We start from the raw sequence: 143,452 nt of genomic DNA, 5'->3' as shown, positions 1-143,452 counted from the left end.
GGTTCCCAGTTTTCCTTGGTGGCTTGGAAGGGAAATTTGTTGTGGTTGCGTGGTTTTCATAACGTTTCGACCCATTTGCTGCTGCCCTTTTTCACACAACCCTTTCATTTCCCAAATGTACCTACATTTAGTCGCTGCTTTAGGCCCTATACACTTTTGTAACCTGCACAAGTCACCTACCCTTCAAAAGGTCTGCCTGTTCTCTTTCAAAAAATGTATGCTTGCCCTTCCTCACCGCATTTGTTTTCCTGATTTACACATGCTAATAACGTCTGTTCAGGCCGTAAGCATAAAACTCCTGTGTACCATGGCTCGTGGTATTGCTTGTTTTGTGAAACATTACAAAAAATGTGTGATTTCTTAACTGCAAGAGTCGGAGGGAATTCAGCGGAGCATTGTTCTTCTTAAAATGCATACAAGCCATTGCCGTACCAGGCCAACCATGTCCACCACATACCTTTTTTTTTCCAGTCTTTTCCCCGAAACTATGGAATTTTTCCCTACATAGTTGTTGCCTGACCTGTGCAAATCACCCCATCTTGAACTTGGAATTCTGTCTACTTTTCAGAAATGTATGCCTTTCTGTTCTCCCATTCAACTTTCCTACCCTTTTCTTCCATTCCATCCACGCATGTTCTATTGGAAAAAAAGGCCAAAATTGCCTACCTCTCACAAAACGGTTGATAACCATATCAAAAATAATTTGAAAGCCAGGAAAATTGGGAATTCAGCACAGCAAACCAATTGCTCCTATCTCTTACAAGGAAAAAAACAAAGTCTTCTTTGTACATCATTTTATTGGTATTTTTTTAAAAAAACAAAAATGTTCTCACTTTTTGGTTATTTTCTCTCACCCCCCCACAGAAAACTAGGATTCCTGGGTGGTGTTACGACCGCCTGCATGTGGGAAAATAAAGGGCCAAATTTGGCCGCGATATCTTGTATAACATAAAAGTTAGAAGCCATTGAATGGCGACATACTGAAATCACGAAAAGGCCTTGGCACTGGAGGTGGGAGGGGGAGAAACCATAGCAGTTAAGGAGTTAATGTACTTAACTCCAGGGTTTAAGTAAAATCGTTGTAAAACATACATTTAATATTGTTTACTTTCAGTTCGGTGTTTAATGTGCATTTATGTTGTTCGATTTTAAGATCTTATTCAGATCGGTATTTAATATGCACTTATTTGCTTCAATATTAAGTTTCCCTGTAGCTCGGTATTCAACTTGCATTTGTTTGCTTCAAAGTCCCGTTTCCATTTAGTTCGGTATTCAATATGCATGTATTGGCTTATATTCATGGACCGTTGTTCACTCGCGGTCCCATAGGAGAACATTGTCCACTTGTAACCTTTTGTTGGATTTATCTCTTTTTTGTTGGATTTGAACATTTATGCACCTTGGAGAACCAGAAACAACATCCTTTGCACCTTAGTTAGTTTTAAGTGTGAAGGTCAGGACAGGATTTTTCAGACAGAGTACTTATGCCTTCTCACACTACCCTGTGTGAGAGACCTGAAGCTGTCTCCCTAGCTGTTCCCCGGGGATCTGTCATCCAGGTGGCCAGATAACAGCCATCGCTATTGGATCCAGTTCATGGGGGTGGACCAGTGAGGGAGGATCACCTGGATGGGGGGGTCCTTGGGGAGTGGGACACTGACAGGCGCGACGCAGTTTCCCCCTTCTTCCAACACCTTTTTCCCATTCAACCATGTAAGATATTCCAAAACACTGCCCCCCCTTTCCGAAACGACACTTTCACGCAACACGGAAGACAACTGACTAACACCAGAACAGTTTACCTGACATGTCCCAATACAAGGCTCAGGCAATTGACCAGAATCACACACACCTGATGGCCCTTCCCCCTCCCCCAGTGATAAGAGGTGGAGCACCAGAGCACAAGATGATCGAGGCAGACTGCACCACGTGAGAGCTAACTCAGCATGGCAGTTCAAGAGGAGACCAAAGACGGCGAATACCGAGAAGGGGACAAGGAGAGAAGTAACCTTGCCCTTTCAGATCAAGGCCAGTGAGACCTCCGCAGATGGAAACATAAGGTTGCGAACAATAGCTTGTATGTGTTGCAGAAGGTGTCTACAGTACCTGAGACCCTCCTACACTGATAACCAAGCCGGGGAAGGACGCCGGACTCAGTGGTACCAACCTTGACTCCAAGGATAAAAGAAGGCAAGCGGTTCATCACAGCCGGTGAGTCGAGGGAAGAATCGATAAGAAAACGAACTGTGTTGAATGAAAACTAGTCAACAGCTTATTTGAACTTTGGAAGACTTAAAGATATCATTGAGGAAAGAGGGGGGAAACCAGCAACAGAGAAGTCTGGCACCACGTGGGTGCTCAGGCAGGAAACTCTGGGTGATTACCTGATGGTAGAAACTACCAGAACCAGAAGCCCTTGAGAAAAGGCGAAAAGAGGTCAAAGTGGTCATACAGGGTTCTTGTAAAATCCTCTGTACTGTTGAAAGTCTTTGACCTACAGATGATTGAGAAGCAAAGGGAAATGAATCCCGCTTGGTGAAATGAGAGCAGGAACAGTGTGTTTTAAAAAAAAAAATAATGTTATTAATATTTCCAACAAAATAGCTTACAGACTTACATATCTATTCACATGGCAATCTGCGTCTAAATATGTCTGGCTATTCCCCCTTCCCCTCAAATGCCCCCCAATTCCCATCCTACTCACCTATGTTATCACAATGCAACTGACTGTATTCAGTGACTACCTTAGCCCCATTTCTCAACTGTTACCCAGCATGCTCACCAGCCGCGGTATCACTGTATCTAGTGGTTACTATCTCAGACACCATCTGTTTCCAAGCGTTCAAATCTAGATTCCTCTCAGCCTGGACTTGATTGGTTGCCTCTTGCCATACTGAAGTCTCCGAATTTATCAATTTCTGAAGGCCCCACAATAAACACCCCTGCGAACCCTTGTGTGCTTTCTACCGCACCGCTATGCTGTGTTTCGCCAGTATGTATGCCAGATCTTTTAGCATACTCACATGCCTTGCTTGCTTGGGTCTTGCAAAGCCTCCAAGCAGGCAGGCCCTGGGCGATACCGTATCTAGTGTAATGCCTGCCTGTACTAAAGTTTGGGTTATCTCTTCCCAGAATTGTCTGATCTTCCTGCAGGCCCAGAACATTTGCACTAGGTCCGCATTAATTAATCTGCATTTCGGGCAGGATTGTTCTGGTGCGCCTCTGAACGTTGCTCTTTTATACGGGGTTAGATACACCCTGTGGGTCACATACAACTGGATCAGCTGTAACCTTGCATTTCTGGACACCTTCTTGTAATAAGCCTTCGCTCTACCCCATACCTCGTCTGTCATTTGTTCCTGCAGATCATCTTTCCAGCTAGGCCTGGTCTGCTCTAGCGTATCTCCTGGCCTTTCCATCAATAACTCCTATATTCTCGACACTTTGTGCCCTTCATCTGAGATATTATAAAACGTCTCTATCATCTCATCTTCCTGCAGTGCCTCATTTCCACCCAGCCATTTCTGCCGTAGGATAGCTAGTAGGCTGGTGTGTATACTGTGTTGGCCCAATTGTACCCCCGTCTCTGACATGTGTTCCGTAACCTTCTTTGGTCTCCCTTCCCTTAGCACATCTCCCCTCTAAGTGTCATCAGTGGGATCTGGGGGGAATATGGTGTTCCCTTCCCTAGCAGCCGGCAAGCTCTGTGCCAGATAGCTCTGCCGAGCTCCAGCAACAAAGGACACTGTCACCTGGCTCCGCTAACATCCCTTCCTCACCTGATTCTGTTTCCGGGGAAAGCACCTCGTCTACTTCCGATGGAGTCGTGGATTCCTTCTTCTTAGACGTCTTTCTCTCCTTGTATAGATATGGCTGACCGAAGGTGAAGGGGGATAAAGCCGGTGGCACAAAAACCCCTTCTTGTTGAAGCTGAGGTGCATTGGCTTCCTGGGTTCCTGTTGACAGGTGTAGAATGATGGTCCCAAAAGAATGTGGTTGGAAGTAATGCGTGAGGGTGCTTAGAGGGAGTACCCAGAGGCAGAACTCCAATGGAGAGTAGAGAGAGATGAGGCCGGAAGAAAGGATTGTAGGTATAACAAAACCCAAAAGAGCAACTGTGTCCAAGTAGCAGAGCTACATTGTATACATGCGGCGGAGCCACAGTAGATAGCAAACTATAGCACTGAATAAGCCACAGAGTAAGGAGGGAGCCTGCAGAATGGTAATATGTGAAAGAGCTGCAGCAAACATAAATGGAGATCAAACAAGGCTTTATGGTAGGATCCAGAAGGAAGAGAAAGAAGACGGCAACGTGTAAAGCCAGGAAGAGCCTGTACTGAACAGGGTATTTCTCCAGAGGGACCAGCCCTTATCACCATAAATTACCCTATTTCACCCATATACTGGTCCGATCGTGCCAAGCAATGAACTCACCACTGGAGATATAACACCTTCAGCAAAAATGTAGCATTTATTAGACATAGAGCATAATATAACAGAACAGTAAATATATCAGCAATTTGGAAATCAGTAAATTCAAGTTGGAGAAATCCCACATAATTAGAGAAACACAGTCTTACGTCCCTTGGATGTTATTATCAGCGCTGGGGACCCAGGTCATCTACAACGAACTGTCGCCTCAGCCAGCTCTGGAGATGACAGCGCCACAAGGAGCCGCCTAGGGCATCATGCTCCGGGCACTTGCTCCACAGCAGTCCGTGGATAAATCTCCCGTCTGGGTCAGGTGTGCATGCATAGTTATGCCTTCGCGCTGTCAATCAGCATGACGTACTGTTCCAGAACATTCTCAGTGCACTACATGTTGACTGATGGAAAAAACACAGCTCAGTAAGTTTCCAACGCGCTCCCTTCTCTTCCCCTCTTCCCAACTTGGAGCCTCCATCTGTGAAAGCGGAGGAATGTTTCTTATCAGTGCGTTCAAGGCCGTACCATGCCTTCTCAGGTGAAAGAGGGCCTGTTTACCAAGCATGGCAGAGCCACTGTGGCGAGGAGAGGAGCTGAAATAATATGCATCACAATTAAACCCTAGTGAGCAAGCTTTACCGGCCCTGTGCTTCACTAGCTAGTGTCATAGTGCTACAAGGCAGGTGCTATATAAGTGCTATAATGCTTCAAACACTCAAATACAGGTCTCTTTTAGCTACTAAACTTGGCACTCTGACCTGCCTTTCTATGCACAATGCAACCTTCCTTTCCTTTGAGGCCTGCACCTTCAATGTAGCTCCTCATGCTACTAATGTAGGCGCTGCTACCACAACACATTACTAATTCTTATAAAGATCTGTTTTAGCATTTAGCACATACTTTGAATAAACTATTAGTCTTAGCTGTTCATGCAGCCCTCTAATGGACCTAATATGTGATATGGTTAGCTCAGCAGGCTAACATACCCACGAAATTAAAGGAAAATGCATTTGCCTTTCCACTACAGAGCCCCATGCTGAAGTGCAGCAGAAGCCGGGGGAGGAGAGAAGCAGCTCTCAGCACGGGGACGCCGCGCCAGGAGAAACTCAATGCGGAAGAGCCGCGTCGAGCTGGCCGAACAACCAAGGAAGCAGGTGAAAGATGCCACAGGTGGAACAAGGAACGAGCAGGCAGGACAAAATCTAGGAAGCCCAGCAGGAGGCAATGCTGAGTGGACAAGGGGGAAATAACTCACAGCATTAGGTACCATGCAGAGAACAATGGCTACAATGCTGCAAGAAGGGGGCGTGGCCTCCTTTTAAATCCAGAGCGGAGCAGAAAGACTAGAATGGGCAATCACGTACTACCAGAACGTGATGGCGATTTCAATGAAGGATCTTCCATCTCCTCCACATGCTCCAATTTCGTAAGCCGGTGAGAGATGCAAGACACTCGGCGCGACTGTCCATATCGCTTCTTTCAGAAAGAATGGGACACATGCTTTCTGTAGCAGCTGTGTCTCCTGGGTATGCTTGTCGGACAGCCATTTAGCCACCAACTGGCTAGCCACGAAGTATACTTTGAAATTAGGCACTTTTATACCACCTTGCTCGTACGGGTTCTGAACTTCACCTTGAACCTCAAGTTATGCCACAGAAAGCTCCGACAAATACCATTCCAATCTCTTAAAAAAGGTTTTTGGGACATCATAAGGGACATTAGTGAAGAAATGGAGGAGTCTCGGGAGCAACACCATCTTCAACAGTGCGGCTCGCCACATTAAAGACAGCGGCAACCTAACCCAGAAGGTCATAGAGTTCTCAATCCTGTCTACTGCCTTCGGTGTGTTTTGTATGTATTCAGTTCTGGAGTCGTGAAAAATGTCTACTCCCAAGTATCTGAATGTAAGCGATTCCCACTTGATCGGAAGCACTGGCAACTTATTCACGGGTTTACCCCTGTATCCCACTTTTGGGAACAAACGCAACTTCTGCGCATTAATTGTTATGCCCGATAAGTCTGCATAGCGCTCCAACACATCCAGAATATATTGTAAATTGGTTTCAGGATGTTGTAGGCACAGAAGCATATTGTCCGCGTATCGGGAAATCGGGTGCCGGCCCCCTGGCGTATCTATACTAGCCTCTATATATTCTTTCCGCAGATACACTGCCAATGGCTCCAATGCCAGGATGAAGAGCATCAGGGAACATGGATAGCCCTGTCTTGTGCCTTTGCTCAACCGTCACTGTTCCAAAATAAGTGTGCCTGTTTTGACTGCACCGTTGGTTCGCTATATGGCAAACGTACCCATTTAAAATATATGGTCCCCATGCCAAATCTTTCCAATACTGCTATCAACCATGACCATCTGACCGAGGCAAACACTTTGACTGCATCAAGTGAGGCCACAGCCAGTTGTTGAGTACTTCTTTGGGTGTAATCGATTATGTGGTGTAACCTCCTAAGTTTGCTTGTGATATTTCTATGTGGAACATACCTCGCTTGATCTGAGAGTATAAGCTTGGTTATAACCATCTTAAGCCTGTTGGCCATTAGTGCTGTGAGAATTTTACCATCCTGGTTGAGCAGTGAGAGGGGTCTATACGACCCACAGTCGTTGTTAGGCTTGTTGGGTTTGAGTAGAGGGACAATGATTGACTCTCTTAGTGACCCGGGCAGAATGCTTGTGTCTAATGCCTCGTTAAACATAGCTAGTAACGGGGGCATGACATCTGCCATATATTCTTTGTAGAATTCCCCGGGTAACCCTTCTGCCCCCGGGGCTTTACCCGTCGGCAACTCCTGTATGATGCATGATGTGTTTAAATTGTTCTATAGTTATGGGGGCCTCTAACATATTGGCCTCCACTGTGTCAAGCTTGGGGAGATCTATCTGTGAAAGGGCCTCCTTTATATCCGACATTTGACATACCGAGGTTTCTGCATATAACTCATTGTAATAGTCGTAAAAATATTGATTCACTCTTTTCTGCGTATCACACATTACCCCTCCTATCCACAATCCTACGTATCATATCCTGCTTAGTTTCACTCTTATAGAGCCAGGCCAGCAGACGACCAGGTTTATCACCTTCTGCATGCTGTCTCTCAACATATTTCCTGTAGCTCAGCTGGCCAAGCCTATTGCAGTGCTCCAGACACTCTTGCTGTCGACGAGCCACCTCACGGGCCTTTTCTTTAGACCTGTACCCCGAACCCTCTATAATTTCAGTTCAGATTCCGCTTTCCGTAGATCTCTTTCTATAGTGCTTTGTATTCCTTTTGTTTTCGCTATTGCTGTCCGTCTAACCACCACTTTAAAGGCCTCCCACAATGTACCTGCTGATTTCACACTACCTGTGTTATATTGGAAGTATTCTTTCACCCCCTCTCTCGGATGTTCCCGGAAGACTGCGTCCCTGAGTGATTCACCTCTGAGCCTCCATGTTGGTATCCTTGCCCGAGGGGGAAGAAACTGCCACGTGACCACCAAAGGGGCATGGTCCAAAAGTACCCTCGCTTTGTATTCCGCCCCCTTGAATTCACCCAGGATCTCTTCTCCTACAAAAACAAAGTCCAACCTCGTGTAGAGATCCTTAGTGGCGCATAATTTGAGTATACCATATCCTGCAGGTGCAGCGCCCTCCATACATCCGACAATTTGAACACGGGCAACAGCGTATTTAGGGCTTTCGCTGAAGGGGCTAGATGTGTGAATTTGGCATCTGATCTATCCATCACCGGGTTAAGTGTACAGTTAAAATCTTCTCCCCATATCAATGTGCTGTCCTTCTATGAACCTAATCATGGGATATAGTGACCTAAAATAAACTGCTGTATCATGATGTGTACGTGTTAATAACACAGATTTCCCTCTGTTCCACCAGTCCCTGTTTTACGACCATCCTACCCTCCGTGTCTAGGAAGGTCTTGAGGACTGGACAGTGCCACCCATATTAGAACTCCCCTGGCATATACCGAATATGCCGAGCCTTGAGTTGTACCCCCCACTTTTTCACCAAGGTGTCTTGCTTCTCTCTAGTGATGGTCTCCTGCAGGAGAGCAATATCTATTTTTTGGTGCCTCAGGTAAGCCATTATTCTGTTCTGTTTGATAAAGCTGTTTAAACCCCTGATGTTCCAGGACGCTATTTTAAGTTCCCCCATCTTGTGTAGAGTCGCCAGCATGGTTTACCCGTCTGTTGCATGTACTATTACTACTCTGTGTGGATCTGTAGGCTACCCACCTTCTAACTACCCCAACTTTCCGCCCCCCTCCCAACAATTGCCCAGCTCAATACTTTGTGCTCAGGCATCCCTGCGTCTCACTCCTGCTCCAGACACTTGTCCGGGGTGCTGAGACTGTGGCGGGAGGATACGTAACCACTAGTATCCCAAAGTAAACCAAACTAGTCTCAGGCGTAGGGCACCTCCCATTTAGTGTGTACCCAGCTGGGCACTACACTGTTAGTTCCTGCATTCTACCAAAAAATAGAGGTTGAAAGCCAAAAACAAATTGTAATTAGCACTTGTGTCTCGACTGTGCCCCTGTTGCACGTGTTTACAGTCCAGTAGCTGTTCTCCTACCTGGCTGTGCAATTACTACTCAGTACCCTTGGGTTTCTTCTGTTGGTAAATTATCTGTGTCCATCCACTTATGCACGTCTCCAGGGGTCTCAAAGAAGATGTTGCGGCTTTTGTGTATCAGTTTTAGTCTTGCTGGGTATAGAAGCCTATATTTGAGATTCCCTTCTTGTAGCCACCGCTTGACGGATGTAAAGTTCAACCTCTGTTTTTGCACCAGGAAGGTGTAGTCCCGGTAGGCGGTGATGTTGGCTGGCGCTCGTTGAATCATTCCTCTGTTGCGGAAATGTTCAAGATTTTCTTTTCCTGTCCTTGTAGTTTAGTATCCTCGCTATTATGGGCAGAGGCTGGGCTCCTGGTGGTGGCCTCCTATATAGGGCCCTGTGTGCTCTCTCCACTGTGAACCCTTGGGTGAGGGCTCTTGGGCCTATTTCCTGCAGCAGAATATTTTCTATGTAGTTGGTCAGGTTTGTTCCTTCCTCCCCTTCTGGCAGTCTGATAATTTGTACGTTGTTCTGCCTAGCTCGCCCTTCTACTTCTTACGCTCTGCTTTCCAGATTCCTCACTTGTTGTTGCAATACCAATATGTCACTGGAACTGACTTTCAAAGTACTCGTGTTCACTGACATCTCTTTTTCCAGGGCTCTTGTGAGTTATGCTAGCGACCTCACATCTTGCCTCAAAAGGTTCACATCCAGGATAATGGTGTCCATTTTAGATTCCAGTGTGACCTTATGAGCTGCTGTGGCTCCAGGACTGGTTGGTCACCTCTTATCTGGGCTTGCTCTCTCTTTGCCGCCACAGTTGTTCGCTGAGTACCTTTGGATGTTTGCGCTGGTTTGGCGAACGTGTTTATCATGGGCTGCTTCACCTTGTTTTTGTGAGGCTTAGACACTATTGCTGCTCTGGTATGTACTACTATGATCACCACCTACTTTAGCTCCTCAGTGTACTTGACACCCTTAAGCTTTGCGACCTCTGCTGCCCCAATACTACTCAGTCCTTGGACCATACTGGTCGCTGTGCAACTCCTACCTGGGAATCCCCCCATGCTTGGCTGCATGGGTGTGTGATAACATCTCCTCTGTAGCTGTGTGTTCCTTGTGTCCTGGCGTGCGGACCCAATTAGGTTTGGACTGGCTCCTATTCAGGACTTTCCAGGTCTTTGCAATGTTAGCGCCTGCACAGCCCATCAGCCTCTCAGCCCTTCAGGGATACCACAGGGACGCATGCGCTCCGTGACCCCCCCTCCACCACTTAGTGCGATTAGCGCGTGCTCACCTTCTATCAATGCTGTCCCATCAGTTGTGGATAACCTTATTTCGTCCTAGACTTAGTTGTTGTATGAGGGTAAATGGCCTCTTCCTTGAGTGTCAACGGATTATGCTGTGTACCATTCCACACCGAGTACTGGGTAGTGTGCGTTCTGGTTCCAGCTCCCTTTCTGGTCGGGAGAGAGTCCACACTTGTCCACTCGATTGTCTCCCACAATTAGTACTTCTACGGATACCACCGATCAGAGCCACTGGTTATTTAAACCCTTGCTCTGTCCCTCCGTGTATGGCTGTGCGTTCTCGGTTTGCCACAACCTTTCAGCTGCAACGTACCCGCTGTGATGTGGGATGACTAGTGTCTCTGTCCCGTTCTTTCCGGGCCTCAGTGCCATGCTTGCTTCCTCACAGGTCCTTTCTTTGGTTCCATGGCATTTCATCGCGGGATGTTTTTTCGCTGTTTTTTTTACTGCAAATATTTTAATGGAAAAACCCATTTAATTTTTTTTTTATGCATTTTTGGGAGGTTCCCCCCCAAATCCCTATTCCCTTTCAGTTTTTATCTATTCCCAAACAGCCAAATCCCATATATATAATTTTCTAATCCCCCCCAAAAAAATGTGATGGGATTTTTAATTTAAAAATTTGCTGTAAAAAACCCAGCGAAAAAACGTCCCGCGATGAAAGGACGTTGTACCCTTCTTCGCGCCCGTCCATAGTTCCCTCGTGCCTCTTCTCTCCATGTATCGGTATCCGGGGTCCACGCCAGTGAGGGTTAACTACGGTGTACAACTGTGTTAGGCAGAGTATGCTGCCCACCCCAGCATCAACCGCGATGGGCCACAGTCTGCACTGGTGTGCCCTTTCGACTGGTCCCACTGTATTCTGACGCTAAGGGTCTGCGTCCGTATGGGCTGCATCTGGTATTTGTTCCACCACCGGTCTTTCCTTTTCCTCCTCTGCAGGACTCTACGGCACCTCGACAGTGTCCATTCCCTTGCACATCACCTGCAGTGTGCTTTTCAGATGTTTTGCCTCGCTCTGTGCGCCTCGATTCCTCTGGTGGCGTCCCTCAGCGTGGGGGACCCCGCTATACACCTCACTGCAGGTTCTCCAGCAGGATCCCCTTTGACACTACCGCTGTTGCTTAGGTCGCTAGCTTATCAGCATGCTACAGTCCCGGTCGGGCCAGTTCAACCCTCACCATAGACCCGCTCCTGAATTATGGGCAAGATGCTCCCAGCCTTCCCTGGCTCACGGCTGTCTCACCATGCTGCAGAGCTCTGCCTTTGTTCTGCCCTTTGTCTCCCGGCAGCCGCCATCTTTCTTCTGCCTCCTCTTATCGGGCCACAAACCTCTGACGGCTCATTCTCAGTTATGCTTCCATTGAACATTCTGCAGCTCGTTCATATAAATGCACAACCTTTTCATGTGCATTGTGGATCGTTTGTGTGCATGAACGCACACTTTCTACTCCGTTTCTGCCAAGGATCGATCCGGATCAGCAGGAGCTCACAGGAACACGTCCTACTGCATGGCTCCTTAGCCAACCATCAGGAATGAAGCCTAAAGTGCTGTTTAAAAAGACAAGAAGACTTGTGAATGTAACAGGTATTGGAAGGCCAGGGAAAGTGAATTATCCCCCTTGTCAAGTGGGTCCGAGCACGGTCGAGGCAGATCCAGGGGTGAAAAACTATCACCCAAAGTTCATTTAGAAAGGAACTGTTCAATTGATTGAATACAATATGTGACGGGTCGGCGCCCGGAAGAGGGGGACCCACGGGTGAAGCCATCACCCAACATGTACTGTGGAAAATAACTTTTGGTTTGTTTGTTGTGGAATACATCAGGCCTTCAAAGGCAAGAGACTTTTTATTGAGAAGAGACTTTACCATCGAAGAACCTGATACCTGGAACGGAAATGTCAGCTCGTGCTGAGAAAGCTCGAGCGTGTGCTGTTCTCCACAGTCCCACTTGTTCCGTGCTGAAAACGTGGGGAAGGGAGACCCCAGGCAATCACATCCTGACTTATAATTTGAGAACACTTCTTTCTTTATTGAAACCCTATCCCACACTCTTTCTATAATTAGTTGTAAGGACTTGGCAACAGGTTCTTCTTAGTATAGGCCCTTTTATTGGACACAATGCCACTAGGACTGCCTTATTTTTCTTTTGATGGTCGACGCTTGCTCCCATGTTAGATTTAGGTTAGGCGTTTTACCACCTTGCATACCCTTGAACTGTGATCACTTGTGTCTGTCTTTACTGTTTCCACCATGAGCTCCTTACACCTGGGAGAGCAACATCCATTAAGGAGCAAAATAGGACATCACCCAAGGCTGTGATGTACAAAGCTGAACACCACACATGAGGAAGAACACCGCCACACAGAAGCCACGTGGTGCAGTGAACAACCACATTTATGTACCACATTGATGTATGAGAAAATATAAATATACACCAGCTGCACCTTATCAAACAATATTGTTTATGCAGTTTGCATTTGGTACGACGTCCTTTCATCATGGGATGTTTTTTCGCAGGGTTTTCTGCTGCAATTTTTTTTGACAAAAAAAATCTTCAGATTTTTTTGGGGGGGTTAGAAAAATATACAAATTGGGTGTGGGTTTTTGGGAATACATAAAAAATTCAAGGGCGTGGTGGGATTGGGGGAGAACCCCCAAAGAATAAAAAAGTAAACATTCAATGAGTTTTTTCATAAAAAAATACACAGTAAAAAATCCAGCGAAAAAACATCCAGCGATGAAATGACATGGTACCTTGCATTTATTTATATTCTATTATATACTGTTGTTATGTGAGACTATGCCATTTTTCCTATGGTTTTGTGACATTTATTGCACTGTTTATAATAAAATGATTGACCTTTAAAGAAAACAATGATGTGAGGGCGATGTGAGCTTCCAAGGATGATAGCTGCACGTTAGCCACGCCCTTTTCATACTCTGTGGATCCTATCATTTACTGACTGAAAGCACAGATTTTGAGGGGACATAGCCCTAGAGGGGACCAAAGGTGAAATGCTAATTTAGTGCCTGTATAAGAACCTCTATTGCCAAAAGGAGTCTGCTGCGCATGGGCTCTGGGACGGACACCGAGACCTTGGACGCAGCGGTTCTTATCCGAAACTGACGCTGAGACGACGTGAAGGCGGCCTAGCAGAGTTGAGTGGATAGAAAATTTCATCATATTCTTTGGAAACAGTGAGGACCTTACAGGGGAAGATATGGTCACAGCAGTGAGGCCGAGATCCCCTCTCAACATGTAGACTGCTAACACATGTGATCAGGCGGAGCGCACTATGACTTGGTGCCGGTGGAGGGACGGCAGAGGGAACGGGTGGAGGTGGAAGTCTTGAGCCTGACTCCTACTTGATCTGCTCCACAAGTAGAGTGGGTCCTTCATCTGCGCCTTTTCCCACATCTGATGCACCAGCCCACCAGCCTGGTTACACTCATCTTGCCCTGGGGGACTCCATGCCACCTGCAGTGATCACACTCACCTGCACCAACACCCGTTGCTCAAATGCTGCAGATTCAAGCTGTGCAATTACTTTTATCAGCCTCTAACCCAACTCATTGCCGCAGGCATAATATGTTTGAATTTTCTTCAGTGTTTCAAGCTGTGCTGTTTTCTGCTTTATTTGCATTTCCTGGGCCTGAACTACTGCTGATAAGCCCAGGCTCCAATATATTTGGACCCATTTTAGGACAGTGGAGCCCAAAAAATGCAATACTCTGCTAATGAAATGAAATGTGATGGTGTCTACGACAGTGCAATAAGTGAAGCAAATGAGGAAATTAAATTGTTATGAAGTAAAACAGATGATGCAATGATTCTGCAAAAGCAATTAAATAAAAGCTGCACCACTTGAACAGTGCGAAACAAGCCTACAATCCCCCACCTATCTCACCAAGTTCCTCTTCATCAAATAAAGAGTAGATAATCTAGCTATCTACCAATCTAAATCATGCATTTGCAGGTTCATTGACCATAGTGCCTGACAACAATGTTGCAACTTCTGCAATCCCCACAGCGGCCTGCTCTGGTATGTTTGTGATCATCAAAACTTCTACAAAAATTCTAGTCCTAGATCACACTTACCATCTAATCCCTAGTCAGCACCCAGACCCCAACATGGAGACCATTGAAGAATTTGCATCTGCATAATCCAAATCCAAGCAAAGACTAAGGTTGAAGCCGGACTCTTACCGCATGGAACACCGAGGAGTTCACAATTGCTAGATCGCTAGACAAATTCATGGAGGAGTTGAGACACTTGAGAGACCTTATGCAAGCATATCTAAGAGAGACAGACACAAGTGATCACAGTTCAAGGGTGTTTATTAAACTGTGAAATGGGTGAGATAAACACCTAATCTAAACCTAAATCTAAAATGGGAGCAAGCTTCGACCATCAAATGATAATAATACAGTGCTAGTGGAGTCTAGTCAAATAAAAAGGGCCTATACTAAGAAAAACATATTGCCAATCCTTACTGCTACGCTATGCAATAGTGTGGGATAATGTTCACAAGAAAAGAAAGAAGTGTTCACAAAATAAGTCAGGATGTTATGGCCGGGATCACCCATCCACCCGTTTTTAGCAGGGTACAAGTTGGGACTCTTGAGCACAGCACACTCCTGAGCTTCTCTGGTACCAGCTCACAGTTCTTTTTTATCAATATCAGGGCCTTCTGTGTCCAAGTCTCTTCTCATGCAAAGTCTCTTACTTCAGAGGGTGTCAGGAGTGGCACTCTATTAAGAGTGGCACAGGACACCCAGAAAGGGTTTGGGTGGTTGTGCCAAATAAAGTGGACAGATAAGAACACACACAGCGGAAAGGAAAGAGAACGAAGAGTAAGCAAGAGTAGCAAGGGAAAAGATACAGAATGAATACCCTCTTGGGGTGTATGCAGATATAGGAAAAGAGTATTCCACAAACCTTGGAAATACTCTAGCCTTCTGCACAGTTTGCTATAACAGAGGCCCACGCTGTTTGCTCATGACTTGGAACAGCAGCTCTGGGTGTCTGTAATGTAGAAACAGGACAAGGGAAGGGGCAGAGGTTGACTGAAGGGAACCAACAGACAAGCTCTGTAAAAAAGGGTCTACAAACAGTACAAGAGAAGATACTACAGACAAATCCAGGAAAGGAGGTGATAGCAAACTAGCAGAAGGAAATGAAAGGAAAGTCGTGTAACAGGATAGGATAGCAGAGGACAGTAAGGAACAAGGTTGAGAGCTCAGAGGAGCAGGAAAGCAATGAGTAAGCCCACAGGGGTAGGACTGTAAGGTAGAACGCCCAGAGGAAAAGGGCTTAGGGCAGCAGAGTAAAGCAGACTGCACGGCAAGGATCCCGTAAGGGCCGGGCAGTAAGGCGTGAACCCTGAGGGACAGGGCCGATGAACATAGAAGGTAGCAGAGGACCCAGCGGAAAAGGTAGGTAGTAGGCAGCGAAGCGGGATAAGCTGCAAAGTAGGAAGACCCAGAGGACATGGGCTAAGGCAGCCGGAGGGAGGCAGGCTGCAGAGCAGGGGAGCCCCAGAGGACAAGGGCTAAGGCAGCCGGAGTGAGGCAGGCTGCAGGGCAGGGAGCCCAGAGGACAAGGGCTGAGGCAGGAAAGCAGCAGAGCGTGATCAGCTGCAATGTAGAGGGTCCGCAGGGCAAGGGCGGAGGCTGGAAGGCAGCAGAGCGTGATCGGCTGCAATGTGGAGAGCCCGGCAGGGCAAGGGCGAAGGCTGGAAGGCAGCAGAGCGTGATCCGCTGCAATGTGGAGAGCCCGGCAGGGCAAGGGCGAAGGCTGGAAGGCAGCAGAGCGTGATCCGCTGCAATGTGGAGAGCCCGGCAGGGCAAGGGCGAAGGCTGGAAGGCAGCAGAGCGTGATCCGCTGCAATGTGGAGAGCCCTGCAGGGCAAGGGCGGAGACTGGAAGGCAGCAGAGCGTGATCAGCTGCAGTGTGGAAAGCCCGGCAGGGCAAGGGCGGAGACTGGAAGGCAGCAGAGCGTGATCGGCTGCAATGTGGATAGCCCGGCAGGGCAAGGGCGAAGGCTGGAAGGCAGCAGAGCGTGATCCGCTGCAATGTGGAGAGCCCGGCAGGGCAAGGGCAGAGACTGGAAGGCAGCAGAGCGTGATCAGCTGCAGCGTGGAAAGCCCGGCAGGGCAAGGGCGGAGACTGGAAGGCAGCAGAGCGTGATCAGCTGCAGTGTGGAGAGCCCGGCAGGGCAGGGCTGTGAGGCAGGGAGCCTGGAAGGCTATGGCTGGAGGCAGCAGGGTGGAGCAAGCAACAAGGCAGGGTCCAAGCAGGAGTGAAGGTAAGCAGCATACAAGATCCGTAGAAAGATGCAAAAGGTGGAGGAAGAACTCTCAGATGCAAGAGGCTGAGCCACTGCAGGCAGCAGCCTTTATACTGCCTAGCCCAGCACAGAGGCAGGCTAATTGGTTGCACCTGGCTAAGCACACCTGCAGGCAATCGGCCACCTCCCTTTCTGTTCCTGGGCTGGTGGTAGCAGGGCAAGTCTCTAGGGCTTCTGGGGGGTGTAGTTCCATTGATAACCAATAGGAACAGCCAGGAATCGATGCTTGTAGCCACGTGCATTATGGTATGCGTAGTTTGTTGGAAATAATAATTAAGCAGCAAAGTCTCGCAAATGGGAAATAAAGTTTCCAAAGTAAATATAGATGGATCCAAGAGTCTGTTGTAAATAAATGATAAACATATAGTCCAAATTGAGCGTAAATGGATGCGCCCATGGCGCAGGCATGACAGTATGCCCCTCTTCAGGCCCCTCTCCAGGCCCCTCTCCAGGCTCCCTGAAGACCGACCTATAGGAAGAATGTCTGTCACACCGTACAAGAGTCTTACTCCAAAAAGGCAAATCATGAAGCACCAGAAACGGGTTGCAAGGTGAGAGTCTTGAATGGCTGTAGAGAGTATCAAGGCGGTAGCAACTGGGTGTGTGGGTGTCATGAGAGAGCCAGCGGGCTGGAACGCACCTGAGACTGGTAGAGTAGAGTCTGGCAGTCTTAGTGCTATAGATACACCAGCAGGAACAACTGGAGCAGTAGTCTTAACAGGAAAACCCTTCGCTGACCCTGCAACAGTTAGCATGGCAGATGTAGGATCAGGAAGAGAAGGTGCTGAGGGATCAGGTTGTGTAGCAGAGGATTCTGCTGCAGCGAGCACAGCTGCGAAGGAAGTAGAAATCTGGGCATCGGGAGCATCAGAATTAGCAGTAGCTTCAGGAATCACAGTAGCTATAGCAACCTCAAGATTTGCAGCAGAGAATTGAGGAGTCTCAAATGTGGCAGGGAGTTTAGGAACCACAGCAGCAGGAAGATCATGGATTGCAGTTGGAAGTTCGGGTGCTGTAGCAGCTACAGATAGTTCAGGTGTTGCAACTACTGGTAGATCGGGTACCACAACCACTGGCGATTCAGGGGGTAACGAAGAAACTGAAGATGTTGATTGCTCAAGAGTGTTGTCTGATAGCATAGCCACACTTTGGCAAGCCCCGCTTGCCAACTCAGCATGCTCGGTGAGAACTGCGCCAGTCTCTTCAGCTGCCATTGTCATTTCAGAAGAGGTTGTAAGTGTGAGTACTGGACAATAGGCAAGGGTGAGGGCGGAACCATCCTTTGACTCAGAGGGATTTCCAATCAGAAGACCACCCTTGTTTTGCAGTGTAATGGCTGTGTGCGTGATTTGACCCACCGGAGGAGTTAATTCTTTTCTGTCAGTACAACAACCTGAGTTTCTGTGGCTGGAAGGTGAAAGAGCTGTCAGTCTTTAGAAGGGATACATATGCTATGTTTAGGTCTTCCATCTGCTTGGTATAAGTCTGTATACTTTTCTGTATGGCAGTTCCAAGCCTTATCATGTCGATCTCTAAAGATAAGATGTCAGGTGTTGGACATAGTGTCAGATGGCCTGGTGACTTGTGTCCCTTCATAAGATTCTTATAATGCAAATAAACAAAGTCATCATAGAGGTCTTCGGTCTTTCTTTTAAGGCGTAGGAGTTGTTCGTTTAGCAGGTAAGTATCATTAGTTTGATCTAAAGCTTCAGAAGCTGGTGTGGTAGAAAATTCGGTTGTAGCAATGGGAAGAATGACCTTAGGGTTATTGTGTTTAGTAGATACTGTAGAAGCATTAAGACAACCAATGGTTATTATAGGTCTTTTGTACCCAGGACCTGATGCACAAACCTCAGGATAATGACTGCCTTGTCCTGTCAAATAAGGGTTTCCAGCATTCTGGGGAGCTTGCCAAGCTGATCTTGCGCATATCACTCTGGCAACAGCGTATTCTGGTTTAGAGTCTCCCACAATGAGTGCTATATCCTTGGCTGTTGCGGTGTTAGAAGGCTTGTCAGAAGACGCAGGAGTGTTTTTCACTGTTTGGTTTAACAAGATCTGTAAGAATTCATTATCTTGCTGTAGCTCTGCAACAGATAAGGACTGCGGGTCATAGTCGCAAATGTCATAATAATTGTACATGGAAGAAGGGTCAGCTAGCCAGTGTGTATAGTACCGTGTTTGTAAATCTTTGTTTACTGAGGCGAGACCGTCCTTTAGACTAAGGTTCTTGTTTGCTGTCTTTAGGGAAACCATAGGTTTATGCAAAGGTTTCTTAACCCGAAAGGAAAGCATCTTTGTTCTGTGTGTGCCTTTCCGGCCTATGGAACAAGAAATTTTTAGCTCTTGCATTCTGTCAGGAGTGGCACTCTATTAAGAGTGGCACAGGACACCCAGAAAGGGTTTGGGTGGTTGTGCCAAATAAAGTGGACAGATAAGAACACACACAGCGGAAAGGAAAGAGAACGAAGAGTAAGCAAGAGTAGCAAGGGAAAAGATACAGAATGAATACCCTCTTGGGGTGTATGCAGATATAGGAAAAGAGTATTCCACGAACCTTGGAAATACTCTAGCCTTCTGCACAGTTTGCTATAACAGAGGCCCACGCTGTTTGCTCATGACTTGGAACAGCTGCTCTGGGTGTCTGTAATGTAGAAACAGGACAAGGGAAGGGGCAGAGGTTGACTGAAGGGAACCAACAGACAAGCTCTGTACAAAAGGGTCTACAAACAGTACAAGAGAAGATACTACAGACAAATCCAGGAAAGGAGGTGATAGCAAACTAGCAGAAGGAAATGAAAGGAAAGTCGTGTAAGAGGATGGGATAGCAGAGGACAGTAAGGAACAATCAGAGGAGCAGGAAAGCAATGAGTAAGCCCACAGGGGTAGGACTGTAAGGTAGAACGCCCAGAGGAAAAGGGCTTAGGGCAGCAGAGTAAAGCAGACTGCACAGCAAGGATCCCGTAAGGGCCGGGCAGTAAGGCGTGAACCCTGAGGGACAGGGCCGATGAACATAGAAGGTAGCAGAGGACTGTAGAGAGCTGCTAGGCCGAGAACCCAGCGGAAAAGGTAGGTAGTAGGCAGCGAAGCGGGATAAGCTGCAAAGTAGGAAGACCCAGAGGACAAGGGCTGTAGGTAGCCAGAGAGAGGTAGGCTGCAGAGCAGGGAGCCCCAGAGGACAAGGGCTAAGGCAGCCGGAGTGAGGCAGGCTGCAGAGCAGGGGAGCCCAGAAGACTAGGGCTGAAGGCAGCCGGAATGAGGCAGGCTGCAGGGCAGGGAGCCCAGAGGACAAGGGCTGAGGCAGGAAAGCAGCAGAGCGTGATCAGCTGCAATGTAGAGGGTCCGCAGGGCAAGGGCGGAGGCTGGAAGGCAGCAGAGCGTAATCGGCTGCAATGTGGAGAGCCCGGCAGGGCAAGGGCAGAGGCTGGAAGGCAGCAGAGCGTGATCGACTGCAATGTGGAGAGCCCGGCAGGGCAAGGGCGAAGGCTGGAAGGCAGCAGAGCGTGATCCGCTGCAATGTGGAGAGCCAGGCAGGGCAAGGGCGAAGGCTGGAAGGCAGCAGAGCGTGATCCGCTGCAATGTGGAGAGCCCGGCAGGGCAAGGGCGAAGGCTGGAAGGCAGCAGAGCGTGATCCGCTGCAATGTGGAGAGCCCGGCAGGGCAAGGGCGGAGACTGGAAGGCAGCAGAGCGTGATCAGCTGCAGTGTGGAAAGCCCGGCAGGGCAAGGGCGGAGACTGGAAGGCAGCAGAGCGTGATCGGCTGCAATGTGGATAGCCCGGCAGGGCAAGGGCGAAGGCTGGAAGGCAGCAGAGCGTGATCCGCTGCAATGTGGAGAGCCCGGCAGGGCAAGGGCGGAGACTGGAAGGCAGCAGAGCGTGATCAGCTGCAGTGTGGAAAGCCCGGCAGGGCAAGGGCGGAGACTGGAAGGCAGCAGAGCGTGATCAGCTGCAGTGTGGAGAGCCCGGCAGGGCAGGGCTGTGAGGCAGGGAGCCTGGAAGGCTATGGCTGGAGGCAGCAGGGTGGAGCAAGCAACAAGGCAGGGTCCAAGCAGGAGTGAAGGTAAGCAGCATACAAGATCCGTAGAAAGATGCAAAAGGTGGAGGAAGAACTCTCAGATGCAAGAGGCTGAGCCACTGCAGGCAGCAGCCTTTATACTGCCTAGCCCAGCACAGAGGCAGGCTAATTGGTTGCACCTGGCTAAGCACACCTGGAGGCAATCGGCCACCTCCCTTTCTGTTCCTGGGCTGGTGGTAGCAGGGCAAGTCTCTAGGGCTTCTGGGGGGTGTAGTTCCATTAATAACCAATAGGAACAGCCAGGAATCGATGCTTGTAGCCAGGTGCATTATGGTATGCGTAGTTTGTTGGAAATAATAATTAAGCAGCAAAGTCTCGCAAATGGGAAATAAAGTTTCCAAAGTAAATATAGATGGATCCAAGAGTCTGTTGTAAATAAATGATAAACATATAGTCCAAATTGAGCGTAAATGGATGCGCCCATGGCGCAGGCATGACAGAGGGCCTGATATGTCAAAACAACAAAACAAAAGTTCCTTCTGCTAATCTTCACGTCGGGTGATTGCTCTTCACCTTTGGATCCCCCTCAGCTGTGTTCCTATCCTTCTCTCAGTCGTCAGCCTCCCTCAGTCGGGCTTAGTCCAACCATTCAATGTGAACATCCCTCAGTTGGGTTCATGCTTGTCATCACAAGGCAGTTCACTTAGCTTCTTCACAATATAGGGTATATTTCCCATAGCTTTGCTTTTGACATCCCTCAGTCAGGTTAGCGATATTCAAACAAAAAGTCTCAATGTCTTTTTAAATAGCTCCCTCAGTTTATTGAGGTCCCCCTTATCCGGGCTCAGACTTGTCCGAGCACTTGCACATTTTCAACAGAGACTTCCGAAGGGCGATCACGTTTTGCCGGGTCACTCTGTTCGGCCTATGGCAAGTGCGGCTTCATTTAATCACAGTTTGCAGGGCGTTCCCTTCAGCCGGGCGCAAATGCCTGTTTCAAAATTCCCTCAGTCTGGTTCACAATTTCACAAACAACAAAACTTCTGCAATGTCTGAATTCCTGCAATGCGTCAAGGACTTTTGATTGTACAAGGGGTTTGGCTTGAACCTTGTATGACCACCTTGACACCTCACGCTGGCCTTCCCTATGGCCTGTTGGTACTTCCAGTTTCAATTCTGTATTCTCTTTGTTCAGGAGAGGAGGTACCAGCTAGAGACCTTCGACTGAGCACCCACGTGGCACAGGACCACTCTATCTCTGGTACCAAGTTTGTTCACAAAAAGACCTCTGTCTTTTAATCTTCTTAATGCAACCTTGAGTTTAACACAGTCTGGTGCACTATCAAGTTCTTCCGACTCTCTGGCGGTGCTGAACTCGTTGGCATTTATGTTGCCGCTGGAGTCAAGGACGGTACCACAATGGCAACCGTGTCTCCCCGCCCTGACTATCAGTGAGGGATGGTTCCATGTACCGCTGACACCCGTCACACCATTCGCCAGCTGTGATTCACGGTTTTATGTTTCTTTTGTTGGAAGCTTCGCGGTTCTGGGTTGAAAAGGACAAGCCCATTTCCCTCTGGACGTCCTCTCAGGTCTCAACGACTATCTCCTCTGTTTGAACTGCCGTCTGGTATAGCTGCTTCCTCGTAAGTTCGGCCTTGCTCATTGTGTGCTCCTGTGCTCTGCCTTTTATCCCTATGGGGAAGGGACAGGGCAGTCAGGTGTGTGTGGTTGCTGGAAATTGCCTGACCCCTGTGTTGGAACGTGTTGGGTAAACGGCTCGGGTCTTAGTCCGTTGTCGCTCACGGTGTGAGAAAGTGAGTCCAAAAATGATGGTACAATGCAGCTGGACATGTACCATGAACCATGAACTGGCAACTGGCAAAGTCAACCACACACCACTTCACAACCACAGGGAGCCAAGAACTAGAGGGTAAGTGGACAAGAGAAGTGATGGATCAAAGAAGCAACTCATTATTGAGCCAAGCACTAGAGGGGAGAAACTCACCAGGGAATCTGGGACCAGAGCGACAGCAGACCAAGAGTGACTGACCAAGTCAAAGTTCTCAATTCACACGCTTTTGGCAGGTGACGCCCGACTTGTAAAGAGCTGACTCACCAACCACGCCTCCTGCACGCCCATTCATTCCAATGGGCTCTCACCCGCCAAAAACGAAATCGGGTGTTTTCACCCGCCTTTGCAACACAAATGGTTGAGAGCTATACCAAGTAACTAAGCACCAGAGAAGCAATGGAGAAGAGGAGGAAATGACCAGTAGAGAGCAACTGACCAGAGAGACAAGGACTATATGGGCGATCGACCAGAGGAGAGCAACTCACCAGGGAGAAAAAGACCAGAGAGGAAACCGACCAAAGGAGAATTACTCCTAAGGGCATACATGCCAACTTTCATAAACACCTGGGAGGAGATTACTAAAGAGAAATCGGGAGACAACAATTTCTCCATAGGAATGCATTGGGGAAATAATTATTTTAGGTGGGAGAACCTGAAAAATAGCAGTATTTTCACAGGAAAATTGGGCTTCTCCTGCCTAAATCGGGAGGGTTGGCACATGGCTCTCAACCATTTGTGTCGCAAAGGCGGCTGAAATCACCCGATTTTGTTTTTGGCGGGTGAGATGCCCATTGGAATGAATGGGCGTGCAGGAGGCTTGGCGGGTGAGTCAGCCCTTTACAAGGCGGGTGACACCCGCCAAAGGCGTGTGAGTTGAGAGCTATGTTGGCATGCATGTAAGGGACCCAAGGACCAAAGGGGTGATGGACCAGAGAAACCAAGGATGCACTTTTATAAATCTCAGAAATACAAGAACCATAGCTCTCAACCATTTCTGTCCCAAAGGCGGGTAAAAACACACGATTTTGAAATGAATGGGCGTGCAGGAGACTTGGCTGGTGAGTCAGCTCTTTACAAGGCGTGTGAGTTGAGAGCTATGCAAGAACACAAGCAGACACAAATACATTTTTATTTCAAGATTTCTATTCCAACATACTCTTTTTTTTTCTCTATGCATTTTATTAAATTTACATTTTCTTTGATAAGTGTATGCACTTTTTATAATTCTATTATGCGAAATAATCTTGGACTCACGTTCAACTGTAACATTGCATTACCGAATATCACTTACTTATTAGCCAATTATTTTAAAATCAAAACATGGTGTAATGGCTGTTACTTTTGTGACCTGCACACGACGTTATAGGTGTGCACTGGATTTTCCAGCTGGTTTTGGATTTGTTTTGAAGGGGCGTCATGCTTATTTTGTTACTGCTACCTGACAACCCTGGCGCGCACGCGCAGCTCCAGAAATAGGTCATCCCCCTCCCCCCACCCCACCCCCCACCCCTTTCTCGAGCAGCTGCCGGCGGTGTTTGTGCCTGCAGGGCGGAAGTGTTTGCGTCTGCGGGGCGGAAGTGGTGCAGCGCGACTTCCGGTCCCTTCTGTACTCGGTGCCCCGCTATGTCTCCGGGGGTCTGGCTGCTGGTGCTGCTCGCGCTGCCCCCGACGCTGGCCGTGGAGCCCCTGAGCATGGGCCTGGCCATCGCCGCCGCCTCTGCTCTGACCGGGCTGCTCTCTTACCCGCGCTTCTACTGCGGGAGCCTGGTGGAGTGCTGCGAGGACAGGGTCCTGAACGCCACGGGTGAGAGGCGGGGGGTGGGCAGGGGCGCTGGGCTGCAGAGGGGGCGGCCTCCAGGAGGGGAGCAAAGGTGTGCTCCCTGAAGGTGCAGGGGGGGCGACCTCGGGCAACGAGGGAAGGGGCAGGCGGGGAGCAAAGGTGTGACCCCTGAAGGTGCAGGGGAGGGACAGAGGAGGCGGCCTGGGGCGACGAGGGAAGGGGCAGGCGGGGAGCAAAGGTGTGACCCCTGAAGGTGCAGGGGGGGTGACCTCGGGCAACGAGGGAAGGGGCAGGCGGGGAGCAAAGGTGTGCCCCCTGAAGGTGCAAGGGAGGGACAGGGGGCAACGAGGGGAGGGGCAGGCGGGGAGCAAAGGTGTGCTCCCTGAAGGTGCAGGGGGGGCGACCTCGGGCAACGAGGGAAGGGGCAGGCGGGGAGCAAAGGTGTGACCCCTGAAGGTGCAGGGGAGGGACAGAGGAGGCGGCCTGGGGCGACGAGGGAAGGGGCAGGCGGGGAGCAAAGGTGTGACCCCTGAAGGTGCAGGGGGGGTGACCTCGGGCAACGAGGGAAGGGGCAGGCGGGGAGCAAAGGTGTGCCCCCTGAAGGTGCAAGGGAGGGACAGGGGGCAACGAGGGGAGGGGCAGGCGGGGAGCAAAGGTGTGCTCCCTGAAGGTGCAGGGGGGGCGACCTCGGGCAACGAGGGAAGGGGCAGGCGGGGAGCAAAGGTGTGACCCCTGAAGGTGCAGGGGAGGGACAGAGGAGGCGGCCTGGGGCGACGAGGGAAGGGGCAGGCGGGGAGCAAAGGTGTGACCCCTGAAGGTGCAGGGGGGGTGACCTCGGGCAACGAGGGAAGGGGCAGGCGGGGAGCAAAGGTGTGCCCCCTGAAGGTGCAAGGGAGGGACAGGGGGCGTCCTCGGGCAACGAGGGAAGGGGCAGGCGGGGAGCAAAGGTGTGACACCTGAAGGTGCAGGGGGGGCGACCTCGGGCAACGAGGGAAGGGGCAGGCGGGGAGCAAAGGTGTGACCCCTGAAGGTGCAGGGGAGGGACAGAGGAGGCGGCCTGGGGCGACGAGGGAAGGGGCAGGCGGGGAGCAAAGGTGTGACCCCTGAAGGTGCAGGGGGGGTGACCTCGGGCAACGAGGGAAGGGGCAGGCGGGGAGCAAAGGTGTGCCCCCTGAAGGTGCAAGGGAGGGACAGGGGGCGACCTCGGGCAACAAGGGAAGGGGCAGGCGGGGAGCAAAGGTGTGACACCTGAAGGTGCAGGGGGGGCGACCTCGGGCAACGAGGGAAGGGGCAGGCGGGGAGCAAAGGTGTGACCCCTGAAGGTGCAGGGGAGGGACAGAGGAGGGGGCCTGGGGCGACGAGGGAAGGGGCAGGCGGGGAGCAAAGGTGTGACCCCTGAAGGTGCAGGGGGGGTGACCTCGGGCAACGAGGGAAGGGGCAGGCGGGGAGCAAAGGTGTGCCCCCTGAAGGTGCAAGGGAGGGACAGGGGGCGACCTCGGGCAACGAGGGAAGGGGCAGGCGGGGAGCAAAGGTGTGACACCTGAAGGTGCAGGGGGGGCGACCTCGGGCAACGAGGGAAGGGGCAGGCGGGGAGCAAAGGTGTGACCCCTGAAGGTGCAAGGGAGGGACAGAGGAGGCGGCCTGGGGCGACGAGGGAAGGGGCAGGCGGGGAGCAAAGGTGTGACCCCTGAAGGTGCAGGGGGGGTGACCTCGGGCAACGAGGGAAGGGGCAGGCGGGGAGCAAAGGTGTGCCCCCTGAAGGAGCAAGGGAGGGACAGGGGGCGACCTCGGGCAACGAGGGAAGGGGCAGGCGGGGAGCAAAGGTGTGACACCTGAAGGTGCAGGGGGGGCGACCTCGGGCAACGAGGGAAGGGGCAGGCGGGGAGCAAAGGTGTGACCCCTGAAGGTGCAAGGGAGGGACAGAGGAGGCGGCCTGGGGCGACGAGGGAAGGGGCAGGCGGGGAGCAAAGGTGTGACCCCTGAAGGTGCAGGGGGGGTGACCTCGGGCAACGAGGGAAGGGGCAGGCGGGGAGCAAAGGTGTGCCCCCTGAAGGTGCAAGGGAGGGACAGGGGGCGACCTCGGGCAACGAGGGAAGGGGCAGGCGGGGAGCAAAGGTGTGCCCCCTGAAGGTGCAAGGGAGGGACAGGGGGCGACCTCGGGCAACGAGGGAAGGGGCAGGCGGGGAGCAAAGGTGTGCCCCCTGAAGGTGCAAGGGAGGGACAGGGGGCGACCTCGGGCAACGAGGGAAGGGGCAGGCGGGGAGCAAAGGTGTGACCCCTGAAGGTGCAGGGGAGGACGGAGGAGGCGGCCTGGGGCGACGAGGGAAGGGGCAGGCGGGGAGCAAAGGTGTGACCCCTGAAGGTGCAGGGGAGGGAGAGGGGGCTACCTCGGGCAACGAGGGAAGGGGCAGGCGAGGAGCAAAGGTGTGCTCCCTGAAGGTGCAGGGGAGGGACAGGGGGCGACCTCGGACAACGAGGGAAGGGGCAGGTGGGGAGCAAAGGTGTGCCCCTGAAGGTGCAGGGGGGCGACCTCGGGCAACGAGGCCTGAAGGTGCAGGGGAGGGACAGGGGGCGACCTCGGACAACGAGGGAAGGGGCAGGCGGGGAGCAAAGGTGTGACCCCTGAAGGTGCAGGGGAGGGACAGAGGAGGCGGCCTGGGGCGACGAGGGAAGGGGCCGGCGGGGAGCAAAGGTGTGACCCCTGAAGGTGCAGGGGGTGTGACCTCGGGCAACGAGGGAAGGGGCAGGCGGGGAGCAAAGGTGTGCCCCCTGAAGGTGCAAGGGAGGGACAGGGGGCGACCTCGGGCAACGAGGGAAGGGGCAGGCGGGGAGCAAAGGTGTGACACCTGAAGGTGCAGGGGGGGCGACCTCGGGCGACGAGGGAAGGGGCAGGCGGGGAGCAAAGGTGTGACCCCTGAAGGTGCAGGGGAGGGACAGAGGAGGCGGCCTGGGGCGACGAGGGAAGGGGCAGGCGGGGAGCAAAGGTGTGACCCCTGAAGGTGCAGGGGGGGTGACCTCGGGCAACGAGGGAAGGGGCAGGCGGGGAGCAAAGGTGTGCCCCCTGAAGGTGCAAGGGAGGGACAGGGGGCGACCTCGGGCAACGAGGGAAGGGGCAGGCGGGGAGCAAAGGTGTGACACCTGAAGGTGCAGGGGGGGCGACCTCGGGCAACGAGGGAAGGGGCAGGCGGGGAGCAAAGGTGTGACCCCTGAAGGTGCAGGGGAGGGACAGAGGAGGCGGCCTGGGGCGACGAGGGAAGGGGCAGGCGGGGAGCAAAGGTGTGACCCTGAAGGTGCAGGGGGGGTGACCTCGGGCAACGAGGGAAGGGGCAGGCGGGGAGCAAAGGTGTGCCCCCTGAAGGTGCAAGGGAGGGACAGGGGGCGTCCTCGGGCAACGAGGGAAGGGGCAGGCGGGGAGCAAAGGTGTGACACCTGAAGGTGCAGGGGGGGCGACCTCGGGCAACGAGGGAAGGGGCAGGCGGGGAGCAAAGGTGTGACCCCTGAAGGTGCAGGGGAGGGACAGAGGAGGCGGCCTGGGGCGACGAGGGAAGGGGCAGGCAGGGAGCAAAGGTGTGACCCCTGAAGGTGCAGGGGGGGTGACCTCGGGCAACGAGGGAAGGGGCAGGCGGGGAGCAAAGGTGTGCCCCCTGAAGGTGCAAGGGAGGGACAGGGGGCGACCTCGGGCAACGAGGGAAGGGGCAGGCGGGGAGCAAAGGTGTGACACCTGAAGGTGCAGGGGGGGCGACCTCGGGCAACGAGGGAAGGGGCAGGCGGGGAGCAAAGGTGTGACCCCTGAAGGTGCAGGGGAGGGACAGAGGAGGGGGCCTGGGGCGACGAGGGAAGGGGCAGGCGGGGAGCAAAGGTGTGACCCCTGAAGGTGCAGGGGGGGGTGACCTCGGGCAACGAGGGAAGGGGCAGGCGGGGAGCAAAGGTGTGCCCCCTGAAGGTGCAAGGGAGGGACAGGGGGCGACCTCGGGCAACGAGGGAAGGGGCAGGCGGGGAGCAAAGGTGTGACACCTGAAGGTGCAGGGGGGCGACCTCGGGCAACGAGGGAAGGGGCAGGCGGGGAGCAAAGGTGTGACCCCTGAAGGTGCAAGGGAGGGACAGAGGAGGCGGCCTGGGGCGACGAGGGAAGGGGCAGGCGGGGAGCAAAGGTGTGACCCCTGAAGGTGCAGGGGGGGTGACCTCGGGCAACGAGGGAAGGGGCAGGCGGGGAGCAAAGGTGTGCCCCCTGAAGGTGCAAGGGAGGGACAGGGGGCGACCTCGGGCAACGAGGGAAGGGGCAGGCGGGGAGCAAAGGTGTGACACCTGAAGGTGCAGGGGGGGCGACCTCGGGCAACGAGGGAAGGGGCAGGCGGGGAGCAAAGGTGTGACCCCTGAAGGTGCAAGGGAGGGACAGAGGAGGCGGCCTGGGGCGACGAGGGAAGGGGCAGGCGGGGAGCAAAGGTGTGACCCCTGAAGGTGCAGGGGGGGTGACCTCGGGCAACGAGGGAAGGGGCAGGCGGGGAGCAAAGGTGTGCCCCCTGAAGGTGCAAGGGAGGGACAGGGGGCGACCTCGGGCAACGAGGGAAGGGGCAGGCGGGGAGCAAAGGTGTGCCCCCTGAAGGTGCAAGGGAGGGACAGGGGGCGACCTCGGGCAACGAGGGAAGGGGCAGGCGGGGAGCAAAGGTGTGACCCCTGAAGGTGCAGGGGAGGACGGAGGAGGCGGCCTGGGGCGACGAGGGAAGGGGCAGGCGGGGAGCAAAGGTGTGACCCCTGAAGGTGCAGGGGAGGGAGAGGGGGCTACCTCGGGCAACGAGGGAAGGGGCAGGCGAGGAGCAAAGGTGTGCTCCCTGAAGGTGCAGGGGAGGGACAGGGGGCGACCTCGGACAACGAGGGAAGGGGCAGGTGGGGAGCAAAGGTGTGCCCCTGAAGGTGCAGGGGGGCGACCTCGGGCAACGAGGGAAGGGGCAGGCGGGGAGCAAAGGTGTGACCCCTGAAGGTGCAGGGGAGGGACAGGGGGCGACCTCGGACAACGAGGGAAGGGGCAGGCGGGGAGCAAAGGTGTGACCCCTGAAGGTGCAGGGGAGGGACAGAGGAGGCGGCCTGGGGCGACGAGGGAAGGGGCCGGCGGGGAGCAAAGGTGTGACCCCTGAAGGTGCAGGGGTGTGACCTCGGGCAACGAGGGAAGGGGCAGGCGGGGAGCAAAGGTGTGCCCCCTGAAGGTGCAAGGGAGGGACAGGGGGCGACCTCGGGCAACGAGGGAAGGGGCAGGCGGGGAGCAAAGGTGTGACACCTGAAGGTGCAGGGGGGGCGACCTCGGGCGACGAGGGAAGGGGCAGGCGGGGAGCAAAGGTGTGACCCCTGAAGGTGCAGGGGAGGACGGAGGAGGCGGCCTGGGGCGACGAGGGAAGGGGCAGGCGGGGAGCAAAGGTGTGACCCCTGAAGGTGCAGGGGAGGGAGAGGGGGCTACCTCGGGCAACGAGGGAAGGGGCAGGCGAGGAGCAAAGGTGTGCTCCCTGAAGGTGCAGGGGAGGGACAGGGGGCGACCTCGGACAACGAGGGAAGGGGCAGGTGGGGAGCAAAGGTGTGCCCCTGAAGGTGCAGGGGGGGCGACCTCGGGCAACGAGGGAAGGGGCAGGCGGGGAGCAAAGGTGTGACCCCTGAAGGTGCAGGGGAGGGACAGGGGGCGACCTCGGACAACGAGGGAAGGGGCAGGCGGGGAGCAAAGGTGTGCTCCCTGAAGGTGCAGGGGGGGTGACCTCGGGCAACGAGGGAAGGGGCAGGCGGGGAGCAAAGGTGTGCCCCCTGAAGGTGCAGGGGAGGGACAGAGGAGGCGGCCTGGGGCGATGAGGGAAGGGGCAGGCAGGGAGCAAAGGTGTGCCCCCTGAAGGTGCAGGGGGGGTGACCTCGGGCGACGAGGGAAGGGGCAGGCGGGGAGCAAAGGTGTGCCCCCTGAAGGTGCAGGGGAGGGACAGGGGGCGACCTCGGGCAACGAGGGAAGGGGCAGGCGGGGAGCAAAGGTGTGACCCCTGAAGGTACAGGGGGGGTGACCTCGGGCGACGAGGGAAGGGGCAGGCGGGGAGCAAAGGTGTGCCCCCTGAAGGTGCAGGGGAGGACAGAGGAGGCGGCCTGGGGCGACAAGGGAAGGGGCAGGCGGGGAGCAAAGGTGTGCCCCCTGAAGGTGCAGGGGAGGGACAGAGGAGGCGGCCTGGGGCGATGAGGGAAGGGGCAGGCAGGGAGCAAAGGTGTGACCCCTGAAGGTGCAGGGGGGCGACCTCGGGCGACGAGGGAAGGGGTAGGCGGGGAGCAAATGTGTGCCCCCTGAAGGTGCAGGGGAGGGACAGGGGGCGACCTCGGACGAGGGAAGGGGCAGGCGGGGAGCAAAGGTGTGCCCCCTGAAGGTGCAGGGGGGGCGACCTCGGGCAATGAGGGAAGGGGCATGGGCGTAATTTTAGGAGGGGGCAAGGGTGTGTGTCCCCCCCCCCCAACTTTCACAGGAGAGGGCTGAACTCGGAGAGACCAGAGTTTACGAATCAAAAGCGCCGATCATTTTGCAAAATGCGAAGACTTAAAAAAAAAAATAGCATAAAAGGTTGGCACTGGAGTTTACATGCAGCTCTGAATAGCTAAGCCCAACGACCAACCCCAACATATACATGTTGGGTGCAACCGTTTCTTTTGAGTAGTTTTATGCCTCGGTTATTCACGCTGGTGGCATACCTGGCGACATATTGAGGGTACAGACTCGGCATGTTATGGGTCAGTGCTGCTTCACAGTGGGTGGGGAAGTGGGCGGGGGCATGTACCAGGGTTGTTGAGCGCTTGTCTCGTTTCAGGCTGATCTTTACTCCACAGGGCGTTCCATCGCTACGCTGTTAAGAATAGACTGCCTTTTCCTGTGGATCAATGGTTATGCAGTTGTTGTTTTGTTACCGTTCCTTCTTGGTCAGTGTAGCTCCTGGGCTCAGTTCTTTTTCTTTTAGCAGAGCTATGATTGTCTTTGATAATCCTTCGCGGGTTTTGGAGTGGAATGACACTCTTTGCTGATACTTCCTCTTTTTGGGTCTGGCAAATATCACTTTTTTTTGTGACGCTGCAGCGACCAATAGTTTGCTAGCCCGCTGAAACTATCCCTGTCAAGTTCAGAAAAATGCAAGCCTACTGGTCGACCTGGGGAGATCTAATTGTGTTCATCCTAAAGTGGCTTGTGCAAGATCTGAATTTCTGGGATCTACTACTGCAGCCTTACCTAACGATGTCCAATGGGTCAGTAATTCTAAACATGTGGAGTCTACTGGGCTAGAGGTATTGATTGCTAGTGAAGATAAGAATTGTTATCTCTCTAAAAGAACGGAGAAAGAAACTCAAAACTAAAGGCCAGTGCTAGCCACACGTCTCATGGTAATTTAATAAATGATCTGGAAGAATTGCCTAACGTGCAACGCTCATCTAAACGAGCAAGGAAGCAAGCTGCACGTAGAGCTAAAATAATTGTGCATAAATCTGGCAACCTAACCAACTGGCTAATTGTCTCCTCTGACCAGAGAGCTGAAGTTATACCGTCCCAAAGCCATCGAAGAAGAATCATTTGTAAGCTCTATGGGTAAACATCCACTCACTCTAATGTTAAAGAGAATGCCTGAGAAGTGAAACGCTCATTAACTGACCCTATTCCAACCAAGAAACCTTTGTTGCCTAATGAGACTGAAAGTCAAGTGAATTACCACCCAAGATATTTACCATCTCAAGTACGGCTAATGTGAAGAAAAAACCTATAAATGGAAGTAGACTAACCACCTTTTGCAGCTAAGGATAATTAAAAGTAGTGACTTTAAATTTGTTGAGCAATGTTATGGCTGTTTATCTAAGCTGCATTGTATATCTGAAGATGATGATCGTTTAATCAGCGATAATACACTGGAGTTGAACAGACAGGATTTAGAGTTGTATTGTGATTGGGCTGATTATGGTTCAATCGCTTGAATGTAGATAAGTTGTATAGGAAGAAGTCTCTTAATAGAGGACAGCGAGTAAGAATAAACTGATGCCATAAGCGATGCTAGTGTGAAATCGCATTGGGAGGGGCTCTTTTTTTGGTAGTTTTTTGTATTTTAATTTTTTTTACCACCAAAAACTGACCTGAGATATGTATGTCCTGGAATACAAGAGGATATAAATGCCTCTTTAGCCGTGAAGATTCTAGTAGCCTTTTTAACAACGCAGACATTATATTCCTGCTGGAAACCAGGCTCTCGGGTCCGGTGCAATTTGATGGCTATACTTCATGTAGCAAAGGAATACCATATGGAGGCCTGGCTATCCTGGTAGCTAATATCTACTCTAGAAAGTGTCTTGAAGTTGGGACAGATTTCAATGTACTGTCTATTAAATTACAATTGGAAAATAAGCAGAAACTACTATTCATGTCTACGACCCTCCTGATGATTTCACATTGGGGATCCAGTTAAGTATTTTTGAACTAGTCATTACTAAATATGCCGAAGATTGTAACTTTAACCTCCTAGTAGCTGGTGACCTTAATGCTAATGGTCCTGCTGATGCTAAAACAAACTTAAAAAACGCAATCTGTGAGCTGGAAAACCTTCTTTGAAGACCTTGATCTAAGGATCATTAATGGTACAGTCGTATGATATTCCGTCTGGTCCTACGTGGCATAATGGTCCTTGCTCTTGTTCTACTCTGGGCTATATCTGTTAGTGAAAGGATATATCCTTTGTTACTGGATATACACATTTGCTTTCACAAATTTGGTGACCATGCAAAATTGCCTTTTGGTTATGCTCTTCCTACTAACAAGATGTCATATTGGGACACGGTTGGTGCAATAGAGGTGACGCAAAGCGGAAATGGACTTGGCTGGTCTGATATAAATTTAGATAAAGTCAGAAAGTGGAGTAGAGGTATCTTTTTTTTTTTTTTTTATCAATTAGTTTTCAAGAAAACTTTAAATGCAAATAGTTCATTAATGAAAACAGAAAAGGAAAAAAGACAAAAACTAAGAATTACACATCTAGTAGAGGTATCAGATGTGAATATAGGGTGATGGAGACTGCGGATGAGATTGTACACTGGCTAACTACATGTATGTATTGTTTCCTGCCCATGGGTTCATTCTCGTCTATGAAACATGGACCCAAAGTCGAGAGACCATGTGATAATGTTACACGTTTGGGGAAAAAAAGATGCGCTATGAAATTAGAGCTATTGACAGTGCATCTACATGTAAACAATGCGGTTGTTAGAAAGCAAAAAAATAAAACATGACTATAGGAATTGGGTCAACAGATATCAGAGATCTGAGGATAATATAGGGTGGCAAAATATGGTCAAGATCCTGCTGAATGGGGACTCAAGAAAACTCTGGGCCAAATATAAAATGGTTACTAATGATGGACAGGACAAGTTACTTTGTAATATTGATGAGTCTAACTAACTGGGAAGTCTTTCTCTGTAAGAAATGTTCTGGTAATGAATCACCAGTGGAAAGACAAACACGGATGGACCTAAAAATTGATAGTGATGATATAATCGCCATTATTAAGAGGCTGAAATCCTCCGCGGCCTGACAGACTGTGTAACCTAATCATCAAGGATAATCCAGATTTTTTGACTGGTATCCTTATACTTTTTGAAAAAATAATAAATGCAGCATTCTACTGGAATCTTGGATGACTTTGCATATTATACCAGTCTTTAAGAAAGGGTCAAGATTGTTAACTGAACTACCGCCTGTTTGCATTGATTGATGTATCAAGTAAAATATTTTGTACCTTAACTTTGAAGGAAATCAATCTTTGGGTATCTAGGGATAATGTCATCAGCAATTTCCAGACGGGTTTCAGAAAAGGGTGCTACACCCACATTTTTGTTATAAATCCACTTATTGGAGAGGCCCAATGTAAAGATGCCCTACCACCATACGTCTGCATTCGATTTGATAGATGGAGCTAAACTTTGGGCTAAATTTTGAAAATACTGCCAGAGTTGGAATAAACAATATAGGTCAGCTGTCTAAACAGATCCCGATTAGAAAGGGAGTTAGACAGGGATGTGCTCTTGCACCTATCCTGTTTAACTTGTTCTAGTGGGTATATTCCTTCAAAGGCGTAACACATTCCCAAAATATGGGAAGTATTAAAGTGGGATGGGTTAGTTACGCATATGATTTAATAATTATGGACAACACCCTGATGGGAATCTCCTATAGTGTTCAAGCTGTGTTTAAGTATGCTAAACTAAATGGGTTAAAAGTAAATCTGGAAAAGACGCAATTTATGGCAGTAGGTAGAAACCGTACCTGCAGGGTTTGCATTGACTGGGAGCTGTCAAACTGGGACCTGTTATAGATATTTGGTTTATGATCTCACGTCTGAAATAAAGAAAAACGAAATCGTGCAACACAGTAAGAGTGCTCGATCTACAATGGCAGGTGTTGCAATCCTTTTAAAAAAGATGGCCTGCTATAGCCTGTTGGGTATTTTGAATATCTACAAACTGTCCAAAGCATTCCTACATGCTTTGGAAACATCATGTGAAGAGTGGGGTAACTGGGCTGGCCGCCTGGAGGGACGTATTTGGAGAAAGATCTTAGGGCTTTCTAACTATACCCCGATTGAAGCCATACGATTGGAGATGGTCCTGATATCTGTGTCTACATTCACTGAAATAAACCGAGGTAAACTATATATGAAGATCATGTTCATGTTTGCTAAATCTAACTCACTATTGCACTATCTCAGAGCTGCACTAGATGAAAATAAATGTGCTACGCTGCTGAGATTTAAAACAACAAATTACGTTTTTTGCCAAGATAGGATGGAAACCCCATTGGGGAATATGGAGAAGGTGTTGTTGTCCTTAAAGGATTGGGTTAAAAAAAATAGGACTGGTTGGTGAGCCATAAAAAAAGTATCTGTTATGAGGTCTCGAAGTACATCCTCCAGGATGCATTTTCTCTACAAACAACCACAAGCTTACCTCGGGCTCCTTCCCTCTCCGGTAACACAGAGAATGTTTATGAACCTACACTTAAACAGATTGGCGGCTAGAGGTGCATGGCTTGACCTTGCTAAGGAGACGTGGGCTTGTAGAATTTGTAATGACATCAAATGGATTGAGTCAGCTAGGCACGTCCTTGCCCCCTGTGCAAAAATGAAGGTACACTGTGAGCACTACCTGAGTAAACCTGTGGAGAACCTTGATGACGTCACTAGAGAAATATTCTGGTTACAGCCGTGGTCTCACTTTTGCAATAACACAGGTGTGGAAATGTGCCAAAAAGTACATAATGAGCTTTGAATATGTGAGACTTCCAAATCTTTCGTTTTCTGAGTGTAAAGGTAGGGGCGATGACATTGGCTATGTGTAATTTGTTTCTTTTCCTCCTATGCACTATATACAGCTGTCTGTTTTTTTTAAAGTAATTTTTTTTATGACAAACCAATTGAATACCTTATTTTTATATTTTATACGTCTATCCTATTATATCTTTGTAATATGTGTAAAGGTCTGCTTGAACTAACAACGCAATACAAACAAAAAAATAGTAGGCTCGAGGGGATGGCCGTTTCATGGGTGTAGCTTGGCCGTACCCATCAAGAGTGTTTGTGGCTCAGACCCTTTGGTACACGTTTAGGAGGGGGGACCAAACCAAATGCACATTTAGATCATTGTGCTGGAACAACCAGGGAGAAGCTGCTCTCGAGGTGGGTTGGGAGACTCTTCTGCCAATGTTACAGTGGGGGGGATAGGGCGGTGCTAACTGACAGAGCTGCCGCGTATATGGATGGTCACTACATAGATTAAAAGGTATTGGGTATTTGCTGGAAACGGATGCAGTTTGGGGTGCTTGAGATGTCCTTTTTGAGTTTAATGCCAGGCGGAACCAGTCTGCCATAAAACGTAAAGCATCTTTAATCAAATGGGCCCATTCAGGTGTCCGTTGTGGATTGGGCTGGTCTCTTTTTGGGCGCATGTGAAGAGATGTGTTGGCGCGTTTAATTTCTTGCATTAAAAAGTTTTGAGAATCTGGCACCCTGCTTTCGCAGCATTTTGCGGGATCGCTATAAACTGGAGGGTCTGAACTGTGCTGTGTTTTTGAGAAGTTCAATTGATCTCCTTCCTGTAATTTTCGGATCTGTTTTTCGCCATCTTAATGGTTAGTTTCTTTAGAGTAAGGTCGAACTGCTGGACTGACAGTACTTTTATGTTAGTTGTTTTAAAAACATCTGCCAAACAAAGAATATGAATAAAAGATAGTACCTCCATTTGTAAAGCAGAGGACACATGCCCTGATGCTCATGACACGTGCCTTGTAGCAAAGCTTTAACAGCCAAAAAGTATTGTCTAGAAGATTAGTGATGGGGCAAGTCCTTTTATACTATCCACTCACCCTAGGTAAGTGGAGTAACCTGCGCTACCTAGGGATAGAATACACAAGGGTTTCGTTTAGTGTGGTTGCAGGGCAAGATAGACTAGGGCTACACTTGGTGGTAACGTAAAAAAACAAACCCGAGAACTTTTTGTGTGGTAATACGGTTACGGGAGTCTCTAGGTGCGAGGCGTTGAACAGTCCAAGACGTGTGTGTTTTGGTGATTCTATCAACACCCGTGAGTGCCATTTGCATGTAAATGCTCAATGCAGTGACTGATCAATCCTATGACCTTTCATATATGAAGGTCTGTGATTCAGCTAGTGGTGCTTGTGGGGAACCAGGTGTGAGGAAGTCGACCATTGGGTTGGCGTGCGCTCGCCTGGGATTTTTGATATTTTTAATAAAATGATGGTAGACCAACCTCAGGAAAATGTCTGGGGCATATCCACACATTTTCCTATGCTCACACCACAACAAACACATAGACCTGTGTACTCTGGGTAGGCACAGCCCACAGGCATAGTCCGGCCTGTCATATTTCGTTGGGATGTGACAGCCAGGGGTACACTCTGCCCTCTCCAGGAAGGGGGGGACCAATCTTCCCCCTGCCATGGCCATGCTGATTAACTAACTCCATGTAACCGCCCTGCTCTCTTGCTGTTCCTTGCATCTGGTGGCATTGATTAACCTACTAATGGAGCATACTTCAAACAGGCACACGTGGGATCTGGCTGCAGAGGTTAACAAAGGAGATGGGAAACCCCAACAACCTTTCATATATAGCTATGTTAACCTGAAGCCAGCTCCCACCCCCAGTATCAATAACAGTTTACCTTTCCTCATGCAAAGCACTCCGGTTACGATCTCACGCATACAGGAGATTGTACGCCAATGCGGCCCACTTGGCTTTAAAAGAGGGCGCAGCCCTTCTTTTGGCAGATCATGTGAAGACTTCACAAGGAGTAGCCAGAAGAACTCCTCATTGGACCCTGGCTGAAGGTCCAGTTTGCACTACATCTTTTGGCAGTAAGGGAAGGCCAGGGCGTCCAAAGAAGGAACCAAGATCCCTCCCTTAAACATCTCCATGGGAACAGAGTGAGATTCCGAATCCAGAGGACCCTCTAGCTGCTCCGGTGCCCAGCCAGCTCACAGCATGCCCTGCTTGCTCTGCAGCAAGCTTACTAGGTAGGAAGTGCCAGAATATCTCTGAACCCAAAACCAAGGACCAGGCAGCTGCCAGAAACACCATCCTCAGCTTTGGGCTGTTCACTGCAAAGGATGACACAAGCCCATTTAAGAAGCTGGGAGAAGTGCCCTGACAAGCATCTACCGGCATCCTTCTTAAAGGACATTATATTTGCTAGTAGAGTTCCTCAATCTGCAACCGACGGCAGTGCTGACCGCTGTCAAGCCGCCATCACTTAGACATCCGAGACGTCTTGACCAGTTCTTCAGAACCGCCGATCAGCCCTGAGACGATGATTCTTGACCCGAGTCGCCATGTAGGCTAGCCTGCAGCTGTTCGCCCAGCTTCGCTCGACGAATCGGCTTGCCGTCTGATACCTGCAGCTGACTCCCCTCTTGAACTGTTGTCACAGAAGCCTGCAGAGCACCCTGAAGCTGACTTGATCCTGTCGGGCACCAGCCACAGCACAAGCTATATTGTGGTTCTGTCCCCCTGGTCCTTCCGGGAATAGCCCTAGAGAGCTATTTAGACCCATTGCTCCCTTCGTGCTGAAGCCAAGAAACCTTAAACTGTTGCAGTTATTCACATACGGACTACCCTCCTGTCAGTATCCAGAGTGCATCCCTTTCCTTCTTTGAAACTGTCTGTCCTTTGTTGTGTTGGTAGAACTGTCTGTGGTGATAGAAATAGTCGGTTTGGTACAACCTTGACTGGACAGTCCCTTTATCATTGGGTAATTGTATTTTGGATGTGTTGCAACTAGCCAACAATCCACAACCTTTTGGAGATGAGCCTGCCGTTCTGTCCACGTTAACAAAATTGGACCAGGAAGTTTATAATTTGCTTGTTGGTCCCATCTGTTTGGATCCCATCTGGTGTATTAGCGGGGTGGGGCTGATTGATGGTTTAGAAACAGATCATCAAACCTGTACCACTGGTACCCCGGAAGTTGATTCGTCACACCAGGTTCATGATTGGTGTATGGTCGGGGCCGACGTGGAGTGGTTGGCGCTCCCAGGTGCTGAGAGGTCGGTTTGCTGTGAATGCAGCTGGCGCCGCTGGGTGTTTGAGATTGGATTCGGAATTGGACATTTTTGGGAAGGGTTTCAGGATAAAGCGGCACATAGCCAGGTTTTGAGAATTTCTTTGAATGAAAGGTAGTTTTGGGTGCAGAGGAAGCGTGTTCCAGATGGTGGGAGATAGGGTAGAAAAAGCAGATCTGCTAACTTTGGTTGAGCGGTAAGGGGAATATCGAGGAGGAGAGCTGGGCCTGATCAGAGATTTCTGGGGGCTTAGTAGTGGATGTAGTAGATTAATTTCAGATTGGTGGACTCCAAGCCTCTGCTGTGGAAGGGGCAGTTGACAATACATGAGTTTGTATGGTTCTGTGCTTGACCAGGAAACAGCCCTGTTCAGAGACCAGAGTTGATGTGCTTTTGCGTCATGCTGCAGCTTTGTGTGTTATTCTGTAACCGGTTTAGCAAATATTGCAGGAAGCGCATGTATCAGCTGGTATAGATCAGACTGCAGGATTGTTCATATGGTGATTGCCATGGTTTGGGTATGGTACGACTTTCTTGTGGTTTGTAGCTGAAAGAAGCAGCTCTTACTGTGGCTGTGACTTGGGTTTTGAGGGTGAAGATAAAGGATTGAATTTCCTGTGTCTTTTCCACTGTTGACTGGCTTCTGGCTCTTTGTTTTGATTTGTCAGCCATTCTGTTTCCAGTTTGTTCCCAGTCTGCGTTCGATGAGGATTAGCCTATGGTGTTTGTATTTCTGACCATTATTGGAGATTACCAATGCACAGACACTACCCCTGCAGAATCATGGGCTACTATGGGCTGTGAATCCAACTTGCACGTGAGATACAAATTACATACCCTTTTGTCCATTATATGTGACCAATTAGGCTTTGACTGTCTTAATGGTCTTCCATAAACACTGAACAAACGCATTGTTGTCACATACGTACATTTGTATGGCACTAGTTTGCAAAGGGAGGAAGTAGTGGGTTTCCAGCTAACTAGTCGCCTCTAAACTAAACGCTGGAGTAAAATTTCTTCCGTCCAGGTCAGTCTCAGTGGGTTTACCAGGATGTATATGGCATTAAGGCACAGGCACGTGAGTAGTGGAGCTGAATGTTTCCAATGGGCCGCTGATCAGATGCTGCACTTACACATTTGTGGTGGTAGTTGCTGTGCATGGCAAGGAGACTATAGGAGTGATGACAGTAGATGTGGGCAAACCAGGGTGGGTGCTTAAATGCACTGGTAAATGGAACACAACTGTTGGACTGGGTCGAGCCACTGAAATCAACTTGTGAATGTGGAGTAGGGCAATGAATGCCACCAATGAGGCTTTGGGGTGCTAGTGATTTAAGGCTGTTGGGACTAAAGTCAAAATGGAGTGGATATTAGCCATGGGTGTCCATCTCCGATTTGTTGATGTTTCTCTCCTTGCCCCATACAGCTCCCTCCTTGTAATGCGATGTGTTCTCCTGTTCCAGCCCTACAGGTAGACCTGGAACAGAAGCTGTTTGGGCAGCACCTGGCCAAGGAAGTCATTCTGAAAGCCCTAAAGAGCTTTATGAGCAACCAGGACCCAAAGAAAGCCCTGACCTTGTCTCTGCATGGCTGGACTGGCACCGGCAAGAACTTCATCAGCAAGATCATTGCAGAGCACGTTTACAAACAAGGATTGAATAGCAAATTTGTCCACTTGTTCGTGTCCGCCATGCACTTTCCACATGATGACCAGATCCCAAAGTACAAGGTAAGCGCTATTGGAAAACGCAGCAACTGACCACTTCTGTTAAGAGCATCTGCTAAAACGTATCCTTATTCTTCACACTCAACTCTGTTCAAACTGCTCATCGACATCGCCCTTTTGTTGGGTTTTGTAGTTGTGGCATAGGCAGACTTCCTCCCACTCCACTTTTCGCACACAATATCTTCACAAGTACAAGGCAACCGATGGTGAAGTTCCACATCTGCAGCTAACAATCTCTACAGAGGCCAGGGACCTGGCCTGAATTTCACCCACTACTGGGTTTCATAGTCCTATTCCCCACACTGGAGTGAGCGAGCTTAAAAACCCAACGAGGGGCTAATATTGAGAATTGCCTGAACTGGGTGACAATTTTACAGAGCTACGTCTCCAGCCTATTCTCCATCCCCAACCCAAGCTCAAGCATGCGATCTCACTACTTGCCCCCCACACCTCCACCAATCTGTCACCCGATAAGTGCAACCTGCCTTGGACTTGCCAACATGGTAGCCACATGTCCTCTATGTGCGTACTACTTTGGTTTGTACAAGGTAACAGAAGGCCATAGTGGCCAAAATGTATGTATTTAGTGAACTCTGGAAGGAAAGACACTATTTCCCTCACCTATGCGGGAAGGTATTGTATGGTTGTTAGATGTTTTTTTTCCCCCTCAAGTGATCCTCTTGAATCTGGATGAGTGAAGCTGTAATGTATGTGGTTTTCTTGTATAGCACTCAGTGCTGCCTTCATGCTACTACAAAGTGCTGGAGCGTGGAGTGCGTCAGGAGAAGGAATGTGGAGGGTCACAGTTAAATGAAATGGGGCCTTGCACTGACGGGCAACAAATATGTCTATTGTATTTAATGTTATTAGGTTTGGTGCTGTGCTTTGCCACCTCTTGATGGGTGGGGGGGGGGGGTGGAAGAGCCATGGGAGATGGGGAGGAACTGCAAGGTAGCTTTAATGTGAGCTTATTTCTAGGTGATGTGTCCGGCCACGTTTGCAGAGGTGACCTTGTGTGGCTGTAGTGCAAGAATGCATTGGTCTAGATTGTGATATACCTTGTTGGAGAGGTGTAGATGTCTGACATTTGTATGTTGGGGATACCAGTTGCAATATGTGTTGGCTTAGTTTATATGCATATTGTACAGTGGTGTTGGTCTTGGGTGGGAACCCAATGTACTTTTTGAGCATCAATTCAGTGTAGTGGTGCAATATGATCGGGCCATGTGGAGAAGCTATGCCGACGCACTCCTGAGTGTGCTGGCGTTCCTGGTAGCGGAGAGCCTCCAGTCACTGATCCTAAGTATCTGATATGATATGGTATTTGTAACGCGCCTATACACATGTGTTTCATCTGGAGAGAGTAGGAAATATTCTTGCAGAGAAAAACATGCATTTCAATTCTAGAGAGAGTGAGATAGAAGTGGGTGTTATTTTGGAGAAGCCTGCAGGGAAATCGCTGTAGAGCGAGATATAGGGACAGCCATCCAGGATTACCCCTATATGCCGGTCTGACGGATGCAGCCAGCTGCAGTGACACTGCGTTGTGGAGCCACTTCAGGATACTTGTCCAAATAGAGCAGATACCACTCGTGTTTGCTTATTGCTGGGGGTCACAGAAATGCATACCACTTCTAACCTGACCAGTGATCTGGAGATTTAGCAGTTTGGCTGTTAGTGGATCCCTGGAAGTGGCGCCTTATCCTACAGTCCTGGTGGCAAAGCTAAAATGTGACCCGTTGAGCAAAGAAAACGCAGAAACCTCTGGCGCACGTGGGGATTTTAAAGTATTTCGCCACCTGGCCCCAATGTTCGTTTGTAGTATTGGCATTAAAACGTGACTGATTTTATGTATTTGTACTGCGCATATCCTATAGGAACCAAACTGGTTCCTTGATCTATCATCTGCTTTTGACATGGTCAACCATGCCATCCTGCTCAATCGCTTCTGCGACAACCTGGGAATTACTGAACGGGCACTGGCCTGGTCTCCTTTCTCACCGACCCTCTCGGGTCCTACTTGTGGTGTTCCCCAGGGGTCTAACCTCTCTCCCTGGCTCTTAAACCACTACCTGGCACCTCTTTCCCACTGCATCGCTACTTTCTGCTCCAATTTTCAATGTTATGTGGATGACACTTGGCTCTCTTTCAGGCTCCCCTCAGCCACCACTGCTGCTTCTCTCGTACCAGACTGTCTGGCTGCAATTCAGGAATGCTGTGCCGCCAATTATCTCTGCCTTAATTATATGATAATTTTATTTGTATCACGCTCGTACACGGGTGTTTCAGAGCGCGACTAGGCAAGGGAGGGGAACAGGGGAGAACACAGCACAACATAAAAACGATCTTACTGGGCCCAGTGACATTGAGAACGCGCAAGTGCATGGGAAAGGGGGAAAAAGTGCATCGAAGGGGGAGAGTGGAAAGTGCGGAGCAGAGGAGCGCAAAAATGGAGACAATAAACAGTGGTAGTGCAGGTGGCAAGTGCTGTGTTTAAGGCAGCAGACTGGGTAAGTCTGATAAGTGCAAAGAAAAATGGGGGCGCGGGAGCTGTATGGGTACAGATACAGTCCCCAGTGCAAGGGGGGGCCAGGAGGCAGTGCAGGAAGGTGGCAGGGTGAGCAGGTACCTGGGCCCGGGGGACAGGATGGCCAGGTGCACAGTGCCAAGAGAGCAGGGGAGCGAAGGCAGAAGCAAAGAGGAAAGTCTTGAGGTGCTTCCGGAACCAGAGATGGTTCTCATCAAGTTTTAGAGTGGCAGGGAGGTTGTTCCAGAGGGAGGCCCCAGCCGAAGATGGAGATCTACCCCCAGCTTGTTTTTTTTTAAAAATGATTGACCCGGAGTGAGTTGTAGGTAGTGGAGCAAAGAGCTCCAGAGGGGAGGTATTTGCAGACAGATAGCTGAAGGTATTTTGGACCCAGGCCCCAGAAAGCCTTGTGGACAATGCAGAGGGTTTTGAATTCAATTCTTGCATCAGAGGCAGAGTACCTCTGAGGTGCAGTAGGAAGTTTGACTTTTTAGAGACCTCAGAGATATGTGCCGAGAAGTAAAGTGCGGAGTCAAAGATGACCCCAAGGTTCTTAGCCTCGCAGGAGGAGGGCCAAGGAATGCCAGTACGGCTGAGATTCTCCTCATTGGGACACCCGCTCCCTCCTTTCCTCTTTCTCTGGCTGCCCACTCTGGGCTCTCTTCCTGCTCCTTCCTGTGAGGCTAAGAACCTTCGTGTCATTTTCGACTCCACCCTCTCCTTCCCTCCTCACATATCTGGTTAAGAATAAGTTTATCGCCTCATCAGAGGTATTCTTCCTTTTCTCACTGTCTCAGAGATCTGGTCCTCTCTAGACTGGACTATTGCAACAGCCTCTTAAATCTTCGACCTTTACAAAGTATCCAGGACAGCGAGAATTGTCCTTGGCCTCAAGACCAAGGATCGTATCTCTCCAGCTCTGAAATCTCTTCACTGGCTCCCTGTGGCTGGAAGGATCAAGTTTTGAAGCACTGCACTTGTGTAGAAGCGCTTTTACAAATAAACCAATAGGTTCAAGACCCTCTGCATCATCTCTGTTGGGTAAGAATTGGTACAGTCGCACTGTGTGAGACTACACAACACGTATCTATCTGCTTGGTATTCGATAACCCACCTTTTGATATAGGTCTGTACTACACAAGTTGGCAGTGTGACTGAGCAGTTTTCTCAAGAGGGGTAAATGTGAGCTGTAGGAATGAAATCCGTAAATGCAAGTAGCCAAGCAACATTCACACTCGCAGGTTTCGGTTATAAATAGTTATTTAAAAATTGATGTTAATTAAATGAGCGTAATTTAAAAAGGCATTTTCTGTAAATATACTTTTCAGACTCAAAACAAGTGGGTTATCTTTGGATCCACTTTTTACATGGGTCCTACACCATGATGTGACTGCAATCACAAGCACGGTAATGGCATTTATATATCACACTAGTTATATTTTGCAGATTCTGAGGTTGCAGAAAGGACAGATTGGATGTTAAACAGGTTCTCAGTATATGGGAGGACACTTGATTCTTCCAATGAAATCTAGACAAGCCATTCCCAGCAATAGCCATCTAAAACAAGTTATCACTTATGAGTGACAAACAATTTCAAAGTCATTGGGCTAGAAGAGTCTGCAGGGAGCCAGGACAGCCAAAGTCGATTTGAAAAAGTCTATGGAGCTGAAGCACTTCTTAGAATCAGTCTTGCACAAAGTTAGAGAGAGTTAGTTAGACAATCACTTGTAGGGTCACTACCTGTTAAGCCTGTGAAAGGAGAGTTGGAATCAACTCTTAAAGTAAGCTACTTGAATTCCCAAATGAGAAAAGCACAGCTAAAAGACACTGAGGTGCCCAAAGTCTGGCAGTGCTACTTGGGAGGTCGTCAGCAGCTACAGGCTCCTTTTTGGTTCAGCGACATTTAGCGATTTAATAAACTGCACCGTCGCGTATCTCAGATACCGGTTTCGCTTCCTTCACTCCTTGGGTCCTGCACACTCGTGAGGGGACTAGAGCTATGGTCGTCCTGCTTCTGGAGGCTCCTTAGGAGACTATAATAAACTAGGAGACTATAAATCAAGAGGATACTGGTTACACCTCCCTTATTATAAAATAGCAACACATGCTCACCACTTCTGAATTTACACCACTGTCGGCTCTTATTTAGGCTTCCAGATAAAGAGCGAGTGTACGAAACTTAAATACATCTGTATCATAAATTCTATTTTATTTTGCACAGACATGTTTGGTTCTTATACATTAAGCCGCATGACCGTCCTAGCCGGTCAGACACACACAAGTGCAACACTTAGATACATATTCATCTCCTGTGATAGCACACTTCTGCTCCTGTAGCAGTAATATATAAAAAAAAAAAAACAATTTGGTGACTTGGGGTGAGTAAAGGATTGTGTGTTGGTTTCTTTAAATGCTCGATAGAAAATGCAGTTTATCTTTTGATGTTCGGAGTACAAGATAAGCGCTTATCCACAGGCCTTCCCTATCTTCTCCTTCTCGACCAGAATTCCTGAAGGTCCTTGCCCTCAAAGATCATCTTCTCCTCAACCTGTGTGGGCAGCATCACAAGAGCTATCATTAACTCGGCCCTCCCCTCATGCACATTCCCAGCAACTTTCAAGACTTCGCACATCAAACCCCAACTCCCTTGACACCCCCCCCAAGCCCCCCCGACGACCCCTTTCCAGCCAACTCCATCCAGACCGATCTCTAACATTCGCTTCATATCCAAACTTATTGACTGATGGCCTACTCCCAGCTTTGCCTTTTCACCAAAGCCAACCCCCTCTTCGACAAAACACCCCCAGCCGCCAGTCAGATTTTAAACCCCTTTTGAGGGACTGAATCATCCCTAGTCTGACCTCTTGGTGGCCTTTGACACTGTCAACCATTGCATCTTCAGTGACAGACTCCAGTCGCTCGGCATTAGGGACACCTTTATGCCACCTGATCACAAATATCCCTTGCCATGGATGCAGATCTGACACTTTCACACCACACGACTAACCCATTAACCCCCCCCGCTCCTCCGACATAACCCACGGCACTATACACGGCTAGGGGATAGCCATATTACACATACTCACCGAGAACTAATTTAATGCTTGCACCCTACCATCTCCTTGAGACTCTCGAAACGACATTAGAGGGAACACCCTTGCACATAGTCCATACATTTTTGACACTACACAAGCACATGCCAACGCAATACATTCAAACACCTAAAGGTCATCTGCTCCTCTGGACCATTATGGATACAAATAACCAGTGCACACAGCTGCACACCACATCCTAACACGACGACACTAGGACCTTTCAAACAAATTCGCACACGCAAGACAACACTCAGACGCCAGTTCCTCCGGGTTCTGAACCTATCCTAACAAACCCAGCTTTCTACTCTTGCAGAGCCACGTGAGCACCTGAAGACTGCCCTTGGGTGGTAGCGGTGCGCGGTATACATCAACATAGCAAGATTTAAACACAGATGTTCTCTACACCTCCACCTTCTCAGATGCATCTTCCCTTACACCTCCTACCTCCAGAGTCGTAGCAATTCTGATTATCGTTCTCTCCCACCTAAACTACGCTAACTCGCTTTACCTGGGCACCCCTGCATATCCACTCCAGCCCAACGTGTCCAAAACACTGCAGCTAGGCTCCTCCTATCCCTAGGCCCCATAGAGCACATCACAACCGCCTTCTGTGTTCTTCACTGGCGTCCTGTCGGGCGACAGTCCACCTTCAAAGCCATATGCATCACCCACCTTTCCCTGCACTAGACAGGCCCAGAATACCTTCAACACAAGCTGACCCGCTACCAACCCAATCTGCGCTCCACCCTCTAATCGACAATGGGGGAATCCTCATTTTCAGTCCTAGCACCCACTATCCAGAACCCAATCCCGCCCCTTAGCATCCTCTGCTTAGAGAATCACCTTGCCAAGTGGCCAGGTCTTGAGGGCCTTCCAGCAGGCCCTCAAGAGCTGGCCCCTCCAGCAGGGGGCTCGGGGGCTGGGGGGTAAGGCGGCCACACCGCCCCATCCTGTCTAAGCTGCATTTCCGGTTATCTATGCCCCTGTCGGATAAAGGCCGAGGCAGCAATGAACCTCTCATAGAATGTACTGAGCATCAGAGAGGAAGACAAAACATGTGCTCTAACTGGACACATGGTGTCCTGCACTTGCATACCCTCCCAACAACCTGGCCACCCCTACCTATCTTCATATTGGCTAAAATGCACACACTCGTCCTAAACTCCTCTGCCGAATCTCCCATACCTTGTACTCCAGTCCCCCAAGGGCATTCACCTGCAGCGCTTTGAGGTCATACCAAGGGGGGGAAAAGGTGCATACAAATTACAATACATTTGATAAAATGTGTTGGAAGGCGATGCAAACGCCAGATCTTTGTGGGCCAGACTGAGTGTCCAGTATTGAAACACCTGAAGGATTCTTCTTGGATTTTACTGGTTGCAAGCCTGTATTGTATTTGTTATGTAACGTTCTGTGAAAGCTGACATCCATTTTCTTTAACCTTTTGCAGGACCAGCTTCAGGCATGGATCCGGGGTAATGTGACCGCCTGTCCACGTTCTGTGTTCATATTCGATGAGATGGATAAACTCCACCCTGGTCTCATTGATGCCATTAAACCTTTTCTGGATTACTATGACGAAATCGATGGCGTATCTTACCGGAAAGCCATCTTCGTCTTCCTCAGGTATGTGGAGGCCATCTTCTGCTTGGTAGGAGCGCTCTTGGTTTGGACGTTTCATCATTATCTTCTAATTGCAAAATATAACCTTCAACTATGCTATGGCTGTTCCAGAGTATGTTCTTGCAGGTGGTTGCCTCCAAATGCCCGTGGAGTTGGTACCCATGTCTTTAAAAGGTCAAAAGCTCCTTCAGGCTCTTTGAATTGCCTTTCCAAGACACAATCTTGAACAAGAGCACTTAGGTACAGAGTTTTTATCTGCTGGCAGGTGGTATATTCATTTTCTTCACACACACATTTCCAAAGTAGCCATGTCTAATGAATTTGTGAGCTGTTCATGCACGCTGCAGTAATTGCTTATACATCCTACGAATGGATTGTGGCCTGGGATGGCGCCCAAGAGATGCCTTTTTAGCATGATGTTAAGTGTTGCTTAGCCCAACTTCTTCAATTACCCCATGAAGCTTGGAGAAATGCAAAAGATGTGTTGAAGTGAGAAGCTTTTGCATAGTGTAGATAGGAAGAACCCAGGCTCAGTGTGTGGGGTAAGCTTGCATGTATTTTTGAAGGCAGTGTCTGGTGAGACTCTGCCTGGGCTTACCAGGGTTTGACATTCCTAGGCACCAACTTCCTTTAACTCAAGCTGGCACCAAAACATGCCTATTAATATTTACTGTGCTTCAGCCTGTACGTAAATGAGTATTCAAACATCTGGAGAAAGCTTTTTAAGGCATAGTCTCCTACCTAATGGAATAAAGGCTTTACAGTTTTAATCTCTGTGCACATATTGCTTGTCCCTCCCGGAAGCACCTCCTGCTTAATTGGTACAAGGCTGGTAACGGCCTGCCAGCCTGAGCCTGGGTAGGCCCGAGCAAGGGCTCAGGGCCATTACCGGCCCTTTTATGCTCTCCCCTTCAAATGGGAGTAATTGCTATTCGCATCCAAGGTGCAAATAATTTTTCTTCTAGTTTTTTTACAGGATGTTGGCTCTGGGCTTGCTCAATAATCTCCCATAAACAAATTGGCTGCCTACATAGTAAAAGAAAAGGGACATGGTCCCTTTTCTAATACTATTGCGTTGGCCACAGGCGAGAAGTAGCACTGAGACCAGAGTACAAGACTCCAGTCCAGCAGTTAAGTGGGGAGGGATGCAGGATTTCCTGGAGGGGTGAGCAGAGGATCCCTGTTGCCTCTCCAGAATCAAGTTGGCGCCACCCAGGGAAGGGTCTCGGGTGGCTGGAAAATGTGGGCGGTACACGGTTTCCAGCCACCTGATTGGCGGAGTGCCGTTTCCCGGGAGTGAATGTTGTCTGTGGCTAAAGCAGTGCCATAGCTCAATGCCATAGATGCTCACTATCTGTTGCATCAACACAGCAAAATAAATGGTATTTAGACAGTTGCTGAATGGTTAATATATGCCACATTCATACTTTGGACGTTGCACTTTGAATGGAGAATAGCATAACAAACACGCATGAGGTATCCGGCCTCCATTTCCTCTCACCACTAGCCTTTGGTGGGCGATGGTGGGGAATTTTGGCGAGCAAGAAGTGGTGTGCTGTGTAAATGTGGAGATCTGAGGCGGTTAGGAACATTGTACGACTGGCTAATGAAACACACCTTGACATGTTTAACCCGGTAGTAGACTATTCCTTACCAGTACTTGCCAGCATGTTAGTGCTGCACTTGTGATGTGCTTTTTTTGCGTTGGCTATGATAATTGCTGCTGCATGGTGTTTGCTTTGCTATGCTGTTATACTATGTATGTCTTAGTGGCGCTGTGGTTGGAATATAAGGTGTTGGTGGGCAGGCCCTGGTCAATTGACGCACCTCTTGTGGCCAGACATAGAGTGACATGGCTTTTAACAATTCATGAGTTGGGACAACATGGCTTGTAAATGGCCTCCTTCTCAAAATCCTACCACCCATCTCTGGAGACCACTTCTATTTCTCCTTGTGCAGTGAGGATCATTGAATGACCGATACACTGGCAGGAGGGCTGCCTCCTAATGCTCCTTGTTTCTGCAGTTTATTTCAAGGGTAGAATTACCTGAACTACCAAATGTGTTGTGCATCCCCAAAACGTTGCATTTATTTACTGTTGAAACCATATCCTTGACTGTAGTGTGGAGTCTTGTCATTGGCTGAATACGCTTTTAAAGGTAAGCGTCTTCATGCATGCATTGGTTATTGTATTTCTACCTGACCATAAACTAGTAGATCGATTTGTTATTTATTATGTAGCTGATTTTAGCTAAGAATTGTACTGGTGGTCCACCTTGGCATTTGTTAATCTTGTTTGTAGGAAGTGGTATCTACTGTATTTGCTTCATGAAAACATCCTTTGAGTGCTGTCCTAGTGATCATTGGTACGTTCTGTAGCTTGCTGGTGTAATGCTTATTTTTCTGTTTTTAGCAATGCTGGTGGTGACCTAATAACCAAAGTGGCTTTGGATTTTTGGAAGAATGGAAAGCAGAGGGAAGAGCTGCAGCTGAAGGATGTGGAGAGCATCCTCTCGGTCGGCGTCTTCAACAATAAGAACAGTGAGTGTTTGGAGGGGGTTCCAAGAAGGCTGGTGGTGTTTGGCCTCTTTCAGCATCCACTCTGGATAGCAGCATGTTGGTGGGCCCCTCAGCTCTTCATACTGACCCAACGGGACACCCTTGCGTAAATCGCCTCCTTTTATTCAGTATGGAAAAGTATCCACTTGGAGTTAGAAATGGTATCTGAAAATATAATGTACTCTTAGTTTATTTGACACACTATTCAGAGCAGCCAATGGCAGCATCAATCTACTTATCAACTTTCCAAGGGAAATGGTGGCGTTGAGTGTTCGTGTTTAAACCCTCCCCACCCTCAACATACGACCCCTGTATTTGTGTCCATTAGCAGCACATCTCAGTGGAGCTTTTTTGGACTGCCTGCCATCTTCTTGAGCAGTAGCTTGATTCTGATGGAGGCGGATGGAGTTCTACAGAGGCATTGTAATGGAACGAGTAAGGTGCTGTGTGTGGAGGGACTCTCTGTAACACCTTATTCATACAGTAGACCCCTCTTTATAATGCAGTCCCAACTATGAACTTCTTAAAGATGGTAGAAATGTAATCCCGATTCCTCGCACTGGCCTTTTGTCGGTGAGGGAGGTGAGAGTAGGACAGTTGGCGGTTGTGTGGTACTTCTGTAGAAATTGAACTTTTCTGGTCAGGTGGCAGGTTTCTAAAGTCGAGGTTGCACTGCACAAATGAGGTCGCAGATCATAAGGCAGTACATTTTGTGATCCATTCGCCAAACAGGCAAGCTCCTAAATCTTTTTTGCCATGCTGTCTACAGAAATATAGCATAAGCGACTTGTGGTTTATTTAGGCAACTTTTGTTCTGCTTCCGAGGCATTCCTCGATATACAACATTGATGTAGTCCAGTGTCTAATAGAAGCATTGACTACATTCTATTAATACTGTGTAAATATCCCAAGAGGTGTGAAACTTTGACTATCTTTAACCAGTCTCATTCTTTCTGCACTTTAATGTTAGTTCCGAGGGCTGGAACTTTCGCCTCTCAACTCCCGTGATTTCTCACCATTGTCTATGCTAGCTATAGCTAATGGGAGTTCTGTTCCAAAACTTCCAGGCAAGTAAAGATCACAGACCTCTTCCTTCGGGTTTACAACTTGAAGTCCCCATTGGAGAAGGTCTGCTTGTCCCTGCAAGACACTTTCTGGATTGGTGGAGTTTACTCGGGGTTTAGTGGATTCTTGTCCCATTAGCGAAATTGCTCTCCCTAAATTGGAAGGTGGAGTATCCAATGATCTGCATATAGCTAGCATTCCACCAAACCTCCCCATGAAAGGTCTGTGACGCTTTCTGTGCAAGTGGGGCCACAGGTGACTGGCTCTGGAGAACACATGCTCTCATCCAAGCAGAGTAGAGGCCAAGCGATTGAATTCAAGCCAGTATTGTGATGTTATTTTGCCTTTAGTGGCACTTGCGATCTTATGTCTCCTGGTGTTCTGGGAGAGGCTGGACAGGTGGGATGTTAAGTGTGATTGGGGAGGAAAGCAAGGTTGCTTTTACTAAAGTGTTGGTGTGAGGCTGATCCTGAGAGGCTGTGCTCTGCTTCAGAAGTTTGGACACATGGTGATGTGAGGTATATTGAAAACAATTTAGAGAAGTTGGGTGCGTTTTGCTGGAATCTGGTCATCCAGGTGGTGCTGTGTCACCAGCTCGCAGGAGGGAGTAATGACGTCTGTACTCAGAAGACCACAGGAAGCATTGATGAGAACACTGACTTTCTTGAGGGAACTCTTTTCTACGATACACCCCTCTGCTGGGAATATCAAAACCGAGGGGTAAATCAAATGAGTGGGGAACACGTGCCCCGCCAAATATCCAAGCTGCAAGGAATTAAAACAATACATTAATTATAATGGACAGTGGAGATGTCCTTCCAAGTCTGTCTTTGTTGTAAATTACCTTAAGCTAACGCAGGAGTCGGTTTCCTATGAGAATGTAACAACCAGAATTCTTCCTTATACTAGGAAGAGGCGTATGATGTGACAAGGAGATGGAAGGCGGGCTTACCACCGTAGAAGTCACTTGATGTGGTCTGGGAGTCGGTTGACAAGGACAGGAGAAAATAATAAATTGGAAGGTTAGTAGGGTGGACACCTGGGCGACACATGGGTTGCACTAGGGCCGGGTTGGTGCACAGTTGCTGCAGAGCATCCTTTTTCTGGAGTCCGAAGGTAAGGAATTGTAGGTGGGTATATAACAGAGGAGTGTTGTTTTTGCGGTGGAAAGATGGTCAGCGTAAGCTGGCTATAGGTGCTATGGTGCGGAGTGCTGTATTTCAATGTGGAACAAGGCAAGGAGTACATAAACCCTAATACAGTGAAGGAGTCAGTAGGAATTCAGACTGGAGCGGTACAGTAAATGCCTAACTGGTACCTGGGAGAGCCGTAGCAATCCGGCAGTCGAGCTGAAGTCGACCACAGCAAAGACCAAGGGAACCAGGCATAGGGCAGAGGAAGTCCGAATAGCAGACCGAAGACACTGCTGCAGGAACAGAGCGGCCAGACGACGCTATGGAAAAAGAGTATGCACACGGGCACCCCGAGGACCGAAAGTGTTAACACTTGATGCTCATAGGTGGCTGGAGACCACTTGGTGCCAGCATAGGTAAGCGGTGGCATGTTGGGCAACTTGTGGAGTGAAGATCAATGTGACCAGGTCTGTTTAGCGGGTGAATAGAAACGTCCTGTATTTAAATGGTTGTGGCATGAGGTGGGGGCTAGAGTAGAGGTACATGTATGTCTGGTAAGAATTTAGGTTCAGAGTGAGTTGTTAGTCACAGGATGACACGGGCTAGCATGCCACACGTAATGGAACAGTCTTGTATAGCGTGACTGCTCTGGTTTTGGTGGCCTCTTGTCACCAGGTTCTGCGTGGAGGCTGGTGGTTTAGTGGGAACTTGGGAAGATGGGTCTCTTGGTTAGTTGCTTACATGGGCTTTGTGTGGGCCCTTGGTGTAGCGTAATGAGGCGTGTTGTACAAAAATGAGTAGGTGTGGGGCAGGTGCAATAGATACGATTTGAGCCTATTGTGGGTACTGTTTCCTTGTTGTCGCTAATCGGTTGGTGTGGAGTGTACGGGGAGCATGAGGCATTGATTTCATTTTGGGATGGAGGTAGCAGTGGGTTATTCGTCCCTCTTCAGCATGCGAGTTGTTTAGGACCATGGGAGAGTTCCAGGTTCCTCCATGTGTCCTTGCAGTTACCCCACCTTGTTGCAAGTGCCCCCCAAACCTCTTGTCAATGTGCATTGTTGCAGTAGCTGGTATTACTGATTTATATTTATTTATGGTTTAGTAAAAGCTTCAGTGTTGGCCCAGCATGCTGTGGTCTTGAGGCATCACTTTTTGAATGAGTAGTATTAGATCTTTTGACTTAATTGGTTTTGATTATGTATCTGAGGTTCCTGAGAGCACACGGAAATGCGTGGGATATATGGTTGGTGTCAGTGGTCAGGATGATCATGTCAAAGTTGAGGGATGCTGCTCTAGGCGTGTTATGACCATTGACCCGAAGAATCAAAAATGTGGTGCTTATTTAGTCGATATCTGACCTTCTGCGTTGCAGGCTGATGGACTATTTGGCTCTAATCGAAAGTGGTGTCTGCGCTTCTGGTTATCCAGTGTATATGGTGATGTCTGTGCATGCTCTGGAAGGGTGTCTGCATATATTGTTTTTCAGCTTCATGTGAGGTGGCAGTCATGGTATACTGTAGCTTTGTAGACCCAGCCCGAGTGCTTTACCACGAGTTATGGACCCTGCAGGCTGAGTTAAAGGCTTCAGTGCAGCTATTTTGTCCTTATGTGTGGGGTGGTAAAAAAAAGCTATGTCTGGAGTTGTTGCTGGGAACGAGCCAGTTTCCAGCAACCACATTTACAATTTTGAGGGAGGGCCACCCTCCCCCACCAAGTAAAGTAATGTAAGGGAAGGGTGTGTGTTTGCAGCCCGGGGGAGGACCCTGCGCTGGCACCAGGCTTGTCCATGCAGAGCTCCTGTGATCAGAGGGAGCACTGAGCTGAGCCCTGCCGCCATGGGGCCAGCAAGACAACGCAGTGCAAAACTGGTTCAAATCCCTGTCCTGTGCTTGGAGACTAGCCTCTGGTATTAAGCGTGTAATAAGATTAATACCAGCTTGTGTGGCCCAGAAATTGGCCAATGGTGTAGTGCCATACCACAACCCTCAGGACATACTTGAAAAAAAAGGGGCAGATTTTCAGAACTTTCCAAAAGGTTAGTGGTTGTCCTGTATTCAAAGTTGTGTATGCATGAGGTTTCAGTGGTTACTGGCAGCGCCTTTCCCTGTTGCACTGGTGGACTGTCACTAAAAGAGTTACTTGGTCTTATCACTTTCGTGGAGGCATGAGGGAGGAATTTCCCTACTTGGCATTTGTCATGGGCTGCCTGGTGAGAGATGCATTGTTTTGACTTGAAGCTTGCACCAAAAGCCATGGCATGTGGTACAGTCTTCAATGTAGTCTTGCTACAGTATTTGGGGCATGGTTTAAGAGCTAATCACAGAGGTCTGTTTAGAGGCTGTTGGTGTAGTGCAATCTTGCTTGCGCCAGCATGTTGACCACATGGATTTTGTGCTTGAACGCTAGATGAGGCACGATATGTCTGATCTGTTTTGTGTGGGAAAGCAGTGTTCATTTAGTATTTGATCTGTGGCTCCTGAGGAAGGGAGCCGCCAATAAGGTCCCTGAGCTTTTTTTAACCACTTGTTGAACTACAGCAAGGGGTCCCATCTCTGTGGATGTCCGAGGTGAGTGGTGCTGGATTCCAGTGGAATGCCGCATGTGGTGGTCCCCATGGTAGTTTTGAAAGGGGGCAAGTGGGTTGTTGAGTAGGGTAATTTTTCTTAATGCTGTATGCTCTGCACTTCAGCTCGACTATTCCTCAGGATATGGCTGGGGTGTTTAGAAAGTGTCTACATTTTCTTTTTTTAATTTCTTTTTTATGGTTGTCCTAGATAGATGATGGGGTCGGCGCTGTTCTTCTCATTGGCCTGCATCTGAGCTGTGACCAATGTAGGATGTTGGATACCTCTTTTGCAAGTAGTTGCTGGCAGATTGTTTCCAGGGAGCTTGGCAGAAAAACTAATGTTGGTGATTGATTGGGTAAGTGAGGGGTAGCGTTTTGATTTATTGGGTGTGGTTTTATGAACTGTCCTTAGGACCCAGGCGATTCCTTGTTCCTTGAGAAGCTGAAGTCCTGAAGTCCTTAAGAGCTGGGTCAAACTGATTTGTTTTAGGATTAGTTTTGTACATCTGCACCCAAGGCCTAAAATAAGCAGTGTCGCATAGCAATTTGCTATGCATTTCTGTTAGTTTGCTAATCAAATGGACACTTGTGTAGCAAAGATAGCTATTTAAGTTACCCTCTTTAATGAAAACAGCTTGCCCTGTATTCCTTTTGCCCTTCTCTTCCCCCTCTGTTCTCTGTTCACTTCAAGTCCTAATGGAGATAAAGTGCAGCAGTAATAATCTCCTCCACTCTTAAGTGCCAATGGCATGTGTGGGAGTGCTGGGTAGGAATTTCCTTTTTCTTTTTCAAATAATTGCAAACCAAAAATAATCTGGATGCTTCTTTTTATTAAGCTTTCTATATCCTGTCTGGCAAAGACCAGAATGTGTCAACTCCTATATATTTTTTTTTTAAGACAGTCCTGCAATTCCATTGCTAAAATGTAGGTAGTTAAATAATGCATGATTAGAGTATTGATACTGTAAGACACTGCATCATCTCCCTGCTTTACAGTAAAGTGTAGGTTAGTGTATCTAAATTTCATTGTCAACTATATTTCATTTTGTTGGGGACGATGCATCAAATTGATGAGTGAACACTTTTGAAAATGTACATGATCAAATGCTTTTGATGGCAAACCAAAGTTCAGTAACCTGCAGGTTGCATACATCTTTCAACTGGTGCTCAACCTATGAGCAAATCTATACTCCTAGACAGTCTATATTATCACCCATTTGCTTTATATCATGTACCATGACATTGAGATGACCACAAACTACAAGATTCCATTCTGTTTGCCCAGTTCTGTCTGCTGTCCAATCAACTGTGCTGGGACTCTTTCCTCTTACATAATGAATACACAAAGCAAACTAGATGCTCACACAAAGTAGTGATCAATAGTTCCATCCAATCTGTAAATCTGTAGTTCTATTGCAATACCAAACACTGTAGTTGGCCTCAAGAGCTTGCTTTGCTTTGTTTGCTTTATATTTTACCACCTGCAGGAGACAGCTGGCCAAACTTTTCTGGCCCTTTTTTTATCATCTGTGTCCATACATGCAGCTAACCCTTTACATTTTACAGACACTCAGCTTTGGCTCGCAAAGTCTTTTTGCCCACTCGCATAGTAGAATACATTTTATGACGGCCGAGTAGCACTTCAAGCGGTGTTTAAACCTTTATGTAACATTTACTTTGTTTCCAGTAAATGTCAAACAAAAGTTTCACTGTGCATGGCTGGCCGCTGGGTGGCAGCAGTGTGCCAAACAAACCAAGTTGTAGTGACATGAACCATTGTACACAAATCACATGTTGTGCTCCATTGGTATGGGTCGGGTGCTTTTCTCTTATGTTGGATAGGGAAACTAAGTTATTCGACCTGCAGGTCTAGTTGAATATTAAAGAATTTGCAATGCTTGACTTCTTTGTCTTATTTCAGCAGTTTGCAAAACTGCTTTATTGGTGCTTATTTCATGTCCTGGGTACAGAACTTCCGGTGACATTAACAACATTATTACACAATTGCTAATCAAATGGGTCTGTTTGCTAATCAAAACATTTTGAATTAGCAAACTCTGCTAATCAATTTATGCCTTTTACATCTCTGGTGGGCATGGATAATATAACAATCCCATCTGAATTGCAAGTGTTTTGTACTGCACTCCTGCTCAGCGAGTGGCTGACAAGCTCTCCATCTGTAAAGGGGTGGAATGGTCCGCATGGAGACTGGAGGGGTCTTGAGTTCCCAGTGATCATGAATTTGTGATACGTGGCTGAAGTGGTATGATGGTGTTGCAAAGTTTTAGCTTTGTTCATGTAGTGTACAGCTGTCTTGTATGGTGCACTTCTGCCATTTTCGTGTGGCCTTGCTGCTCTTGACCCTATAAGGAAAGGTGGTTATTGGTGAAATTAGTCTACTCTCTTGTGAGGCAAAACATCTTGGAGTGATCTTCAACACCATACTATCCTTCTCTCCTCACATCAGATCTTGCCAAGAAGGCCCACTTCCAGCTGTATCTCCTCAAAGTTATTCTCCCTTTTTTTTTCACCTCCCTAGACCACGCCGCCCCCCCTGCCCCCCCCCCCCCCCCACTCCCCAGAAGCTGTGTCTCCAGAGCTCTGGTTCTCTCTAGGTTGGACTACTGCAACAGCCTCTTAATCTTTACTTCTACTCTTGGCCCTCTTCAACTCATCCAGAACAGGGCCGCAAGACTTATCCTTGGCCCAAGCCCAGGGACCACATTTCTGCAGCCCTGAAATCCCTCCACTGGCTCCCGGTGACTGCAAGGATCAAGTTCAAGACCCTCTGCATCGTCCACAAGGCTTTTTGGGGCAGTGGCCCTTACCTTCAACTCTCTCTTCCTGTACCTTCCTCCTAGAGCCATTCGCTCGTCTACCTCCACTCTGCGGGTGAGTTGCTTCTCCAAGCAGAGATTGGGGGGTAGATCTCTCTTCTCTGCAAGTGCCTCCCTCTGGAATGGCCCCTCTCCGCCTTGAGCCGGACCTCCTTAAATTCCGGAAACTCCTCAAGGCATACCTTTTTTTTTTTTTTTTCTCCTTTCTCTCTCTCCCTCTACCCTGTTAACCTTCCCTTGCTCCTGCTCTGCTGCTGACTGGCTGTCCTCTGAGTCTTGCAGGACACCAGGCCCCCTGCACTTGCCGCCTAGCCTTGCTTGCACTGCCTCCTGGCTACCCTTGCACTTCTGGGCTGGCGCGTGCCCCTTGTAATTCCAACCTCCCAGCACAACTCAGGGCTCTGCTGCTCTGGGTGCGCTTCCCCCTCCTGTACCCTCTCCCCTGCACTTCTTGTTTGCGCATTGGCACAATCTCAATGCCACAAAGCCTAGTAAGATCGTTTGTCTTGTCATCCCTGTGTCCCCCCCCCCCCCCTCTGACTTGTTGTGCCTTTACACTTGTGTATATGCGCATCATAAATAACAAATAAATCAACAAAGGAAGCGGCAGATGTGAAATCTGTGATGTTGATGGGTGCGGGTCTGAAGTACCCCGTTGATCAGTGCCAGAATGGTGGTGTTTAGCGGCGACACTTGGGGATGTTTATCTGGAGGTATTACAAGGTCTTACAGCACCATCTGTCTGGATTGGCAGCTGGAGTGGGGGTGTGGGGGTAGAGCTAAAGAGGTGAGCTTTTTAATAGCACAATGTTGATGCAGTAGTCTTGTCAATTTTTTTAAAATTTTATTTGGTAGTGGGGCTGGTGAGTGATGGTTGGAGATTTTTTAGAGGGGCGTATGTTAAACTAAGGGTACATGAAATGGGGTGGGTGAAGCGTAGGGCACCATCCAGAGAATGTATTAGGATGGTCTGTTGGCTGTTTGTGGTAGCTCATTCTTCCCATTCTCCAAACGGGACTGTTTCAGACAGTTGTGTATGTTCCTGTTGGGCTTATGACATTTTAGGGGTGCCCTCAATTGGGTCAAAGATGGATGCTGATTAGCAGGGTTTTGTGCTATCCCTCTCTACAGTAGCAGCTGGGGGATGGCAGTGGCAAGTGCTAACTGCTCCCAGGTAGCCCGGTTATCGTGTATCCAGGGATGTTTGGAGAATGTTGCATTTCACCTGCATCCTTTTCCCCTTTTATAGGCCCTTCATTTGGCCCAGAGTTGTTTGGGGCCATTGTCTCTGTCCTTGGTTCAATTTGTGCAGTTTCCAAGGGATATTCGAATCCTTGATTAGTTGTCTTGGTATTGGTTAATTATTGGATACTGACCACCTCTCCTCTCAGCATGTGTAAACGCGACTGGTAGTATTGCTGCTATCATGGAATTGTCCATACTTGTGTATATGCAGCATTCTGTTTGAGCAGGGGGGTCATCTATGGTTCTGGTGATGTCCTGTGACTGCTGCATGAGAGTTTGGGAAACACTGGGTTGCCGAGTGGGTGGGTTTCTTGTGCACTATTTATTTTGCCAGCTCTCATACGATCTACTTTGCACTGGATTCCGCAGTGCTGGTGGCCCACAAATGCCTACTAGTCTGAAGTCTTATGGGTTTGGGCACACTTCTTGGCCTTCAAGTTTCTGGGGTTGGAAGTGGTATTGGAATCCCTTAGCAGGTATACTATGAAAAAAGCCATCTCTGAAGCCAAAGCTGGTTACTTTCAGAATAGATTACTTCTACCTGGGAATAAACCCAAAGGGCTATTTAAGATTATTAAAAATCTAGTGCCACCTGACTGTGTCCTACAAGCCGTGGGACCCTGTCTTCATCTGGCTTAAATTTTCCGCTGTCACGCCTGAAGCAGTTGCACCTGTGTTTGCCAGACTTAAGCCCACTCATCTTTGTATAGATGCCCTCCCTTCCATTTTGACAGGACATATTAGTGCGAGTCTTATTTGTTGATAGCCTTTCCTTAAATCACGGGATTGTGCCAGACGTCTTGAAATCTGCACAGATCTCTCCTCCCTGGACACGGTATGGAATATTGTGTACAGCCTTTGCTGGTCATTTGACCCAGTTGGTGGTGCTAGATCTGTCGGCTACGTTTGATACTGTGGACCATGCCATTTTTTACTATCCTGACTGGAAGCCCTAACTCGGATGCATAGTCCCGTAATCGCTTGCTTCAAAAAAATGTTCTTGCAGGGAGACAGCAAGTGGTCAAGTTGGGCCTGTATACTTTTAGCCACTTACCTACCAATTGTGGGGTGCCACAAGGTCCTCATGCCACGCATCTCAATACTGCAGTCTTCGTACAGCCTTTGATTGCCGTGCTGTGTCTGTAAGATGGAATGTCATTTGTATGCAGAGGATGCGCAGCTTTGTGTGAAAGCATCAGATTCTTTTTGGGCCCATGATGGGTGTTTGAGAGCTGTTGTAGGACAATGAATGATGGTTAATGGTCTCCAAACGAATCCATCTCAAATGGAGTTTGTTGTTAACCCTTTCTACCTTAAAGACCCAGAGATTTCTGGCCCCCTGATCCTTTTAGATGTCGCCATTGCCTATGCCAGCAAAGCTAAGCATCTTGTGCTTCTGTGGGATGCTGATCTCTCTCTTGCTGTGCAGAGCACGAACACTGGAGTATCTTTTGATCGGCGGCTGCATTCCCCAGAATTACATGCTCAAGTGACAGGGGCACATATGAACCCCTACTTTGACTATTCTGACCAGTCTTTTGACAGGTAGCTCTTAGAACCTTTTATTGAAGATGTGAACTTCAGAATGCAGCTTTTTGAACTTCCCACATATCATGGACCACAGAATTGGTGAATGGATGCACTTTTTTTTTTTGTGGATTTTTTTCAATGTATACTCTTCAGTTTCAAAATGCCCCAGGAAAATCATGGTTCAAGCAGAGAGGGTGAGATTGCATAGTAACATAAAACAGCATTCATACTGGCATAAAATCACTTCATGGAACTGTACCTTGCCAACATCAAAGTAACATTTCTATCACAGCTGGCATTTGCCCTGCAATATATTATGGGGGAGAATGGCCCAACCACCGTTTCTCCATATATTTAGATTTAATAGGGACAGGTGTCTGAATAGGTTTGACCTACACGTGTTGGAGAGTATGGATGCGCAAAAGGAGGGAAAATGGGTCCCTTCCCTCTGGAATCTTGGTAAGCTACCGTGTAATACCGCAAACGTTCTCTCCATTGCCCAAGCTTAGTCCTCCCCAGACCTTGCGAGGGACCTTCAGGGCTCTTCCAACACTGGGCCAGCTGAGTTTCGAGCGAGGGTAATGAATTCAGAGTAACCAATGGGAGAATGCTGTTACTCTTTCAGGCGCTCACTATGCCGCATACAGCCCAACAGATGAGGGGTGTATTGGCCACTTTTACTCCCTAAAAATAGGAAAATACTCCATAAAAATGGGGAGTTAAAAACATCCACATGGAAGCTTGTGCCCCTGGTTTCACCCACAGAGCTCCATGCTTATATATTTGGATCAATAGTGCATGTAGTACCACAGGAAGAAACTGCGATTATAACTGCCTTATTTTCCGAAATAAATGAATCTCTCTCTTGATGTGCTTGAAGAACTAGGTGCAAAGAAATAAAACATGTCCGTTTTCCAGTTAAAACCTATTTTTGCACGCTTACAAAAAATACTCCAATTGGGATTTGGACTTACATTTGTATTCCCTTTTTAAAAAAAAAAAAAAAACTCCCAACTCTAAAAATAGGGAGTAAAATACACATACTTCCAAATCTCATCTAGAGCACTGGCCGGATGTGTTTATTTTAGTTCTCTCCTTCCAGAAGAGTTGGGCATGAAGCAACATGCGTCGCCTTTGACCTAGTGATCTGATCATGCTCGTCCCCCGTTCCCCCCCCCCCCCCCCCCTGTCCCCCCCCTCCTGCCCCAGGACTGTGATGAGAAACCTGTTATGAAATTATGTATGTGTTTCAGGCTATACACACACCACCATCTAATTTATATTTTAAGGCATTCCTTGGTAGTGCTACACCTTGATGTTTTGTCTGATGTGGTACAGGTAGAGGACCACATCTCTATTGGGATTTGGATTTGTAGTCTTTAAAGCTTCCTCCCACAGTCTCATGTAGGCCAAGATTTCTTACCCCATCTGCCCTATCCAGTAGGCGATATAACTTTGAAATTTCTCTTTTTGGATGCCATTTCTAATTGATGGCATGAGAGGTGTGGGTAGTTTGTTTCCTGCTTCTCCAATGGCGTGTTTTGTGATCCAGTGGCCAAGATGGATATATGCAAACAATTCTGTTTCCAGGATTTTAAACTTGGATTTAGCCTCTGGGAATGGGAGTGTTTGGCCTTGTTGGAAACACTCCTTCAGGTTGCCCAGCCCTCCCCCAGCCAGCTCTGGAAAGCTGTTGTATTTGGGGGCTGAAATCTGGGTTGCCTACCACTGGAGATAAGGACCTTACCTGCCTCCCACAGGTTACCCAGAATCTTTATCTGGGCTAGAGTCCTAAGTGGAAGTAGTCGCCCTCAGGTGGCCACCGGTATTACGGGCCTCTTTTCCCAAGACTAGCAGATCCACCCCAGTTGGCCCTCTTTTGCTGCCTGGTCCATTTCACTCTGATTCGTGTTAGAGGGGCTGTGTAGCAATGGCAGAATATTTGGGCAGCCAGCAGCAAGTAGCGGCTGAGATCGTGTACCCAGAGCCCTCCAAAGGAGGCAGGGCGGAGCATTACCCTTTAGGTTATTCGTTGAGGTCTTACCTTCCATCTGAAACGGGGCAATTTATTTTGCAGCTTCCTCGCTTAGGCACGTTATCAGGAGGCTGCTGAATATGTATAACAGTTTGGGGACTAAGTTCATTAAACCACGTGGATTCTTCCTATCCATGAAATATCGTGATTGGTCCATCTATCAAGATCGGAGTCGAGCTGTCTAATTAGTGTAGCTAGGTTTTAGCTTTTGGAGGACCCGCGCCTCGTTTGCTTCACCCCTAGGTATTCCAAAACTGAAGTTTCCCATTGCAGTCTTTGGGTATTTTGTAAGGTATTTATCATAGATTCTTCCTCATTTATGTTAAGGCAACTTGCTTTAGCCTAATTTATCAAAGCCTGTGCAATTTTTGCATCACAAGCGCTCTACGATTACTCTTGGCAGGGATGTGCCTGCTTTTGGTAAACAGCAGAACATCTGTGAGAATATCCTCTGTGTACAGGGTTACTTAATGAGAAGTGCTGTTTCCTAATCAGCTTTTGATATCCTCCTTAGAGAAAAGAGTGCTAGCAGTTTGTTTAAATTGAAAAGAGGTGGATGGCAGTCCCGATTGCCACCCGTGGCCAACTCGATCTGCTGAGCAAGATGAGGTTTGTTGATTCGTAATCCTGTGCTTGGAAGTGTGACTTTTACTCAGCTATAAAATTGGTACCAAATCCCGTTTCTGACATCCCTGTTAGCAAGAACTGCCAGTCAACACTGTCGAATGCTTTATTGGCGTCTAGTCCTGCCAGAACGTGAGGAATTTGTTCTTGAGCAGCCCGGTTAGAGGCCCCCCACTCTCCCTCCTTTACCCATCCTATTTGCTGTGTCTAATATTGTTGTGTATGGACTAGTGCTTGTGCGATCAGAGAGCTGGGCCTCCAGTTTACTCCAGGCTATCAGCAGTTCTCTTTGGGCTTTTAAGGCGGTCTCATTTTTGTGGACTAGTTTGCATTGTCTCACTTCAGCTGCCAACAACTTTCTAGTTTCTTCCTTTTTATACAGGTGTATGTGGTGGTCTATGAAATCAGTGGGCTGCTCTACGCATGAATCTGTAAGAAACGGATTTCGGGAATGCAGATGAAACTAATGGCGTTGATGCTTGCAGGTGGAAAGTATCCGTACCGGTGTGCAGATATTATGAAAATCTGTGTTTGGTTATCGACTGGGCAGGTTAGCCGTTTTGCCAGCCCCCGGATTGTGAAGTGCAAAAATTGACAGACCGGTTGTTTGTCTGACACAGACTTCCATGTTTTGATTCATGTGTAAAAGAACATTTGAAATTGTAGAAAAGCAAATGTTCTTCTGCCAAATGAGCAGTCTCTGGGGGATAGCTCAGGGGCAACGTGCTCGTCTTGGAAGGAAGACAACACTGAGCAACACCGGTTGAATCCCCGGGTCCGCACTTAGAAACCTCTGGGTATTAAGCACGTTATAAATAACCTATCCTATCGAGACAATACGCCCACAAAAGAACTGACATTTGCTCGACTCTCTCCTTCCTAGAATCTTTGCACTCAAATGACCTGCATGACAAGAAAGGGGAGCAGGTAATGAGCTAAGAGTGCCACCAGAATGTGAGAAGGCATATATTGCCCTCAAAGATTCCACAGTACTAAATTCTGTTAAGATGACTGGTCTGCGATCACATTATGGGGATATGGTTCCACTTTCTTGAAATTGGCTACTTATTCCCAACACTTTATGCCCTTCATTTGGTTACCTGCCCAGTTTTACAACCCTCATTCGTTGAGACCGAGCTTTAGGCCTGCACCATACCGATGATATGGTTTTAATAACCAGCGCTTCAAGGTGCGGCTAGGTTTTACATCCCAGGTGGTTATCACCAAGGTCCATCTATGTATTCGATTTGATCAAACTAAGTGAGGAAAGTCTGAGCCTGCCTTGCTTGGATTTGGTACTGTGATTGGTATAAGAACGCAGATCTATGCAACAAGTGCTTAACACACCAGGCAAAATCTTCTTTAAAAAAAAAACCGAAATGCTGCCTGCTAATTATGCTTTTGAGACAGTGCTTCCCAATGGATTCCTATGTAATCCGTCCGTTTTAATAGAGCAGGTGCTAAATGGAGGCAGAGAATCTACTGGTTTTGCAACTGCCTAACGATCTCAAGCAACCGTAAAACAAATTGCACTTCCAAGATAGAGGAATTCATGGTGGAGGCGTTAATTCTGCTCTGTGCGTCTTCTATGCCTTGTGTGAAAATGAAAATGGGCTGGAACAAGAAATGGGGGGGGGCATTAAAGCATTGCACCTTGCTCTTTCTATTTTCCGCTCAGCCTGTTGCAAAATGACCACATGAGATAATTCTGAACCACTGGTTCCTTGTTCTAGGCGTTGATGTTACCAGGAACCCCCACCCATGGGTGCTTGTGGGAATGGTGGAATTCACATAAGTCACTTCTGTCTCATAAACTATACATACACCTCACCTGAGAAGGCGGCTGGCACTGTCAAAACGCAAACTGCTGGCTGCCACCTGTAAGCCCAAAATACTGTAATGCATGTCTGGTAAGCAGATAAGTATCTGATGTAGGCCTGTCCACAATGGTGGGCCAGGTTTCTGGGGTTGAAAAGACCTTGACATGTCTGCTTGAGCCCTTCATTTCCGACTAGGCATTGGCCAAGGGCAGTAAGTCCCTCCAAAGCATACCTATAAACTTGCATGTATTTGGCAGCTGTCACCTGCAATGGAATCTATTGACTCACTCACTCACCCACTACTTTTGAATGCATTTAAGTAGGCGCTCACATGCTAAAAATAAAGGTTTTTCACCTGCCCTGGCACCACAAAATGTTCCGAGAAATGCCCAAAGTCTGATGGTTTTGCAAGCCTTTGACACCTGGCAGAGAAGGGCTGATTTGCATTGATAAAACTATCCTTTTTCTGACAAATTTGATAGCTGAAACAGTTTGAACCTGGAATTTTAAAGACGGGAGTGACGTGTTTTTCCTGAAAAGGAAAGGGAATTTTAGTGTTGGTGAAACTATGTGAACTGTAATTCTGCCTGACAAGTGTTTAAGCATTGGGCCGTTCATTTGGTTTGTGTATTGAGGCACAACTTAGTGAGCCTATGGGGTGACGGGAAGCACATGTTGCTGCTTGGCCCATTTGGAATAGTTTTCATTAACTACGCTCATGGTTGTACCTGCACTCAAACTAATCGCAACTTTGTTTAGTTCATGTGATCAATATATTTCACAAAGATGGAGGAAACCGCTGCATACGTTGTGCTAGATTGAGTACACACACTGTATGCACTAATCTTGTGCAATAGCACCCTGAAGTGTTTGTTATGCGCAGAATGGATTTGCCAAACTAATTGAGCCCAAACTCAAATAACCGAACAGACCCAAAGAATATGGCGATGTACTACTTTATTGTCAGTTCAAAATAAAGTAGGGCAATTTAGCGAACCACAAGCAGTAGTTTGCGCACTTGCACATAAAGCCTTTGTGTAATGAAATCCTACCTCCCTATGCGTCAGCTATGACGACATCCTACGTGGCAAACGTAAAACCTATTGGAGGGGGGAGGGGGGTTGGTGAAGGGAACATGTGTAGGGTTAACTTCATTGGCTTGCCCCTTATCCAATAAGCACACCGTGAACTACCTTTTAATACTGTTTACGACAGAATATAGTACCGGATTGGCGTGTGCAACTTTGTATAGCAGGTTGCTACATGGACCCATGTGATTGGTTGGCATTTGTTCCCAATCTTGGACTTTCGGCTCGCTAGCAGCACGTAAGCAAAATGAAACCATGGCACGGAGACCAACGTCTGACTACTACCCCCTTGCTCCAATTAGTCCACCCTAGTTTTCTCTTAGTCATGTGAGGAGACCACGAATTTGTCAATTTCAACCTCTTATTTACTGCTATTTTACTGCTATTTATTTGTACTAGGTGCTATTACTCCTCTTGGTCTCTAGCACTTGATCTCACTCCATCTTGCATATGCTTTCTGTATTTTTAATTATCCAATGCTTGGCACTTGTGGATTTTCTTCTTAGCACAGGTTTTTCTTAGATTAAGCTATGTCCCTGGCGTATCCACTTGACCCCCCCTTTGTGCCTTGCAATTATTCCTTGATTGACATCGTTGATCCCAAGCCAGGAGGCTCCTCATTTATTCTTCACACAGAGCTGTTTTTTCCATCGTCTCCTGTCTCTGCAGCCTTGGCCTCCTTCTGAGGTAGCTTGTTTGGATTCAATACGAGTGCAACGTTTTTCCCCCATGGGTGCTTTAGTCACATTACAGGTCATATCGCAGGAAGCTTTTCTCCTCTACCTTGCATTTGCACGCATGTACATTTACTTAGTCTCTTATTACTTGTTTCTTTTATAATCGTAGTTCTTCAGACTTGATTACATGTTTCTCTTGTTGCTTCCGTTCTTTTTTTTTTTCTTTTAAATATTCAAAGATAGTTTCAGCACATGTCTTTACTTCAAGATGTCACCCTGAAGCTTAGATCTTCTTTATAGTTATTCAATGTTCATTGTGGTATGTCGACATCCATCTGTCTCAGTAAGAGGGTACATTCGATACGGTTGTCTGAGCGCATAACATCTCTGGTACACTCTGTGCGGCGTCGGGACAATGGCGGCTGTCGTAAACTATTCTTTCACTGCCGTTCCAACATGACAGAGGTGGGGAGAGGAGTTTTTAACAATGACTTATTTGTCTGCTTCTCTAAGCTCTGAAGACAGGCAATTAATAACTTGATTAATTGATTTGAAATGTAGTTCACCACCTTTGCATTAGGCACCAGGTAGGGGCCCCTCGAGTAAATATTCAGTGCTGCTGTAAGCCGAAACCATACATTCAAAACCTTCAGAAACCCCTCATTAATAAAGAAACCATGGCTTTAGTGTGCGGCTACAGGGCAGGCTCTTTTACATTTGGGGGCACTCAGCGCATCGCCACGGTTATAAACCACACAGTTTATTTGCTGCCTGTATTCAAAGTAAACTTGACATTTTTAAGCTGTCATAATAAGTGTGCTAATTACCTTGTGTATTGCTGCTGCCTGCTGTTTGCACTTTTCATACTTTTTCTCTTTGTTTCACTGGCTAAATTTAATTGGTTTTGCAGGAAAAGGAAATTCAATCATGTAGTCCGTGTCTGTTTTCGTTTTGCTCCTATTATACTATCCCTACAGATTGTTTAGACCACACACTGCACGACAAAGCTTAGCTCAGTTGAGAGGAAAAGCAGATCCTAGTTGGCAACTATGTTGCACGCAATGCATCTGACTGTCGCCTCACAGCGACCCAGCAAGCCTTTGCCTCACTACACATTTTTAACATGCGCCGCTCCTACTTACGAAGTGAGAATGAATGCAGAGAGAGGAGGCCGCAAAGTGATGCCCTTTTCCGTAGCCTATTTTCAAGGCGGACTTCCCAGGCAGGGCTGACCTTCTGACCCCCCCCACCCCCTCTTCCTGCCCAGTCCACCCATCTTCGGTAGGCGGTCGGCACGCAGAATGGCCGTGACTGGCAAATTAGCAACATGAACCCCGATCTGTCTTGGTGCCTGACACTATGGGAATTTAATACTATGGGAATTGGAGAAGAGTGAAAGAAGGTATTTTGTGGAATTAAACCATCCGCATGGCGGGTGTGCGCTCACCTGGGCACTTTTTGAATGATGGTAGATCAACCGCTGGAAAATGTGTGGGGGTGAATCTGCGCACATTTTCCTATGCTCACTGCACAACATACACATAGAATTGTGTACTCTGGTTGGACACAGCCTACAGGCGCTGTTTCCTCCCAGCCGCCCTGTCACATTTAGTTGGAATATGACAGCCAAGAGTACATCAAGTCATCTCAGAAGGCAAAACCTTCCTTCTGCCATGGCCATCCTAATTAACTAACAAAGGCTCCGTGGATCTGTCTTGTCCTTTATCTGCCGGTGGCAGCTTCGCATAATCAATTCAAGCAGCCCCGTGGGAGGCCTGGTTGCAGGCCTAACAAAAGACAGGAAAACTCCAACAACCTTTAATATGCACTGTCAACCTGAAGCCAGCTCCCACCTCATTGTCAAGAGCAGTGACCTGCCATGCCTGGGACTGTCTTTACAGCAGTCGGCAACCCCCGCAAGGGGGGGGGGGGGCCTCCCGTTCAGAAGGTACGAGTACATGGAGTGATGGAGGCAAAGGTCTGTTCTCGCTGCAGCTTCAAGGGCTACATGCCACTTCAAAGGGTCTCTAGTTAACGGAGCTCTCTGTGGTTCCCGATTAATCCCCAACATACAGGAAGATGGGTGGGACTTAGTATTGCTTATACCCCTTTACCTTTTTGGTGGCAAAGCACTCTGGTTATGACCTCATGCATACAGGAGATTGTTGGTGGGGACCCTTATCTCCCATTAAGGTAGGCTTAGCCTGCACCAATCGCTGTGGCCCATTCGGCCTTAAAAGAAGGCTGAGCCCCCTCCTTTGGGAAGATCATCCGAAGACTTTGCAAAGAGTAACAAGAACTCATTTGGACCCTGGCTGAAGGTACAGTCTGCCTTACCGCTTCCGCCAGTGAAGGAAGGCCAGTATTTTCAGGGAAGCAAGATGCCTCCCCTAACATCTCCCAGGGGACAGTGGGATATGAATCCAGAGGACCCTCTAGCAGCTTCAGAACCAGTATCCAGCCAGCACACAGCGTTACCTGCTAGGCTCTGCAAGCAAGCTTCCTATGTGGCAAGTGCCAGAGTCTCTGAATCAAACCCAGCACAAGGCCGGTGCATGCAAAACACTCCTCAGCTTTGGGCCATCTGCCTTAAAGGACGATGCGAGCCTAGTGTAGAAGCTACGAGGAGCACATCAACCAGCGTCCGTCTTAACATTTTTGAACCCCTCGAATTGCAACCGATTGCACCACTGACTTGTCACACTGCGTTCACCAACGTCGTCCGAGACACCTCGACCAGTGCTTCAGACCCACCAAACTGCACTTGAGACGCAAATTCCTGACCCTGAGACCCAGTGTAGGCCACCCTGCAGCTGTCCATCCATCCAGCCTCGCTCGCCGAACTGCCTGCTGTCTGATACCCACAGCTGTCTTGAACTCTTTTCGCAGGAGCTGCAAAGCCCCTGAAACCGACTACCCTGTCGAGCACAAGGTACCTTGTGGTTGTGTGCTCCCTGGTCCTTCGCCGAAGGAGCCTAGTGACATTTTACGACCCATTGCTCCCTTTGTGCTGAAACCAAGTATCTTTGAACTATTGTGATTACTTACTTTACAGACTACCCTCCTGTCAGTATCAGAGTGTATTCCTTTTTCCTTCTTGAAACTCTGTCCTCCGCATTCCTTTACAGGGTGGGTTGTATTTTGCCACATTCTAGAATTGTTGTCTGTTGAATAATAAAGTAGACATTTTTATACAACCTTGATTGGGCAGTCACTTTTAACATTGGGTTTTGTTGTGTTGCCTGCCGTTCTGTCCACAGTACCAAAATTGGACAAGGATCTTTATAATTTGCTTGCCTTTCCATCTGTTCGGATCCCTTCCGGTGTACTAGAGGTGTGGGGGCTGATTGGTTTAGAAAACGACATTCATCCCTGGACCACTGGTGCCCTGCAAGTTGATTCGTCACGTGTAGTCTCTCCTCACCAAGTTGGAATTCCAATAAATCTACCACTTAAATCTCTCAAGGTCTAATAAGGCCTGGTCGTTATTAAAAACAAGTAGCACTAGCAGAGAGCTTTTAATCCTGTGGCTGGGTTTGACATGGACTTAAAATTGTTCCACCCACCCTGCATGAAGGACACTATTTCTGGGAATTGGTCCTAGATATCGTTCCTTTGACCATAGGGAGCGGCCACTTGGATCCCAGAGGACAGCCTGCTTATTATACGGAATATCTCTAGCCAACAATATTGCTACTCTGTAATTCTTTCTCCCTCTTGAGGCAAAAAACTATGTAGGGAATGTTTTAGAGCGCAGATGTGGTTCATCCACTCGGAGCAGGTGAGCCTCCTCAAGCATTGCGGTATGAGAGTCCCTTTGGGTTAGGCGAGAGTCCCCCCTGTGCTTCATGGGAGAGTTCCACCCTTGAATATTTAGAGGTGAGCTGTACCTCAACCAAGTTCCTGACTTGGTATGTGGTCATGTGGGTGCATTGCTCTACTTGACTCTCCCCATCCCTGCCTGATTGTTGCTTCGATTGTCAGCCCCACCCATGCTTGACCGGTAAACTAAAAAATTAAAACTGGAAAGCTTACAAATGCTGGACTAAAACCCGTCCAGCTAGGGGATAAAAAAAAGGGCAATAGCCAAAATGTCAACTTGTTGAGCCTCAAAGTGGTTACTCGTTTTAGCTCTTGGCAGGCAATCTGTGGTTGCTGGCTGGTGGCCCCCTGGCTGTAAAATATGTTGCTTCAATGGCATCTTTTGAGAGGCAATTCTTTGATTAGGCGGCCACAGAAGGTGCCTGCGGTGCCGTACTATTGCGTCTTCATGTGCTTAGTTCCCGCACTTTTTATCCAGGCCCACTTATTGGGTGCGCTGCGTAATGAACCCAGCAAAGGTTTTGACGAGGGTGCATCCTTCCCTGCATCGTGCTCTTCGAGCGGAGTAGAATTTCTGTCTTGTGAAGTGTGGATGGAAGACCAATTATGTATTTCATCCTTCATATGTGAAGGAGAGGGTGCTAAAGGTCCCAGTGTTGTCTGATTTCTCGGACTTTCAACTAGTTGAGAAACTCGCATGGGGGTGGGGGATCCGGAAAGATTGCAATCTTGGAGTCGAAGCTTATAGGGCCCTGCTGCCTAATTAATCTGACAATATGTGCCTTATCTTGGAAGAAACGTATGCATGTAAGCACGTCGGCCTGAAATCCCTTTTCTTTCTGGTAGGTGGTGTGGTAACCAGTGATTACATTGCAGTAAGGAATAGAGACAATAAGGTAAGGGGTAGAAATAATACAGTACAAAAATAAGAGGGACAAAAAATATCAATTAAAAAATAACGAAGTGTAAGCAATTATAAATCCATGCAGGTTTGACTTTTAGTTGGGGGGGGGGGGAGGGGAGTCCAATTAGAGTTCTGTTAAAAATAGTATAAAGGGGAGGATGAAAAACGGGGGTGTTGCCCCCCCCCCAACCCCCCAGAATTGTTATTGGCAAGGCAAAAGTAGGTATAAAGTAATATGGTCAGAGGGAAAAGTTAACATTTAAAAGCCACAAAAACACGATTCTAAATTATTAAAGGGCCACTAGATGGTAGTCAGACTAGAGAACCAGTCTGCATGCACATAATATGCGCAATGTAAAAGGCATGTTGATATTTATTTAAGTTATTCATGTAGCTTTAGAAATGTGTTTTAGATGTTTTGGGGGACAATAAAATCACATATAACCAGTATGTACCTTTTTAGAGGGAGAATGCATGGAAGTAGGGCTTACAAACGTACCCTTGTCAAAGCGCTCTGAGATTTTGGGGGTTAGACATGACGAGTAGCATTTTCACGACTTGTTGTATCCTGTCGGATTGCATGTTTTGTGGTGGCTGCAGTGTTGGGTTTGTGAGGTCCTGTCTTTGGAAGTGTAAAGAAGCATTGGCTTCGAAAGGGATCATAGTTTGTTTTGATGCCATCTTCAAAAAGTGTCACTTGCATGATGCCTGGCTTGAGTCCACCGTGGATTGGGGGAGGAGGGGGTGTTCTGCCTGTTCCTTTGTCCCTAGAAGCCCAGGCTGCCGGGGCCCGGGTGCAGAATTTGACGTCTAGTGGGCTGCACTTGGACTGCTCGTTTTCAAACCCTGGATGTTGCTTTAAAGGCCCCTATTGTAGCCATTTCCCAGGTCGCTCTAGACACTGTATATCGATGCATGGAGGCGATCCCTCCACTTGGGGTTTGATGCTACTCCAGACTATCGGAGGGATGGGGGGGGTTCCTATGGGGTGGGGTTTAGTAAATGGTTTGGAGCCTGGGCGGGCATCTCCTGGCAACCCCATGTTGGTGCAGTATTGAAGGAGGTACAGGCCCTGCATAGACACTTCGTGGATGGCTGTAGGGCCCCGAGGGTGGGGGGGGTTGATGAGATTGAAGTTCTATCATGGAACATCAATGGGCTTTGCCAGTAAAGTTTTAGGGCCCGGTTGGCAAGCCCTGATCAATAACTATAGGGTGATATGTTTTCAGGAAACGTGGTCCCTTCCACAGGTGCACATACCAAATTACCGGGCCTTCGATTCCCTTGCTGTTAGACACCTGAGGGGTCGCCCCAAGGGAGGGTTATTAATTTGGATCCATGCAAGCATCAAGGCAACATGTAATGTCTTGGATGTGGGCTCACCTGACCTGCTTTGTGTGGTGTGCAATTTCAGGAATGGCCAGTCTATCTTTTTCTTAAATGTATATCTGAGGCAAAATCGGAGCGCGGTAAGCACCTGGAGCTGGTTTTGAACAGGCTCTCACTACCAATTACTGCTTCCCCAAGTGTCGTTATTTGTGTTGGGCGACTTTAACTGCCAGCTGGAGGAACCAAGCCAGTCTACGTGGAACCTTGCTGTGGAAGATGAACTATGGGGTGTTCTGTGGCCATCTACATTGTTTTTTTTTGTTCAAGCCCAGCCCCCCAAACCCCCTGAGCACACGTTAACCTCCTAGCTGGCAGGGTACGGTCAATGTTATACGCACATGGCCCGAAGGCCTGCAATGGGAGGTTTCTGGAAGAGACGCTGCCACATATTACCTTTCGCACGCAGACCGAGGGGGAGCCGCATTGATTATATTCTCGCTCTTGCTTCCCATTGGGATGGGCTGGTGTCTTTTAGGGTCTTGGAGAGAGTTGAGAGCGATCACGACCCATTGGTGGTATCCTTTTTTCGTCTTTTCCAACACTAGTTGCCAAAGTAGGCCTGTCTATGTACAAGTCTGTTGGCCCCAATCACAAACTGCTGCTTTTCGGGCAGAATTTGTGGCTTTGCTACCAATATTGGGCACTTGTGCAGAGACATATTCTTCTATATCAACTGCCGATTTCTACAGACTATTGATGGAAACACTTTACCCGTTTGTCACCAAGGAAAGACTCCCCCAAGCCTTGGCGCAAACCTGTGGGTTTGACCGTGAATGTCGTGAGGCCAAGACTGTCCAAAAACATAGGCATGACTATAAATGCATGCTTATTGAAAAGAGTAAACAGGGTAAACTTATTTGTTCGCTCTTGGTAGGGCTGCCGAGTCAAATGACTCTAAAGTTTTGGCATCTGGTGAAGAAAAACCTCAAACCTGAGCAGCTGGGTGTGGTAAGCAACATTTCATTCAATGCTTGGCACAATCGTTTCACTGCCTTATATGCTGCGGGGCGGTCTGTACAGGCCAGAAGCAAGATGACTGGACAGGCAATGGCATCCTTTTCTCTCCCCAACAAAGGTGCAGTATGAAGCAAAAAAGTGAACGACCCCTGGCCCGGACTGCATTCCCATTAATCTTTTGAAAAGTGAAGCCATGCTTTGGGTACTCCTTTTTTTTTTTTTTTTTTTTTTTTTTTAATTTTTTTTGTCTAAACTTTTTTGATGGAGTTTTTTTTCTAGTAATCGCCAACCGAGTAGTTGCAACCCTCATTCTACCATACTGGAAAGGTGATCGGAATTCCCAGAGCAATTATAGGCCAATCTCGTTGATTGACTCGCCTTTATTCCAGGGTGCTTTTTGCACCATCTGGAGGAGTGGGTTACCAGTGAAGGTATTCATTCCGATGTGCAAGCAGGATTTAGAGCAGGAATCTCCACGGTAGACCAGGCTATGAGGCTGAACCTCTTATGCTGGAAAGAAGCGCGTATTAACTTTTTGGCGTTTATGGATCTACAGTCTGCTTTTGAGACAGTCCCAAGGGACTCTGTGTTGTCTGTACTAGAGGAACTAGGCATCCCAACATCCCTTGGTAATGGCATTAAATCTCTTTTCTGGCAATACGGCACGGATACATTGGGGGTCGACTGGGGAGCTAACCGATAGAGTACCTATTGATGTGGGGGGTTAGGCAGGGGTGCGTTGTGGCGCCTTTGGTATTCTTATTATATTAAGTCTGGGGCCTGGTTTTTTAATTTTTTTAATTCATTTTTTCGAAACTGCAAGGGACACCCCAACGTTGGGCAATGAAAATGGAGCCTATTTGCGGATGAAGCAGTTTTGCTGTCAAACTCCGGTTGGCCTGCAGAACCAATTGGATATTTTCAACGAGCTTTGTTGCGCAAAAGGCCTTGGAATCAACTTCTCATACGAAAACTGTGCAGTGTGCTGGTGGTGTTGGGGAGTGTGTGTGGGAGGGGAGGCCAGACTACAGGCACATTTCAACTTAAATGGCCAGCCTCTTTAGTCTGTAGACTTGTACACATTTGGGGTAGATTTTCTCGGATAAATTACAATGGCAGGACCAGATAGCAAGGTGTTTGCTATCGCACTTGCGTCAGTGCAGCCTTAATAGGAATCTGGTGACGAGACTGGATGGCGAGGCCCTTTCGGTACCTCCTTAAGATCTTCCAGGTCCAATTGAAATAGGTGTTGGGTTTACCCATTAATGCGCCGTCTACGCCAGTGGCATGCAAATCTGGCCTCATTGAGATTCAATAAGCTATTATGATGAAGCCAGTGTTATACTGGCTGTGGATCTGGAACAATAAAGCCTTAGTTCTGTTTAGGGAAGGTTTGGAGGGGCAGCTCTCATGTGAAGTTGTCCATGCACCACTCGATTCCCATATGGCCAACAAATTAGTTACCTTTTTGGGATGAGGGTGGATAATTCATAGCCTTATTTTGGGATTGCCTGTCCTCTAGCAAGGAGGTGGGTGGGAGTCACCTGTAGTGAGATCCCGCTTGCCCTGTACCTTTAGGGTTTGTTGAGCTTAGTAGGCTCACTTCCCTAGTTTCAAAGGGGTGGGAGGGCTCCTCCTTGGGGAGAGGGGACACATTCCCGCGATTTGTTGCACTGCCCGTCCAGTAGAGAATTAAGGTTCATCTTCTGTCTTGTGTTCAAGTGCTTTCATGGTCTTGCGCGTGGTTTGTGTCCTCCACATCGCTTGGTCCTCCTCTTTGGGCTGGATGAGCTTGGGTTAGTTCCGCCAGACAGACGTGTGCATTCAGAAGCAGCAAAGCACATCAGTGTTCTCCACCCCACCAGTGGGTAATTCTGATGTGCCCGTTAACACCACCACCCAGTCCTTGAGCTTTGCTGGTTGAGGGAAGTGGGAAATGGCGTGAAGGCTACAGTAAGACCACAAAAGTGATGGGTGGAAGGTTTCGAATGAATCTAAACCACTGGCAATTGCTCTGGGCAACCTTCCACACCACTGTCTTTTAGCCCGTCTGCGCCATTGCAAAAGGGGACCAGCCATGTGCAAGATCAGTCAGCAACTGCCGCCACCGAAGGTAGCAGCCCAGCCCGAACTGCTAGGCCAGGTCCCCTCTGCACAGAAAACCAAGCAACCCCAGACATATTTCGGCCTTGTTGGACCTCCACAGTGAGGTGCAGCCTGGTTCCCTGTGGCGCAGCGAGCAAGGGACCCACGTCTGGGCATACCCTCTCTCACAAGGAGAAACAAACTGACCACAAAAGTGATGGGTGGAAGGTTTCGAATGAATCTAAACCACTGGCAATTGCTCTGGGCAACCTTCCACACCACTGTCTTTTAGCCCGTCTGCGCCATTGCAAAAGGGGACCAGCCATGTGCAAGATCAGTCAGCAACTGCCGCCACCGAAGGTAGCAGCCCAGCCTGAACTGCTAGTCCAGGTCCCCTTGGGGTGGGGCCAAGCCTGATTTGCATATGGTCTTTCCCCTTCTGTAATGGCTTGGTAGGCGAAGAACGGTGGTCTGGAGGGTTGCCCAGAGCATTGCCAGTGGTTAAGATTCATTCTAACCCTTCCAGCCATCACCTCTTTGTTTTTGTGAAGGCTACAGTAAGCAGAATTTTATTGACGCTTGCATTTCATTTGTAGACGAGCCCTGCATGGGGTACAGCGTTTATTGGCCTTTACCGTGGCTGCCTCCAGTAGAAAAGGAGACAGTTTGAGAATGAAATGGGTGAGGATTGTTTGGGATAGAAATCTGGGTAATAATTCTGTTGTGAATATCTTGGTGATGGGAATATGTTGGTAGTGAATGGTTATGCAAATATTGTATTGAGTCCGGTGATGTGAATTTTGCTGTGGATGTGACAATTATTGTGAGCGTGGTGGTGATACGAATGGCTTGGAATGTGCTGGTGGTTTTTGTTTTGTGGCATCAGTCTATTGTATCTACAAAGGTTGTAGAAGTTGGTGTGTGCTTGAGGTTGGAGCCTGCTTTCTTGAGGGGTCATTGTGTAATCTGTGTGTGGATGGTACTGTATCGAAGGGCTTTATTGCTGCGCTCTTGCGAGCAGCATGAGATGACTGGTGAAGCTCAAGTGAGGAGGAGGTAGGGCAGAGGTTGGGGTTAGGTTGTAGTTTAGTTGTAAATATTTTGTTTTTTTGGGGTTGCAAAATGGTCTGTTTAGTCTGTCTAGTGCCTGGATTAATCATCCAACACGGAAAGATGAATACTGGTCTAAAACCTAGTTGGGGGAACCAGTGGAAAAAGGGGGCCAATTGAAGTGCAGTTGACGGACTAATCCCAGGCCAGCTTACAGATGTGCCCACTGGTCCAGCTGTCCAAAAGCCAGAGCAGGCCCCTAAAGGGAGTAAGCAGATGTACTACTTTCCAGTCCCTGGATAAAGGTGGGGGGGATGAGGGGAGGAGGATGCTACCTGTACCGAAGTAGCATACCTGCTGGCACTGATCAGATCCTAGGCAGAGACCACGGTGGCAGTACAAGTGGTGTGCAGGTGGTGGGGCCTGCAGCAAGGTTGTAGGCTATTAACCTTGAATAAGGTGGTGGGGGGCGGAAATATCAGGAACACTTTTCTTAGGCGAGGAACCTGAGGTGAAGGAAATCCTGACGAGGGTAATATCTGCTGCCTGACTGGACCCTTATTGAGGGGTGAGAAATGCACTTTGGGGTGGTATGCAGTAATTTTTGGGGGTGCGCATGCACGTCCTGGCCTACGAGAACATTGTTTTCAGAATTATTTAGAGGTCTGGATAAGAAACTGAAAGGTTAGTTATTAGGGGGCTGGCATTGATGCATTAGGTTTGTGGATTCTTGTGTTGGCTGGATTTGGAGATTTCTTATGAGTTAATGGGTTGGACTGTATGGTGGCCACCACCCTTCCACTGTGTTGTGGCGTAGGGTGTCCCTGGAGGGGCAGGTTTGTGAAGATTAGGACAGACTTTTTATTTCTGAAATCTCACCTCCAGGTGTTGGATCCCATGAAGAATTCCACTATGTTGTCCTCTTAGACATTGTGCTACGAAGTTAATCCCTCCTATTTTTAAATGTATCACCAGGTTTCTGTGGGCCTTTTAACAAACCTGAACTTTTTTTTTTTAAATAAATTGCAGACACATTCTTCCTTGTATCATTGCTCAAATCTTTCTGCTGCAGTTCTACACAAGAAAAGTTGGTTTTCATTTGTTCCAAGATGTACATTTTACTAAAGCTCATGGGTCTGTAACCGAAGTAATGCATGAAAGGTTCCAAATATACATTTGTGGGGAGGCTTGGGAGATCTCCCCCATTGGAGAATTGCGAGAAACTGAAAATCTAAGCTATTTTTTGCCAGTAAAACTGGCAAAGACTATGTTGGTATTTTAGATTGGGTTTAACATCTTACAGGTATGTTTTGAAAATGATAGATTAGCCTGATTTTTAAGGCACATTGAGACCGTGCCATGCATAATGAGGAATGGGCTGGCATTGGGTGGCATTACTGTAGAATGTCAACCTTTGCGCGTGTTGGTCCAATGCTTAGAAACGAGAGGATGCTGCCTTTATATATGCGCCACACACCCATGGGCCTCCTAGCACACAAAAAACGGACAAGTGGGGGGCGGGGGGAGGCTAGTGGGAAACTGGGCTGGCTGGCATCAAGGGAGAAGTGGATGAACTAAGTTCAAACTGGCTTAAGATTGAACAGGTAGGTTTTTATTTCTTTCTTAAGCACTAGATTTTCAGCCATGTGTATATGTCTGGGCAGTGAGTTCCACTGCAACGGGACCTGGGTCTTGAAGGAAGTTCCTCCGAAACGCACCAATTTGTGCCTGGGCTGGATGAATGTAGGATGGGTGGAGGAGCAAAGCGTCCTTCCACCTACTTGAGGTTTTACCCTATCGATCAGATAAGCCAGGCATGTATTTGTTCAGCATTTGAAAGACCGGTTCAAGATCTTATGGGTGATCCGATGTCGTATGGGCAGCCAGTGGAGTACCCTCCTAACCTCTGACATGAGCACATTTGGGCAGTCCCTGAATGGCCCGAACTGCATTGTTCTGCACAACCTGCAGGGCTTGTATGTTAGCTTGCGTGGTGCCTGCTAGGAGACTATTGCAGTAATCGAGTCTGGAATTGACAAGCGCAGTAGCGAGCAAGGCACCATTGTTAGCGGAGAGAGGAAAGGGTGAATATAATTTATTCGCTTGGTAATGAGGCCACAAGACTATCGAATGTATGAAACGTGTGGCCTCATGGATGGTTCCCCTCTAGTGCAACCCCCAGGGTCTTCACTTTTTTCGATACTGGCATGATGTTAGCAGCAATGGTGAAATTGGCATATGCTGGGGCTAATTTGCCAGGACAGACTGTGGATGCCATGATATAAAGCTCAGTATTTTTACAATTCAGGGAAAGCAAGTTGCCCTCCATCCAACCTGGGTGGCATTATAGATAGTATTTATGGTAGCCAAGTCCTGCTCATACCTCCCACTGAGCTGGAAAACTACCTGGGTATCATCGGCATAGCTTGTATACCAGACACCCAGTGTGTCCAGCATATCTAAGAGGGGTTGAATGTAGATATCGGAGTAGGGGACAGACGGGAGCCCTGTGCGACACTGCATGTTCGAGAACAGGGTTGGCACTTTCCTCACCTACAGACACCCGGATAGTTCGCGGAATGAGGAAATCCGCTGGGATGCAAGGGTGGAGCAGTGTGCAACCTCTCTAGTGTGTCACCAAGAGTGAGTGATCCACTAAATCGAAGGCCGCAGAGTGGTCCAGATGCATCAGCAGGGCGGGAGGGCCATTAGCCACCATGCCGGCCTAGGTGGATTTCCATCCCGTGCTGAGCTCTGAAACCCGATTGGCGTGATCCACGAATATTGGGTACCATGTGTGTGCAGCATTAACTGGATTTGGATGTTACTGGGGTGTTTGAGACTGCACTTGGCAAACACAAGCAGCTGGACATGTGGGGCTGCACACTACCTTTTGGTTACTAAATTGTGCGCATGATGCATTAACTGACAGTATTGGGACATTTCGGGCTGTTTGAATGTGATGGCCTCGCCTTCACATTTCATTCAAAAGCCAAATCATATAGTTTTGTTAATGCCGATTTTTGTGTCTCCATCTTGCCAATTTATCATCTGCTCCCACTTGCCATCTTCCGCTGTGACGGACTGACCTTCTGCCTTGACCCTGAGATTGAAGTTGATAGTAAAATAACACTTCAAATGTTAGCAGAAAATCGGTGAACTCATCAAGCATGTCCCTTATTGGCTGCAGTGCATGGCAGAGAAAAGGTGAATCTAAACAAAGTGGGGCACTGCAAATGGTCTGATAGGCCATTAAGTAACACCAGCTTTAGCTCGCTGCAATTTCATCAGATCCCGTCTCCCTTTATGGTGTCATCTTGGCTTCGGGTTGCTGTCTGTGTGCACGCAAAGGCCTTCCAATGACTCTTGGGGAGGGTTGAGGTGGTGGGAAGAGGGGAGCAAATGGTCAAGTTGGGACAAGGAGGATGGCGCTTTCCAGTAGAGGGCATGTGGGTGAGTTGGGCACATATGGACCTTGCTGTAGCTGGGAGGACCAGTGAAGCAGGCAGCAAGTCAGTCCAAGCAATGCCCAGTATTTGCTGCATGCAGGTTTTCTGGCCGCAAGAGAGTGACCACTCTACTCTGGCTAGCATGAATTCCAGTTTAGAAGCCAGTCTGGATGGGCCTTTTGCAGAGTGTCAAGTGGGCATGATGGCCAAGACCGGTTTGAACCAAGGAGGGGCATTTAGGCCAGTGCAGCATTGCAAAGTAGCTTGAAGGCCAAAGGGGAACTACATTTTGGTTAAATGCATTTGAGGTTGCGACTACCTCTAGGTAATGTGGCACGTGAAAACTTCGAGCTGGACTGTAAAAGGGTTAATAGACCCAAACTCTGCATAGTGTAAGCATGGACGAGTGGTTAGTTAGTGATTGCAAGCGTAACTTAATGTTTGAACCGAAAGAGTGCCTGAAGGCGGTGATAGTGAACATATGGAACATGCGTCATCACCACTGTAATATAATGATCTTACAGATGGATGGTTGTGATGTGCCTGAAGTGTGGAGGCGTCTTTGCCAGATAAACCTTTCGAATGTCACTTACCTCAAACGGGGCTAATCCACTGTGCCAAGCAGCCCGAGGGGACTACCAGAACCGGGAGTTAGTGGCCTAAAGGTGAATGCAGTGCAAACTAGCAGAAGGTGTCGAGAGGAAGAAGGAATAATAACCATGATCCTCAGTTTTCCATTGTTAGCCACTTAAGAGGATTAACTTGGAGAGCAGTGTTTGGTGCCTTAAGATGTAATGTCTGAGAAGGGCTAAACGTACCAGTGATGTACCCATCTAGAAAATCAAAATCTACCCTGAACGCCTTCCCGGGGAGGGAGCCACCTTTCCTTGATGCCCCCGAGATTGCTACTTTACTAGATGCCAACCAAGGGGGTTCAAACAGTTGCATGGCGAGTCTTTCTGCCATACCCAAAAAGTACCAAAATGCAGCTGTCACAGCTGCTAAACTGATTACAGGTGCATTACATTTTTTTTAATTTATTGGGTATTTTTAATGCACCTATACAGCAAATGGTGTTTCAAGGCACCACAAGACAAAAGAGGTGGGGGTGGTGGGGAACTGGGATGAAGAATAACAAAAAATTGTCTTACAAGGCCTTGTGCCATTTAATCGTGCCAGTGCAATAACGATAAGTGAACACGACTGGGTGTCGTATGCATACCTGGAAGTGAGGAGAGAAGATGGGAGATCAAATGGGCTAATGGGGCAAGGTAGATGTTGAAGAGTCACAGTGAAAGGATGGAACCCCGAGGAATGCTGCAGGTGGAGTGTGAAATGGGGAGGGAAAAGGGCCAAGTTGAACCTGGGAAGATCGTTCAGTGAGGGTCAACCAGTCAAGAGCCAGGTTCGTGATGCCAAAGGTATCCCTGAGATTTAGAAGGGTGGCATGAATGACCAGGTCAAGGATGAGAATGGAAGGAGAGTTGGAATAGAGATTTGAGAGCTAGTCTTCACAGGTGTTCAGGAGTGCAGTTTCTGTGCCTATGGCTGACTGGTGGTCATGGAGACGGCCAACTAATTCAGTGTGGTGGATCAGCTGGGAGATGACCAGCTTCTCCAAGATATTGCCCAGGAAGGGGGTCAAATGGGATGGTAGTTAGCTGGGCAGGAGGGGTCAGCAGGATGCTTTTTGAGGAGAGGATGCTTGAGGGGGTAGCAGGAAGGAGCCCGTGGCAACTTTAGCTGATCTATCTGCCAACCACCATGTATGAGCGTAATTGCAGTTATTCCGCTTGCAGTGCAGATGTGTGCGCATAGGAGCCATGTCGTTGCACAGTGCAGACATTTAAGCTGTTTGTTTCTCTGGTGGAATCCAATGCATATGTTGTATGCATACTGTGGCACACAATGCAGGTATGTGCAGCTATTGGTTAGTCTGTGTACAGCTAGTGCGTGGAGTGGTGTACACTGAAGGATTGCACAGTAATGGCCACAGTGATGCGAACCCATGGCCTAGCGACTAGACTCAGTAACGGGTGTTGGGGTTGAGTCTTATAGCCTTGTGATGAGTGGTGTGATGCCATCCCAAGTATCAGACTGGTTTTCCAACCAACCTCTGGACCAAACTCTTCATATGAGCAGCTACGGCAGAGCAGCAGGCCCTGCTCAAAGAAATTAACACTTTACCTTAGACTTCTACTGACTGGTGGCTATAGAGGAGGTGGAAAAAGGAGCGGGGGTGTTTTGGGGGAGTTCAATTGAAATCGAGCAGAGGTATGACGTCCAGATCAGGGGCAGATATTTGGCTTGGAAACTGCTAAAAGGTGAGGGTAGTGGGAAGCACCGCCAACACTCCTAATGTAAACAGGAGCCCGGAGGCATCAAGGCAAGTGAATGCTAGAGTTGTGGGACCTACGGGCCGATGGCAGAGTCTCGGGTGGCAGAGAAGTCACTGCTGGTAGAATGAAGGGGTCCACAGTGGATAGGCACAGACCCCTCTAATTCTGTGGCATCATCTCTGCAAAGGAAAGGTGCATCAGTGAACAATGAAGAGAATGGAGATAGTAATATGCGAAATTGGGAGGTGCAAATAGCAAGGGAAGGCATAACGCCACACATGCAGAACTTGCCACCCCCGGGTATCCAGGAGAAAATGTTAGTTATGGCCATCAGGATGGGAGGGGGGACAGGGGGTGTAGGACCGCATAGTGAAGTAGGATGTGGATGGGAGAGGAATGCATGAAAGGGGGGAGGAGGGGCGCGGCAGACTAGTGCAAACTCCTGCAAGGGCTGCAGGATATCATGCTCTGCCTGCCCAACCCCAGTTCTCCAAGGGGTGCATGGATGGCTCTCAAACTCTTGTCCCCTCACACTGCTTTCATACACATGCTACATCAAGAAGTTACTGATCCTCAGCAGAAGAATTACAAGTGGCTAGGCAGGGGCTTTAGAGGGTGGACTGATTCAGTGACCAGACTGCAGAGCTCAAATGCCACAGCACCATTCAAGACTGTACCTTCCCCCACACCTGCTGTGCAGTCAAGATCTCCCTGCCACGTTCCTAACTTATCCTCTTCCTGTCTCCACTCTCCACCAGAAGGACCCCCACTACCATGAAGATCCCTGAAGGCCAGGGATAAGACATGGTCTGCAAGATTGTGCAGAAAGGCTGTGGTGGGTGAGTGCAGAGCAAGTGAGCTGGGTTAAGCAATGGGAGTTAAGGAAGCAGAATGTGAAAGGTGCATGTTTGGGGTCAACGAGGCAGACGGGAAAGACGCAGGCCAAAGACTAGAGCATAGCAATGGCTATCCAGGTTCTGTTGCTGTTGAGAGTAGGTTTTGAATTCCACTGCACGGGTGCTTACTGGGGCAAGGCGGTGTTGGAACGGCAGAGCAGGGGTCCATTGAGAAAGTGATACAATGTGAGTTCAGCGAACACTCGGATGTTTTGGGGCATTTGCAGTGAGCATGCTACGAGAAGCTCCCACGTGATGGTTCTGTGTTATTGGTTGGTTAACGTCCATCCCCACAGTCATCTGTCCTTCTGTGCAAACCTCTGTAGCCCTTCTTTGGTCGGGTAGAAAATAATTATGTTTGTTCCACTCTGATGCAGTAATGAATCCTCTCTACATTGTCGCTCGTATCTTTGTCAACCTCTAATAACTAGGTAGTCCATTTCTTAAACCTCCAAATGCTCTGCTTCTGTAACAATCCTCTGCTGCTCTGGCGCCTGCTATGGCACATAGCGTTTCCTTGCCCTCTATCTGCTCACGTCTGTGAGCTAGGATCTGGGCAAAATCGATGAAGGCAAACCTCATGCGCTTTACTTCTGCACCAACCTCCTTTGGAGCACATCTAAACAATTAGTTTAGTGTGTGTGCTGGTTTAGCCTGCATCTGCCACCATGCGTTCTACCGTATTAGACCTGTCCTGTGAAGTTTTACACAACTTCTGGAGGGTGATGCTTGGTGGGTTTCTAGGCCGCCCAGGAAAGTCACTGCATCTTTCTCCCCCGCCGCACCTTATCCCTCCTTTTTGTCCCTGCTCTTCTTCCACCTCCTTCCATGCATTTGGAGCTGCATTGTCTGTCTTCAGCAGGAAGAAGAAAAATGTGAAAGTCAAACCTCTTCCCTGCAGTCTGTTGCTTTTACTCTGTTCAAACTCTTTTGAGCTGAAGGTTGACCATGAAGATAATCCCTCCGAAGAATGGTTTGTTGTTTCCCTGGTGCTGCGCATGAGTGTTCCATTAGACCTTGTTGTTGTTGCTCTACATCGTGCTTAAACAGGTTCTCTGTGCAGCATGGGTTTTTGTGTGTAGGACAATTCTAACTGTACTCATTATTAATCTCCTGATCTCCGATTTTCCCCAGGTGGCTTGTGGCACAGCAGCTTGATCGACAAAAACCTTATTGACTTCTTTGTGCCCTTCCTGCCCCTTGAATACAGACACGTGAAGAAATGTGTGACTGTGGAGCTACAGTCTCGTGGCTTTGAAGTGGATGAGGACATTATCACGAAAGTGGCTGATGAGATGACTTATTTCCCCAAAGAGGAGAAGATTTATTCTGATAAAGGCTGCAAGACGGTGACTTCCAAGGTGGACCTGGTCATTGATCTCTGAGCTCCCCGAGTGTGGTACAGACTGCTTGCCATCGTTGCACTCCCTGCTGAAGCAGGGCCATGCGTTCACAGCACTTTCTATTATTTTTTTATTACCACCCATTTCAGAATATAAGAACCAAGATTTTATATTTTATGGTGCACACTACAGATGTGGATTTTAGCTTTTGCACAGACCCAAGACTGTGACTTTAACTGAAGAATCAACTTGTTACAATTGCCCTTTTGAAACTAGAGATTTTTTGGTCACATACCAGATGACCTGGCCGAAGACTTCTGTCCGTTCCTCTTGTTGACAGGTGCACGCTTGCAGGACTTTCGGTTGGGCCAGTGATCCAGCGTTGAGGAAAAGGGCCAAAGAAGTGCTGTTGGTCTGACTCGGTGTGGGCAATTGTTGACGTGTCCTGACTAATCCCAATGTTGCGTGATAAAGGATCTGTACTATTCTCGCGGCTCTCCCTGACCTGATCAATTTTAAAACGCAGAGTGCCAGTGGTTCAGAGTCTACATGTTAAGCAGTGTTTTCTAAGGGAATTCTGTGCTGTTCTCGAAGTGATTTTTAAGTTCCATTTTAATCGTTTTTAATTTTACTTTAAGAAATTTTCAAATATTTTGTGTACACGAGAAGACTTTCTTGTATGCTGTTGGCTGAGAGGGTGCCCTTTCCTATTTTTTTTGTTTTGTTTATATTTTGCTTTGCTTTTAGGCAGTGCCCGGTCAACAATCTCTTCATAAATGCGAGGTTTCTGTCTGGTTGTACTTCTTCAGACTGGGTCGGTCTATTGTGGGTGCTGCTGTGGTTCTAGGGGAGTAGTTTTCTATCAGTAGGGTTTAGATTCCGAAGGTGGAGTGCATGAATGCTAAACTTTTTTTTTTTCTTTTTCTTTCTTTCTCGTACTGTTTTATTCCATGCTCGGGAAGATCCTCATTCTCACCCCCCCCTCTTTCTGCCTTATTTGACCTGTGTTTGAGGCCTAGTTTCCCCAGTCAATGTAATTTGTTCAATGGCGACGCCCTTTTTCGTGTCATTACGGTCATGTTTGCAGCACCCCTCTGATTTTATAGAATGTATTGACTGCACACGCGGCGTTGCAATAGTCCGATCACATCAATTCACAGCTGCCTTATTAGTGGTGTAGAATTATAGCATTTCCCTTCAGTTTTTGTGCCTCAAGAACCTGTTTTTTCCTGCTTTGTAACACTGAGCTTCAACTATGTTTTTAATTCAATAATTTCCGTTCTGACAGTTGTTTGGGTATCTGGACGTTCCACTCTGCCCTTCGTTTGGATCACCTGCACTAACCCTCCTAACTCTCAAATGCCCCATTAACCTGTAAAGCTTTCTTTGGGTCCCTCTGACTTTGCATAACGCTTTACATGGAGTATCTTTGTGGGCCGAGTAACTGACCAGGAACAGCTCATGTGACTTACTGAAAGCTTGCTATCGAAATGTGCACACGAGCTGACCCTGAAACGTAGGCTACGTACATATACCAAAGCAGCTTGTTTTGGGCGGAATCCAGTTTCGTAGGACACAGCTTAATCTCTTAATCTGTGCACTGAAGGGCTGCACAAAAGTCAGTAGGAAATGTTTCTAATTGAAATTCTGTTGAATCTCTTCTGCCCAAAACTCCTGTGGCCCCTGTGGGTTATTTGCATAGTGAGAACTTTGCACAGTCACCAGTGTTTATGGTCCTGTAATGGCTCAGCTGTTCAGAGTAATCAATAGTCTCTCTGGGTATGTGTACACTCATGGGGAGGGGCACAGTCTGTCATTAGGCAGTGAACTATCAAGCTGTTCTGTGAACAGTAAGGTCTCATGGGACTTTCGACTATGCCTCTTGGTGTAGTTTCTTTCAAGTTACTGGGTTCAACCGGTTCATAGGGATATTGCAAACAGATTTTTATACCCACGACACATTGAATGTAAATTCTTGTTGACAATAAACATAACCTCTATGGCGCACTTGTTTTATTGTTTTAATTTACATTGTAAAGACCATACTGTGATGCGTAGTATATTCTAGTATTGCCACTGCACTCATCTGCCAGGTTTATAAGAGGGTAGGGTGTTCTTTTGGATGGTGTGAACCTACATTTGGGAAGCAAACCTACCCACATGATCATCTTTAGGTGTAATACAGAATGCTTTTCAGTAAGGGTCGAGTTGCTGCTTCTGTATATTTACCCCGATTGTTGCTAGAGGACAATTACTCCCTTCCATGTAGTGCATGCAAGTGTCATGAAAGGGTGGCCCCTATGTGCAAGGAGCCGGACATTGGAGATGACACAGGGAGCAGATTGCTTGCCAAGACTTTTATTTAAATAATCGTGGTATTTGGAAAAATGCCTAAAGCCCTAACACTGAGGGCTTTCCCTGCCTCAACAAAACTTACTAGTGAAACAGTCTGATGGATGTCCAAAATAAAGCTCTCCGTCCTGTGTCCAAAACCTAATCTGACCTGAATTCTACAAAGTGGTGCAACGAGGGGACAAAGTGTCTCGGCTGCTCTTTTGTACGACACCATTCCAATTGTAAGCGCAGCATTAAAAAAAAGGTTCTGCCAATTCAAGGGGTTCCTTACCCCAGGAGGAATGATTTCTTTCCCTCAGCCAGGGGGAGTGGGGGGCAATCCTCTTACCGTGCTCTTCTCCACACATGCCTAGAGGGTACCCTGCGCCCCCTTCAGCGCCAGTCTCCCACCTATTTCCGGTCTTTTCTTGCTTTGGTATCCCTTGTGGTACACATGGCTGCTCTCAGAGTATCCCTTTTTAATTTTTTTTATTTACAGCCTGGGCTTAACCTCCGGAGGGCTGTGTTGCTGATGTTGGTCCAATATACATGGTGTCTTAGTATGCCCAGTATATCATCATTATTTTTGTCCTTGCTTGACCTGCCTTTTATTTTCCCGGTAGCTAGGGTTTTCTCATATTCAAAGGTTCACTTTAGGCTTATAACCTTATCGCCTACCCCCTTCCACTATTACAGCCCTTTTCAATATTGCAGCACACTTTTCGCATGCCGTACATTTATATGCTTTGTCACAGCCTGGTTCACCTCCCAGCTGTTTGATGGGTCGTGGTGGTGTCGAGGGACGCTGCCGATTCTTTGCTGCTCAACGCTTCCGGCACCAATGAAGGAAGCACCCGTCCTCCGGGCTTGCGTGGCGATCTCGCGGGCAATGCTGCATGTTCGTAGTGCTTTTTGCAGCAGTGATAACCCCAGTCAGTCGAGGTCCGTTGGCGGAATTTCCGCGCCGCCTCTCAGTCCGGAAGCTGGCATCAGCAAAATCTAGCTTACACTGAGGTCACCAGGGCTGTAAAGGTTGGCAGTCCTCCTGTGGAGTGTCGGCGTCTCTAGCTACTCTTGGTCCCTTTACTCAAGATGGTGTCCCTCTGCCATTTCTGTCGACACCGGTTCTGATGTTCTGTTTCGGGATCTTAGGTTTGCATTATTTACAAGACTCTTCCCAGTTACGTGGTTCGTGCTTTCCTTTCTCTTCTCCACCTCCTGTAATCCACAAGGGTGTCTTGTCTTTCCCTCCACGTCTTCATATTCCAGCTACTACTGCTTGTGCTTATTCTACCACGACTGCTACTGCTGTTGTTTCTTCCCTCTTCCCTTTTTATTGGATGAATATTAACTAGAATGTTGCTGCCTTACTGCATCCGTGCAGGGCCTCTTTGTCACAGTTGAAGTACGATTATTATTCACCATAGGACTTTACGAGTTTTTCCTTGGCAGAGCATTGTACAGTCTGGGAATTAATTCTCTCCCACACATATTGATTTGTTGGTCTGATATTGGAGTGCTTGGAATAGAGGAAGCGGCAAGAATCGTTTGGCCGTGGCGGGAATAGTTTTTCCTTGTTGATGGGTTGTAACCCCTGGGTTTGTCAAACTCTCTTCCAAATGGTTAGTCTTTCTCTCTGGCTTTTCCACTCTGCAGAGCAGCAGACGAGTTTGGGCAAATACTGTCACTTCTGGTCTTTGCTCTACGCTTTACCCCTCTTCACTCCTGCTTCCCCTCGCCCACCACCACCCAATACTGCAAACTACCATAAACTATTAATATTTTGTGTTTCCGATTTGCGCAATACCTGGCCGCCCATGACTGGCAGTATTTCTCTTTTGCCCCTGCGCCACTACTCAATGTCTTCCATGGCCGGCGCAATCCTGTTTCTTGTGCTTGGTAATGTGGAATTCCCACCATTGTTCTTCCATTTTAGCTGACTCCTATTTGGTCTGTTCAACCTTGAATTTATTTCCATATATACAATACAATTTTGCCTCAAGTAGTTTGCAACCACGGACCATCATCGCACATATTGCTCGTCTAGAACAAACACTGTTAACCTCTGCACCTTGTGCTGCTACAGAAACCAGTGGTCTGCCCCTTGTATATTCCCAATCCGCAGGTAATATTGTTTTATATATTTCTATTTTTTTTTTTTTTAAACTTCTATTTATTCATTTTCAAAACAGAGTTGCAAACAGGTTACATAGATGAAAACAAACGGAGAAGAACCTTATAAGCAGGAACCCACCCCCCAACCCCTGTAACTACAGCACCCAGAAAACCTATCCCTTTCTCCCTGCCCTTGGGCCAGCTGCTATCCGCCAATGTCCAAAAGCTTGAGTCTCTGTGGGCACCACTGCTCCCGAAAGTCCCCCCTTAAAAATTCCAGGGTTTCCCCCCCATTCTGCATGGAATGCCTCCAGCTTATTGTCCGCTGCATAAGAAGCCCACTCTAAAGATACGATGTCCCAAATTTTCCTAAGCCACTCCTGCTCCGTCGGGATCACGGGGCTCTTCCATTTTTGTGCAATGATGGATAAGGCTGCCAACACAAAAATTGTAGGGGCTTTGCCCCAGCCCAGACCGGACCCATTCGCCCCCATCCCGACTCCCACCAACAAAATTTCCTGTGGGTGCCTGAGGGGCCCTCCCCCCAGTGCCTGAGCCGTGGCCTTCTGAAGAGCTTCCCAAAAAGGCTGAATGGCAGTGCAATCCCACCAAATATGTGAGGCCGTGCCTTTTTCCCTGCACCCACGCCAACAGTCCCCAGAGACAGCGGGGTTCATTGCCCGGAGACGGGCCGGAGTATAGTGCCAACCCAACAGGCATTTATACCACACTTCCCGGATCTGGATCACCTCTCCCAAGTAGTCATATAGGCCCAGGAGGTGCGCGGAGTGCCTCTCTCGAGATGTTTGTAAAGAGCCGCTATCAAGCCCCCAGTGCCCGCATTAGTCGTTATAAACCTCTCAAATGGAGTTAGATCTCTAGTCGCCGCCTGCCGGACAGTCGGAAACATCACCCAATGCCTAATTTGGAAATAACAATGCCGCTCTTTTCCCCCCAGGTTGAATTCTTTTTTACATTCCAAAAACGTTTTCACTCTACCCCCGGTGAACATGTCCCTTACGGCCCTACACCCCCCCCCCCTCCTCCCACTCTGCAAAAGCACCCGTCTCCATCCCTGGGGAGAAGTCCCCGTTGCAAAAGATAGGGGAGAACGGCGATGGGAAGGTCGTGATTCCCCATCGTATTACGGAGCGATCCCAACATTCCACCACACTTTTGGTGATGTCGCTCAGGTAGACATGAGCGGGTCGTAGCCGTCTCGGAAGCCAGAGCACCTCCCCCAGGTGATGCCTAGCCACAGCCCGATCCATCCTCACCCAATGTTTCTGATACTCCTCCGCAAACCATTCTCTAATGATTCGAAGCTGAGCGTCGTTGTGGTAACGGCGAAAGTCGGGAAAGGCCAATCCACCTCTATCTCTAGAAGCCGTAAGGAGTTGCTTAGAAACTCGCAATCTCCCTCCCCCCCCACAGACAAACCCTCTAACCAATCTGTCCAGCCTCAGAAAGAAACTCTCCGGGACCCTCAAGGGGATGGCCTGGAAAAGGTAGAGTACCCGAGGGAGTATCACCATTCTAAGGACCGCCCCCCTACCCAGCCAAGAAACCGGGAGGGCCCCCCACCTCCTTAGATCCTTCTGGATCGCCAAGAGAATCGGTTCGTAGTTCGCACCATACCATCCAGCCAGGGAAGGGGTGATCCGCACCCCTAGATAACGCAACCCGGAGGGGCTCCACTTAAAAGGGGACATCTCCCTGACCTCTCTCGCCTCCTCCACCCCCAAGGAGATATTTCTATTATTTACAATGTTATTGCACCAGTCTCAGTCAAACAGTTTTGGAACGTTTTAACAAAATGGAAGTGTGTGTTGAACCGAATACACGAGGGTCCCTTTTTAATACCCCCGAGTTTGAAATTCGGAGCAAATATGCAGAAACTGTAGGTTACCTTTGGGATGCATCAGTACAGGTCCCATTGCACTCCAAGCTAGAATCCCCTTGTCTCAACGCAGTGCATTCTGCATAGTACTATTTATTAGGAATTGAATTTTTACTCTGGACCTCTTGTCTACAGGTCCACTCAATTGTACCAGATTGCCTGGAGAGGAGCAAACCTCTTCTAGGTCCTGATTTCCGAAGTCGCTTGAGTGCAGCAGTGGCCATGTTCAAGGCATCTTTCTGTCCAGACACCTGGTCCATTTTGGGCATAAGTGGCTTGATGGCATCCTCCACACGGCTGTGATGCAAGCATGGAACATGATTGATAGGGTGAGCTCTCCAGTCAGTACTGCTGGACCTTTGCCCTCTTCCCATTAAGATACATGGCAGGAGCAGAGTTCAGTCTTCCTGGCCTGCATCTGAACAGCCCGAGGCAGTTCTTCAAACATGGGAGCATGTACTCCACCACAAGTCTTGTCAAAAGAGAACATGTGCCGATATTGTATGTAAATATGTGCTCTGTAACACGCTTTGGATTAAGGCGCTATATAATTAACACATTGTCATTATTACTTGCAAGCTCCAGTCGGTTCTCGGCCACAAACTTCAAAACATCCATCAGTCTAGCTGCATCAGTCTGAAGTGGTATGATGGTTTCCCCTAAGTTTTCACCAGGATGCAGCTCTTTACATCCTATTGGGGTTGACTGGCAAGGCATTTATCAGCTGTACTCTTTGAAGAGTTTCCACATTATTCCTATGGTTACTTATGGAACCAATGGGGAAGCAGTCCTCTTAGAATGAGTCCAACAGGAACACAGGCACTCCCTTCCCTCTTCCCCAGCCCCCTCCCCCAAAACCCACGGCACACTTTTATTGTGTATTTTTATATCCACCCCTCACCCAAGAGCAGGTCATCCTGCTAAGCTTCATAAGTGTCTCACTTGCACGAGGAAGCGTTGTAGTACTTTAGAAGGCACCCTCTGTATCCAATTTGTGATGATGAGCAAATGCTTGTTTTCTCTTTGAATTGGAAACCTGGATTTGAGACCCACCAATCGGGCTGTGTTTACCTGGTAAGCGTGCACAAACGTGTGCCATTTATGATTATGGCTTGCCTGGCACTCCAGCTCTGGAGTTTGATCTCATATTTGATGCCCCAGAGTCCCTCCTGATTTCACATTCTTGGTGTTTGTTCAGGAAAGTTGGAATGTAATGACCACTCCTGATTGGCAGGCTGCCAAATGTTATGTTGCTCCTGATAGACGTGTTTTTATAGCCCACCCATAACGTATGCCTAAGAATAGAGGTAGCGGCCCATGCCGGCTTAGTCTTCTTGTGTTGTCCTTATTGCAGCTGCTTCAGATGCGCCCCAATATTTGATAGTCTCTGCTGCCTCATGATGCACTCTGATGGAAAAATACTGTGAGACCATGTAAGTTCCCAGGCAATAGGGAATCACACTGGTGCTCCATTGCCTTCATTTATGTGGAGACTCTCTAGCTTCTCACCCAAGGACCCCAGAACTTGTCATAATAGCATAGGTAGCCACTTCACAGACTTGCCTTGTGTCTGGGCCACTGACTCTCCTGCAAAGCTCCTGTAGCTTGTAGTGTCAGACCACCATCTACTCCAACACCGTCTTACCTGCTCTTGGACTGCTTGGCTTCCTGCCTGCACTGTGGATTCCACTGAGACTGCACTCGCAACATCGGGAGTAGCTCTGCTGGTTAATGGCACTGGTTCTCTTTACTTGTGCTGTATGCCTTCCTTTTCAGGTTGCCGCCTGCACCTTCTGCCCATATTTGTGACAGCCCGCCTCGATAATGGAGGCTTGCTTTGTTGCATAGAATGTTGTCGCCATAGGGAAGCATTAGGTGCAAGATGATCGCAGCTGCGACTTTTGCTGACTGTCTGCACTTAAACAGCCCCTTTTCACCAAAATTGAAGGTGGTATGTCCCCTCGACGTACGTGGCAGCAGATCAGTTGTTAGTTTTTACAGAACCGCTACTGTTCAAGAATTCTGGGAAGCCAAGTGGACCTTTTGAGATTTACCGCATAGGTTTAACTATACTCATTTAGTATACATCTTAGTGCTCAGCCTCCTTACCATGATCCGGGTGGCTTGGTGTAAAGTATAAATAAGAAATCGATGCTCATGCATTAGATGGTCTGCACCCATAAGTCTAGAAAGCCCTGACCACCAGTGGGTGCAATGAAAGTACTAAATGATCTGTCACAATTTCACCTGAAGTGGGGGTGAGGGGAGAATTTCCCATTCGTAATTTATAAAAAACTCCCAGCCCACAATAGCTACATTTAATTAGCGCAGTCCCATAATTCAAGAACACGTTTCCTCAAAGTTCAAGGTAGGTAACTGGTTACCCTACTAGGAGGGAGTTTAAAAGGTGTTTAAGAATAATTGTGCTCAATGCGGTAGATGGTACTAGGTCCAGCAACCAATTGGTATAATTTTTAATATTAGCTTTCCTGCAAAGGCAAGGGGCAGATACCAATACCAGTCATCCAAGGAACGTCCAGAGAGGATTCCTGGTGTCCAGGTTCCACCACCAAAGGGTCTGGATTTTAAACCCACTTAGCTTCCGGAGGCCCGAAGACTTGGAAAAGTATGCGAACCAGGTCCACGTTCACCGATCAGAACAAACGATGAACCCAGGTAAGTGAGACCTGTTGGACAGTTGCTCTCACTGTAGTTTGCATTCGAGGGGTTCCGAGTGCAGAGTGTTCGTCAGATAGCTGACCACTGTGCCAAAACTTAATCTTTGCTGGACTTGAGGCCCCTACTTCAACAGAAGGGTGCACTGTGGAAAGGTCTCCTGATAATCGGAGTAAAGCCTCACCTTGTGGCTTGGGTAATGGTGGTCTCAGCAGTTTTCCCTTGCCTTTCTGTGGTCTTGCATGCATTGGATACTTTGCTCCGTTGTTTGATTGGAGGATGGCACCAGATGTAAAAATTCCTTGGCTGGGGCTCTTCATGCCACCTATAACATTTACCATAAACATTCAAACCGTGGGCTGCTGGCCAATCCTGGACAACAGTGCTGGGTACAGCTATGACCTCTGAAAAGGTCCAGGATGTGTTTAGGGGTTTTCTGCAGTGTCGGAACCTGCCTACATTGCGAAGGCTACCTGCAGAGTTCACAATGATGCCCATCTATGGCCACATTCTTCCTCAGCCTATGAGGAAGGCTACCAAAAGGAAAACTAAGCACAACTAGGCCTAATTGGCTACGAGGCAGTGAAATAGGTGCACACAAAGTCCACAGGTTCCACTGCCAGTATAAGTGAGGATCCCAAATCGCCCCACCTGTTAAATCGGCAGCCATTGCAATATGACATTGACGGATGACATGGTGGACAGGATGTCTGTCATGTCCTCCTGTTCGATAGTTGATGAAGCCCTACTCCAACCCGTGTATTCAGTGACCCTGTTCTTAAGATCTCTATGACCTGAATCAGCATGGTCTGATGGGTCAGGTTTACCAAAATCCAACTCTGGTGATGTATCAAGACCACTGGCAGAGTAGAGGGAGTCGCAGATCTTGACTCTGGGTCAATTAGCTCTTCAGGCACCCCTCTAGTGCCGAACCTCACTCCTAATGGAGAAATGGGCTCATCTGAAGCACTCATCTTCATAAATTGAGGACATTGACTTAGTCTTTCTTTGGTACAGGTTTGAATATTTTTTCCTGAACAGGTATGTGCTTCGATGGAATCGAAGATCCTGGCGAAGGCGTCTTCGATAAAGGAGTAGATTTATCCCTTGATTTTGGCATCTAAGCAATCGGCACTGACAAAAATCGGCAGAGGTTGACTTTTTTGCTTATTTCCGGTATCGGAGACTGACTCAACTCATGAATTGATACCTTCAAACCTTTTTGTTTGGTCGAGTATCTTGAGTCTCCGATTTACTACTCGTCTTCGCCAAAGTCGTTTTTGACCTTCGTGAGTCGTCCAAAGGACTTGGGGGTAGAAGGAATTGAAGGAGCGACCGGGGTATGACTCTTGCATGATTCTTTTGAGGGGTCAAGGACACATTCTCAAAGATCTGCATCATCTCTACCATAAAAGCATTCCATTTACTGGGGGAATCCGACTTAGTCGGGCATCTTATAACTTCTGTAGAGGTAGCCGATGACGAAGGGGGAGACCTATGATGTCTCTTCGCCTTCTTCAAAGAAGACGAAGATGGTCTCGACCGGGACCTCTTCGAATGGTTATGCAGAGTGGATTCCTTAAACTCACCTGACTTTTTATACTTCTCCGAAGTAGCCTTCAAAGCTTTCCTCCCCATCACCAATTTACCTCTGAGTTGCCGGAGAGCTTTTTCAGACATAGACTGACATGACCCGCAATCGCCGGTCAGAACCCAAACACCAAAGGCAGACACAGTGATTATCTCATCGACCTCTTCGCCCCGCAGTCGTGACATTTTTTAAATCCACGTTCGGCAACCTCAACCTTATTCAGGCTTATCTTCCTGGAGAGGTTGTCCTTTTTGCTTCCATTCCTCAGTTGGTAGAGGAAGAAGACAGACTGCACAAAGAGGGCAAAGATTCCCTCGTGGTGGACGAGTAAAGTGTGCTAAATCTGCCCCAGCCTCTTTACCCTCAGCTGCTGCTGCAGCCCCCTGTAAGCCACTCTGAGGCCTTGACCCACAAGACCTCGGGAGGCAGAATCTCTCTGCATCTGACCCAATGGCGGGGCATTGGGCACTTGAAACAGTAGCTTAAGGTTACTGCCTTCCTTTTCCAAAAAGGCCTCGGGATCATCCACCGGGGACCAACTGTCAAAATTCCAGATCTGCTCCTTGTGCAGGAAAACTTAACCATGTTAGAGAAAGGTGCAATAGAACAGGTACCTGTAGCGGAGAGAAACAAAGGTTGGTATTCCCCTAATTTTCTGATTCCCAAGCAGGACGGAGGATTGAGACCCATCTTGGACTTGAAACTTTGAACAAGTTTCTCAGGAAGGACAAGTTCAAGATGGTTACACTTTCTCAGATCCTTCAGGCTCTCCAACCAAGATTGATTGGTATCATTGGACCTCCAGGATGCTTACTTTCATGTGCCAATCCATCTCAAGCACAAACTACCCGAGGTTTGCGGTTCTCTATCGGTTTCGAGTTCTGCCATTCGGGCTGACCTCCGCCCCGAGGGTTTTCACCAAACTGATGGTAGTCGCAGCAAGTCTTAGGAGAGCCGGGGGAGTGGGGGAGGTTCACATCTACTCCTATCTGGACGACTGGTTGATCAGGGCTCGGTCACACGAGCAAGCTCAGGGACATCTCAGTATCACCTGCCACTCCCTCCACAGACTGGGCTTCTCAGTTTCATATACCATTCCAGAGACTCCAGTTCATTGGAGCAGTCTTGGATACTTCCCCAGGGAACTCCTCGCCTCCTGAGGTGAGAGCTCAACACATTCAGCAGATGGTAGCAAAATTCCAGAATGACCAACATCTTCCGGCCTTCGATTTTATTTATTTTTTTAATTTTACTTTTGAGGTTTCTTGGTCTCATTGTGTCCTGCATTTTCCTGGTGCCAGAGGCCTGATTGAGATCCCTTCAATGGGCTCAGAACTCAGTGGTCCCAATTTTCAGGAAACATGTCGGATATTCTGCAAGTTCCGAGCAGAGTTGCTCAAGACCTAATTTGGTGGGCTTTCGAGGACCACATTCTCAAGGGTGAATCTTTTTGGCAACTATGGCCGGAGATAGTGAGGACGCATCACTCACAGGCTGGGGACCCCACACCAACGAACTGACAATCAGCGGTCCTTGGTCTCCATCGGAGTCCAAACTACACATCAACATTTTACAGTTGAGGGCAATCAGACTTGCGCTGAAGGCCTTTTTGACCTCTGTACGGGGAAAGAATGTCTTGATAATGACGGACAACAAAGTGGCCATGTACTACCTCAACAAGAGAGGAGGCGTAGGGTCATTACCCTTGTGCAGAGAGGCAATGCAGATCTGGTTCTGGGCAATACGAGAAGGAATCTGTCGGCAGCTCACCTAGCCGGAGAGTAGAACACCTCTCCCACGAGTGGGAACTAGCTCAGTTTGCGACCAGTGTCAACCGGAAGTGTGATCAGTACTGCTCTAGGGAATTTCCTCCAAGAGGAACTTTAGGGGACGCGTTCGTAGTGCATTGGGAATTTCCTCTCCTGTACGCGTTTCCTCCAGTCCCCGTGATTCTTCATGTAATCGGGAGGTTGAGAACGTTCAGGAAAACGATGATCCTAATTGCTCTGGATTGGGCCAGGAGGACATGGTACGCAGACCTTCTGGACATGTCCATCTGCCCTCCAATACGTCTTCCACAAAGAGGATCTCCTCTTGCAAGAGGAAGGTTGGGTTCTCCATCCAGAGGTCAAGACTCTCAGCCGTCAAGCATGGTTTCTGAGAGGCTGAGATATAAGGATTTGGACCTCCCGGATTACCTAATGGAGATTTTGCTTTTGGCCAGACGTTTATTTATAGAGCGCACCGAGCCCTTAGGCAACTGGGCGCTAATCTTACTTGTTACAGAAAATACAGACACATTATAGAGATCAACAGCAATGAGAAACATTTACAAATATACATAGTGTGAACATCACATGGTACAGAATATACAAGTCTAAAAATCATATTTACAAAGTACAGGGTGTTTGCTCAGAGATGTATGTCGGTGCATGATTATCCAGTAGGTATGGTTTCTTGCTCGGGGAGCCAAGCTTTAGTCTTTTTCTGGAAAAGGTGGTAGGAAGGTTCCTCTTTTAAGGAGAGAGGGAGGGCAGTCAATTTTCCGGCTGCGAGGACAGGGAAACTAGCCCCGCCTGCTCGTTGTAGCCTAAATTGAGGTATATTGACACAGTGCCTCATAGCCGTTCTGGTAGGCCGTGTAGATGTGTGATGAGAGATAGTGTTGGACAGGTAGATAGGAGCTTGGTTGGAAAGGCATTTGAGTAACGGACAGGGTTTTATATGCTATTCTTTGGTTCATGTTAAGCCATTTTCGCAAAAGTCTAGTTTCCGAGATATGCTGATTCCTTGGTAGGTTTAGAGCTGCTCTAATGGCGTTATTTTGCATAACTTGCATTTTATTGACGTTTTGTTGGGATGTGCCAGGGTAAAGTGCATTACAATTATCGAGCTTAGAGGACTAACTGCCTCCATTTTGGGCATATTTTTCTGGGGTACAGGCATGGTAAATGTAATCGTCCAGCAATCATGATTACTGTGACTCAAGGAAACATGTTCATGATGGTCCAACATCAGGGCGACTGAAGGATAATGAAAAAAAAGAACCCTTGGTTGAAGATTGGTCCTGGATTCAAGATGCCCGTTGCAACAGGAAAGCCTAGCCACCCAGCATGTCGCAATTGTCCTCCCAGGTAGCCCAGATTAGACTTCCTCGGAATTCGGAACCTCTTCAACGTGCCCTACAAATTGGAGTGAAACCTCTGAGGCTGGCATGTTGTAACACTAGAGGTTTTCACCATCTAACGGCCGTAAGTGACGTAAACCTGGGCGATTACGACATACTTTGTTTACAAGAGACTTGGTTAACTAACCAGCCTCATTTAGACGGTTACAAAGTAATTTCAGCTGACGCAGCAAAGGGTGAAAAGGGCCACCCCTACTCAGGACTTTTGATAGCCGTTAGAACTGGAGTGAGCCTGTCTGTCACCAAAATCATCCACGCGGACCTCTTTTGCTTGGCAGCCATCATTGAATGGCCAACAAACCGCAAAGTCAGTAAAATCAAAAGCCCCGGAAACTTGCTATTGGAATCCGTTAGCAATTGCAGATGCGAAATTCATTGACCTGGTTACTCGAATACTTGACAATATCGCGGCAGAAAATGGGACTGACTCCATTATAATTTGTGGAGAGCTAAATATAGCGCTCGAATGTTCAACCCAGGGCACAAAGCACCAAAAAACAAACAAACACGGCCGTGTCAAGAGGCCAAAAATGGTCAAGATTTATGAAGGCCAGAGGTGTGCAACAAGTAAAAAGAGGGCCCTGCCCAAACAAACATTCCTACATGGGAAAGACTAGTCTCCTGCATCAGTGTCAGGACCATCAACAGCGACCATGACATCGTAGAGCTAACGTTTCATCAGGTAAACACTGCTTGGCATTCTACCATGACGGCGGGCGTTGAGACAAACAGTGCGGGCAACAGACTGCGCCTGAAACCTGAGGATATAATAGCTCTTGCAAAATCTTACTTTGAAGTGCGAAATCCAGGCAAAGAAGCTCAAACAACTATTTATAGGCCGCTGCTCCTTCCATTCAACTTCCGCTCCTCAAAGAACAAACATCGCACAATGCCATACATTTGACCACATTGTACACGAGGAAAAAAGGTCAATGAGGCGCGTCAAACGGCAGGCTGCAAAATCAACTAACTCTGACTTCAAAGCCAAAGCTGCTAGTTCTATCAAAGCGTATAAATCCTGGATAACAAACCTCAAAAGCACGCTACTGCAGCAAGACGCTGAGCAAATGTTAAGAACTCTCAGCGGGAAAAAATCCCAAGAATTTTGGTCATTGATCAAAAGTGCCGTGAAGACAAACCTTGAGGTAACATTAAATAGTGTGAACGAAAGGGCCTGGATAACCCATTTCTCCCTCTTCACTGACCCAAACCATCAACGTGAACATGGAGAACCAAAAAAATTGGGTCTTTCTTGGGACTGTGACCATGAAGCATCTGACATATTGGAAAAAATAAAACTCAATAGATCAAGGGCACCTGGCCCGGATGGCCTGACAAAGGCCATTTTAAGAGGACACCCACATGAATGGTCGCTTTTCATCCAAGCCATTTTTTTGTGACATCTCAACAGAAAGGTCAATCTCACCTTCATGGAAGCTAGCAGTAATAGTCCCCATCTGCAAGAAAGGGGACAGGTCTGATCCGAAGAACTTCAGACCGATAGCGTTGCTGGACGTGATGGGGGGAAAATCTTTGGAACCTTCGTTTTGGAAGAGTTTTCAGCTTGGACTGCGAAATTCAACACGATCGACCCATTCCAGACTGGATTTGTTAAAACTGTGGGTACCTCTGCAAACATCATGCTTCTTAGTATCCTGAAAGAAGATGAGATTAATTCTAGCAAAGACTAGCTCTTTATAGCCTTCGTGGACCTCGTCCAGGCATTCGACAAGAGTCGACCGACCACTCATGTGGAAAAAGTTGGTAGCCTTAGGATGCCCGAAAGAACTAATGGGCCCTTTTTAAAAGCACTCCACGCGGACACTAAAATCCAAGTTCGGTTGAACCAAGTAGGGCTTTTGTCATCTCAAATCCCTACACACCGTGGAGTAAAGCAGGGCTGCCCCCTGGCTCTGGCCATATACAACTTTTTTTACCTCGGACATCCATAATTTTGAGCCAATGTTGAGATCCTTTCCACCCACAATTGGTGGGGAGAAAGTGACTCGCCTGGTTTACGTAAATGACCTTATATTAATAGACGAAACAAGAATTGGATTGCAAAGACAGCTGGACAGCTACCGCCCTGAACCATCTTGAAATAAACCAAGTAAAGACCAAGATAATGCAATTTAAACGAGGGGCCCAGAAGAACGAGCCTTTCACCTGGCACGTGGACTCCAACCTGATAGAAAAAGTTGAGACATTCAAATACCTGGGAACAATTACTAACAGCCCGGTTGAGACTCTGTTCCTGGACGACCTTCAAACCAAAGCTAAACTGGCTAGCCAAGTAAAAATCATGGACGTTAGATTTGGTTGTTTTTCCCTGGCGGCTGCCATAACTTTCTACAAGGGGAACATCTTTCCATCTCTAACATATGGTACTGGCTGTATTCAGGACATCCCTGTACAGACCTGGGGGCGCCTAGAATCAATTATCTGGAAAAAACCCTAAACCTTCCAGATTCAGTTCAGATCGATGTCCTCCGTAGAGAACTGTCGTCATCGATCCAAGCTGTAGTGGACTGGAAAAGGTTATCTCTGTTCCGGAAAATAATTACACGAATGGTCCGAAGGTGTTGGGCCTAATCAACAGAGAAATCATGAACAAACAGTCACGTTTGTCCCCCTGCGTTGCCCATCTTAAAACAACTCTAGCAGATTTGTGCTGCTCTGAAGAAGACCTTATCATAAACCCAATGCGTGTGAAGGAAAAACTGTTCCGCGCGGACTGGATCCGAACTTTGGAGAAAGCAAACGGCTTCTGAAATGGTTGGAGACACCACATCATGCCTTGAAGCTAAATGACTTGCAGCCTTACCTCCTTAAATTTCAAGATCACCGCTACAGGGACACGTTCATGAGAACTCGTCTCAACCTAATTCAAACCAACGAAATCCTGACCATAAGAAGTTTGAGCCTATCATCATTTGGTTGTCTATTTTGTAAAATTGAGACGGAGAAGGAATCAATTCATCATGTGGTAATCAAGTGCCCTGGCTTAATTGCAGAGCGTCAGTAGTTCCTAACACCTTTTCCATTCTCTGCAAACACTGGACGACGATCAACTTTGGCTTGCATTGATGAGTGGCACTTCTACGTCATAGGTGATCGCAGTAGTCCCATTTATCTGGAAAGTATATCCAGACTATTGCTACTCTCCCAAACAATACGTAAACCGAGAAAGCTAGAAATATTCTAAGGCTGGAAAGTGTTAGAACATGACCAAAACAGGTCTTTAAAGTGGATGTGGAGTTTGTTTTTATGTATGTTAGTCCTTTTGTAAAAATTGCTATGCAATTAAATTCAAATTTAAAAAAAAAAAATGTAATAGTTATCCCCAGCTAAGTCAACTCTGTGTTCTACATAATTTTCTGGATCTGGTGGGGCGAAGTTAATGCCCCCAGGGGAACTATGCAATGTTCAATTTTCACAATATGTGGTCTATCTGGACTGTTATGTGAGTATACTGGTGTTTTGTGATGGGAGGAGCGCAACCAGCCCATATTGATGCCATCATCATGGTACTGTTTTGGTGCAACATCGAAGAACCATCTGGCACGTGCAGAAAATTAGCAGCAGAAACACCACGATGGGAACCAATATCTTCACTGATATTCCTAGCTAATTTGGAGCCCAGCAGAACATGACATCATACCATCAGCTTCCACACCTGCTTCTGTCTCCAGCTTGTGCAGGGCCTTTATTATGTGGGACAAAGACCCATTGTCTGCATCATTTGGGGAGGGATGTACTTGCAATATAACCGTTATATCTTTTTTTTACAGACGCCCCCTTCCATGGCAGTCAACCAGTGCAAGACGTGCTGATTCTGCAGGGTCATCCGCTGTATTGCTCGCAGCTCACTCTTTGTTGAATTCAGACCTTGCTCTGTATTGTTTAACAACTGGATCGTTTCCCACTGCACTATCTGTAATCATTTAGCATTGGCTGCAGCCTGGATGCCTGGTACCAAAAGGGAGGTAAAGAGCGCTTCTGTCTCCGCACAGAGGCTGTATTTGTCTGGAACTGCTTTCAACAGTTTGGAGGATTCTTTGGACAGGTAATTGTATTGCTTCTGGCAGCTTCTTCTGATTGAGCATTTCTTTCGCCTTACTTACGGGGGTTGGGATGGCCTGGCTCTTGGCATGTTTACCAGAGACAAGTGTGCATCAGAAACAACTAAAACCGCTGAATGCTGGGTAGTTGGTGAGCAAGTGCCTCTCCATGATGGCGGGAGTTGCATCTAAGCTTGCTGGCAGGAGACCCAGAATATGTCCATAATAGCAGCTGTTCCTTAAGATCAGGGATGAATAATGTCTTGTTGCACTTGCTGTTGCGTACCATGGGAATGGTGGCAGTTCCTATAAAGCAAAACTCATATTTTGCTTCTGCCTGTACCTTCACTGGAGTCTTTTGCCTCGATCCATGTTAGCTTTGACCTGTATGTTTGCCATGTAGCAATGCAGTTATTGTTCGCTTTCCATATTACTTCATTGAATCCTGCCAACCCCCCTGCTGCAAACCTTACTACTGCTTATTCCCATTTGTTGGCCACGAACAGCACTACTTTTATCAATGGGCGTATCTTGTTTCGTGGGATTTTTACTTTGATTGCACAGTCTTCATCTGTTCATCAGTACAACCTGTACTTGTTGCATGAGGGACCAAACATAACAGCTCCATTTGACCTCTCCTTCCCCACTGAACGTGTGTGACTATCATACATTGCGGAATTCTGGATGATGCATATTTGTCATTTTATCAAACACCACCCCTTTGTATTGGTCATATTCCCCCATCTTCAACCCCCTGATTAATGCGTTTCTGAATCAAGTATTGTCTATTATTGTAGTTCAATTTCTAAAAGGGCTCACTAATGTGTTCCCTCCATCTCCTTTTCAGGTTCCGGTTTTGGACCTCAACCTGGTTTTGGAAATTCCTGATGTGTGCTCCATTTGAACATTTGCACACCCGTCCTTTAAGGTTGTTAACCTTTTAAGACCATACTATTGGTAGCTCTAACATCAGCCTGTAGAGTGAGCGAGTTGCAGGCACTTCTTCCAAGCCACTACCATATTCCACAAGGATAGGGTTGTTTTAAGGGTAAAACCCTCCTTACTAAAGGTAGTTTCCGACTTTCATTTAAGTCGGAACATTGTTCTGCCTTCCTTCTATCCTTTACCTAATCCTGGTAAGGAAGAGGAAAGGCTTAATAGGTTGGCTCCTAGGAGAGTTTTTCCATCTCCAGAATGTCAAAGTTTAGAGTGGACAATCAACTTTTTATAGGATACACGGGACACAAATTAGGCCAGGCTGTTTCCAAACAGACCTTGTCTAGATTGATCTTTCTTACCATATACAAATGCTCCAGACTAGCAGGCACAGACCCTCCTTAAGGTTTGCAAGCTCATTCCACCAGTGGCATGGCTACATCTACAACCCTTCAAAGGGGTGCTCCTATTAGGAATATCTGTGAGGCTGCAATGTGGTCATCAATACACAGGTTTACAAAGCATTATTCTCTGGACTCTTCCCATGCTCAGGACGTTGCCTTTGGTAAGGCAGCACGTTACTCTGCCCTTGAAAATACTTAATGGATAAATTCTACACCCTCCCCCTATCATAAATACTGTTTTGGGAATCTGTCAAAGATGAGGAATACGTTGGAGGACACAATCCATTTGAAGAATAAGTTACTTACCCCTGGTAACCTTCTTTCGTCTGGATGTTCCTCCAAAGTATTCCTCATTGCCCTCCCAACCTACCCCTCTGGAGAATTTCTCATGCATTTCCCATGCTATTACAGCTTCCATTCCACCAAGACTGAGTACTATCATGCCCGTATTTCTGGGCTACACGAGGAGGGAAAATAGTACTGAGGCCAACGGGCACCGCGTGTGCTACATATACCATCTGATGACGTCCCCCTCGACAGAGGCCTTCGAGGGACATCGATGCACGGCACCCTTTGCCGAAATTGTTTGCTGAAGCTGGACATTACATGTCAAAAATGAGGAATACGTTTGGGGAACATCTTGCCGAAAGAACGTTACCAGGGGTAAGTAACTTGTTCATCTACACACGATCAACAAGATGCTACATTCCTCTCATTCACGCACAAAACACTGGCCATAATCTTCCTCATGTCCTGGACAGACTACGCCAACAGCTTGGAATGCCGAACTACTTACTGAAGAAACTACAAAGTGTACAGATCGCAGCTGCCAGACTTCTCCTCAAACTCTCATGAAGGGACCACATCACTCCAGTGCGAAGGATGCTGCATTGGCTTTCAGTCAAAAAATGAATCCACTTCAAAACAATGGGGTTAACACACAGCAATCCACGGCCTACTAGTGGAATGCATACAAAAGAAAATCACCATCTACCATCCAACTAGAACACTCTGATCCAGCAACATCCGCCTAGAACCTAAATGGTACACAAGGGAAAAACGTGGCGGATCAGCATTCTCTTGCTTGGCTGTAAAATGTTGGAACTGCCTCCCCAGAGAAATACAAACTATAAAGGACAATCAGAAAACTTTGAAAAACCTGACTCTTCAACTCCATATGGGATGAAAATAAATGAACACCCAACCACCATGAAATGGGGAGTACGCCGGAAATGGGAGTGGGGTGCACAAAAGAAGAGGTCGCTTAATGGGAGGGAGACTTGGATATAACTTTCCCTATAGAGGGTCAAACGGGAATCCGGAGTGAGAGATGGGTCCAACTTAATTGTACTACTGGTAGAGGACCTTGAATGAAAAAGGGGGGAGAGGGTTGTCCCGATCCCAGAACTGATGGACCACAGGGCACAGGGAACACCACCCCGAAGGAACCCGCAGGGTGGTATTTGCTGCATACCAAAATATACTAAGGGGGAAGAGATATCAGTGGCACTTAGTCTGAACAGAAAAGGTACAGCCACAGAATAGCCCTATTGAGGACCCACTCTTTTGCACACATCGGAGTGGTAATTTTGCCACACCAGATTGTACGACGGGAAGGGGTTTGGGCCACAGTTCATAAAAACAGAGGGGGTAGGATAGGGTACTGACAATAACCAACCCTACTAAAAGAAATTAAATCCCTCTGCATACATCTTTCAAACTCTGAACTAAACACAACCTCTACAGCACAACAACCCGCAGGCACTTCACTACACCGCAACAAACCACACATGGCCTCGCCCACTAGCACATGGCGGCTACCAACCAAAAAACACACCTACGCTCAGCCAATGGTGTCAACTGAACTGAAGCTGCCAACAGCACATCACAGCTCTCTTGCTCTTTAATCCCGCTCAGCACTAATAACATACCCCTCACCCCCTTGCCTTACAGATCCTCGAGAGCACCAAGAAACCCAGCTGGTGGCAACAGTGCATGGTATAAGAACCTTTAACATAACCTGTCCCAACCATATAACTTAACCCAAAGAATATACAGAAAATCCTCCAACCAAACCTAAGCATATGTACAATATTACATGATGCGTGTGATGTGAAATCTCAACTTGAAATGCTTGCTTTTAAAACATCAATTGAACATCATTTGCTGACAGTCTTACTTAAACAGTTATGACTTTATTCTGGGAGCTGCTGTGGACCTGGCAAAGGGGGAGCTGTATAAGGTGCCTTCCGCACAACAGAAAGTTGAATCCAATACTGCTACTCCTTTACCTTGATGGCGAAAGGGGTAGTGTGTAGAACAGTACATGGCCTGTTAAATCCTCGTTCAAACGAAGGATGACCGTTCTGACGTAGATGGTGTCCCCAGGCAGGGGCGGTAATCTTACAGTGTTTGGCTATCCTCCAACTCTTCTTTTTGGTGCACTCTGAGTGAGAACGTTTAGGCATCTGGATAACTGATGCAAATACCCTGTAAACTTCTCAAAATATTCGCAGACCTGTGAGGTGAAAGTGGCGTGTGCATTCTCCTCTCGTCATAATTTCATGAGGTGAGCGGTGATAATCTGCAGGATTGCGTTCTCAAACTGAACAAAGCCAAGGGTAAACGGTGGACCCAGTTTTTTTTTGAGGGTGCCACATAATTTAGACAATTTTCCTTTTAAGAAGTGCATTCCGCCGTTCAACAATCCTCGTCCATCGGGACAATTCTGAATGCACAGTGGTGGTGACATATGTTGACTTAGAATATATTGTCACTCTGCACCCTTGGGATACTTCCAGTGCTTTAACTGGGGCAATGAGCTCTGCAGCTTGGGCAGAGTAGTGCATGGGCAGTCTTCTCTGAACCAGTACCTCATACTCTTCATCTTCTATGCAGACCACTGCCGCACCCGTGTGCCTTTTTGTCTGTCTCCTGGTCAATGGTCATTGACTCGTTAATGAAGAATAATTTCCCTTCCTCAAGAGCACAGTACTTCGCTTTAGGCATTTCATCCTCGGGTCCCTCCTAGGTATTACAGTCATGCACTTTGTCTCCCTCATTAATTGCTTCAGTGAGAAAGGTAGCTGGATTGACAGTTTGTGAATGGATGGGCTTGATACAATCACTTCATATGCTGAAGCTCTGTGTAATCGGCGTGGATTAGGAACACTCAAGAATTGCAAATACTGCGTGTTCCACATATAAAGTTACTGAACACCCCATGGTAATCGTGGCAGATTGTTCAATGGCGAATGCCGCTACTAAGGCCTGCTCACATGGGAACTTAGCTTGCATCACTGAGACCAACATCTCACTATAATAGGCCAAGATCTTTTGACCCATAATACTGTTCTGTGTCAACACTGTGGTCGTCATCCGTCTATCTGAGTGGGGGAACAAATGAATGCCTGTGTAAAGTTGGGCATAGCTAAAAGTGGGTCATTACTGATGACGTCTTTGAGCTCTTGGAAAGGAATTTCTGCATGGGTATGGGGAGCTGTGCACTTCCGCTGTGTGCTCTGGTGTCTCTTACTGTCAACTGAAATCAGTTGTGCTGATTATAGCCCTTCGTATTGACAGTATTGCATTTTGGCCCTGTCCACCTTGTACCCTTTGTCTGCAAACAATGTCCACAATGTGATGGGAGTTCTCTACAGTGCTGTTCGGTCTAACTGCACACCAAAAATCGTCAACCTATTGAATTATGATACTGGGCATGTGCATCTTCCCTAAATTATCAAATTATCATGGAGTACCCTATTAACAATACTAGGGGATTTACAGTGGCCCTGTGGGAGGCCTAGTATGCTGAAATCGCATCGCACAATGGGTAAATGCAGTGAGGTATTGGGATGCAATGGAATGGAGAAAAATGCATTTGTCAAATCAATGACTGTGAAGTGAGTCGCTGTGGTAGGTATGTTACAAAGCATAGTGGCTGGGTTTGGCACGACAAAGAATTCATCTTGGATCACACTGTTTAATGGGTGTACATCGTGTATCATCCTCCAACTAGACCCATTTGATTTCTTGACTGGGCATATAGCTGTGCGACAGGAGGAATCTTGAGGGCAATATTGTCAGGATTGAGGCTGGTGGGGGCTCTAGCAGTGTGGCAGGTGCCCTAATGGGGCGTAGGATTAATCCTACATTATTCCCCAGGCGTGTCCTTCATCCCTTTTTCAGGAAACAGCTTCCGGGACGAAGGACAGCCCAGGAACTACGTTTCCCAGCAGGCCGAGCGTGGCACAGGCCTGCTGGGATGGAGTCAGCCACGCCTGCGCGAGCCACGCCCGAAGCCCCACCTTGCGATTCCGGCCAGCAGAGAGGAAGGACGTATAGAGCCAGAGCTCCTGACGGCAAGCCTACATCGCTCCATCCAATAACCCAGCATGAGACACCATTAACACGCGATTGTGTTCCTAGACGAAGCATGCTTCCTATATGTGTTTAGACCGGAAAGACTGCAGAGCAGAATTGCTAATTCAGAACTATTAATCCCTAAACAGCGACTCCGCTTATATATACGCTTTCATTCTGACTTTATTCTTGCCTCTTGCAGTGCATGTGAGGTACAGAACGTCATAGGGGTCTAGCAGTACGAAGAGACCAGAAGACTATACAGCAGTGCCGAAGCTAAGTGCAATTTCCATTGTTAATGTAGGGCACGTTTAGAAACTGGGTATTGAATATTTCATTCTGTATGATGTAAATGCAGACGGTGTTTTCATTCTGTATGGTGATAATGCAGACACAGCTTTCCTCCATGAAGTAATGGGTGGATAGAGGTAGAACATTAAGTCCAGTAACTGGTTGAGGGTTCCAGTACAAAGGCCTAACTTCATCTGGCATACGTGTGCATTGTTGAATGTGAATTGAACATAGTAACTGGTCTGGGGCTCCAGTACAAAGGCCCATTTCATCTGGCATTAGCAAGATTGCTAGTGAATGCAAAAGCGCCAGGTCGGAGAACTCCAGATACAGGAGCCGGAGCTGAGGCGCATGTTACCCTGTTCTTCCCCATCCCCATCCATAACCTTTCCCTTTTCCTCTTTCCGGTGTTCCCAAACAACCTCTACCCATCCAAACATCGGACCCTAACCCTCTTTCCCCCAAGGGTCAAGGCGGCCTGTGTTACTTGCTCCCAGGTACCAAGACCCGACAGGGAGGGAGGCGTTCTAGCCGCGTTTGTGCTGCCTCTGCGTTGAGGAGAAGGAAGTCTGACAAATATGATGCCCTGGTGCAGTAATACTGTGATGGGGCCATATATTACATCATTTGCCTCCTTGGACAACGGGCACTGCTTCACCCTGAGTAATATTGCTCCTGGTTTAATGGTAAAGTGCACTGCTGCCACACTCTTAACAGTCCTACGTCATGGGGATTACTCGTCCATAAACAGTCTGGTATTTGTGCTAAAGTCTTGGGTAAATGACTGCATACTTCCAGCTATCATGATGGGACATTGGACATTGTGATATTGGATCATTATTTCACATGGGACACATACCAATCTCACTTCCCCGTTATTGTCTGTGTCCTCAAACAGTTGCCGTCTGACCCCTCAACCCCTTCCTCAATGCTTGGGTCAGTGCATTGGAACATGCGCCACTCTTCTCCCTGTCTCCTGCAACCACCACCCTTTGTAGATCTACTGTAATGATCATCTCTCCTTCATGGTCTTGGGGCAACACTACTCAAAATAAGGTGGTACCTTCCACAGCCTACTGGCTACACCTGACACTGCATTAAGCAAAACCGTAAATGTGTATCTGAACAAATCTCTATTTACAGGTACTCCTCGGGTTGCTCCCTCCCTCTCTAATGCTTGCACAATGACCATTTAACTCCCACAACATATTCCTGGGGTTGAACACACTATGCCTTCTTCCATAAATGATCTAGTCGTTTTTAGTTTGCTTGGAGCATCCCTCCACAGCAAATTCACTGGGGATGCTGGTGAAAACCAATCAGTGACTGTACCGTGAGGTACTGCATTGTTGTTTGGCACCTGAGGGACCTGTGGTGGTGCTGGATATGGCATAAAGTGGTGTGCTGTTGGGCGCTAGTGTGGGCATCTGCGGATACTGGGGGCTGGGCAGCAGGTGGGGCCATGGGTGGTACACCATACAGAACATTCAGCAGTGCCATGGCATATGGCTGGGGATAGGGCCCGGTCGCACATGTGCGTATGGGCTCATGTGTGGGTCATATACAGTTGCTTGTCTGTGCCTACATTTCCCATCATACCACATATCCAACACTGCCCTCTGCTCCCAAACCGTGGGCCGAATCCTCCACTGAATCCTGCCAAACGCGCCCCCCCCCCTTCCCATAGGGTACCACCCTTTCGGGGTCCTGCTCGATATTGTCCCTGATAGTGTTCAAGTCATCACCAAGGAGGACCTTTCCCAGGATCGCCCTCTACTCTGTCCTTTTAGTGGTGCAGTTACTATCGCCCTCGCCAGTCAACTTCACTTTTCTTCTGTACTGGTTTTGCTTCTGCATTCTGTGCCATCTCGGTCACTTCCTTTACCATCTCCCTCACCATTTTACAATGGTATCCCCGCCCACCCCTTTGCTCTCCACCACCTTATCTCACGCCTTCTCGCCTTCTGCATCTCCTTGGGGAGGCCTTGCTTCACCATGTAGTAAAAGAATGATATGGACCGGTCTCATGGTTCCCCAGTTTCTGCCCTCCACATCTCCTGTGTCTGCAATGTATACTGTGCTGGGTCCTCATCGTCAAGCACAGTCTGTGCCATTATCGAATGGAGATCTAGCGTATCGGGGTGTGCATGCCGTAGCGCTGCCCACGCTTTGTCCCTACAGTAGTTGAAAAGGGGCTCTTCATGACTGTTCCCTATCTGTACTCTAGCATACCTCGCTTTAACCCAATTGTCATCTGCCTGCTCTCCTAATACTGCACCAAACAAGCTCTTCATGTTGCCCACTGCTAATGTGATGCCGGTGGTCCTTGCACCCCCTTTATATCGGGCAGAGGGATCCCAGACTCTCTGTATACTGGGCCTCTACCCTTATTCCTCCTTCTCCTTAGTTCTGCAAAGGTGCCTTCTCCCCCAATCGGAGAGGATCCTGTTACTCTCTTGTCCTTTTACCATGTATAATACAAAAAATAGCTATAACGCCATGTGGTCTTTCCCCTCAACATCCACTTCACCATCAACACATGCACACTCCTCAATTCTCTCACATCCCTTCCCCTTATTGTTTTCTCCCGCAAAGGTGTACTTATCTACGTGCTCTTCCGAGTTCCTCCTTCACGGGGTCCCATCAACGGCCTGCACAAACCGGGAGCAAGGCCCTGCTCCAAAGAGCAGACCGAGGATTCCTGCGGCCAGGAATCCTGTGTCACTACAGCGGGTCTGGGATAACCAGGGGGGGGGGGGGGGTCACCAATTTTGTAAGGCAAACGTGCCTCGAAGGAAAAAAGCCCAGTGCACCTCTTTGCAATGAATGTTGTGTACAAAAAGGCAAAAGGTGACCGAAGGTTCCGTAGAACCCAACTGGCACAGAGCTCTTAGTTCAAAACAAGTACAAGGTTTTAATGAAAGAAATGGTCACTAATGACGTACGCAATATACAATGTTAATCCCCCCCACCCTCATTGGCTACCACCTATATACATGCTACCAGTCCCCTATAGTCCCTTGACTGATTGGCCACATCCTAATCTACCCCCAACACCTGGTTCCCCTATTCCGTCACCTCGGTTCCCAGCTACTGGATTGGTGAGTTATCTGGAATGTTACCCGTCCCATCGGACTAGTCGCATGGTGTGCACTTGGTGGTTTGCATGAGCTCGGGGAACAACTCTGAGGCCAAATTGGACCTTTTGAAATAAGAGTGCACTCCTCTTGATACCAGACATGTGGGTGCACCAGCCATGCTCAACCACCCCCCGGCTCTGGATATGATTTGTTGGCATCACCTCTTGCTCCTCGTATCACTAATTTCAGGATGTTTTGTCCTCGCTCCCCTTTATCAGTTGCCCACCCGTAGTACACTTCCTTGCTCTCTCTCGGACCACATTAATAATCCCAATTCCGATGGATTTATGTACTCTATATTTTCCAGCCGCCTGGCAGTTCAAATGGGATGGCAATTATCCCGGGGAGTGCTAGTGCCCTCAATCTAAACCAAGCATTTTGGCAGCTTGAGACCTCTAATCTGGCCTCCATAGATTTGTCCTTTGGGACAGGCGCAGGACTCCCTTGCTCTGATTTTCACATTCCATTCTGGTTTTGCAGGCCTACAACTTGATACAATTAAACCATTATCTATTCAGCATGAATGCCACTGTTCTCTGCTTCACTACTGGGGCTTGAGAAAGGCAAAAGTATTCAAACTCATGCCATGCTGCTACACTTCCAATAGGAAATGCAAAATACTAGGCTTCACTTCCAATATGGCGCTGCTTCAGTATTTCTCGCATCCCGGCCCTGTCTGTCATCATCGTTGCCCATAATATTTCACTACTGCTACACAATCACCCGTGCCCTATGCTTGTGCCTACGTAAGCCTCTATAACATTTGTTGTTCCCATCTGCGCACCTTTGCTTTCTCGTACGATAATAGATTTTTCTAAGCCTGACTTGTTTTGGGCGGGCATTGGAGCTGTGCGTGCATCCCAACACTACTTGCACCAGACTATACTTCAACACCTCTGACATCAGTATGCCGCAAATACCCATGACTAATTTGGGCAAGCTGGACACCTAGTGAGTCGCTAGCACTCCCTCCATCTCCTGACACATTCTAGCATTTAGTTAAACATAATCTTCATTAAGTGTTCAGTTTTTAAGTCGCAGTTGGAGCCAAACTGTCCCAGCGCTATCACAAATTATTCATTTGACTATTCTTGCTGCTACACAGTAATCTTCTAAGGTATCCATCCACATCAACTTACAGGCTGACATTCTGAACACAGTGCCTTTCTGTTCCGTTTTATTTCCCCTGGCTGATTGAAATACACAGCAAACCTTGCTGGAAACCATCTTGTCACTCGTGGTGCACTAGCATGTGATAAAACGCAGTGTATTTGTGCAGCTCTAACATTTAAGAAATGTACAAATCACAAAAAGGTGCAAAACCAACCTGTCTTAAAAACAAGATATATTGTGGTGGAGGGCTTGTTTTCACAGGGGCACTGGAACCTTAAATGCACCAAGCAGAACATTTTTGAGGTGGGACAATTTTTAGTGTGACACTATATTGCATTTAAAGGAATGGTTCGGTAAAAGTTTTTATTGCCCCTACGGGTCGGCCATGTGTTTTTAAGCCTAAATCGCTAGATTTTAGAAAAATTTCCTATGGCCCTTACCCGAGTTTTCGTCCATTAAACGCACGCGAAAACGGGCATCAGGAAGCTGCCATTTTGTGATAATCCTATCATTTCCCCCATCGCCCTGACTGACCTGCTTTTGTGGCACTAAATCATATCCCCCGCCCGTGAGCCTGTCATCGGCAGACGCGTACCGCCCAATTCACACCGCCAAAGCACGTCTCGTGTCAACATTCGCTGAGCTTCAGCTAATGACGTGTCGCCATGGAAATGGCAGGACGCCTCTTTCCTCAATAAGTATAAACAGACCCTATTACAACGCACGGCAGCAGATTTTCGATTCCATTCCTCTGTGTTACTTTGAGTATTCTGTGACTCGTTTCTGTGCTCTGGTCAGCTACCTTCGTTGCTTGTAGCCCGTGTGAACAGATACCAGTACCACCGCTATAAATTATTTTAGTTCAACACAAAATGGCTACAATAATGGGCCTAATGTATGAGCCCGAGTATACCGAGGAGGAACTACTGGAAAGGGAAACACGCGAAAACGATGGGGCTTCGGACGGCAGTTGGGAGGACGATTCAACAGCTGAAGAGCCTGGACCTAGTCGCATGGACGGTGTTTCCACCTGGTGCACAGGCAATCGGTGCGAGCTAATGCCAACCGAGGACGAGAACTGCTGCTGCTGTGAAAACTCTGGATGCGTGGCCTACATTTTGGAAGGCGAGCCACGACCGCAATGCATCACCGAGCTGCCAGACTTCAGGGCAGCTTGCCTCACACAGTCCGTGTTGAGGATAATGATGGTGCTTAATCACGAACGTCGCGCAACTGTTCGTCCTCGTAATCCGAGTAAGTATACTCTGCTTGTCATGCCACTCCTATTTCATAGTCTTCTACTATATCCAAAATTACATATACATATCATTGTAACGCATGAAAGTCATTCAATAGTGTGCAGTGTCTAGATAGCATTTGTCCGAGCAGAATGCCATTAGTTACAAGAATTGTCATTGACAACAAATGTTTAATAAACTTATTGTGTTCATTTAAAAACAGTTTGTCATTTTTTTTCACAGGTGGTACCGGCTGGTAGCCTATCGTTCCTTTACATGGTGGCTTCACGGGAGGCTTGGACACCGCGTTCGAAGAGTAATACCCGCCTGTGCCGTTCGTGCCATAAGAGAAATGTTCCCGAGTGACAGCGGTCAGTACAGGGATTTTCTCTCGCTGCAACCTGACCTGTACAATGTGTAAAGTCTTGTATTTTTGTGCCATCAAAATAAGATACAAAATAAAACACCACATATATTTTAACAACGGTTGTTTCAATTTTTTAAATGAATCAAGTGTGTCTCCATTCAAGGATGGATGTCAGACATCTGTACTCGGAATGGGTGAAGGTCAGGTCGCTGTGAAGCAGGGTGGTCACTATCTAAGCTAACCTAATATATTTTCAATAATGCATGCACTAAACACTTGTTCAAAGTCTTTCAGTTGGTTATGTCTCTATAAAAGTCACACATATATCTATACTATCAATCAACATTGGATTATACAGGCCTTAGGTTAAGGGTCTTGACCACTATAATACACGGTTTGAAGTGTGGGTCTGTGCTCACAAGAATCTCCGGTATGTGGCATTTGTTATTGATAGGCAACGATATACTGCAGTAGGGGTCTAATGTTAGTTGGGAATCTGGTAGGTGGGCATCATGGGGTGGTCAGTGGTCTGGCACATGAAGAGAATACCTTGCAGGGACACAGGGTCAGAATGGCAGTAAGTTTCCACTGGAGAGGGTGCGTGGGCAAGGACACGTTTGTGGAGATGAACGAGCTATGTGCTTAGTTCAGGCTGGTTCACATGCAGGACAGTGATCTCAGAGGAAGAGTGATGTGTTACATTTATTAGCTGTTGCAAATGCCTCTGGAGTTTTCCAGTCCGAGTGGGAACGAGGGTGGGGGCCATGTGCTCTGCGCAGTGAGGCCTGGTCACTAAGATGGAGTGGAAAGGGGGTACAAAAATGGATGCCCCGTGTCCTGCTCAGTGGTCCCATCTATGCGAATGTCAACCAAAGTTAACATCACATAAGGGCAAGGGGCGAACCCACTACTGGAGGCACTTGGTCCGAGTTTCTACTGAGAAGTAAAGGATGAGAGGGGCCTGATGGCCCCTCGCTCCCACACACTTGCCTTCATGCACACCGGCCCATCCATCCCACCCCCCTCTATCAAAGGCGGTTCGCACCTGGGGATGAGCGCTAGCATGGGGGGCTGTCACGGGTGCAAACGGCCAAGGTGCCAAACAGCATGTACACTTCGAAAGGTATCCCACGCCCAGGGGCCATCACTCACATGGCCTCTCAGACCCTGTGTCTCCAGGCAGGCCTCCCCTGAGGCAGACCGCCCCCCCCGCAAACCACATAATACCATGACCTACACGTGTCATTCATTCACAAACACACCCCTGTTTCTAATACTTTATAAACCACTTGATATTTCTCATGAGAACATCTTTGTGCTTTGCAAGTCAACTCCTGAACCTTCTACCTGAGGAGCACTGAGATCTATGCTAATCTGCTCGTCGTCATGCTATCTGTGACCGCTTCGAGCAAACTCATCAGTGTGCTACCTGTGGCCATCTACCTGCTCTCCTGCAACATACTGCTCTGCCTGCTGAATCCAATTGTTTGTTGCTCAAGGTAAGGCCATGTATCCTATTCATATTTCGGTAATTTTTACATTTCTATCTATTTGCGATTACAGTACCCAATAGTGCTATGGTCATTGGTCTCATTGCTATTGACTTGAGTTTCAATTGTTGTGCTATCAATAGATCTATTTATTTTCATCTGTGTCAATTGTCATCGAATTACATCCTTCGGGGGTCCAGTCTATAATGTAAGCATGTTTCCTTTTTGTGCAAGACAGAACATCCAAGGGACGAGTCACATGTTCAGAGTTTGGTCACATCATTTAAAACATTTCTGTAACTTATGCAAATACTAAGCCGCACATGATAAACTGGTATAGTTCCGGCGACCAAAACAAACCCTGCATTGAACATGGTATGGTTCATTTACTTTTTTATGACATTTTTATTCATCAAGGTTTTATAATAATCTTGATATTTACTTTTCAGAATTTTCAAGAATGCCTGCCTGTTCGATTAGCGGTTGCCCTTCGAAGACCCATGCTAAATCTGAAGGCACTACAATGCATGTATTCCCGAAAACTGTTGACCAAATAAGAGAATGGGTCAGACATTGCGGATATCCACTGGATGAGCTGGAAAGTAGAGTCCAACAAGTCTTAGATGACAAGAGGGGTGATCGATACCGCATATGCAGCCGGTACTTTTCCTCGAACATGTACGCCACATCTTGGGTAACAAAGAAGAATAAACGTCGAACGACACGAACATTGCTCGCAAATGCTATTCCAACTCTATTCGTCCACATTCCGCCACTGGTGAGCCAAGTGTCCGGATTTAGCTTTAGGCCTTGCGGTAGTGTGTAGGTAGCCGAATGGATTAATTGATATTTTAGGTGTTGTGTCCCTTGTAATACTTTCAATATTGATATCAGTGTATTACTTTTTGAATAATGACATTTATCAATACATTATTTTTCGATTTTATAACCCCCAAAGGAAATCTATTTATGGGCACAGGGAACTGTACTATATTGCGCATTTTCAATAGCATTATTCTCAAGCATTCGGTCAGTTTACATGGCAATTTTTTAATATTTGCATTTCATTATCAAACAATAATTTACCTTTACAACTGCTTGACTAACCAGCAAGAACATTCTACATCCGTGACGTGCCCGCAGTTATCAACCACTTCTAGCGCGTATCAGGTAATCATACTTGGTTATTCTGCTATAGACTTGTTCTATACATGTCAAGTAATAGTTTTTATGTATCGTGTGATTATTTTACCAATTGTTCTTAGTGCTTTCCAATTGATATACACCTTAGTTGTCTTCCCCTGGTGTTTGTTTTCAGTTATAATTAGTGTTATCCATACTAATGCAAGTACTGTCTTTCAGGAAGATGCTGAAGCGTCCACCACATTGACAACAACCCTAGATGTTCTTCAGCAGCACGAGGTATGGATACTGACAGCTCCATCGACCGTGATCATCAGGACTGGAACACTTGTCTTTGATTGTTCTACACCATGTTTCATTCGTGGCCATTGATATGTACCTGTGCGGTCGACCCCAAGTGTGTGGTGTTTTCAATATTGTAATCCTTACTAATGCAAATACTATGTTTCAGGCAGTTGTTAAATCATCAAGCCTGACATTCAAGTAATTCCAGGGGAAGCAGGACCATGTGGATACGAATCAGCGCAACAGCTTTCGGAAGTGCGCACCACATTTACAACATCCATAGATATTCTTCAGCAGCACGAGGTATGGATACTGACAGCTCCATCGAGCGTGATCATATCACGCGATTCCGCTATTCTTTCTTCCCTATTAACGCAAGTACTGTGTTTCAGGGAGATGATGGAGCTTCCACTACAATCACAAGATCCCATTTAGATGATGCAGATGTAAAGAAATCGGAGAAATAAGTCAATTAAATCTGATCATATTTAAATATTCCTTGATTCTTTTAGACAATGCAACATTTGTGGTTATCTCTTTATATGAACCTGTGCCGTCGACCCCAAATGTGTGTTCTGTTTACACTATTGAAAACCATACTAACGCAAGTACTGCGTTTCAGGGAGTTGCTGATGCCTCCTCTTCAATACAATCATTCGTGGCAGTCCATGCAGAGCCAGAGGTATGGATACTGACCACTCCATCGAACTAGGTCATCAGAGTCATTTGATTGTTCCACACAATGTTTAAATCGTGTTTGGCTATTGAGATGTACCTGTGTGTTCGTCCTCACGTGTTTTTTATGCTAACAATATTTTGATACACAGTAATGAAAATACTATGTTTCAGGGAGTCGATGGAGCCTCATTCCGTGCTGTATATGCGGATACAGAAAATCTAGTCCTTGCAGCGCAAGAGTAAGGGGAGACCTGCAGATACGAATCGGAACAACAGCGTGCAGATGTTGAGGGTCGAGTCAAAAAAGTTGCGAAGAAAAGAAACAAAAATAAGGTTAGTTACAAACAGTTCATAACTTTAGACATTTTTTGTGCTGGGGACTATTTTGTTTTTTTTCCAGTCAATTGTACTATACTTTATCTTGTGTTTAAACTGAACATCCCTTTTCCAATCTGTCCTCTAGTTACCTGTGGGTGTCCGAACTATACGTACACAGACAGTGAAGCGAATGAGATGTTGCTTGCCAGACCATTTACACTATGGAGGAACTATTAATTCAGACGCCACGTGTTGAGACTAGAGATGCTCATGTCCAATGGCCAGAACATGAAATGAATGTGTCCGGAGAATCCAGCAAAGTTGTATTGGACCATTGCTGCAGTACGACCACACCATCACAACATGATACTGGATGTATTGAAGATGGCTCTGAAGTAGTCGCAGATCAATTCACACAATCTACACCCACCAAAAAATTGCCACCAAAAAAGCTGTTGACATTGTTGTGTTCTCCCATCAATGTTGAAGTAGCAGATGATGAAATGACAGAGAATGAACCAGCAGCAGCATTCGCCGACGCATCAGAACTTGATAGCAGCAATATTACTTTCAAATGTGGTGATATGTCCTCAACGTCGCAGGCCGAAACAACTTTGACGCCGGATGACAGTCTAATGAAAGATGGCAAATACATAGTATTCGACAGTTGTTTGATGAATATTATAAGGATGCTGAAATGTGGGCATTCCGTTAGAGGGAAAGTATGTGGGAAGCCATTGATTCATATCACTCGTCAAAAAAAAGGCAGTAACGTCAAAATAAATGCCGCCTGTAGATTAAATCATACGTTCTCATGGTCTGCACAACCGATGCTGGGGAAACTGCCAGCAGGCTATCTACTGTGTGCAGCTGCATCACTTTTTAGTGGGTCCAGTTTTAGAAAGTTAGAGTATTTCTTTCAGTTTGTGGGACTCATTTCATTTAAAAAACGCAGTACTACAAATACCAACATGATTATCTGTTTCCGGCCATTAGTGATGCTTGGAAAATTGAACAATTGTCTCTAGCAAGTACATTCGAAGGCAAACGATTCAAGCTAGCTGGTGATGGACAGTGCGACAGCCCTGGATTTTCTGCCAAGTACTGCACCTACCACTTTCAGGACATGGATAGTAAGAAAATTGTGAGTTTGGTGGCCGTGCAGGTAACACAATGTACATCCTCAGTGGCCACGGAGAAACTAGGATTTATAAAATCAGTGGAATATCTACAATCGAGGGGAATGCACATCGACCTCATAGCCACGGACAGACACGTTTCAATTGCCAAGACAATGAGAGGGCAGTTCCCACATATTAAACATCAATTTGACTTATGGCATCTTGCTAAATCAATCAATAAGAAAATCTCGGCTGCAGGGAAAAAAAAAAGTTTTGAAAGTATTTCAGAGTGGTCCCAGTCTATCAGCAACCATCTTTGGTGGAGCTCCAAAACTTGTGAAGGGTCAGTGGAAATACTACTTGAAAAATGGCGGTCACTGATGCACCACTGAACCAACGTGCACCCCTGGTCAAAAAACCTACATTTCCACCAATGTGAACATGGCCCTTTGTCCCCAGAGGAGACACGGAAGAAGAAGTGGTTGATTCCATCTTTACCGACACACAAAGCCATTGAGAAGATTGTTTTCGATAAAACTCTCAAGAGATTTGAGGGGACTGACAGAATTCTGTCACACAGGAGGTTTGGAGGTGTTCCACAATATGTGCCTAAAGTACAGGCCAAAGCGCTTGCATTTCAGCATACAGGGCATGAGACATAGGATTCTACTTGCCGTCTTGGCCCATAACGAGAATCTCGGCCGTGAACAATCTAGGACTACGGGTAATGTAAGGATGCCTCGCTACACTAAGGCCTTTTTCAAAAAGACGTAAGCAATGGGTGATCAAACCATTCTATGAGGAAATGGAGTTCGACTTTGTCAAAAGTCTTATTGTTGCTGTATTACAGAAGCACAGATATGGAATTTTTAATGTTTCTGTGCAGAGAACTGATCCATTGCCACCAAACATTGCCACTGTGCCATGTCCACCCAAAGAAGAGCTGGTTGTGAAGTACAAATCCCGTTTTAAATAATTGTAATACAATTGTCTTTTTGTAAATAAATGTACAGTGTACATACAAAGTATGCTAACCCTAACCCCTATCTTCACCATCCTGGGTGGCGAACAACCTGGGTGTCATCTTGAAATTCTCTCTCTTCACCTCATATTGCTGACCTTGTCTCTATGTGTACGCAATTTCATGTAAATGCTGCGCACTGTTAACCGAGGGGAGGCTTGCATATTGCAAATAATAAAACTAACAATAAATCTCACTTTCAACTCAACTCCTCGGGTACTTTATACTTTCCCTGACCTTCCCCCAAAAAATAAATGTTTCCAAAGTTATGGTTCTTTGGGGCTGCAAAGCTCGCAGACAAGGACAAAATTGGGGGCCTTAGAACGCGCCAAGCGAGCCGTTGCAGATGGGAGAGAAGCCAGTTCGCATTTGCACATTGAGGTGCAGTACATGGATGGATTTGAAACTTCAAGTTCTTACAGATGGCTTTACTACGGGATGTTGCAAAGAAAGAATGTATGCTCATTTCTAGTGAAGGTCAGCGGCTTTTGATTTTCAGCTCGCGGCCTGAAGAGGCCCACAACTCGTACTGGCAATATAAGGTTCTATTGTTTTTTTACCTTGAGAGAACGGGACCATGTCGAAAGAACTTAATTTGAAGGGGGGGTGCAATAATGTAAGACGATGAGGTAGAAAATTCTGAAACTAGACCGAGTTTCATGTTAGTGCAGTATACGAAAAATCGTTGTCAAGAGCACAGTGGGATTTACGGACTGCATTACGCAGAGACACAATGGAAATTGCCAATATAATGTAAGTAACTCTTTAGGCGCTTTTATACCGGAATGAAGAATTAATGAATGGATGCATGAATAAATGAATGAATGAAGAGCTAGGAAAACGTTTGTGGGATCGTCCTTGTAGCAGGCACATGGGCATGCAGGTCCACATTCCACACGCATGTAGACAGTCGTTTCTCATTGTGTGCTAACCACGATTTATTTTGTTACTTTTCGCATTGATTTTAGAGCCGAACATACTCCATTGCACTATCCTTGCAACCTTCAGATAGGCCGTAATAAATAAAATTAATAATATTAATAAAGATCGGCTGGCGAGACTAATTATGTTTGTTTTCAAAACTGGTATATCCTACCCTACTGCTACTGCCACCAGTTTCATACCCCGGCAGACGGCTTCTTCAACCGCCAGCTGCAGCTTCTTGTCAACAACTGCACCACTTTGACGATTTTATGGGACGATTGCCAAGGGCCCATATACCCGTTACGCGGTACTAGCGGCTAGAAGCAACATATCAACCTTTACGCTGGCCTAGTGCCTAGTTGATGGAACAGCCTTGCGGTTCACCGTGCGACCAAAGTGCTTCTTTTAACGAAAACCAACACCCTGTGTACCATAAAGGAACAGCGCGTGACTCACGATAAAATGGAACAGTTTTTGCGGATAGAGATAAAAGAAAGTAAATGGCATTCCGAGTTAATATGGCAATTGCTGAATATTCTATAAACATTTAATGTCAAATAAATGTACTTTACCAAATGTACCGTGTTGCTGTTTGATTTTAAAGTACAGTTTCATATTCCGAATTGTGGCGCGCTGTGTTGTGAGTTGATCTGTGTTGGTTTCCGGGTTCTGTGTGAAGTCGCGTAGAAGACGACTGGGCGCGTTTGCCTACGCAGCACAGTAACGTCATGGAGAGAGGCAGGGAATATGAATGTTTTGATAATGTCAGGCTCGCTCAGGGGCGGGGGATATAATTTAGTGCTGCAAATGCAGGTCAGCCAGGGTGATTGGGGGGGTGGTCGGGGAAGGATAGGATTATCACAAAATGGCAGCTCCTTGATGCCTGTTTTTGCGTGTGTTTAATGGACGAAAACTCGTGTAAGGTCCATAGGAAATTTTTCTAAAATCGAGTGACTTGGGCTTAAAAACACATGGCCGACCCGTAGGGGCAATAAAGTGTTTTACCGAACCATTCCTTTAAGCCGTTGTGCTTGGATGTGGTCCTCCAGGAAAAAATGTGAGGGCTTGGGCTGTCCTTTCCCATGGGCGGTCTTCTCTCTGTTTACCACACCCTGGTCCTGTCGTCCAGGCAGACTCCCTTAGCGTAACCAGTGAGGAGACCTTGGGAGGTGTGCAATCAAGTTCTCAAGTTTCCTGGCCTAGTTCAGATCCCCCTCCCTTTCCATGTAGTTTTATAAATGGTTTCTACACCTAGGTCAGTGTAGTTGAGCATGCAGACACTGCCAGCTCCATGGGGGCAGTGATGTGCTTAATCCCCTTAAAGGGACAGGAGCTTCAAAGGTGGGACTGTTTAACCACACCAAGCTATGCACAGGAGGAAAGTGCTTTGACTGGTATTCCTCCTCTTGCCTTCCCCCAGCATCACCTGGATTGTTATGGTACCGCTGGTGATCCACCAGTAAGATCAAGCAGAGAACTCCATCACACACCCAACTTCCAAAATCTGCAATGCCATTTTTCCTACTGACAATTGATAGCCCACAAAACTGCAATGTAGTCCATCTATGATCTTGTTGCCTTAACCGCCACCAGCAGTAGAAATGTCCTCTGAGGCCATTGGATCGTCAATTCCAGCACATTCATATGATATTCGACCAGATGGGCTCCCTAAACTGACAGTGATACCAGTGCTAGTGCAGTCCCTCCTGAAACAGCAAGTCCTATGTCAGATTTGACTTGTGTGTCCACCAAGCCAGACTTGACCACTAAACACAATCATGTCCCCCCAAGTCTCTGTCCAAGTGGTGCCATTGAAGGTCTGAGGGTTTCTGCAGTGCACACATCTACAGCCAGCAAAATGGTATCAAGGTAAGTAAGAGATCTGAGACCCGGAATCCTTGTGTTCTGCCTGTGCTGCTATCGTGGGGGGGGGGGGTTATGCCGGTCAGGGCGGAAGGGCCTGTGAGAGAAGCGACTGCGAGGGAAGGCAAAGAGTGCAGGGAAGGAAGGTCCACAAGCTAAGGGACTCGAAGGGCTAAAGGGGGCAGGCCCAGCCAGGCAAGTGCATATGCCACCCTGAAACCAGCACTGGCAACTCCAAAAGTTTTGGCTTTTTTGTAGACATGTGATAGACTTTTTCCAGTCACAGCCATAATGGTGCTAGCTGGCCATTAATGGTAACCTATCTAAATACCTATATAGTAGTCGTACACAAGCCGATAATTGTTGGCTTTGCCAATGCTTATTTTTAGCAGAACTTCAGTGCAAAGTGACTGAAGGCACAATTGGTTAAGACTTTAACACACCAGTAGCGCGTTTACAACTCCAGTTATGCCATTCGTTCTCAGTAGACTGCTTAGAAACAACACTGCCAGCCAGGTACTGCACCCAGTGTAATGTTATCTCTTGATAAAGCTAGCTCGAGATCTCATGAGGATGTGTTCTCGTTGGGAGGGGCAAGAATTGGGTCGGAATAGCCATAGGCATTACCATGATAATGGGTGGTGGGTTAACAACCAAACACTCGTAATCTGCGTGTGCATCCTCCTATTCCATCACTCTTTATAGTTCTGCAAAAGAATAATTTTGGATAATAGGTGGCACTTTAGACCACCTAATAGCCAAAACTAAAAAGGACATTCAATTTGAAAACCTGCTGTAGTCCGATGGATTGTGTATTGCATCCAGATCTGCTAGGAGATGGCAGAAGGGTTGTTAAGACACATCATGGCACATTCTACGAGAGGCAAGGCTGCAATTTAAGCCTTGGTTGCGAACACTCCCCACCTGCCTGAAAATCCCATATGCTCAGTAGACATTACTGTTTGGAGGTGACGGCAGGAGGGAAGCAGTATTGATCCCTTTCCTGCCTTCATCTCCGCTGGAATAGGCCAGCAAAGTTATTTCGCTGTCAATGACGGTCATGCCATTTCACACTCCTTCAACTCATGTTATGTGAGTGAAGGCTTCTTCCCAGGACTTTGCATATACAACGTGATGTATTAACACACGTGTGCATATAGTGAATAGGTCTGTATCACGATGACCTTTCGGAGTCTCGAGACGCATACACAAGTACACTGGCTACAGCCTGGTTGCCTAGATAACACATGGCAACCTTCTTCAATCTTTTCACACCGACCCATTTATGGTTGACCAGGATTGTTTTGCTGTGAAAGCTTTGAACACACGTTGTTCACATCACATTCTTGCACCTTCCAAGTTCTGCAAGCTGGAACAGGACAGCTTCAGTTCACCACACCATTTTATTGGCTGTCTGTTATGTAATTGAGGTCTTATGCAGGGAGCAACTCAACTGCATGGACTATCCTTATTTTAATTTGTTTGATCAATCTATATTAAACACTTTATTCAGTCTTAAGATGTGTTCGCCACTCCCAGGGTTACCAGTATTCACACTTTAAATATTGTGTTTTACATTTAGTGGTGTGCTAGGCATGAGGGCTGGAAAACACACTGAGCACAGTTATCACATCACACTCGGTTGCCTTCAGTAAGATTACACATTTTACAAATACCTTGGTTTCCGTGTATATAGAATAGAAGTGAGTGAATCAAGAATTGACTGTGAATTGATCTGGCTTCATTTAATGTCACAGGCATGCCCCTTCCAGCTACACCAATTCATAAGCCCTGGGTCTGTCTCACACAGCAGTCAGTGTATTTATTGATGTAGGAAGGAAATTAGATGTTTCGACCAGAAACGCGTACAGAAGGACATTCATCAGGGCAGTCTTTATGCAGATGACTTACATAAGAGGCACAAGTACTGAGCATTTGACCTTTAACATTGAGGAGTAAATGGTACACAACAGACAGGGGACACAATGTACAAGGGAATTGGATGCTTGCAGCCAAGCGTGAGTATGGTGGAGTTATTAGGTGAGTAGTCGGGGAGGGGGAGAGGGAAGGGATGCGTTTTGAGAGTGCAAGTAGAGTAAGAAGACTGTGAACCTTCCACGTGAAGATTAAGTTTGAGCATGGATATTTAAGTGTGGGTTGTAGGGGAGTTTTTCATATGTGGATGAAAGGAGCTCCAGTGGAGTGGGGCAGAATGGAAGGGGAACAGGTGGCGGATGGAAGTGCAATGGAGGGTTTGAGGCGGATAGTAGCAGGAGAGTCTCGTACAACTAGAAGACATTTGAAGAGCGACCGGTTTATCATGGAAAGGCAGCAGTATGGAGGCAGTGTTTGCAGGTGGGGCATGAGTGGGGGAGATTATGAAGGAACTGGATGGCACAAGTACTGGACTTTGCCAAGGGGAGATATACAGCTGGGGTTCCCTTCAATCACTTTGCTTCTGATGGACTACATCAGACTACTTAAAACACAATGCACTACACGTTACTTAGTAAAAAGGCCTCTGCAATCTGCTACCCTCCAAAACCCTGCACGCACACACTTACAATTCCACAAATGCACTATTCTGTGTACAGTACAGATACATCTGTGGTGCTTCATGCCTCAGAATGTGCATTTCATCACTAAGTGAAGGATCTCCCCACTTTACAAAGTCTACCTCATTTCAAAGTCCTCCCCAAAAGAGCAATTTGTTCCAGAATAAACACTCCCTCAATATGCAAGGCCACTGACAACAGTACTTGCCACAAATCACACAAAGCACCCTTCAAATTGAGATGATGCCTTCTCCCAAGTTTCCCAAATTTCACTGAGCTTTCCAATCTGCCATTTCCACCAAATGTTCCTGATGGCCTCATCACACACACATACCCGCTCCCCCTCACATCCCCACCCACTCTCCTTCTATATCTCACTCCCTCTGCCTGTCTCTCACAAACGCACTCTTTTTTGCCCTCACACCCTTTTCTCAAACACACAAGCAGATGTACAGTCTCCCTGCCCCTCACACACACTTCCACCATCTCTGTTCTCTCTCCCCCATCTCGCTCTCTCTCGTCCACATACTCTCCATCTTCTATCCGTCATTCCTTTACTCTCCCTCATTGAGCTAACTTACCTCCTTGATGCTCCCTGCATATCTTCATGATTTTCATTCCAAGTCTTCTGAGAGTGTAGATATTTGCACAGACAGTCCTGGTGTTCTGTGCCAGTCTGTTGTCAACATTTGTTAGAGTGCTGCATGGAGGGTGTGTGAGCAGATGTATGGAGGGTGGGGTACCTTTACTCTGATTGCTGGTGCCTGATAAGTATGGGGGATGGGGACAAGGCTGAAAGGAGGTGAAGAGGAGTTGGACCCTCTCTACCTCTGGTGATGGACAGGTGAACATGTCATTCAGGGCCAGTGTCCTGCCCCTGGTCCAAAATTGCAAATATGAGAAGTTATGCACTCAAACCACTGTATTATCCCTTCCCTAAACAGACACGATGAGGGTAAACATGGTGTGACCAAATGAAGACAGAAGTGATGTCATCTCACTTATGACACATGTAGCTGCTTAAAAGACAAGGCAAAAATGTATTCATTACAAAGTTAGACATTGGCCCCAAACCATGTTTACATATGAGTATTACCACCACTCCATAGGCACTAGACAATGTAGTGTTCAAATAGATGCAGAATATAGCTCCCTGACATCAGAAATATTACAGCAACAAATGTCCATTATTTTTAAAAATGGACACTACAGTATGCATTACAAATGGTTTCAGGCCTTAAGTCTTGGGGAAATTCAAAAGTGATGCAAGCATAAAAAATAGAGTTGGGAGACCTTCAACAGAGTAGCTAGCAGCCCAAGCCAAGGTTACAAGCTGGGGCCTGGGTAAGCCAGGTGCATGACTTGGCAGCATGAAATAGTAGAATATATTATTTTCAATGGTGCTTCTCACAAATGAAACTGGCATAAAGTCAGAAAAAGGTTAGAGAAATTAGCCAATGAGAAACCAGACAGCCAATCCATGCCCTTGACAGGCTGTCTGGGGTGTGCATCATTTCCAAACTGCTTCTAAACCAGTTGTTAATGTTGAAAATATGCCTTGTGTTCACTGAAATAAGGAATAGCCTGAGTCATTGTGACCAGGAATAATCATGTGTTTCAGAAAACATTTATGTCCCAAAAAGGTGATGCATTTTGCTTGTATGAAATTTGTCTTATTGTAAGGTTCATTTTACAGAACTGCTGTGTAATGCTTTTTTTAAACAATAATTGCTAATTTATAAGGCGCTTAATACCAGGAGTGATTTCTAAGCACGGGATCGGGATCCAAATCTGTGTTGCTCTCTGTTGTCTTGTTTCCAAGATGGATGCGTTGCCTCTGAGCTATAATTCTTCCCCAATTGCCATTCTATAAAGACATGTTTGCAGAAATAGTGAGTTTTTTTTCTGCTTGTCAAACAGTTGATTAAATGGATGCTACCGGCCATCCGTCATTATCTTTCTTGCACAGTGTGTTTCCAAGGATGGTTGGCTGTATGGGGGTATTTCTGAGGAATAACCTCTCCTTAATGTATGACGCCCGGCTATCGGACACCTATGATCCTCTGATATGCGCACTGAAAGGCACGACGAATTTGCAGAAGAGGACGAGAGGTAGACTGAAGTTTCACCCCATTTTTCAAAGCATGCATTCAAGCCTGGCAGCGAGGCGCAGATGGTGGATTTCAAGAAGGAAGCCAGCTTCATAGATTCATGGTCATGTATACATTGGGCAAGGGACGGAGATTAAGGGAGGGGTTATATTGTGTTCTAAATAATATGTAGTAAAAGGATTTCAGTTAAGAAGGAGAAAGGTACCTCTATTTCGGGTTTTGAGGGGACCAACGGGCACAGATTAAAACTTTTAAAAATATTTTTAAGTGGATTCATGAGACAAGTGCCAAGTATGAAGAATGCGTGTTCCACTCCAAAATCGAGTTGAGTATGAGATGAGCATATCAGGACGATAAAACAAGATGATCATAGAATTATGTGCACATTTCATTGTTTGGTTTTCATTTGTAAATAAGATTTTGTATTGGCGCTAGATTTATTGAATATTATGTAGAAAGGGAACTGTAGATCGGAATCCAACAGATATGGTCTAGAGAATGAGCAGCTTTTTTGATGCTGGCCTAGGCAGTTGGCTTTTAATGGAAATATTTTTTTAATGTTTGTAATGTTTTGTGCTCACGTTTTATTGTTTGTTCATGAAGACTAACTCATGTTAAAAGTGTGTATTCTGTGGTGCATCATTGTCATTTTGCGTTGAGCGCAAAGGCAGGGATTTCTTTTTTTTTTTTTTTTAGAAATGAAGGTTGATCGTGGGTGTGGGCTGCGTTTGCAGAGAAAACAGCCATATTCTTTTGATCGGTGAAGGCAGCTTCAGAAAACAAGCGGCCTGAACATGGATTGGTTTGCTTGAAAGGGAAGCGCAGCACTTTCTTTTTTTAATCGCTCGTAGCTAAAAACGCACATTTTTATTTTATTAAGGCCTAAGTATGTGCACACCATATAACGTGCTATTTTACGCAATAAAAGACTTGAAAATGCACTGTTTTGCCTTGTGCAGTGTGAGATTTATCGTCTCGAGACGGCATTCCTTTGCCTTGTTTGAATGTGGGTGTTGGGCAGTGTTGCGTGCCAGGACAGATAACGTCTGTAGCTTCAGCAAAAGAGGAGAGGGCTCAGAAAAAGATCAGGGCTGAAGATAGTTCAGTTAGTGGAAGCACTAAGTGTTTAGTTTCTCACAATCCTGCAATAATATACATTTGAAGGATATAACAGTTTAGTTGAAAAGGTTGTGTTTGAGATAGTTTAAATAATAGTTGGAAAGAATGGTGGTATGTTTTTAAATTTTCAGCAGTATTTGATGCTGACACAAGGAAAAGTTGTTTTAATGTATGAAAAATATAGTTAATGTAAAGCCCTTTGAATCACGGACCTATCTGAAGTAATATATACATTGAGTAATATTGAAATGTAATGTGAGGGTGGACTTTTATTTTTATAAGGTAGGTAGTAATTGGAATAGAAGCATCTGGGTGTAGGATGGTTTTTGTGAATATATGAAGAAAAAGGGCTATAAAGTAGATTCATTTAAAAAAGACGAGTCCCTTTTAAGTGGTGTGATCTGAGGCACATAAGTGTGCATGTTGAAAATACAGGATTTGGACGATAGGATATAAGAATTAGTAGGGCTAGAGATGAAATATATGTGTACATATAATCTGTGTAGATTGTTGAGCAAAGATAGGTTAAGATTTGTACATTTTGATGAAGTAATATATTGTATGTAGTAGCAAAGTGATTTTGGACTGAATTTACCATTCCAGCCTTGGAATGGTTGTGGTGATATATTTTGAAAGAAAATGTATTTTTAATAGAGATTCAAGTGTGCAGGGGCTCGGTACTACTCTCATTGAAATAGTACTTCAGAGCCAGGACTTGGCAAACAGATTTTTCTCTTTAAGGTTTCCTATGAGCTATATCAGTAAGAATGGTGTTTTTTTTGATTGAGGGATATTTTTTCTAGTCTAAGACCAGGTGAAGTAATTGGATGATTTTTTTTTTAAAGAAAAAAAATGAATTGGCTTTCTTAGGTGCCTTTGATGGATATGTTTGGGATTGTTGGCTATATGGAACCCTGGTTTCTGATTGGTGGGGGTTTATATTTTTAAATGTTAGTTGTAGCCACATTTTATGTAGGATTTACCATACTTACTTTTTACACTAGAATTTGCCCCCTTTCATCACACATGTATGGATAAGATTGGTTCCATTAGATCATTTTTAAAACTGCACAAACCACTTCCTGTTAAGTGTTTTAGTGGCTATTCTGGATTTTAGGGCGATGTCAAACCCTTTTCAGGTCTTAATCACAGCTATTATATTGACACACATAAGAGCCCCCCACCTTTTTATCCCTTTCAAACCTTGTAGGGCTTTTAATTGGTAATAGATGGGGCATTTTTAAAAGGCATATACTATAAGTGTGCACAGGGAAAAGGGCATGTTGAGCAATGAAAGGAAACCATTTTTAAAGTTTAGGCACATTGTTGAAAAGCAATTTGAAAAAGGGAAGGTGCCTTTCCCAATGGTTTTCCAACACAATGAATGAGCACAAGGATATGTCTTATAACCTTGTGTTTAAATAGCACAGAAACAATCGCAACAGCTGGAAGTGCTCTTGAGTGTGTCAGTACATTATCAAAAAAGGAGAGCAGGTGAGGACACTGGTCAGGGAAGTAACTGAGACAAAGGGGGGAGAGCATATTCCCCTACTGCATAGCACAAAACCATTGAAATATTATGCCCAAGATCACACATGGTGATGGTTATGCGCCAAGAATAAAAGTACAATTTTATAAATGCAAATTACACTATGGAGAAGGTTAATACAGCAAGTGGCACTAGTTCAATCATGGCAAGTCCCTACATGAGTACAGCAGGAATTAACACAATTTTAAGCACATTCGCAGTAAAACCGAGTAGCACCATGGAATGCGAATGCACTGCCGCACCCATACCCAGAATAGGGTAAGCAATAGTAATGGGAGGGAGCAGTCTCGCCAGCACAAGACTGAACTTGCTTACACTATAGGATACGGGAGCATGATCTTTTTATACCATTTTCTTTTTTTTGTTTGCAAAAGTGTCAGCAGACATATTGTGGAGGAATTTGAGCAAACTGACCAGAGGATAATGTTCTACCCCAATGATGAATTATGTAGGTACACAAGACTTTATATGCACATATTTTAAGGCCAGAGAATATAAAGGGGTGCACCATGAGGCCAAGAACTATTATTTGAGCACACACCCTGATTAGCATTGCTTTCAAGAATAAAGGGCAGATTGTTGGGATTACCTGCAGAGTTTTTATTCAGATAAAAGGTACCCATGGATGAGGAAGAAGGACCAGTGAGTGCAAGCAAGCTAGGAGCTGCAAAAGTGAGGGAATAAACTGAAGGGCAGTGACAGCTCTTGGTGAATAACAGATTCATTTTACAAACAAAGGCTTGTTAAATGTAAGTTTATTTAGCAGTTAAGAATTGTAACCAGAAACTAGGAGGAGTACTCAGCATGTGGTGGATCAGTAGTACCTGTGATGATTGGTTTATTAGAAGGAGTGAAAAGTAGGACACTTGGGGATGTGGAAAGAGAAGCACTGTGCATATGATTTGGAGAAACATGGGGATATCATGTTATGGCTCGGTCACGTTATGGCCACCAAGAGGGGGAAGCAACACACATACTGAACGTATATACCCCCATACAATAGACATATTCCCACAGTGCAAGCATAGCATCAACTTAATTAGCAGTAACTTCATGTCTTTCAAACACAACATAATCTCTTATGCATAGTGTATAATATATATAGTGCATTTGGAGCATTTTAATTATGGGGAGGGATGGCAAAACATAAAAGGACACACAGTAATATGCAACTGTTAGGGCAAGGAATGGGGGCTATGAGAAAACATGCAATGTGAGAACTCCTGCCAGTGTACAGAACAACGTACGAGAGTAACAAGATTTTTTTTTTTTTAATTTGGTTTAATTGTATATAACAATTTTTACAAAGTTGAAGAGGGGAAGAAAAGACGTAGAGAAATCCCCACATTAACTGATCCGTATTCCCCGCAAAATCATTCTTGGTCCAGAACCCCAAAACAAGATGATATATATGCCGGTCAAGTGGCACAGCGAGTAGAGCGCTCGCTTCGACATCCGTGCCAAGCCTGCTAATATAGGTGTCGAGTCCCGGCAGGGCCAAACTCAGCCTTTCATCCTTCCGAAGTCGATAAATGAGCACCACACACCGTGGGTAATAATAATTACCTGAGCGTTCGTAGTGCTATATAAATGCAAAATTATTATTTATATATATTCAATGAAAAAACTTTAAGGGTAAGGGGACGTTATGGTTAAGTTGCACTAATAAAAACCTATGAAATTTAATGGTTACAAGTAAAACCGAAAACCCCCTGAAATTCGCCAGTTATGTTAAGCTAAGCAACCATAACTAACGCCACCACTGTGCACTGCTAAGAATAACACCCATGATATCACAAATATGATTGATGACCGCACTGATAACATCACATGTGCATTTAATTTTCATAGGCAGTCCCTACACGGGGTTGTGAATGTAATGTTGGCAAAAACGTGTCAGGGGTCATCTGGGCATGTGTGATGAACTACATACTTGATCATGCAATGCATTTCTCCAAAGAACATTCCATTGCAGTGTTTCTAGAACAGGAACCTACTCATACAGAAACGTAGGCTTTGGCTGCAGTATACACCACAGCGATGTAATATTTCTAATGTTCCCATGTTGGATAGTAAAAGGGTGACTGCTTCTGTATCACACTTTTGCGTACTGTGAAACATATACTAAGCAGGTAATAATGCATCACACACTACATGCTTGCACTACTACACACAAAACATTAAGAGAGCACAATGTATACAAATATGGGGCTTATACAGGGAGAGTAAAGTAAGTAAACAAGAGGCAGTATCATGAGCCACTGTGTATAACCAACATGATTATCTTTATGCATAGAAATGATGGCTGTGTTTCAGGCCTGCTTCTTCCCCTATGTATGTGCATCATAACATGCGACTGAATTCTAAGGAAAGTACCTTAAGAACATGTGAGAATAGCAACGTCTACAAATGTAATGCCTTTGGAATTTTAAGTTTTTGACTGTCAGTGAATACTCACCTGGCCTAGATATGTCAATGAAACAAAAATGAATGGGCTAGACATGTGATGTCATCAGTGATGTCATCAATCATATTTGTGATGTCGTCTTTTATGTCATGGGTGTTCTTAGCAGTGCATGGTGGTGGCGCGAGTTATGGTTTCGTAGCTTAACATAACTGGTGAATTTCAAGGGTTTTTCGGTTTTACTTGTAACCATAACGTCCCTTTAACCAAGTCTTTTCACTGAATTTCATAGGTTTTTAGTAGCGCAACTTAACCATAACGTCCCTTTTTAAAGTTTATTCATTGAATTTCAAAGGTTTTTTTATTAGTGCAACTTAACCATAACATCTACGAATATCTGACTTCATTGCAGATTATCTGGACAGTGCCACATGACCATATGCTGGCGCATGGCATGATGACGTGTTCGAGAACCCGTCCGCACTTCATGATAAGATCCGTGCTTCGCGGACAGTTCGGAACTGCATTTTCTACTGATCTAGGAACTTTCAACTTCAAAATTTCCCTTGCACAGCTCCAACACATATTCCTACTTTTAGCAAAACTGCTATTTATCTTAAAATGGAATCAGCTAATCCCATCCCTCCTCCCCAAGAGACACCACCACTGCTGCAAGGAGCATGAAAAACACTGCCCCCTACCTTAGAAATAACACACGTGCCACATTTTCCCCTGTCCACCCTCCCCTCCATATTAGTGTTTGGTGCCTTTTCCCTCATTTCCCTCCCCACCTTTCATTCTAAGCTCTCCCAAAAAAAAAATGCATCCAAAAACAATAAAAGAAATGTTCCTTTAGGAACCACCTTTCACAGTTAAACTTTTATAGACTCCATCTACTTTATATTTCTCAGTAAAGTACATAGACTCTAAGATTTTCCAACATTCTCATTTGCATTTTGTGTTATGCTAATGGCGATATTGTGGCGTTTATCTCCCGTTCCAGGGATGGAACGGTGGATACCGACCTGGCAGCCCAAGTTATCAGCCCAAGCAAAGCGAGGGCGGATAATGAGGTCTCTGGACCATTATCCTCCCCATTCCAGCCCGTGTAATGGGGGCTGGAGGCCATTAGCGCCCTAGGTGCCAAGTGGGAACCCAGGGTGCTAAAAAGACTATTTTTCTTCCTACACTGGGACGCCTCCTTTTCCTTTCCAAGATGGCCACCATGGAAAGGGAAGGCCAGGTTCCGTACAGGGCCTGTTTGCTTTCCATGGCAGCCCGCAGAAAGTGACGAGAACCCTATGACCATATTACCACAAGCACATTTGTCTTCGCTTTCAAACCTATCCCAATTTCAAATACCTTTACCACAAAGCCAGTCCCAGGTGGACATGGCCACTTTAACCCCATGTGTTGTCCCTCGTGGTCATGGCCAGTAGCCTGATTGTCCGGATCATGACCTTATTCCATGACCTGGACAATCTGGCCACTGGCCACGGCCACAGGCTACACCTCAGTCACCAAAGGTAAATCACCATTTTTTTTGTACCTACATCATGACACTTGTCAAAAAATAAAATCCATTCAGTTTTTATGAAAACATTTATATCTAGATCTATAATATTTTTTCAAACCTTTGTGTGGATTTGTCAAATGGCACCACATTTATAAGCCTTTGCAATATTTTGGGACCCCCCCTCTAATTTTGCCCCCTCTTGACAAAATCCCACCAAACTTCGCAAAAATATTTATATCTAGATCTATTATCAGTTTGCCAAAATAAGTGTAGATTCGTCAAATTGCACCTCATTTATAAACCTTTACATTATATTGGAACCCCCCTCTAATTTTGCCCCCCTACCCGCCCTGACAAAATCCCACTTTGCAAACACATTCAGAATCAGGATGGGAATATAATTGCAAAATTTTGTGCGGTTTCATCCCGTGGATAAACATCCCCCCCGACCAACATCTGAAATTGCACCGGAGTGCATTCATCCCAACAGCCGTGCATCTGCATCCACGGCACCTGCTGTTGCCCACGAGGAGCTTGGCCCCTCCAAAATGGCCGCCTCCGTTGCCACAGCAACTGGCAACAACCATGATGGCCGCCGCAACATCACCGCCGTGACTTGAGCATCTAATAGGCCCGTGGAGCCTGACAGCCCCTCCCCTACTGCTTTAAAAGTAGGTGGAGGCAACTGACAGGCGAAGCCACAGGGCAAAGGCCCAGGGAAAATGCCACGTCCAGAGCTCTCGTCTGCTCTCTGCTGCTCGAAGGTGCGGGAGCCGACTAAAGGTAAGAGCCCCCCCATTAATTGATCCCCGCACCGCTAACGAGCAGGCTATTACGCTTACGAGCCCGCACAGCAGTCCTGTATGCCCGCATGGCTCCCTTATCCCGGCTCTGCAGAAATGAACGTCTCTGCACTAGGATAACCCTCTCCTCAGCCACTCTGCATGTCCCAACCACCCTCTGGTGGTCACTGACCCGTCACTGCCATCCTACAACTTACGTGCACGTAACGGGAAGTAGGAATAAACCATGCCCCTCTGCAGAACGCCGGTCATCAGCAGCAACCCCCCACAAAAGAACCTACCATCTCTATCTTGGCCAAAATTGTACTCGAACCCGGCAATACCATTGCTGCTGTATCCGCTAGCGCCATTAGCAATATGAGCGCAAGGTATAGCATGGGCTCCATTACTGCCATTGCCAAATGTACTGCTACTGCTGAATGCAACGCGAGACTTGGTGCATACACCGACCCACTTGTTATGTGTGCTCCCAGCACTGCCACTGCTGCTAATGTTGACCCACTTGATATGTGTGCTCCCAGCACTGCCACTAATGCGAATGCTGACCCACTTGATATGTGTGCCCCCAGCACTTGCAGCAAAAGGGTTTTAAGCAAACTGTCAACGCTCAAGTGCGCCCTTATCAATGCGCGTTCCCTCCCGGCACACGCTTTAGATATCCATGACGACCTCTGCAACTCTAACCATCATTTATTAGCGAAACATGGCTCCACAAAGCCAGAGGCCCAGTACTAGCCATTGCCCTGCCCGATGGATAGCCAATTTTCAGACAAGACCGAAATACACAAAAAGGGGGGGCAGGGGATTGCATTGATTGCAAAGCAGTCCATCCCCATAGAAGAATCCAAGGAGACCACTCGCACAGTTGTGATTACATGCTCATGAACATCAACCCCTCACCAAGCTGCACCATCACTGCCCACCAGGACCAGCGGGAGAATTCCAGGAAGCGCTCCTACACACCATCGGCAACAACCTCAAGAAAACCACCATGTCCATCCTCCTGGGTGACCTGAATCTTGGTCTCAATGACCCCTCAGACAGGAATGCCGCCTCGTTCAATAACGCCCTTGCACCACTTGGATTCATACAAGAAGTGCTAAAACCAACACACAACAAAGGCCGCATCCTGGACTGGATCGCCCAACATAACTATCAGGTATTGACCCCCATCTCTCCCATTTCTTGGTCGGACCACTCCATTATCCACTTCAATATCAACTATTCCAGAACCCCTCCCACCGCTCATGAAATTCTGCCGCCCGCCCTCACCAGGAGCGCCATGCAACTAACCAAGGAAAGACTACTTCCCCACCACCTGGTTCCCGAACTCGCCAACAAACCGGACGCCCTTGCAGCAACCTACAACGCCATTATTACCAAGGCCATAGACACCATTGCTCCCCTGGCACACAGGAAAGCCAAACTCACCAAAAAAAAACAACTCTTGGTTCACTCAGGATCTCTTGAAACTACGCTCACAAAAACGATTGGCTCTCACAGCTTGGCAAACGAACCCCAATGACACCACCAAACAAGCTTTTAAAGACATCGCCAAACAATACAAATCCGCCATCATCTCTGCCAAAGCCAACTCCTTCAATACCAGGATCGCCAACGTTAAATCAGGATCCAGAGAAATCTTCGCAATCTTCAGAGAATTGGAGACTTCCACTCCCCCTTCAAACCCCTTGAATAAAGACAAAGAATGGTGTAACGGCATCCAAGAAGCCATGCTCAACAAGCTGAATACTCTGCAAGAAAAAATCATTAGTCACCAAAAAGCCCGAACGCAACAACTATCTGACCTACACCAGAACACCACCCCATCCGCAATCCCAGCCTTCTCATTCCAGGAGATGACAGAAGAGGAAGTCCTAACCATACTCCACTCCATCAAGCCCTCCAATTGCAAAGGCGACTCGTGTCCGGCCCAGCTCATCAAGGACAGCGCCCCCTCACTGGTACTGTGCTTCACAGCCTTCATCAACGCCTCGTTCAAATCCAACCAAGTGCCATCCTGCCTCAAAGAAGCTTGGGTCCGCCCATTAGTGAAAAAACCTACACTAGACCCCAAGGTACCAGGGAACTACAGGCCCATCACAACAGTTCCCTTCCTTCTCAAGATCCTGGATAAAGCGGCATACCTCCAAGTGCAGAACTACCTCGAAGCTCATCACCTACTTGGTCTCCGGCAATCTTGCTTCCGCCCAAACCATTGTACAGAAACCGCATTACTGGACCTTAAAGGATAGTTCCGGGACTTTTTTTTTTATTGTTCCTATGGTTCGGCCATGTGTTTTTAAGCATAAATCGGTAGATCGTAGAAAACTTTCCTATGGACCTTACCCGACTTTTCGTCCATTAACGCACTCGAAAACAGCCGCCATTTTCTGATAATCCTATCATTTCCCCCCATCGCCCTGGCTCACCTGCTTTTGCGGCACTAAATCAAATCCCCCGCCCCTGAGCCTGACATCAGCAGACGCGTACCGCCCATTTTCCAACGCCAAAGCACATTTCGTGTCAACAATCGCTGCGCCTCAGCTAATAAGTGTCGCCATGGAAATGGCAGGACGCCTCTTTCCTCAAAAAGTATAAACACACCGTTTCACAACACACAGCAGCAGATTTTCCATTCCTCTCTCTGTGTTACTTTGAGTATTCTGTGACTCGTTTCTGTGCTCTGGTCAGCTACCTTCGCCGCTTCTAGGCCTTGTGAACACCTGTACCATCTCTGTAAATTATTTTACTTTCTTTACCACACAATGGCTACAATAATGCCGTATATGTACGAGCCCGAGTACACCGAGGAGGAACTACTGGAAAGGCAAGCACGCGGAAACGATGGGGATTCGGACGGCAGTTGGGAGGACCAGTCAACGGATGAAGAGCCTGGACCATGTCGCATGGACGGCGTCTCCACCTGGTGCACGTGCAATCGGTGCGAGCTAATGCCAACTGAGGAGGAGAACTGCTGCTGCCGTGAAAATTCCGGGTGCTTGGCCTACATTTCGGAAGGCGAGCCAAGTCCGCAATGCATCACCGAGCTGCCAGAGTTCAGGGAAGCCTGCCTCTCACGGACCGTGTTGAGGATGATGATGGTGCTTATACACGAACTTCGCGGCACTGTTCGTCCGCGTAATCCGAGTAACGAGTAAGTATACTCTGGTTGTGATGTCAGTGATGCCACTACTATGTCATGGTCGTCTCCCACATATAAAATTACATCTACATATCATTCGAATGCATGTAAATTGGTTCCATATTGTGCATTTTCTAGATAGAATTTTTTTCAAAGCAGAATGACATTTTTTACCTGAATCGACAGTGATAAAGTTTTGTCATTTTAATACAGTTTGCATCTTTCATTTTCACAGGTGGTACAGGCTGGTGGCCTATCGTTGCTTCACTTGGTGGCTTCACGGGAGGCTCGGACACCGCGTTCGGAGAGTAATACCTGCCTGTGCGGTACTTGCCATTAGACATTTCCCCAGCGACAGTGGACAATACCGCGGATTTTCCCTGGATGTGCTGCAACCGGAACTTTACAATGTGTAATGTTTATTATTTATGTTCAATTGAAATTAAGATCTAAAATAAAACCCAACATATATTTTAAAAATGGTTGTTTTGATGTTTTAAATGAATCTAGTGTGTCTCCATTGAATAGTCTTCCTGTGCCTTGTCTTGTCACACCACATGTCTCCGGCCAGCATCCTCCCTCACGCTGGCCGCCCACCTTCAATCCACATAACCGTTGAACCCATATGCAGCAGACATACATATGTTATTTTGCGTGTTGGCATCAAGCCTCCCGGCCTTGCCTCCTCCCCCAAAAATACTTACCACACCACTTTGTTCAAGCGTTGGCAATAAAAGGAAGGCCGTTGGATTTTATTGATACAAAACATGGTTATAGGTAAATAATCAATATGGTTGATCATAATAAAGCATCCTTTTGGGCACCGGGTACAGAGATGACCCCCTCTGGCCTGTGCCGCCTTGCCACCACAGGCCAGCCTGCTGCTGACTAACTCCCTAGGCATCCAGGGTCTCCAGGGTGAACTGCACCCATATATTCTCCTGGGAGGCTGAGGTATTTATAAACTCACCCCCCTGCCTTCCATGTACTAGATCCTTCAGCCTGCCTCTTATATGCAGTGAGATGGCCTCTCCTTGGTGAGGCCCTGCGGCAAACGAGTCTTGTCTGCATGACCAGCGCCCTAATCCACACCCCCCCCCGCCCTATCAAAGGCAGTTCGCACCGGGGTACTTGCGCTGCCAAGTGGAGCTGTCAGGGAGCGATAAAGGCCAAGAGGTGCCAAAGACCATGTACACTTCAAAGCGGTCTATAGAGCATGGGTTGTTGTTCCCATGTCTACCTCCAGACCCCGTGTCTCCTGCCAAGCATCCCCCCTCACGCTGGACGGCCCCCTGCAATCCACATAAGTGTGTCTCCATTCACGAGTCTTCCTGTGTCTTGTCTGCACGACCACCGCCCCAATCCACCCCCCGCCCTATCAAAGGCAGTTCGCACCAGGGTACTTGTGCTGGCAAGTGGAGCTGTCAGGGAGCGATAAAGGCCAAGAGGTGCCAAAGACCATGTACACTTCAAAGTGTTCTATAGAGCATGGGTTGTTGTTCCCATGTCTACCTCCAGACCCCGTGTCTCCTGCCAAGCATCCCCCCTCACGCTGGACGGCCCCCTGAAAACCGCATAATGCCACGACATATACACGTCATTCATTCACAAACACACCCCTGTTTCGAATTCTTTATAACCCACTTCATATTTCTAATGAGCACTTCTTTTCGCTTTGCTAGTCAACCCGTGAAGGTGCTGGTTATCTGCTCTTCGTCTCTGTGAACTTCCGTGAACACTTCGAGGAAACTCCTTAGTTTGCAACCTGTGAACTGCTCCCTGTTCTACGACAAGAAACTACTCTGATCCCTGCATCTAACTGTTTGTTCGTCAAGGTAAGGCCATGTACCATAATCATTTTGCGTCCAATTTCTTTTCGTTCAAGACAGTACATGCAAGGAACTAGTCACATGTTCTGAGTTTACATTGGTATTCATAGAGAATTGTTGATCTTTACTTTTCAGAACTTTCCACAATGCCTGCCTGTTCCATTGGCGGTTGCCCTTCGAAGACCCATAATAAATCTGAAGGTACTATAATGCATGTTTTCCCTAAGACAATAGATCAGATAAGAGAATGGGTCCGATATTGCGGATATCCACCGTCTGAGCTTGAAAGTAGAGTCCTAGAAGTCTTTGCGGACAAGAGGGGTGATCGATACCGCATCTGCAGCAGGCACTTTACCTCTGACATGTACTCCACATCATTGCTAATAAAGAAGAACACACCGCGAGCGAGGCGAAAATTGCTCTCAACCGCTATTCCCACTCTATTCGTCCACATCCCTCCACTGGTGAGTCAAGTTTACGTATTTATCTCTCGGCCTTGCGGTAGTGTGTAGCATTAGCTAACAATAATTTCCCCATTTATGTATCCACTCAATATGAAGGCGGAAGATTCTCCATCCGTGTCGTTATTGCAGTCATCAGCCACTTCAAGCGCCTATGGGGTAATCTTACTTGGCTATTCTGCCACTGACTTGTTTTAGGCATGTAAATCAATAGTTTTAATTTATCGTGTAATTATTTTACCTAATGGTACACCCTTGTACTCATCCTCTAGTCTTTGTTTTCAGTTATAATTATTATCCAAAATAATGCAAGTACTGTCTTTCAGGGAGATGCTGAGGAGTCCAACGTATTGACGACTACCGTTGATGTCACTCAGATGCTCGAGGTACGTTTCCGGACAGTTCCATCGATGGAGATCATCAGATCTTGCATTCATGTAGCGTGATTGTTACACACAATGTTTCTTTCGTTTTTAGCCATTGATATGTCCTTCTGTCGTCGCCCGCCTATGTGTCTTCTTTTTTCAATATTGTGTTCATTACTAATGAAAGTCCTATGTTTCAGGGAGTCGATGGAGCATTAGTCCAAGAAGAAGGGGGAGCATGCAGTTACGGGTCGGCGCAACAGCTTGCAGAAGTGTGCACCGCAGTTACATCGTCCCTTGATGTTCTTATGCATTTCGAGGTATGGATACTGACAGTTCGATCAAGCGAAATCATATGACGTGATTACATCCGCTATACTTCCTTCTTTATTAACGCAAGTACTATGTTTCAGGGAGATGACGGACCTTCTTCTACAAGAACATCACCCCTAGTAGTTGATGCAGATCTCTGGGTGGTGACACTTCCAACGATCGAGCAAATCGAATCATATTTACATATCCATTATTTATTTTAGACAACTGATCATTTGTGCAGGTCTATTTAGATGAGCCGTTGACGCCTGCACAAAGTTTCTGTTCTTTTTATCAAAATAGAAAACCATACTAATGCAATTACTGTGTTTCAGGGAGTCACTGAAGCATCATCTTCAATAATATCATCAATGGAAGTCTATGAGGAGCCCGAGATATGGATCTTGACAGTTCCATCTAACTAGATCAACTATGCGTGAATAATTGTCGTTTGAATGTTCTACACAAAGCGTTCATTCGTGTTTTGCTATTGAGATGTATGTGGGTATTGGTCCCCAAGTACATTTTGTGTTTTCGATATTGTTATACATACTAATGAAAGTTCTATGTTTCAGGGAGTCGATGGAGCGTCAGTGCGTGATGGATGTGCTTATCATGAAAATATAGTCGTTGCAGCGTAAGAGGAAGTGGAGACATGCACACACGAGTCGGAGCAACAGCGTCCTGATGTTGAAGTTCGAGGCAAGAAAGTTTCAAAGAAAAGAAAGCAAAAGGTTAGTGTCCTGGTCACTATATTATGTTGTTTTTCACTGTTAATAGTTCAATACTGTAAGTTGTGTTTAAACTGAACATCCCTTTTCCAATCTGTCCTCTAGTTGCGAGTGGGTGTACGAACTAGATCTACACAGACAGTGAAGCGAACGAGAGATGTTGCTTGTCAAACCTTTTGGCAGGGACTTGAGACTGGAGATGCATCGTGCCTATGGGAAGAATATGAAGTGATTGACAACGGAGCTATACCACCACCAGCCATTGATAGTGAATGTCCTCCTGGTAGTTCGGCTGCAGTCGGAGATCAATTCACAGAATCCACACCCGCAAAAACTAAGACCGCGAGAAAGTTGAAGAAATTGTCTTATTCACCCATCGCCGGAGAAGGAACAGATGTTGCAATGGAAGAGAATGAAGTGGACTACAATGAAACACCATCAATATCACTGAACATAGCGGAAGACGATATCAGAGATTCTACCTTTCATGTGAGTGACATGTCCTCAACGTTACAGGCCGAACCAGCTGGGATGCAGAGTGACAGTATAAGGAAAGAGGCCAAATTCATTGTATTCGATAGTTGTTTGATTGATATTATTATTCGGTTGAAATGTGGGCATTCGGTAGGTGGGGAAGTATGTGGGGAGCCATTGATTAATGTGACTCGTGCAATTCGAGGCACTAACCTTAAAATA

General features: G+C 47.1%; 1 protein-coding gene across 2 annotated transcripts; it reads left to right on the top strand.

Moving 5' to 3' along the window:
- The first annotated feature begins 24,004 nt into the window (after positions 1-24,004).
- TOR1B (torsin family 1 member B) lies at positions 24,005-87,305 on the top strand. 2 transcript variants are annotated; one of them, XM_069609232.1, is made up of 6 exons: positions 24,068-24,332; positions 40,375-40,640; positions 47,710-47,885; positions 50,296-50,423; positions 71,733-71,782; positions 85,090-87,305. In XM_069609232.1, exons 1-6 carry the CDS (start codon positions 24,152-24,154, stop codon positions 85,111-85,113), a joined length of 825 nt encoding a protein of 274 aa, XP_069465333.1. In that variant the 5' UTR covers positions 24,068-24,151; the 3' UTR covers positions 85,114-87,305. The 2 variants fall into 2 exon arrangements, with proteins under 2 accessions (XP_069465332.1, XP_069465333.1); XM_069609231.1 differs by lacking the exon at positions 71,733-71,782 and having other exon boundaries at positions 24,005-24,332.
- The last annotated feature ends 56,147 nt before the right edge of the window (positions 87,306-143,452 follow it).

Source organism: Ambystoma mexicanum, chromosome 8 (genome assembly GCF_040938575.1).
Source record: "Ambystoma mexicanum isolate Mex_15411 chromosome 8, UKY_AmexF1_1, whole genome shotgun sequence".
Taxonomy (NCBI): Eukaryota; Metazoa; Chordata; class Amphibia; order Caudata; family Ambystomatidae; genus Ambystoma; species Ambystoma mexicanum.
This window is presented reverse-complemented; position numbering and strand designations above follow the sequence as displayed.

Coding starts and splice junctions, on each gene's coding strand:
- TOR1B (XM_069609231.1), top strand. CDS start 24,152: ATGTCTCCGGGGGTCTGGCTGCTGGTGCTGCTCGCGCTGCCCCCGACG. Junction 40,641..47,709: donor ACCAGATCCCAAAGTACAAG/GTAAGCGCTATT, acceptor AACCTTTTGCAG/GACCAGCTTCAGGCATGGAT. Junction 50,424..85,089: donor CGTCTTCAACAATAAGAACA/GTGAGTGTTTGG, acceptor GATTTTCCCCAG/GTGGCTTGTGGCACAGCAGC.